Below are 144,179 nucleotides of genomic sequence, written 5' to 3'. Positions count from 1 at the left end.
AGCAGGCTACTTTCCAGCTGCATGCAGTAACATATTATCAAAGAATCTAGCCCATATGCTTTGTTGAGAGGCTACTCGCAGATGTCTCAGTGATCTGTCAACCCTTTGCTCTAGTTTGGTGCCCTGAAGTACGTAAAATCTAGTTAAGTTTCCAATTCTCTCTGGCTGCCACTCTGTAGCTGAAGGGTCTTCACAGAGGACAAAATGAGCAACTGGGAAGGCTGATTTCTTCTCCCATTCTACTTCCTCTGTACTTTTGAGGGTAGCTGCTGAGTCAGTGGCAAATGGAGGATAGATCTCTGGAAACCTGTGCTTTCTGGGCACATGTGATTTCCTGTCCCCTGTGTCTTAGTTATGAGGGAAAGGAAATTCAGGCACAAAATCGACAAAGAAGCAGACTTATACCTGCCTCTCAATATATTTATTTTGTCGACCTTTATTCTCAGTACAGACACATAGTTCATGGTGTATCCTGAGAAAATTAAGCTTCTTACTACACTACATATTAGTAATTTTCTTTCTTGAATTGCTAACACAGAGAGCTAACTATGCTGAAGTCAGTACTTTCTGGGACACTCTAGTCTTGGTTGCTTAGAATACAGCAGAGGGGTGTGTTTTTTTCCTTGAGGATAGTATAGGATTATTTAGTTGCATACAGAGATGAATCTTTTTACAACTTCATTGCTAATGGCTTGGTTAACAAAATACGGAGAATTTCTGATATATATAGGCAGAACATTTACCTTTATTACACACTTACCTGTTACTTTGTGAGTCTACCTTGGCAGTCTCTTCAGGTCATCAGAACAGTGTAAAGGACAGTAGTGTAAGTCCAAGTCTGTCTTTTAATTTTTTTCCTTTTCTTACTCTGACTGGTGCTGGAAAGGCATTTTGCATACATTTTGCTCTTGTAATATTTTTCACAGATAGTTGCACAGAATTTGGTCTGTTGTCTCTAAAAGCTTGATGATTGAAGGGTTTTCCAGCTGTAGCTCAACTGACAATGGGACCATGTGTCAGTGGCTTCATAAATGCAACTGTTCTGAACACAGCTGCCCTCATTGTACCTGTTGAGACACAGCCTTATTATCTGACCATTTTCGGAATACTGCCAAATTTAATTTTGTACTTTCACAGTGGCATTATGTTTGCTGTTTTCATTTCTTGATGGAGTACAGCCCTGTCTTATGATTTAAAGCTATAAAAAAAATTTACTGCTGCATGTAAAATATTGCTTCCTAAATCCAACTATAGCCAACTGTACTGTTAAGATATTTTAAAGGTTCTTAAATTATTTCCACTTTAAATATAGTTTTATGTATTCTATTTTGTTAACTTCTTAGGTTAACACAAAATTGCTTTCCTGGCTTGACATTGACATAAATGTTCTCTTTCCCCCCTCTCTTTACAGAGAACTTTTGATTTTGTTGCTTGATACTTAGAACAGAGACTAACTTTGAATAGGACATTGTTTCCCAGCCAGATCAGTAGCTACCTCATGGGTTTTTTTCAGTATGAGATCAGGACTGGCAACAATACAGCAGTAAAAGAAGTAAAAAATTGAGTATGCTCAGCGACTGTTTAAATTTAATCCAACAGGAACATTCTTAATTTCTTCTCTGTAAGAGTTCCCCTCCCTCTCCCATAACTATTTGTAACCGTCAGCCTCTAACATTATTTTAATGAGAATGGCAGCTCAAAATCCCTTCTGATCACTTTTAATTCTTACTGCTTCTAAATAAGGATGTTCCTAGTGTGTATTAATCTCACTTGGAGATGTTTAATCAAGTGATCTCCGAGAGGCCAAGTTCTCTTGTGCTGCCTGCTATCACTGTGGCTCTTCTGCATTGCTAGCATTAACTTTGTTAGAATATTCACTCTTTGCACTAATTCAAAACAAGAAAATATTAAATTCAGGCTTTTCCCCACACAACTAGTGAGTTTCCTTCATTTCATTTTGTGAAATGCCACCTAAGAGGGGAACAAAAAGGGACAAATAGTTAATTTGTATATTCATTTACTACAAATGAGATAAATACCTTGATTTCTTTTCTCTCCTTTGTTTATTTCTTTCTCAAAATGGTTTGCCATTTTTCTGTTTCCTTTCTCCTCTTCTTTCCCTTCTATCTTCTTTTTTTGATGTATTTTTCCTTTTTCCTTTTTCACCAGGCCAAATGAGGAAACAATTACAGGATGTTGGCTTTAAAAGTGTCTGGCTTTGCCAAATAAATTGAGTTTGTTTTGTTTTGGGTTTTTTGTTGTTTTTGGGTTGTTGTTTTTTTTTTTAATTGTGGCTTAGAACATGTTAAAGTCAAAGCCAAGTTACTAACCTAAAACTCATGGTAACTTCAATTTTTTGCATCTGGATTACAATAACCTTGGATAGTTTTTCCACAGTCCTTTTGCCAGTGATTAGTTTGGAAGATAGTATGTTTTGAATTTGCTGAGGCATCTACTGCTCTTAGCTTAGTTTTAGTACTTTTAAAAATCAATCAATAATGCCATTTTGTAATAAGCAAAATTCATCATCTGAGAAGCAAAATGTAATTACAGTGGGTATTCTGTGCAAGAAAAAAGAGGTGATCTTAAAACCATCTCAGCATTCTGTTTGCACTCCTTTTCATTCTTATAAATGATAAAGTGGTTCTGTGCTCAAACAATTCTCTCTCAAGGCTTAACATGAGTCTGGAAAAGTTGTTGCCAAAGAGTTCTATAATGAAGTTAATTTTTATGAAATTTCATTGTTACAGCAGGCTAAGGTTTTCACAGTATTATTCTTATGACTAAGACTCTAACTCAGCAGCACTTAGACACCTTTTATTTTTATTCTCTGGGGATTGTACTCTTATAAATGTGTAAATTCACTAGAAAAATGAAACCTGCATCAAACTCTTACGTTGATTTTGCAGTTAATGAAACTGTTTCCCTTGTCCTTTCCTCTGATGAAAAAAATGTCTCTTTCCTGAATTAATCTCTAAAAGGTTATTCAAATAATATTCGGATATTCAAATAATATAATATAAATAAGAATATATAAATAAGATATATATAACAATATATGATATGAATAAGAATATTGGTTTAGTTCTGTGTTATTGAACTTTGTGTCATGGCAGCAATTAGAAGACACTTAACTGAGACAGAGGAAACAGTATGCTATTGAAACCTTTTCTTTAAAAAAAAGAAAGAAAGAGGACAATTTTCAATATTTAAGTGATCAGATCCTGTCATTTCACGTTATTGTTTGCAGACTGACACAAATGACAGGACAAAGGAACATACATGGAAATATGATGAAAATTCGGAACAGATGTCAGGAAGTGTTTTTCATGCTGACTGTGCACAGTGGCCAACCAGGTAAGGCAAAAGCATTTTTGCATTTAGGAAATAATTACATGGCCCATCATGGACAAAAAGACTTTCCAATTTCCTTTTTTTCTCTAATTTCCTTACATTCTTATTATAATCTATCTGCTATTCACTTTTCTCTGACTGGAAGCTTCACTATCATCCAGACATGAACCTAGTTCCTATAGAAATGAATGAAGTATTAACTGCTAACTGAACAGCTATCTAGCTAGATATCACTCTGTTGATATTAAATCACGCTGTTATGTTCAAGGTCTAGCAATGCCAACATTACAAAATTCAGAGTCTCTGAAAGTTTTTATCACAGTTACAAAACTGAGTCTAAGAGAAAATCAGAGTGACAGGAAACAGACTTTTTTATTATTTTAGAGTCTGATTATTTTAAGTAATAAAAATGTTTCAAAAAAATGAATCTAGGAGATAACTTGGGGGAAAAAAAAGCAAATTAAATGAACAAATGCACCACCCATACCCCTAAGATGAATCTGGTTTTGGAGTCTTCACTTTACTCCCAAATACAAACTTCCTGTTTAATCACTGCCAATCTTTTAGAACCTCATGCCTCATCTTTCATTCTCATAGAATAGAACTTTATTTTCTCAGATGACTATGAGTGTGAAACTGAAATTATTTGGGGCACTGATATTTGACCTCCCCAAATATCAGTCAGCATTAAGGTAATTTATTGTACTTGTGATCCTCATTTTAGTGAAGGGTTGGCCTACTACAATTTCATATGTTAAAGGTATTTGATAGTGATAGATAATGTCCACTGAGGACAACGTTAAGACTCAGACCTAGAAGCGGAAAGTCTGGTTTTTTTTCAGAAACTGTTAAGTGAGACTTTTAAAAGACCTACTGAACAAATTTCTATAACTGTGGGCTGTGTTTCCATGTTAATGATTTCCAACATATAAAAAGTAGAGCTGTCTGCCCCACCTCCCACCCCAAACTCCCATAGTTTCTGTGCTAATTGATATTCTCAATTTAAAGCCATTTATGTGATAATTAAATAAAATGGTTTGATTTTCATATGTGTGGAAATTTCTCAGTGAGAATATTTCTGGCTTGGTCCTTAAGTATGGATTCCAGCATTAGTAACAAAAATTGAAAAGGTCTTAATTAACAATGACCAATTTAGTTGTATGATTATGGATATTTTAAAAAGCCAATGGTTCTGAAAGATAGTTGCTCTGAGAAGCATTGTTCACTGATGATGTTATACTGAACAGAACGATCATTTCCATTTTTCAAGGAATTCAGCCTTCAATCAAATAAAATGCCTAAGGAAATAAAACTAATTTTTAATGACATATGGAGGCAATGTCAGTCACAGCACAGAGCCAATGCAACATTGTTGACTTTGGAACTGGTACAGACCTTGGTTCAGTTGAAGGTAGATCAGGAGCTAAAATTTAAGGACGATACTCTGCCATCATTTCTGGCTTTTTTTGCCCACTGTAATCCCCCCAACACTGTTTCACAGTGCAAGCAGTTACATGAATTAGCACTGGAACATCAATCTTGAATTGGAATTTCATTACTTTCTGCTAACATGTGTGATTCCCATAGTCCGTCTTTCAGGATTAATTCTTTGGCTTTGTAGGTGAATAAAATGTCCAACAAGTCAAAAGTGGATCATAAAATCACAGAATCACAGAATCACAGAATCACCAGGTTGGAAAGGACCCACTGGATCATTGAGTCCAACCATTCCTAACACTCCCTAAACCATGTCCCTAAGCACTTCATCCACCCGTTCCTTAAACACCTCCAGGGAAGGCGACTCGACCACCCCCCTGGGCAGCCTGTTCCAGTGCCCGATGACTCTTTCTGTGAAGAATTTTTTTCTGATATCCAACCTGAACCTCCCCTGGCGGAGCTTCAGACCATTCCCTCTTGTCCTGTCCCCTGTCACTTGAGAGAAGAGGCCAGCTCCCTCCTCTCCACAACCTCCTTTTAGGTACTTGTAGAGAGTAATAAGGTCTCCCCTCAGCCTCCTCTTCTCAAGGCTAAACAACCCCAGCTCTCTCAGCCGCTCCTCGTATGACTTGTTCTCCAGCCCCTTCACCAGCTTTGTTGCTCTTCTCTGGACACGCTCCAGAGCCTCAACATCCTTCTTGTGGTGAGGGGCCCAGAACTGAACGCAGTATTCGAGGTGTGGTCTCACCAGTGCTGAGTACAGAGGGAGAATAACCTCCCTGGACCTGCTGGTAACCCCATTTCTGATACAAGCCAAGATGCCGTTGGCCTTCTTGACCACTTGGGTACACTGCTGGCTCATGTTCAGTTGGCTGTCAACCAACACCCCCAGGTCCTTCTCTTCCGTGCAGCTCTCCAGCCACTCTTCCCCCAGTCTGTAGCACTGCACAGGGCTGTTGTGCCCCAAATGCAGGACCCGGCATTTGGTCTTGTTAAACCTCATCCCATTGGTCTCGGCCCAGCGGTCCAGTCTGTTCAGATCCCTTTGCAGAGCCTCCCTACCCTCCAGCAGATCCACATTTCCTCCCAGCTTAGTATCATCTGCAAACTTGCTGAGGGTGCACTCAATGCCTTCATCCAGGACATTGATAAAGACATTGAACAGAGCTGGACCCAGTACTGAGCCCTGAGGAACTCCACTTGTAACTGGCCTCCAGCTGGAGTTAACTCCATTGACCATCACTCTCTGGGCCCGGCCATCCAACCAGTTTTCAACCCAGGAGAGTGTGCGCCTGTCCAGGCCAGAGGCTGACAGTTTCTGAAGCAGAATGCTGTGAGAAACTGTGTCAAAGGCTTTACTGAAGTCCAAGAAGACTACGTCCACAGCCTTTCCTCCATCCAGTAGTCGAGTGATTTTGTCATAGAAGGTGATGACAAAAGGATGTATACTGGTGTCAACAAACCATCACCACCTAAAACATTCAGTCACTCCTTTTTATATAGACGGGGAAACTTTTACTTAAAACTTCAAGTTTTTCTGAAGTAAGATAATATTTCTGTGTAGGATTATTAAGGAATTCAAAGGAATATGTGTGTATATGTGTCTCTCTATATAAATATAAATAAAATTATAGTCTATATTACCATGTAATATATGTGGTGCGTATATAAGTGTATATGTGAAAGATATGCTAGGTGTAAGTATCTGTAAGTGAGCTCTTCTTCTGGATATTAGTTTTTTTGATATGTCTTTTCTATAGATTTAATGGTGCCCTTGTGCTTGAGGTCATTAACCACATTGACCATCATAGTCTGACCATAGAAGGAAAAGGCTAGTGTTTTATTCTTATATATTAAATGTCTAGTACTAGATATGAAGGAACATGAGCAAATTTGTGTGAATACAGTAACCAAGTCCCAATGTCCTCTCACATCAAATTTACAAAGAAGCCATCACAATTCTGCATAACATGTTGTGAATAAGTACAAATTCTGTATGTTACATTTTTATGCAGCAGAATATAGTCTTCGTTACAGAGTGGTTGTTCAACTAGCAGTCTAACTGGGCTCTGCAGCTAGTTTTGTGGGGGGGAAGAACATTGGTTCATAAGTCATTTTTTTTCTCCATTATTCCTCCCTTCCTGCAGGTATAGCAGAGAAAAGAAAGGATCGGAAGGAAGTCTTTACACCAAACACATACATTTAAAAACTTAAAATTTACTGTGCACTTTCTTGAAGATTTAGGGAATCTCATTCTGCTGCCAGTGGAGAAAACCTTTTAAGTCTTTCACTTCTTCACTACTGAAAATATCTATTTCCATCAGTCCTGCTCAACATTTTTTAACCAATGCTTTCATAATCAAGGCTGTTCTTCACCTACCTTGCACAGTTTTGATGCTATGAATTTATGATGTTCTTTAAAAAAAAATTTAAAAGATTTTTGTGAAATAACGTGATCAAGTAACTGCATTTTCAAAGGGAAAGATCGGTGGAGTTCATCTTGATATCATAGAATCATAGAATGGTTTGGGTCAGAAGGGCCCTCAAAGATTACCTGGTTCCAATTCCCTTGCCTTGGGTGGGGTTACTTCCACTAGATTAGGTTCTCAAAGCCTCATCCAGCCTGGCCTTGAACACTTCCAGGGATGGTGTTTCTGTCACTTCTCTGGACAATCTGTTCCAGTGCCTTACCATACTCACAGGAAAGAAAAATCTTAATATGTAATCTAAATCTCACTCTTTCAGCTTTAAACCATTACCTTCTATCCTATCACTACAGTCCCTGATAAAGAGCCCCTCCCCATCTTTCCCATAGGCCCCCTTTACGTACTGGAAGGCTGCTATAAAGTCTCACTGGAGCCTTCTCTTCTCCAGGCTAAACAAGCCAAACTGTCCCAGCCTGTCCTTGTACGGGAGGTGCTCCCGCTCTCTAATTATCTATGTGGCCCTCCTCTGTACTTGCTCTAACATATCCACGTCCTTCCTGTGCTGAGGACTCTGGAACTGAACACAGTAGTCCAGGTGAGGATGAGACCAGAGCAGAGGGACAAAATCACCTCTCTTAGCCTGCTGGTCACACTTGTTTTGATGCAGTCCGGGTTATGGTTGGTTTTGTGGTCTGCAAACACACATTCCTGGCTCATGTTGAGCTTCTCATTCACCAGCACCCCCAAGTCCTTTTCTTCAAGACTGATCTCAACCCATTCTCAGCACAGTCTGTAATTGTGCTTGGGATTGCCCCGACCCAGGTGCAGGACCTTGCACTTAGCCTTGTTGAACTTCATGAGGTTCACACAGGCCTACTTCTGGAGTCTGTCAGGGTCCCCCTGGATGGCACCCTTTTTCTCCATCATTTTAACCACACCACAGAGCTTGGTATGACACCTGCAAACTTGCTGAGGGTGCACTCAATCCCACTGTCAGTGTCTCCACCAAAGATGCTAAACATCACCAGTCTCAATACCAGTCCCAGAGGAACGTCTCTTGTCACCAGTGTTCACTTGGATATTGAGCCATTGATTTGTGTTAAATAACTAGTCTCATTGAACTCTGTGGTTGATGGAGGCAGAAACTTCACCAGAAAGTGCCATATTAAGTAGCAAAATGGGTTGAATGGACCATTAGCAGAATCTAAGCAGTTTTGTTTATGACAGCTGCAGCTAGGCTCTTTTCAGAAGCAGTGAAGATCTATCTAAAATCAATTGGAAGTTGTTTTTACTGAAATGAATTGAAAGCTATATTTGCATGTGTTGTTTAAATTTACAGCTTATATTTTCTGGGGATTTTTTTTTTTTCATGAGGGATAAAATGCTGCAGGCAGTTACAAGAGCAATTGTTGACTCTAAGAGCTTTCTTGGAAGAGGTCTTTCAGTAGCTAGAAAATGAGAGCTGCATGAAAATCCAGATTCTGTCATAGATAGTTTCTTGATATCACAGACATTCTAGCACTCCTGTACCTTACTTTTTTTACCCTCAAGACAATGGTAAGGTTAAATTTCTAAAGGTATTTTCTAAGTCTGAGAAAATGTATGTGCGAAGTATTATTATTAATAGGGTCACTCTATTGTGTCAACTGGCCTTAGAGTGTCCTGGAAAATAGTTCTCATATAATTATTAACTATTACTATTCCAAGAGGAAATGTTAAGTACAATACTACAAAACTGAGGTCTTTAGATCATATTTTCTTTATTTTTATGTGCCACCGAAAGTAATAACTGTCTGTTTTAAAATATAAGGCATTATTTCCTTTTCAGTTTCCAATGCTGAAAACACTGAATAAAAAAAAAAAGATTGTGTAGATTATTCCTTTTCTCTTCCACATTATTTGTTAATTTATACAGCCATGAACAATTTTAAGACATTCTTTTAATGCAATGTAAGAACAAATTATCTTAATTCAGTCCAATTTATACACAAGAATAACTGACTCAAACCAGTCCTGTGATCAATGTGGCTATGACAACCTTAAATATGTTAACTACTACCTCTACAGAAAACAGCCTTGTAGGATTAATTGTTATACGAGTTTTTTTCTTTTAAAATCGATTTTAAAAGTTAAAAATTTGGAAATGATGCTGTCATTTAAATGTAGTGTGAAGGTTTAAGTGCAAATCACTTTAAGGTAACTTTTTTTAGGAGAGGACTAATGCAGTATTATGTTTTATAGTGCAATAAAATTATGTGCTAAAATTATGCTCATAAATGCAGGCAAATGTAAACCAAGCTATTAGTTATGTTTTCTCAGATAAAAGTGATTAGCATAGCTATCAAACTCTTCTCCCATTTGAATAACAGAATTATGTCTGAAATCTAAGTCTTCTTTGCAAAAGCTGAGTCTTAAAATGAAATGTAAATCCAGCTATGAAGGTTGTATTTGAAAGTGAATGGAATGGTCTGCCATCATTCTGCTAACAACTAAGAGCAGAGGAACATGACCCAAATTGCAGCAAAACACATCAATATGAAATGTGCCTCAAATACTATTTTAGAAGTCATTCTTGGCAGTTTATCACAATCTCCTTACTGCTGATCCGACTTATTTAAAAACTATTGTGTTTTGTTTAATTAAACATGAGTAATGAAAGGGTCTTTTAGCAACAGTCACTATGACACAAATTTTCATGCATAATTCATGTAGTATATGGTCATCTACTAGCAAATTAATTTCCATCTGACAGCTATACTTCTGGTAGTGTCCTCTCAGGAAGGCAAGTGGTATATAATTAAAGTCTGAACAGAATGAATTAAGTGCTGATTACTTCATAAACAATTTCAAGGCTAGAATATTGTTACCTGTCTTTATAGGATCAAACCAAGATATTTTAACAATGTGTAGATCAATGGATGTATTTTCTCAATTGTGTATCCAATTGTTTTCTAACACTTAAGGATTGTGGTTAAAATTCCTACTGGAAAATCTAACTGTGTAAAAACAATTAAAAAGCCATCCCTAATTCCAACCTGCACGGAGCGGTTAAAAAATACTTGTACCTGCAGGTGACTTTCCTGTAATGCTAATGTTGATTGGTCACAGGATTTTTTTTAAGGTTTCCATCATGTTTTGCACATGCATGCACTGTGAGGTTTAGTTTATGCTGGCAATGGCAGTGCGAAGCATTAAGGATGTGTTAGCATATGCTGGAGTCTGCAACTACCCTTGCTTTCTTTTGCCTATGCACCTTATATCAAGTTAGCAGAGAAGCTCCATCATGTCCTAAAGTTTACCTTTCTAGGCACAGGTTTTTTTGCCTGTTGTAATACTGGAAGGACAGCTTGGCTTGTTTTTGCCATAAGGACATTTTCTCTGTGTTGGCACAGCACCATTTATCAATCAAGTGTATTTTATTTTATATCATCCCTCTGATATCTTTTGCTGGGGAGACTGAAGGTGCAACATATATAAAATGTGCAGTAACACATTCCTGTACATTGTAGTGATAGCAATAGCATTTCAGTAATGCAGGCCAAGACAGTTCACTGAGAAACAAAATTAATTTACAGGGAATCTGAGAAGATGAGAATAAACATAAAAGAATTCAGATGACAAATGTATGTACAGACATGGGGGGTGTATACAATGTTATAACATTGATGCATGTGAGTATTTCATAAAGATAAGGCTAGTAAGTAAAACAGAGACTTACAAACATTGAGTCTCAGGTAATGTGATAGAAGATTTCTCTGCTGTGGTGGAATTCATTAAAGCAGTTGATACTATCCATTCACAATCTCTGTAGTTCTCAGTAGTGGATGATCAGCTCCTCTACATTTTCAACCACCACTTTCTTAAAGAGGTGTCTGTGTCAAAATACTGTATATAGAAAAGTACCAGTAGTACAATGTTTTATCCTCTTCTCCTCCCTTTCCTTCAAAGCTCTACAGGATAATGGTTGACTTTTCATTTAACCTCAGTAATAAGTATTCTAGCTCATACAGATGTGTTTATGTCAGGCTCTTCTTACCTGGCTTCACTAAATAAATGAGATCTTACTATAGCTCTAATCACAAATTCACCATTACAGATACAGTTTAGAGTATTAGGCATCTTGTAGTTAATGAACAGAATCATACATGTTTTCAGTGGAAGGGACCTCCTGAGGTCAGCTAATCTATACCCTCTTTCCTTTTCCAGTCAAAGCAGAGCTGACTACAGTTAGATCATGCAGATCACAGCCAGTCAAGTTTTGAAGGAAGAGCTATGAGGAAACTGTAGTAGAAATTGCCTGCCATTGTTTGCTTTAATGCCAGTGACAAAAATATTTAAAATCAGTTGATGGCAGAATACTGGATAAGACAGCTCATACAGTTCCTCTGGTTTGAATACTATGGAGAGGTAAGTGATATTGTAGTATTAATGCTCGGATATATTGAACACTGTTTTGTAAGACTTTCTCTCCTTTTCACAGCTATATCAATGAGAAGTTGTTTTCTGACCTTAAAGGACAGGCTGGGAATGGGACAAGGAAGAAGAACTGAAGACTGAAAATATGGGGAAAGAGTAATCAGAGCTGACCAGAAATGACAAAAGCTAGTCTGTAATCTAAATTAATAGGGAATCAACAGATAGAGGGAAAACATCCAGGTTTAACAAGGATAAAAAATGAGTGAGGACTGCTTGAGGATGAGAACATCAGCATTGAGATTAATGGTGAGCCGTGGCAGCAGCTGCCTTGTCAATGTTGTGTTAAGTTTGGAAATGTTTTAGGCATAAAAATTCTATAAAGGAACACATTCCATGTGGTAAATTTGAATTCATTGTCATCTTCAATTTTGTAAGACCCAATGGACAACAATTATACCTAGTAAATACTGTCAGATGGCCAAAATGTGAGACATGATGTTACTTGTGCTGAAAAATCTGTTGTGCTGCAATGTCTGTTAAACACAAGCTGAAAGAACAGTATAAACTGCCAATAAATATAAAATGAAATGAAAACAAACAGTGCAGTGCATGACTTCCTTTGGGATTTGATATTAATCCCCACTTATGAGGAGTAGTCTGTGCAACATATTTTCCCTAGGGGACTTTTGAGTTATACAGCTAAGCCTATCCAAGGCATATGACTTGTATCCACCAAGAAATCACACAATTTTTTCAATCAGCTCCAAATATACAGTATTGATAATAAAGTCTGTGTAATTGGATGTTAACAAAACAAATAAATCTTTGGATAATGTGCTTAATGTGCACATAAGCAGTGGTCAGTGCTATAGCTTTTAGACAAAGATGCACTTTTAAACATCTGATTATCTTCTTTTCAAGGTCTATTTGGATTGATTTTATCTCCTTTATGTTTTCAATAATTTCTTACCTTGTTCTTACCTATGTTTTTATTTGATACCAATCAGATTAATTGTCCTCATCAGTTCTCTTTTTGCATTCTTGTGATGGATGTCCTGTCTGTGCTGATTTTTAAGTCTCTTGTGTTTACCATATGAACACATCTTTTCCAGATTCATTCTTCCACCTGATCTGTTGTTACTTCACTCCCTGGTGACAGCATCTGTACATTCCCTATTTTATGAAAGAGAAAAATAAAAAGTTTAGAAGAAGGTAAGTTTTCAGGATGTCATATTAAAGACACTGCCATCGCACCTTCATCATCTTTTTCAAGTCTGAGCAGTGTTAGGTCAGGACTAGATATTTTAAAATATGTTTTTTTCTTTCCTCTTAGAATACTATTATATTTAAGGGCAATTAAAATTAACTGAATTCTGTTAGTATGAATACTGGAACTGTTGGATAGATCTTTAAGAGGAGAAACATTTCTGTCCCCTGTGAGCACAACGAAGTGAAGTTCACTGTTCTAATGGCTCGCTGCCACAAAGTAGAACAGACAGGCTTGGCCAAAACGTTAGCTGGGGTTCAGTGATTTCAAAAAAGTCCTGTGTTTGTGAGATGGGAGAATGGCCTGTATTAGCAATTAGATCATTTCCTAAGCTAAGCCTGGATGTACTACTATTAGGCATTGTACATTTTTAGCTTGTGCACTAATACCTCATTTACTTTTCTTCTTTCAAGAGTAGAACAGAAAAAATGCCAGATGCTACATATTTGTTTCTTCTTGTAGCAACATGTATGTTGTATGTATGTAGCAAACATTCTGAAGACTAGATCTTGGCATGAGACTACGAGTATGCTAAATATAGAAATCACATTGTTCAGACTTTTATTTTAAGAGTTAAAATTTGGTATGTTGCCACTCATTTAAATGCACATAAGGAGGAGGAAAGGATATAAAGATATTTTAAGTTTTCCCAAAATGCTGTTTCTTTAAGCAAGGGTTTCTATGCAGCTGGCAGCTCTTTAGTTCCAGTGAGATGAGGGCACTTGCCAGAAAATCTTTCTTTACTAATGAAATGTGGACTGAGTTTGTCCATTTGAGATAAACAGATCAACAATTTACATTTTTATTTAACAGTTTTAACACAGTAAGCATATATAAGTGCTGAATGACTTCAGAAAGGATGAACACCTTTGCCTTCTGGTGAAAACAGAACTTTCATGGATCTCTTGGGACAGCAGAGAATTTAGCAGTGTATCACAGTTATTAGGTGCTTAGAGTTATAGCCTTAGCTCTAAGAAGAACTCACTGTGTGTTTGGGTGACTTGATCTGCATATCTGTTAATTTCCACATGTATGTGAAGAATAATGCTATTTTTACATCTTTAATTTATTGGGTAGAAGCATAGTTTCTTCTGTATGGGTTTCTATAGTGCTGGAAAGGGAATATTTTGACTTCTTAGGCTATTATTTTCTCACATTTTTTTAAGATGTGATGTTGTGTTTTATTCTTAGCATTATCTCCTACGAGTGGTGGAATTTCATGTCCTGAAACCAGTGATTTCCCCAGCTAATTTTGGGAAGCTAGAGAGTTCATAAACTTCACTTTTTAGCTGTTTACAAGACTGAACTACTATAGTAGCTTTGTCTGTTAGGACTGTACTTGGACTTCAACTCAATATTTGCTATATCAGAAGAAGTACTATCTGCTTGGTCCTTTTGCTGCTGCATACAAGAGCCAATTCATAGTGATCTCAGTTACTTATTGTCCACATCTTACAAAAGAAACATACAAAGACGGTGAGGTGATCCTGGCTTCCTATTGTTGGGTCAAGTTGCTACTGGGGAGTAAAATCCACTTGTATTACGCATCAGACTTCTATTAACTTGGGTACAGTATCAATTCAGTGTTAGGTCTGTAAAATGTTCCAATCTTTTAGCAGTTCTGTAAGCTTAAAATTCTTAGTTGGCTCAGGTAGCCCATAAATTTAGTAAAAATCAGGAAAGTATATGTGTGCCTACCAGTTGGATTACTATTAGTTAATGGGTTTGTTCCCTAACTGCTGGAAATAGCGTCATGAAATGATCTTTTTCTCTGTTCAGACACTCTGCTTGTATATTGTATTTTATTGTAGAAGCATCTCACTTTCTATATGACATCTTTACATGTTTGGTAGAGGTAGAAGGACAAGTGAGGAAATTAAAGGAAAGGCATTTGCTATCAATTCTGAGTAAACTGCTACTTGGTGTCTGGTTACAAAACCGGAAATTTTGTTACAGGTAATGAGTTAATCAGTGGCATCAGCAATGTTATTTGCTTTGCCAAGTACGTACAGTACTTAGCTAAGATATGTGTCATATATGTTATGTGCCCTAGTCTTAGTCTGAAATACTTTTAAAACACTTAATTCCTCTGATGATTTAACAACCTATGCAACAGTCTGAAAGTCTAGAAAGAGAACTCGTTTGTTCTCCACACAACATCTCTCTAAGGAAATAGAAACTAGTAGATGGAAATTCTGAGAACATGAGATTCTTGCCAATATGAGGTTGGACTCATGCTGATGGTTAACTTGCTGAACACCAGGAACATAAGAAGTGCCAAGACTATTTCCTCTCTTTTACTGCATAGTGAAACTCCATCAGAAAATTCAAGGAACACCTCTTGAAAACTTAGATTTTTAATTTTTTTTTGTGATCAACAGATAATCTTATATGATCCAGAGGACTTTTCATCCTTATAGGCAGGTTTGCCAAATATAAGCTGAAAAAGAGAATGACCTCTGTGGTATTGCTGTTCTATATACAAAAATGAAATTATTTAGAAAAAAATATAAAATTTATAGTGTCATTTTTTTTATTTGAGCAGTTACAGATTTGACTACTAATGGACAAGTTCAGTCTACTGTCTTACTGTTAGTTTCAGAGGCCTAAACTCTACTTAAAAATGAAGTCAATATACGGTTCCCTAGGTATGGCTATTGTCATAATCTCTCCTTACTCCATCAGTAGAAACTTGAGCTCAGTAAAGTGTTTATTGTGTGTAAGCCACGTAATAAACACTTCTATATATGGGAGCTACCTAAGGGACACAAATTTAAGAAGCCATATGGGTAATGGATTGTAAAGCAGTTGTACTTCTGCCTGATCCCAGTGTGTACTGAAACTCTTAAAACTGCAAAAAGAGTTGTCTGTTGGCACAGATTTGTCAAAGTAATGCTGACCACTCCAGTGGAATCCTAACAAATTGAAATCATCTGGATGCATTGGCAGAAGCCAAAAAACTGTCTTTATACTGCTTTTTCCAACAGAGCAACCAGACCACAACACTGGACCATGTGGGTGGCCTCACCCACTTACATGTATGACAGTTCTGGAAGTGAAATGGCTATGAAATCACTGACAAATTTACCCTATGTATAAAACAGCTAGTTTGTCTTGGTGACTTAACAAGCTATGACGAGCCATATTTATAGCTAAGGTTCTCAAATTCAAGACAAGGAAAATTTGACGATTGTACAACTACTTTTCTTCATGTGCAGAGCTAAGTATTGGAGGGCAACTTAAAAAGCATTTGGATACAGGCTATGTATAGAAATATTTATGTGTATAGTTCTTAATGACTGACTAGAGTACTTGAATTGTGTTTTCCAGAAAAGCTATTTTTACTTGTGTTCTAGGTACAAGTTGTTTGAAGAATTAAAGTAATCAATCATATCAGCTGAGAAAACTTCACTTTGCAGCTTTTTTAATCTGCTTAAGTTCCCCTGTCACAAAGAGAGGAATAAAACCATATATTTTTAAATTTTCATCAGTAAAAATAAAGACCCTTTGAATTTATTATAAGAACACTAGAAACAGAATTTTTCCCATTGTTTTAGTTTAAGGCTTAAATATAAAGAAAAAATACTTTATAGAATACCTGAGAGATGTGTGAGCACATTTCTGTAGTGGACCAAGAGATAGGCAAATTGGTCTCAGAATTCATGAGGGAGTAGACCTGGCCTGTTCCCTGAGATCTGATGGTTTGGATAAAGTGGAAACTAGATCTTGGCAAAAAAAAACCCCCATGGTTTCTGAATACCTCTAATGAAAAGGAATGAGATCTTTTACTGAATTCAGTAACAAAACTCTCATCGACTTCAACAGGGAAATGAGTGAGTCGAGCAGTGAGAAGGTTTCACTAGGATTACTTAGTAAATGCTTTGAAGAATATATGACGAGTAAGAGCATCAATTCATACTGAATGTTTTGAAAAGAAAATTTTTAAAGCAGAAAAAAAATGCGGGTGCTAAGAACAGTGGTCAAAATTAAAAAGACGTTCCTTCTTCCTAAGAAATTCTAATTAACTTTCTGTTTATGTTGTAATAACATGGAATGACTCAAATGCAGTAAAGCAACCTGAAACCCACTAAGTAGTACATAATGAAATCCTGTTTCTTGTTCCTTGACCCATCGTAATATAAATCACCAAATCTATGTGCTATCAATTCAAATATAATGTTCATCTGATGACTACAGATTTTAAGGATATTTGCTTTAATAATTTGTTAGAGCTTCTAATTTTTACTTTATGGTTTTTTCTGCATTGTTTGGCCCTGAAGATTTGATGTTTTCATGCATTTGTCCTGCAGGTGCAACACCATGTTTCTATCTATTGGTATTTGCGTGCAAAATGTGCAGCAGGAAATTGATGGATGCCACGTGTGCCCAATAACAACAAAAAAAGGAGGGAAATGTAGGATAAAACAAACTTCTCCACCCTAATAGGAGATTTAAATCATAACTGCCTCTGGAGAGAATTGTTTCCTCCTTCAGTAGCAGTCTAAACTCTTTATCATACTGTAGCCAAGACATATCCCCAGAAACACAGTGACTGAGTGTTGAACAGTGCTACATCTCTTTTATGAAAAACATTCTCTGAAAAGCTTGCATAAACAAGAAGCACACATGTTCAACTAAACTATTTTCTGGCGCTCTCAGAGTATTTGTTGACTCATTTGTATTTTTGTGTGTGTGTAACCCTTTAACTTCCACCCTCCTTGCAGTGCAGGCAGGTTTTTTTTTTTTTTTTCCTCAATCAATGATGATTCATTTCCAGGATGAACCTACAAAAAATTATTGTTTCAATGGTTGTCATTAAAATGATAATGCATGATAGCTGTTTTTATGATATTATTTATGACTCTGTTAAAACCTAAATTTTAACAATAGTTTCTTTACATTAATATGCATGTTAAATATTATTAGTAATGATAAAATTATTTGCTATATTATCAGGACTGAGAGTTAACATTGTAGCGCTTTATACACTTAAATTAGGAATTTAATTGCCTTGTTTTCTATTAAAAAGAAGGGTACAATTGTGACTATTTTGAGAGATTTTAAAGGAAATATAATTTCTGTATGTAGTCAAAATCTAACATTTCTCTGATGAACTGTGTGAGATTTTTTCCTTTTTTTTTTAACCCCCAAACATACCCTCTCTAAAACCCCCAGTGCTTGCCAGATGTCAACAACAGCAGCAGACAAGGAGTCAGGAAATCTAGAGGCTGTTCTCAGAAGTGTCAGTCATCTGATGTACAGATTGGTCTAGTTCCTTCTCCCGTTTTTGGTTTCCTTGCTATCTTTTGCTTTTTTTGTTTTGCCCACTAATATTTCTTCAGACTGGAGTTTCTTTCCACTGCATGTTCAGACAGTATATATTGCAGCTGGGTCCCAAACTTGAGTTGGGCCTCTAAGCTCTGCTGCTTCAAGTCTTTGTTTCTCAAATGATTTTGCACATGTATTTTCAGGAACAGAAGAATAGTAAGAATGAGACTGTTTCGCATCACTGCTGCTTTAGAAGCCCTCTGTGAGCTGTTAAAAAAGTAGGCACGGACTGTACTTCAAGGAATTCCAAGTAAAGTAAGGAGAAGCTCAATAAAGCCTTCCAAGGTTAGATACCTATTGAAAAGGCATTTGGTGGGGGTGATGGCCTTCTAATTACTGAAGTTTGGTTTTAAGTACTAATTTGTTTTTTTAATTTCCCTATGACAAGGCAGTACCTAATTTGCAGCTGCTACACTGACGAAGGAGTAGCCCGTTACTTTCATTCTGATCCATAGTAAATGACCACTTTAGTTTTTCTCCACAAATCAACCAGTTTTAAAAATTGGTGTCTAAGTGACACAGATATATGCCATGGAATTTGTTTATTATGTATTTTAATATTTAGGCTTCTTACCTTGTATTCCATGTGTGGCAGTTCAAGGTATTCAGTAGCTTTCGTAGAGGAGTGCAAGGATAAAAGCATGTTTTCTTGGTTGAGGCACAGGATTTTTGCCTTTTACCATACTGTTTTCATCAAATCTCAATCAAGCTACACTTTTACGGAGTCATTATTTGTTTTTCTTCTTTTTTGGGGGTCTAGCTTGTGACATAGTGTTTCATCTGCTGAAATATGCATAATTACAAGTGATTGAGTGATATATAGTGTTAAATAGTCTAAATCCAGTACTTTGAACCTCGTATTTGGGACTGAAGTAATGTCTTTAATCTCTCTGCTATGGTTTTCTGTCTTTAAGAGCTGATAACATTCCTTCTACTCAGAGATACATTAATGTGAAAATCTGAAGTACTGTAATGATAAGTATCACAAAAATTCCACAGAGGCATTATTTTTTTTCCTCAAAATACAACTTGGACAATACTCTGTATAGTCAGAGGCAGTACATTGGACAACAAGGAGAAAAGAAAATTCTTCTGCACCAGTACTCCTTTGCATTTTTTTTGATGTAGGATCTTGTAGAAAATTGAAATTTTAAGTAAGGAGGCTGAATTAGGTTTATGCTGGAAGCCGTCATTCTCTTAGTTATAGCTTTAAGGTCTTGAATTTTCACCCTATGTAACAATCTTAACGCAGTTACTTAGACTGAAGTACAGAAACAATATGAAATCTCTACTTCTGGCTATTATGTTCAGAAAGTGGGTAAACATATGTGTTTCCAAAGAAAGAGACCAAGTATATTTGAGATAATCTAGATTATTTGCTTTTTTTAAGATTATTATTTTTGTTGAAATTTATGTATTCAATTTGCCCAAAGGATGTATATAAGTAGAAAAGTATGTCAAAGCCTGAAGAGGCAATTCCAAGTAATGATAGCTTTTTCAACTGTAGTGTAGTGTCGTTGATACAGACAAAATGTTTGAGTACCTGCTCTGAATATCTCTTAGGCTGTAAGTTCATGATCCGTTGCCATACACTGTTGTGAGACGTAGCATGTTGAGCACAAGAAGAGCTTAGAGCTAAGCATTCTGTGCCTCGTGGGCAGTAAACACTACAGAAGGAGTGTCTTGACTGAACTGTCCTGGTAGGGATTGGTGTCCCTGTCATGTGGCCCTACGGAGGGGCACTCTATCTAGTCTCCCTTTTTCCAGCAACGCTGGCCCTAGATTCATTCCAGCAGTGGTCAGGAGAGAAAAATTCCATTCTGCTGACTTGTCAGTCCTAAGTTTGTCCAAACAGGATGTTTACTGACAATAAGGTAAATCAAATGAATAATGTGAAAATACTGTACAAGATGGAATTGATATAAACAAATTATGACTACATTTAGACAAAGCTCTAAAAGAGCTTTCAGCGAGGAGTAAGAAAAGCTGTTTTAAAATTATGGAAGAGACTATGTGAGAGATAGCAACTTTTCATCAAAAGTATTTTGCTCACTTGTTGCATTTAAAAACATAATTGATAGTAATTCTTTAGCTTGTTTTGCATTGTTTTATAAAAGTAGCTCATTGATGTTCTTTTTCTAATATAAATATCTATGTGGGAAATATAAAGAATTTGAATCATGTGATGGCTGTCACTAGTCATAGTCCGGAGTGAATAGTCTTTCACATATTTGTACAATTTGGCATCCTGCATAAGGAAGTCAGAAACAAATATTTGCCAAATACTCTGTAGAAGCTAATATTGTGCTAGTTCCTATTTTTTTCTGATAAGATTAAAGAAGTTTAATGTGTATAAATAGCTGAAGCTGAATTTAAAATAATTCTTCACTTGTTCAACTTGAAAATAGAGACACAACAATTTTGTTGTGCTGTTACTTGAAAAAGCTTTCCCTTTGCTCACACACACCAAAGCGAACATTTTCTACACTGCTTTAAAAGAACGCTACAAATAGATGCTCTAGCACTGATCCACATTTCACTACTGGTGGCTTCATATTGGTTAATTGTAAGTAATGTCTATAGATCTATTTCCAGCTGATTTAAACTGACAGAACAGAACCTGCTCTCTACAGCAGTGTTAGATACACTTGATACCTATGACAAAGAATACTCTTCTGATCCATCTACTAAATGGATATTAGAGTTAGATTTCAAAATTACAGTCATGCTTCTGCAGCCTCTTCTGTTTCCTAGCTCTCATCTCCTCAGTCCATGCAGCAGCTCTCCACAATAAGGACTGTGACCTAAGAGTTCCTGGCACGTCCAACACAGCTACTGCTTTCAAGAGTAGTTAATGCCTCTTCAGATTTTTTTAACAGAATGCCTTAGGGATACAACTTTTTATTAGCTACAGGCAGTTTTCCTAAGCACTTTGATTAAAATATGACTAAAGAGGTATTCTAGCAATTTTACTTTTGTTTCTATTTAACCAAAAAAAAAAAAGGAAGGGGGAAAAAAATGTTTTGCTGAATTGCATGACCTCATGGACCATATTTCATGTTTCTTATTGAAATGTGGTTAAAATAATCCTGTATTTAACCAGTTCCAAACCTTCAAAGAGTAACATGTTTGGTTTTGTTTTAATGTATGGCTTAAAAACAGGCTGGTTTTTTTCCTTTGGCTGTATTTATCAAATACTTACATATACAAAACATTCATCATTAATTAATATGAGCACTGCAATTCATATGAAACAATTATAGCATTTAGAGTTTTTAGAGGAGCTACTATTGCTGCCTTAGCCCTTTTAAAAAATATACTCCCCAAAGGACAAAATGTGATCTATTAATATGTATATGTTATTACTTTTTTCTAACTCTGAGACTGCTGATGTCTGTGAATATGGAAGCATTTGTAGGTTATAGATGGTCCGTTAGTTGACTTGCAGTTCTAAGTGCAGTATTTTCTAAAACCTAAAAAGCAATATTAATTACCCTCTGTCTATAGAAGAGACTATAATATATTTTCTTTTGGAGATTTCACATTTCCTGTGATCCTGCAATAGCAACACTTGAACTTGTTAGGTTATTTAGAATAATTTGCAACACACTGATAAAAATTTCTGGTTGCCTGCTAATTGCACAAATTAATAGAAATTATTCATCTTACATCACTCTAGCCTTTAAACATCTTTCTTACTTTTTTAGAATCCAGCAGTTCTGAGATAGCACATTCCCAGCAGAATGAGATTACCCTCTTGTGCTGCAGTTGAAGGGTAGAATCTTTATGCACAATGGCTTGTAAAAGGAAAAATTTATCTGATTCAATAATGTATACATTCCTTACAAACTAAAATGAAGTATTTTAACTTTATTTTCAGTTCTGTACTTTTTTCAGCCCCATTCAAACGTACCTTGTGTCCTAGCAGTTTAAGGGGATTGATATAAAAGGTTTGTTACGCAGGTCTGGAACTGCAGGGAAGTGATTGGCTAGCTTTAAGTGCATTAAGTACAGTCAGTTTGCTTTTTATAAATGAAATAAAAGAAATACTTAAAAATTTTTCAATTCTTCTCCATGATCAGTCTATTGTCACATGCATTTGGCATTCATTATACGTTAGCCTCAGGCGCCTGCAGTCTTGTACTCAGGCCAGCAGTAATTTGGTTTATAGAGATCATATGGCAGGGAAACAGACCTTGAAAGACAGAGCTCTAAGAAGCATATTTGATGAATTTCCTATGATTTGAGTCTGGGTTTATTCTTTCCTGTTGGGGAGCAGACACCCTACAGCACACGCACTGAGGCCCGATGCGCCCGAGCAAGGGGCCAATTAAATGACAATATGCGCAGTGTATTTTCGCACATCTCGGGTTGCATTTCCTATCAGAGAAAGGGAAGGGATAATGGGAGGGGGAGGAGAGGAAGCAAAAGGGGAGCCTTGTAAAGGATCCAAATATAGGCAGGAAACCACACAGAGTGAAGGTTGCTTTTGTCATTAACAATTAATGTAACCATGAATGCTGGAAAAAAATACACTGCGGCTGCTAGTGGCAGTGGTGTAGCCAGCAGAGCGTGTGTCCTGTCTGCCCTTCTTCCCAGCAAGGCTGGCATCCTGGTGCAGCCAGCTCCAAGGCTTCTGACGCTTTAGTAGATGAACTGGCAACTATTTAACCCTTATGCCCAGATGGGTTCCGATCCTTATTTAAGCATGCTTAACAGGTTGCAGAAGTGTCACAAATAGATCTCGGAAATTTGCATAATCAAACTTTTTTTGCTATTAGCTCTTACTGTCTTCATCTGCATGTTAGAGTCCCTTGTGGCTTTATAGGCTGTAGTGACCTATAGCTCTTGGGTGACACAGGAGATGCTTTTGTATAAGTCACTGAATGCCAAATTAAGCCTGACCTAAGTGGGACTAAGCAGGCAAGGTTGGATTTCGATACCCTTTCTTACATTCAGCAACACTTTTGTCACTTGCGTTGATGGGATGAGTTAACGAGGAAGCTGCTCACCACTGTGAGTGAGTGGATCCAAATACAGGCCTAAACAGGCAGTTATACTTCCTGCTCAGGGGTTCCTGAGCGCAACCTTTACACCCAAGAAACAGCAGACATGCATGTGTGCACACAAGTCGGGAAAATGTCACTCTTCTTTTATTTCATTTTAAGGTCTTAATCTCTTTGATTATGTCCAGAGACTGTCCAGGTCCCTTTGGGGCTGGATTTTTTTTGATAGATTTTCGTTTCTTTTCCCCTCCTCACTTCTCTTTTACTCTCTCTTTCCCTTCTCCCAACCCCCACCTGTTTGTAGTAGTTTCTAAATGCCACTTTTCATTAATGTGACCAAAATGTCATCAAGTAGTTTAATGCTCTTTAATATCCTTGTATCGTTTACGTTTTTTGAACAGTGTGGAAATGAATCCCATCTGTGGGTTTGCTAACATCAAAAAAGTTTGACAGGCTATTTAGACATGCTACTTCACATTGCATTAACGTGTACAATGTCAGAGAGGCAGGAGCCAGAATGAGGCCATACCACACCACCTCACTCCTGACCCCTCCTACAACTGCTCTGAAAGTGAAAGATCACTTACCTCAGAAAATCAAAGTCAATTGTGAAATATCTTGGCCTGGACTGTAGCCCAGGGGCCCCAGGAAAAGTGTGAAGCCTAAATAAAAAAAAGCAAAATCATTCTGGAAAAAAAAGAGAAGACCAAGTCAAACCCATCCTCTCTTCCTTGCTAATGCCAAGAGATCTTTATCATATTAGTTAGGCAAGTGGACATACTCTAACATTGCCTGATTGTTAATTTTTATTTGCAACAGGATGTTTTTTTTTCTGTTATGGATGGTTAAATGCCTCTAAATTAATCTAGGTCCATTTTTCAAGTTTTGGTTTTATTTTAAATTATTTTTGCATATTGGCCAAGCAAACAATGTTGTTTCTAAAATAGGTGGTGCCATGCCATTTATTAAGGAGAGGCCCTACCCTTGGAAAGGCTTATCACGCTCTTTTTTCAACACTCAGACTTTGTGAGGTGATCTTTAAAGCTTATATATACTCCCTATGCAAGTTAATACACATCAGGAAAGTATAATTGCATATTTATTCAACTCATGTTTGTGTTGATATCTCATAAACAAGCCTCATGGATTTAACTTACTCTTTAGTATATGATGGTTATATTTTAAATTTCTCTGGCTTTGTGCCATGAGAGTGATGTGCCCCCTTTTAAGGCATTTACTGTAAAAAGAGATGTAGCTTTTTATTTCAGGAAAACAAAAGCTTCTGTTTTTCCTGAGACACAGGGAAAGGCAGAGAGTGCATTTTAACTGTTAATCATTGTGGATAAATATATAATAATTTCCACTTCTGAGTGCACTAGGATTTACTTGCCAGTTTTTTAAACCCTCCCCCATAGTGCATTTGCATACGCAAATATAATTTAATTTTAAGTAGGAATGTAAATAAATAAACCTTGAATAGTGGCATCAAAGCCAAGGTAATCTTTTATAAGCATGAAATAAAAATGCCTTTAAGCAATTATTGTAAATGCACAAGTCCTTTAGCCTTTAAGAACTGGATTTGTGTAAGGTAGCTTATAATTCTGTTGTTGGTTGTGTCATATTGAAAGAGTAAAACACAAAGTATGGAAAGGTAAATACTACACCTTATTTTACTCTTAAATTGATAGTACCATGATAATTTCACTAAAAGCAGGATAAAATTGGCACCATTTCATGCCCTGATCTAAGCAGTATTTATGCAGAGTCAGGATCCAAACATGAAGGAGGAGACAATCAAGGTTACATTTAAATTAATTTAGCAAATACATGCATTTGAGACGCAGTTCCAGTTGTTTGATCTTGTGGGTTTTTTATGCTAAGAGTGGATAAGCAGGATGACCTCTCCTGAATTTTTCAAATGAATTTCAAGCAAAAGCAGCTCATGGATTTTCCTTAAATGTTTTGTGGGAGACAAGGAAAGGAAGTCCTGAAGTTTACTTTAAAAGTATTTTCCACATAGCAAATCCATTCTTTTCACTCATGATGGCTTGTGTTCTCTTCTGTTTGGAAATCTGAAACATAGCTTCAAGTCTTTTCAATCCAGGAAGAATAAACCATGCAGTCACAAAACTGTACTTCTATAAGAAAGCTGTGAGGCTTCACTGAAAATGTAGTAGGCAAATTATGGCTGAGAATTTATGTGCTTTATATGCACACACACATAACTAATGTTTTCTTTTCAGTCTGCTCTCTATGCAACACTAACTTTATCATGAAGAAACCTCAGAAATTAACACAGGGGCTAATGAATGAAGTGCTCGTGTGTTTCCAAATGTGCTTTGAGGATTTTGGAATAATTTAGGATACTTGCAGCTGAGTGAGACACTGAATGCAAGACCTGAAACTGCATGCTACTCACTTCGAGCTATTTCTGATATCATATCAGGCCACACTTACCATTGCCTTGCTTTCTCTTCTTAATTACACTACAGCTAGTGGATATGAAATAATACCCTCTGAATACCAGAGGGTCTGATGTGGTGTGTGCGTGTGCAGCCATTAATATTAATTAAAAAGTAAGATCAGAAAGGGAACTTAAATGTGTCCTTTGCTATGGGTTAGATGACAGATCCAGCCCCAAGGTTGGATTAATACCTAAACTGCTTGCTTTAAAAGCCAGCAGAACTAGGGGTTCTGCAGGATTCCTAGTTATTCAGCTACTAGCCTACAGTTACTAGGGAAGATTATATTCCCTAATGCCCAACCTACAGCTCCTGTGATGCAATTGAAGCCTGTCAGGTTTTTTTCTATCCAGAGTGGACAAGGGAAACTATTATTCTTCTCTGCTCTGGAGCTGTCTTTTTTGTATTTGTATATTGTCTTCATACTTCCCCTCAGCCATCTTTTGTCTAGACTAAACAACACTAGTTCTTTCAGTCTTCCTTCAGAGAATGTGTTTTCCAGATCATTCTGGAATTCCAGTGGGTCAACTGGAGGCTGTGTTCTATTCAAATATGATGCCTCAGCCCAGACACTGTGTTCCAGTTGTGGCCATATCACAAAATGAAGTGTACAAATTCTCTTATGTGTCTTTCTGATAATATTCCTGTTTATGCTTATCCCAGTCAGCTGTTTTTTTGAGGAGGATTTTTCTTTATCCAGCCCAGCTGTAGCACTGTTGACCAATATTTTGCTTGTGATCCATAATACCCACTCTTTTGAATAATTTTTTGCAAAATTGCTATCTCTTGGCTTTTTCCAACTGCAGTTTAGGATATTGGGCATTCCCAACTGATATGTTTATTTTTAAGTCATTTGATATGAGGTTCATTCTGAACTCTATTTCTGATGTCTCTCCTCCTTGTCAGGTGGCAGCTGTAAATTTAGTGAGTGCTGATTCATCTTTAAGGTCATAATCTTTGAATTGTGCACCAAACTGCCTGGTATTTACTTCTCTGTGATTTGCTAGAAAGGACCCTCAAACAGATTTTTTGGGACATGGCACTTTCTCAGCCTGCACTGTATTTGGGCCTTAGGTCAGCAGAAGTGATATAATTTCTCAGACTATAGAGACAATGAAAAACAGAGCTGAGATGACATCAGTAGGTAAATATGATAAAATTTTCTGTTTAGAAGTTTAGAATGAAACAGGAATATACCAGACATAGAAGAAGATAAACCATTTACAAAGAAGATAAAATGTAACAAGCCCAGGAGATAAGGCATTCAATTGCCTTTCTCTTTGGATATATAGAAGTGAATTGCAACTTCTGAATACAACAAAAGAGAAAAAGCCTATACCAAAGTTGGGAAGACTTCCTTTTATGTGTGCAAAATTTTGATGGAAATTAAGAAAAATAGTAATGTTTCTTTGTAGCATTTTTAAACAGATAACTTGCCTTTCTGTGATGAATAAGCTTGCTGAGAGTTGAATGATGTAGAGATAAAAATAAATTTACAAATGAAAACAATAGTCTCACTTAAAAATTCCTATTGAAAGTATTCAACAGGGTGGTTATTTATTGAAAAGTATTCATTTTATAAGAGAATATTTGTTTAATCAAAAGTTTCTCATTAAATGCCTTAGAGTGCTTGATTTTAAGCCCAGATCTGTTCTATCAAATATGAAAATCTGAAGACAGCATGGCTTTTCTTTTTCTGCCTAGACTGTTGACAGTAGTTTGGTCTGTGGCACAAACTAGAGCCACTTCAGAATAGTTCATACAGGCAAATTCATTGGTACTGGATTTGAGGGCTATTATGGCAGAAAGCTCTTGAAGTTCGTCAGCACTTAGCCTGTGGCTGTGATACATGGCAAATTTTGAGACTTCTGTGCCAGATGAAGAAGGACAGGAAAAGAGTTTTAAAACCATTTTAATGCTACCTCCTAGCAATACTGGATATGGTATGGGGAAGTGACAAGAAAGTGGGTATAGTGTTCTCTCCTTAGTCTTTGTGTCTCAGAGCACAGACTACTCCCTTTTTGTATGAACTAATGGGTTTTTAGGTCGTTCTTGCTACTGCGGGGTACAGTTTTTATACTTAGAGTAAATATTTTAAGTGTATATTTTCATTGAACATAATGGGAAATACTCTCATCCAAACCCAGTTTTGATTTATTTTGGGGAATTTGTAATAGGTACCTTGTTACAGAAATCTGTTGAGGAAAAATAGTTCTATTTCATTGTTTAAACTGCATAATAGTGAATTTCTTTTGTTAGGTCTACAGCTATCATCTCCATTTATCACTTACTTGCCTGCTACTGTTTTCTTTATTTTCTTTTCTCTTTCTTTGTGCCACAACACCTAAGCTGTGATTTATTTCATCTTCATACAGTTAGGAAAATATTGTGCTAGGTGTGAATGCCCAGTAACACAAATAACAATGAGTTTATATAAATGAAGTGTAACCGTAGAACAATCAAGATTTATTATGTGAATAAAGAGGTCAGCAACTGCCAGTCTGACCTTAATTCTTTGATCAATATTACTTGATGAAAACCCTCAGTTATACAGCTAGTTAGGGACTAATGTGGCTGTAGTTATAACAAGAACAGGACAGGGAAGGCTTGCAGAGTCTCAACGCAAATGCAAGTATGTAGATCTGTCAGCAGCTGTTACTGCCACTTCTGCATTAAAAAAAAAAAAATGAGAGAAGAAAACCAGCAACTACTTTCCGATGTTGTACATAATGTTACAGTGTTGCTCCTATTTTGATAGGGTTTTTTTTTTTTGAAAATCAATTAAACTGTCATGCATCCCTATTAATATGTTTGTTTGACAGAGACAGTATTGGGTCGGGCTTTGTTTTTATTTGCAGTACACATCAAATTTCTGGAAAATACAATAGAAATGAAACAATTGTTGATGCAGGAGACAACTGGGGATAGAAAAAGAGTAGTAAAGGACAGGGAGAGAGGCACATCTCAAGTAGAAAAAACTTGTGTGGTTTAGTGAACTGATTTAGCCTGGACCCGTGTTTTGCATCACATTGGGTACAGCTTTTACCCTTCAGTGCACTTCAAATAATCCCCTACATCTGTGGGAACATTTAGTAGAATAACTTAGTTAAGATACTTGATCTTTCATGCTTATCGAGAGATAACTTTTCACTCTGGTGACATTCTGAGGACCCACAATCTAAAAGAAGCAATCTCGAAGGAAGAATACCTCTTCTTTAGTAGGACACAAAAACTAATAGTAAACTCAGATTTTAAAAATTATTTTTATTCTGTGCATTTGGGACAGCACATAATCTTTACTTTCTGTGATGACATAAATGTATTAACTTGACAGGTTGTAACAGTAGAATACCTTTCATATTATTGCATACTTTAAAATATTTATCCTGTTAAACAAATTTACACACGACCCTATCATGACATTTACTTGATAGGATGGAACATGTGTGATTAGTGCTTGAAGCCCATTTTAAAAAAAAAAAACTTGTTTCAAGTAAAATACAAAAGAAACACAGACCTAAGTGTGTCATGTAGAACATTAAGTCCAGTGCCTCCTCTGTACCCTTCAGCCACATATGGGTGTGCAGTAAGTATTTAGTTCAGAAGGGACAGCATTAACTTTACACTCCTTGCATGGCCATGAAATTGCTTCTTAGCACTCCACTAAATATTTGAGATGTACAGTAAAAGATCAAAAGATTTTTTTTACACATACATGTATGTGCATGTGCACCATGAGAAGAAAGTAGACTACAAATATCTCTGTTGATGCATTCTTTACAGCTGTAGGAGATTGCTTAGGTGAAATTCCACAGTGTTCATAGGAAGAACCTGTTACATAAAGAGAAGCAGAGAACTATAAAATTTTAGCTGTATTTGTTTTATATAAAGTTCTCAAGACAAAGGTATCTTAAATCTGTAGATTCTGAACACTGTGGTGTCAAGGCTCGTAGCAACCCCAAAGGGGCAAAGAAAAAGAAGCTCAACATATATTGCTAGAATACTTGTTGAAAAGGCAGCTTTTAGTTCAGCTAGCAAAATACTTTCTGATGAAACATAAAAACACACTACATTTTAGCAAGATGTAGTACTATTTAGGAAGTTCAACACTATCTTAAAGGGAATCAGACTCATATTGCAAGGTGTCCTTGAAGTCTTAAAATGCATTGGTTCTTATTCTGAGTTTTATGCTCTAATAAAGCTGTCAGCATTTTGGCTTCCCTTTTTAGCAAAACTTCAAGAATCTCCGTGAACTGGTTTGAATTAATTTTGGATTGGAGATTCTCTCTCAGTCCCAGCAGGGGTAGTAGGCTATGATTCATAACATACGCCTTAGTTGGAGTCTCTTACTCCTATTTAGACTTGTCAGTTTACCTGAATAGTTTTCTTTCTTGTAAAATGCTATAAAAAGTCACTTGATTTACTAAATTCTTGACAGGATTCCATGGTTAGTATTAGATTTCCTCTCTAAAAAACAAATGTAGTTGTAAAATTGACTATGGAAGAAGTTGGCTATTGTGAACCAAAACGTCTAAGGCATGAAGAGAGCATCAGGAAATGCATCCCTGAAGCTCACAGCATTTGATCTGAATTGTACTTTGGGTAAGAGATAGCATAACTTTTCCCTAATCTTTTCTGCTGTCGCTGTTCATCTTGGAATCAATATCAACGATCCCAATGACTTCAACAAAACCCAACCTGATCCATATTCTGTAAAAGAAGCTAACATTCATAGTAATAACTTCACCAAATCCTCTATGTTTTAGTAAGGTAAAATTTCCACTAATGAAATGGGTCCTTCTTCCTGAAAGCCAATAAATCCAAGCAACATTTCAAATCTCTGCGCTTTCACAGTCTGAAATGTCTTTTTGTCTTCTCCTTCATTTGTGGCTATTTCCAGTGTATAAGGCTATCTCTGAAACTCAGTGATTTATTTAATTTTAAACCATATTTCTCTTTCTCTTACAACTGTGACTATACAATATGATAGCACTTCAATAGCCTTTCCTCTTCCTGTGTTTCCTTTCTTTAAAAGGGAAAAAAAAGGAAGAGGCTGTGCATGCTTGTATTATAGAAATAATTACAGCTGCATTATTGAAACTGAAATTTCACTAGCCTTGTGCAAGCAGAATGTTAACACTGATCTAAAAACATGTGGAGATATACATCTGCATTTGAGTTTAACTACTTGGAAAACTTTGGAATAAATGTGAGGCTTTCCCCCCAGCTTCAGGAGCATAAAGTGAATGCTGTTACAGTACTAGTTTTGTTTCAATACAAGACATGTACTGTAAGCCTTTGGTGGCTGAAAGGTAAATTACATTCATGCAAAACAAAACTGATGAACTACTGAAAGCTGTAGCTGCTGAAATAAATTCCTGTGTGCTAAATTTATGGGAACTATGCACTGTGTACACCACAGTACATTCACTTGCAGATTCAACTTCCAAACAACTTTCATTACCAGAATAAGTAGCAATATTGTGAGAACAAGGTCCACCAGTGATGAGTAGAAAGGTATAATTTTGTTGTTGGAAATACTGATTCTCATCAGCATGTATTAAAACTTCTGTGGATCAACAAGAATTGCTTGTGTATTTATTCTCATTTACTTTTCATTACTGACATAGGAGTAGTAACAGTGCCTGAAGGCTCAGAGGTACACTACTGAGTAGGGTAGAATAAGAGTAAGAGGTACCCTACTGCATTAACAGACTTGATCTCGACATTTAAAGCCTCCAGTGCCAAGGTTTCCTCCTGCAGACTGACTTTGCTTTGTCCATTATGAAAGTACTTGTTTCCTTAACTGCAGCATCTCCTGTTTGTATTCTGTATGTTTCTCCTTATTACAACGGTCAGCTTACTGAGACGAACTGAAAAGAAGCAGGCTAAAGAATGGGTAACGTCTTCCTTCCTTTGCACAGCCTTCTGCAGTGTAGAGAATTTTATTGTTTGGACAGCAGAACAGGAAGATGGTAATTTTATGTTTTCTCAAGATTTGTGCTGAATTGGGTGACTATCTAGCACAGAAATATTCAGTGTGATGCTCAAGTGTTTGTTGTACTTCTCACAATAATAGAAAAGACAGCAAGTGTTGGTCTTCCAGATTACATCCGTTTAATACTGTTGTCTCACATGACATGTCTTCTGTCATGTTCTAAAAGCAATGAGTCCTTAAGAGCTTACACATATACTAATGGCTGAGATGTAATTGCCAAAGAGCAGATACTTCAGACATAATCAATTGCAAAAATATAGACTACAGGACAGCCAAGACAAGCTTAAATTTGAATCTAACCCCTGTTACACAGAAGGAAGTCCTCCTTACCAGTGGACGCCTATTAAATTAACACAATGATTCTTGATAACACTGTCAGCCCCCCCCAAAAAAAAAAAAATTGATTTTGATTATTTTTAAAGTTTAATGACAAATCCTTTCCCTTCTTTGCATTAAAAAATAAAGGCTGTGCTGGAGTCCCATTAAGGGACTGCTTTAGAGCCTGGTTCTCTGAGGCACTTACATTGTTTAAATTTTAATTTCTAGACTGAAATTTTTATTTAAAACAGTACTTATAAACAAAAAAAAAAGTTTCCTATAGTCTTTGCCTTCTGCTCCTGCAAAATATTCCAAGCTTTTACCTGTCCCAGTGAATTCTCTGCTAACTCCCAAAGGCATGTTTTCCCTCCTTTTGGCCACCCCTAGTCAGTGTTACAGTACTGTGGGGAAGCACTCTACTTAATGCCTTCCCATGGTATTTTGACTAGGAGTAGAACATTTGAAAAGACATAAAACTACACGCACCTCTGGTGTAATGCCAGGGAAGGCAATTCAAATGGCAGTCAATGAGCTATCATTACAGATAAATTCATGTCATGCAACACACTGTTTTGGGAAATTTCTGACATTAATTCAAAGCTAGGAGAAGGGCCTATAACCCGTACTTTATTCTATGAGTTTTCACCTCTCTTCTGGCTGCGAAGTATGATTTTTCTTCATAATTAAAAATTATTTTAAAGTAATTTTTTGGTCTGTGGTTTAATTATGGCAAGTATCTAGGCTGTACAAATCGATATTTAAGCTGTTTTGAGTAAAGAAATGAGTCAGACTTTAGAATTCCATTTCTTAAATGGATGCAAAATACCTCAGAATTAACTTTTTTAATGTGAATAAGATGTTGCCAGATTCGAAGTTCTGTGAATTCAGTGTTGCTTATAAGTATAAGGGTGCATTGAATGCTTTCATTACCTCTAGTGTTAGTTGGATCAAACTACAAATTCAATGAGAAGGTGAACATTCCTGTTCCTTTACTAGCATGCTAGGATATTCATGAAAATCTCACCAAGTGAAAATGGACAAACCCAAAATTAAATTAGAAAGAAAAAAAAATCTTTCCTTTTAGAATCTTTTGCTAGGACAGCAAAAAATATGTTTATTATCATCACCTGCATTGTGCAAAGCTCCCTGAAAACAGAGTTAGAATTACGCTGCACAATTCAACATTTAAACAAAAATGTAATTTTAATTTACTGCTCAAGATGAGTTTAGCTGAGTGAGATAGAGCCCGTATGACCTACCAAAGAACTGGATGCATTTTGCTTGATTCCTGCTCAGATAACTGAATGCAATCTAGCTCAGATTATGGCAGTCTTCATCTACAGATCTTAACATACTGGGACGGCTGTGGCTAATTTCTGTTGTCAGGTGGAGAGCTGTATTACATGCACAGCATTGTCCAGAGGGTTCTGTGCTAGGTTCAGCATCTCTTGATTACTACCCTATGTCTAATATTGCAATAGAAACACTGTAAGTAGATAGACCACAGACATTTCCATTGCTCTCTGCTTGTGTACTGCTTACTTATTCCTTCTGCCCAATGGGATGTTGTGACTGAAAACTAAGTCAAGTAGTTCTTAAAATATTTCAAATGAAATGTGAATATGCATTATTTCCCTCTGTTCTTACGCAGCAGATTCTCTAGGTTCAGGCTTTTAGAACTATTTTACTTAGGAGGAAAATACCAAATTAATACTGACATTCTCAGAGAAACCTGTTTGTCATTTTCTCTTATGTTTTTAGGTGTAACTGTTGGGTGGCTCAGAAGAAACATGAAACTATCAATGAGTACTTATCACTTGTAACTGCAGGGAAATGACTCCTTGTATTTGTTTAAGCATCGCAGAGTGGGCAACTACAGCTACATCCTTGAGGTCTGTATGCTGAAGGTGAGTAGTATCAGTGAAAGACTGAGCAGGAGTTTGCTGGAATCGGATGAGCACATGGGCAGTGTAGTGCCTTCATGCTATGCATTGCCACATTATGACTCTGAGTGATATCACTTTGTAATATTTCATCGCTTCCTATTTATAATAGAATACTTCCAAATTAATGGAATTATTTTGAAAATAGCAATGTATTCTTTCTGCTATAAATCAAGATATGCCTATGGTATAATAGCAAACTTACAAAAGATGCTGGAAGGGTTGAAGATTGTCTTAAAAAAACGGATTGATACAAAACTTCATTTAAAAAAAATTGGATGGAAATGAAGTGCCTTGATAGGATTCTTCACACTCTTCTCCCATCCTAGTATAACTGACAGCATTATCAATAATTCACTAATGACCTCAGTACTCAGAATCTCTCATCTTTCTCCTGCTGAAACAAGTGAGGGTCTTAGGGTTTAAACAGAACATAAGAGAAAGTTAGAATTTGTCATCTTACTTTCTCCTTTCTCACAAAAACTTTCTAGAAGAAAGGGCAAGTAGAAGAAGCTGTTGAGAGCTCAGGGCCTTGTGCTTTTCTGAACAATTTGACCAGGTTTGACTACCTTAATACCTTTTCCATTTGTGATAGTATTTGCAGTCTCCTAGTATTTGTTCTCTCAGGGGTGGATATATCATGAAAGCTCTATGGATTTTACTCTGTAATAAGTGTCTCAAAAATAATCATGGTAGCTTTAGCTGCCTTTAAAAAACAGTATGTTTATCTGATGATTTCAACTATCCATTGACTTCTGACAGACTAGAGCATGAGTCAATATGCCATCCATACTGAGGTGAAAGGCATTGATAACTAAGGAAGGGTGCTAACACACAACCACCACTACAGAAAATCTATTCAAAATGAATAGAAATACAAACAGAGATAATTTGTAATGTTATGTCTTGTTGCCATCATAGGACTATACTGTCATCTATTTTCAGCACATTAATTCTCTGCAAAAATCATTTGTGATACTCTACTCTCCACTGACCTGTATCCTCTGCTTCTGTTCCCTCTAATTGGCACTTACAGGTTTGGGCCCTTAAAACTGGCATGAAAATGAATTAATGTGATGTGTTTTAAGCTTCTGGTCTTATCACAGTTTAATTACAAGAATAAATTAATTTTGAATATTTTCCTATCCTTAAAAAAACCTTACTTTAAGAACCAAAAAGGGGTGATCATTCCATTCTCATTACATCCTCAAGACTGCCATGAGAAATAAAATAATTAATATCTGTGCTTATTTTTCATCATTAGTCTTTGTCCTAAGAATGGATTAATGAGAATATTCAATGAGAATCAGAATATCCTGGCATTCACTTCTGTGAAAACTCATTCTTGTGTCAAAGACTGTAATGAGGACTGAAAGAAGCATACAATTAATTCACAGCAACCTTCAGGTTGCAGTGAGAAAACATTACGTCATTCCAGATTGATGACCAAGATCCGAATAAGAGAAGATGAAGAATGAATACAAGAATATAGAAGCAAGACCATTTTAAGTCTGCGTTATAAAGCCTTTGTTTGACAGTGTATCATTATAAAATCCACATTAGTTTTTATTGGCTACAGTTTTCATTCCATTAGTGGTCTTATTTTCACCTCTCCTTCCCAGATGTTTCTTCAGAACTAAGCAAATGCCTTTCAAACTGGTTTTCTCCACCTCTTCCAGGTGAGAGGTGGGCAAGAGACAAAAAAAGGTGAAACTACCTTTTTGCTTTCAACAACAAAGGCTAAGAAATAAGAACACTATGGAACAAAATGACCTTTAGAGAAATTTCCTTGGTGTATCTATGGGTTTGAAACAAACATAATCTGATTTTTGTGCAGTATGTATTTCTTAGTTATTCTTTGTTATAGTGATTAACCCATATAGTACTGATAGGCATGCTCATTTTCTGAACAATTCACAGTATAAAATAAAAGACAGCAGCTCATATAAATATGGAGTGCTTGGTTGGGCAAAGCTACAAAGACAAAGACGCACTAACACAGGAAGACAAGAAGATCGCACAGCTGATTAGTTCAATGTTTTTGTTAGGCCTTGTATCATGTGTTTTGTGAGTGTAATTTCTGATCAGTGTCCTTGCAGTTGTGTAAGTATTGCTGGCTTTGAATGACAGTTACTGATATAAAATAATATATAGTAGCAAGAAATTAAATGAGCACATCTCCCTGAAAAAATTTTTAAAATGGATGCTTTGCTTTTGATTAATAATTGATGTTGCTTAGATTCTGTATGCTTAAAAGAATTATTACAGCAGCCCTATACTTTACGTGTTATCAGGTTTTCCATTATTAAGTTCTGTATTTTTAGTTTGTTTGGTAACATGGCTATAAAAATTGATTCCACCCATGAACTTGCCAGGAAAAGATCTCAGCTTAGTACAGACTTAAAAAAAAATTTTAATTTTTAAATAGCTTATCTATTTGATGATTAGCAGGGGGAATATAAGCCTGGATAACTCTTCACAGAGAGAGTGCTAGTGATCAGAGCATGGCCTTCTCACAGAATGCTATGCTTTATGCTGTTTATTTCCTGTCACAGAAATGCTGCTAGAAGATAAGCAGAGAAATTTGAAGTGAGAAGCCTGACAAAGAAGAAGAGACTTCATACCCTTAATGAATAGCCGGTTCAAGATTAGAATAAGCCAATTCTTGCTATAGTTCTTCTTTATGGCCCCTGACATGGGGTCAAAGCTGAACTTAGATTGAGGTAGAAAATCTGAGAGAGAAAAACAATACTGGGGCAGAAAAAAAGCCAAAAAACATTCTTAGTGCTGTAGTGGCAAAATGTGGACCATCACAAAGGAATGTGGCATCTAGTGAGAGGACAAGAGGCAGCGAGCATGAACTGAAATACGAGAAACTCTAATTACATATAAGGTAAAAATGCTCTGGTCGTGATGGTGGTCAAACACTGGAACAGGTTCCCTAGGAAGGTTATGGAGTCTCTACCCTTGTGAAAATCATAGCCTAACTGGACATGGTCCTGGGTAACCTGCTGTAACTGATCCTGCTGTATGAGCAAGTGTGCTGGACTAAAGAATCTGCTGAGGTGCCTTTCAAGCTCATTATTATTATTATTATTATTATTATTAATAATAATAATAAATATCAACTACAACAACAACAACAGGATGTAGAACAAGATTAAGACTTTAGTGCTTTCTTTCTCAGCTTTACATGGCTTTCTGCCTGGTGGAGCTGCCTCAGTGAGGGTCAAGGTGTACGTATCTCAGTGGATGGTTGTACCTGCAGATCTGGTTGTGAAGACAACCCTCCTGTTAACTGTTAACTATGTGAGTTAGATAGAGTGACTTTCCAGTTTTGTATGTCAGATGTACTTAAAAAGCTGGAGGAGAGTTTGACTTTTTTTTAAACTGGCTTTAACCTTCCTTCATTTTTTTTTTTCTGTCACAGTGACTCCTAGTGGGATCTTTCCTTGAAGGGAGATGGAGGGAGAGGAAGGAGGGAAGCAATTCACAAAGGCATTGGTAAGGCAGTTTTGAGATTTTCTGTACTTTTCTTCCTGTAACAAATCCAAAGGGATGCAGACTATTAGGGGTGTAACAAGCAAGTGAGAAAGGACTGAGCTCAGTTTTGAATCCTACTGCTATAGTTGTTCATGCATTGAACATTGCCCTGTCAGTGGCTAAAATACAGAAATAGCCCTAAGAAGAGAGACTAGCTATGAGCTGAGTAAGTAAGATTCCAGAGGGTTGTGGTTTGATGCAATTCTTACTGAAATACTGTTCTACATACCATTAACTGCAGATGTACCTATTCTTTCAAATCATTCAAAGTACCAAAGTGCTGACATCACAGAGAGCCACCATTCAACATGACAGCAGTGTGCTAAAGAGTATTTTCTTTTTTCCGAATATTAAACAACTCACCAAGACTGACTTAGCCAGTGATATCAGAGAGGTTTGCATCTTCTCATTTGACCAGCAACTTGATATTCTGAACCAGTGAGTTTACAAACTCTCTACCTTGACAAAAGCTTAACATAGAAACCTTATGAAGAACTCAATCTGGTATAAGACCTGTAAAAAATACTACTTTGCTCTAGAAATTGAAGAAACAAAACTCTTAGGACATCAGTGAAGGAAATATGTTATGATGAATTAGTCACCTCATATTGGTTTATTCTTTGACAGCAGACCCCTTGAGGTGAAAAGCAGAGGGAGCATGTGAAGACCATCCAGCATTCAAACGCTTGAGACTTTTTTACTACCTCAGCAAATTCGGAGAAGGGAGTTAACCACAGTATCATTGCAATAAGTGAAGGAGATAACTCAAGCTGTCAAAAATCCCACCTCTATAACAGTATTTCCTGCCAAAGAAGAGTCAGTGGAAACAGTCCATGAGCAATCCTTTGTCACAGGGCCTCCCTCACTTGCCCAGCTGCAAGAGTTCAGAATATCCTGCAGCCAGCTTGGAGGTTTCAACAACTATTCAGCTATCTTATACAAAAGAATCTTGTAAAGGCCCCTGGGATGTAACGTTCCTGTTACAACATCCTTGGGCTGAAGGATGAAAGTTGGTTAGGGGCCCAGATGGTCCCTGAAGATACGTAGTGTTACAGTGTCTAAAACAGTCTTTTGCTTCCCCTGTGTGCCCGTGTCCAGTCCAAAAGCACAAGCTTCTGAAAGGTGGACTCCATAAATGCAAGCCACAGCCCAAGGCAATCTTCGAAAAAAGAAAGTGCCTTAGACCGCAATAGGACTGGCAAGTATGTTTTGACACAACCTCCTTTGGATTTCTTCACTTCCACTTAAAAAATATAATTACTGGTAAAATTTAGCTCCCTCTCCTCCTTCCCCTTTTTAAATTCTGGATTAACACACATGGAGACAGTTTTGCAAGTACAGTTTTGTGTGTGTGTATGCATTAAACTGATACATTTAATTAATGAAGACACCTCAGGGCTCAAGCCTTATCTTGAAATCACAGTATAAAAAATTAAATACATGTATAATGTGTGTGAATGGTTGCCACTGAAATCTGTAAAGGAAGCCAGTAAAATATCAACTGCACTCCTACTTAAGAAATGATTTTGAAAATTACTGTGATGATAGAATATCTTAGTACTATCAAAAAAAAAGAGCTATGTGGATTTTTAATCATGAAATACTCAGTAAAAGCTACTTTTCTTTGTTTTCCTTGCATGCACACGTGGATCATTGAAGTAAGAACTGCTTCATTGTGTGCTTCTGCAGAATTTAGCACAAAGAACACAAAAGTATTTACTTTAAGACATGTACATTTGTAAATAGTATTTGGCATGTCTAAAACAGGACACATTTAATAAGGTAACCACAGAGAGAATCACAACTTTAATTTAGGATTGTAACTTTCTTTGTATTGTAACACAGTTCTTTCAGGTACTTTGCCAGCTTGGAGGATACGCATCACATTTAGGATCCAAGCCCGTTGTGCAATGCAAGGACTGATCCAGGTACCAAAAAGAACCCTATTTACTCACCTGCTGAGATAAGGCCTATTCAGTTTTGAAGAAGTAAGTATTTATTAAGTGAGAAAGAACTGGAATGTGGTTATGTTTTCTACATATCCAGCTAAGTGCCCTAAACCAATGGGCAACAGAATACACATTTCATATTTTCTTTGGCTCATGTTTTGTATAGCGCGTAGTAAAAATCACATCTTCTGTGAGGTGTAGTTACCTTGTTGTATACAGATCAAAGAGTGGATGGCAAAATTTGAAATCTGACCTACAGCGAGTGGGTTAATGATACAACACCCTACAGCTACTATGCTGTTTTCAAGCAGGGAAAAACCAAGCACACCTAAGTATAATTTTGGATTGCTGAGACTGTACATTTGTCAAGGAAAAGATCTCTACCATACATTCCTCTCTCCATAGTATTATCACACATTCCTCCATTTTATGTATATAGTTGGGTTTTTGGTTGACACTGGAATGAAGTCAGTCATATTAACAGAAACTGATTTTCAACTTTACTGATACTGAAACCTAATCTTTGTGTGAAAATGGAAACATTTATTGAGCAGTATTTACAGTTAAGATGCAGAAGCCTACCTGTGTGGCTTACAGCACAATACTGAAATGCCTTTGACTGTTGTATACCAAGAGAGACTCTCATCTGTTGCCAAAGAAGGAAATACACCTTTTAAGTAATCTGATGAAGCCAAAGGACTGACATTGGGACTGAGTTATCCATATGGATACTATTCAGTGCTGTTCTAGGAAGTGACTATAGAAAGTGAACACAATGAAGCTTTTGGTTGAAAAAAATTCTTATACATCACTGCTCTATGAATACATACCAATGTCTTTGTGAGAAACAATTTTTTTATATAACCATAAATTATGTCATTTGGAATTGTGAGCATTTATTTCACATTATTCTTTAAAAATCCTTGCCATCATATTTACAAGTGACATCTCAGGCATTTCTGACAGAAATATGGATAACTGAAAAAAGGTCTAAAGAAACACAGTAGTGATTGCAGATATCTGTTCCACTGCCCTTCTGGGAACAGACTTACTGAAAAAAAAAGAGTAACTCATTTTGTGGAAGGAAAAAATGTGTCTACCATCAATATTATTAAGAATAAAATTCAAATTCTGTTCAGTTTTTATTTTGGTTTATTGTGTTTTCTTTAGTTAATGGCATTTTTTTGAGCGTGATGAAAATCTTGCCCCCTAAAACAACATGTGGGTGGAGAGTAACGGAAACTCATTTTATTCCAAAGTTTTTGGAAGTCTGAATGTTCATAACACTAGATAGTTTGACACAATCTCCAGCATGAATATACATGAAAATACTAGTTAATACTATCAAAATGTGACATTTTGTTGTTTCTGTTTTTATTTATAGATCCTATCTGTTATGCAGCTGTTCCTTGTTACACAAGCTGACTAGGAGCTGAAGTATAAACATGAGGAAGAACAGAATAGTAGTACTATCTTAACCTGCTCATTTGATTTTCCAAGTTCCATATATCAACCCTTGCAGTCAGTATATGTCTTTCTAGTACAAATCCATTCCAAGAGCAGTTCAAGGTAACACTAGTCCTATTAATAGACCCAGCAAACCGATCTTAGTCACAGAACTCATAAACCATCAAGCTTCTGTCATTCCTGACTGTGGTCTTATTGTATGTTAAAACCAACCCAAACCCTTAAATCTAAATATTTCCAAGTCTAAAAATACAATATTGCTGGAAGTAAGAGGGGGGAGGGGAGAGAGGTTGTTGGTTTGGCATAGAGGTGCTTGGAGAATAAAAAATTCTAGTGAGAAATTATTGCATGGCAACTTGTCTTTTGGTGAAGTTTTTTTCGTGGGATTTTAAAGGGCAGAAGTCCCCATCTATCTTGTATTGCTATAAAATAAAGCACTATAGCTCCAGATTGGAATTAATTTTGTCCACAGCCTTGTCAGCTGGACCATACAAATGTTGATCCTTATTGGATAAAACCAAAATATATGAGAACATTCTATACAACAGATAGAAATGGTTGGAGCCTTTCAAGTAAAGTATTAGAAACTTTAGCCTGGGGAGTTGGGGAAGGGAGTAAGACAGAGGGGACAGCTTGAATATTTCTTCAGTGTAGTCTGCAATGTGCAAATCTGTGGTCTTCAAACAATATCCAGTTCAGTATTTTAAAAAATTAGATGGGGAATAATTTCCTTTTCTTCACTAAATTCAGATCCTTTTGGAAGAGTGGCTTATAAAAAATGGATGAAAATGTCTGCACCTTCACAGCTAGCAACATAAGCTTGAGGGGATTCTCCAAATGTTTCTAATATTGAAAATTCTGGTTCTTACTCAGCAAATCCTATTCAAAAACACCATCAATGTCAATCAAAGAGCACTCAAATAAAACTGAAAGTGATCATAGTTTGTGGTTCTGAGATGTCCACTGTAATTCCAAGTACTGGACTGTTTGGTATTTTTTTCAGATGGGGAATGTCGTGCTGAGTGGTGTTTGGCAAGACAATCTAGGAAGAATTTTTCTGTGCTGTTTCAATCTTCATTAGAGAAAATGGATTTCTTACATTAGGGAAAATGTCTTGTTAAGGAGATGATAGACAGTGAAACTTTAAAATTCCTTGTCCCTCTTTCTAGAAAGCCAACATCAAGCTGCGGTCTTTGAAATTACTGAGAGAAAAATAATAATCAAAGGGAGAGGCAAGTTTTTTTCAAAAAGGAAAGGAAAGGAAAGGAAAGGAAAGGAAAGGAAAGGAAAGGAAAGGAAAGGAAAGGAAAGGAAAGGAAAGGAAAGGAAAGGAAAGGAAAGGAAAGGAAAGGAAAGGAAAGGAAAGGAAAGGAAAGGAAAGGAAAGGAAAGGAAAGGAAAGGAAAGGAAAGGGAAGGGAAGGGAAGGGAAGGGAAGGGAAGGGAAGGGAAGGGAAGGGAAGGGAAGGGAAGGGAAGGGAAGGGAAGGGAAGGGAAGGGAAGGGAAGGGAAGAAAAGAAAAGAAAAGAAAAGAAAAGAAAAGAAAAGAAAAGAAAAGAAAAGAAAAGAAAAGAAAAGAAAAGAAAAGAAAAGAAAAGAAAAGAAAAGAAAAGAAAAGAAAAGAAAAGAAAAGAAAAGAAAAGAAGCCATGGCTAATAATATTTGCAAAGGTACCTAGAGATCCAATTGAGAGTGAGAGTCCATGGTTTTGTACACTGTTTGTACACATAGTACGGGACGGCTCCTGTTTAAATAGGCTAGCATAAGCAGAGAATAACACAAAAGAGGGTACTACTGTGTTATTTGCCCAAATTTTAGGACCAGAAAACTCTCAACAGATTGTGTATCAAACCTGGAAACCTAACCCAACCAGTGCCTTAATCACAAGTTCAGCTGTTCTGATTATAGAAGAAGAAATTGTATGAGTAACCCTCTAGAGCATCAAATAAGTGTCAGATTACAATTCCAGCTTCAAATTTCTTGATCAAATCAAACACAAAATTCAGACTTCTTGAGGGTCTCTCAAAGCTGTTAATGCACCCATCAGTACACATTCCAAACAGCACGTGTATTCAACAGACAATAGTGATTGTTGTGGTGGATGGAAAAATATGCAGTGGGTTGCAGTAGCAGGGATTATATCCTGTATCATTTTAATATAATACATGGCTCGTATTTCAAAAACTGTTTATAATTAGGGTATAAAATATGACTTTGATTAATATTTTCATCCAATCTAATGCTTTCATTTGTTCCATAGTTTTATTTGAAACATTGTGTGCAAAGACTTGTGAGGTTATGTCAGCTGAAGCTTAGCAAAGGTTTTTATTGATTACAGCTTTGATGGAAACTTCTCAGCATTTTACAATATTTAGTTAGGTTATTTGAAGAGACCTAAAGTATCATTATAAAGAAGCAAAGCTATATTTGGCAAAGAGCCTTTCTTTTGTCTCTGAAACTTTCTGCAGTAAATTTAGAACAGAAGAACATTTCCCTGGAGTAAAAATATATGTATTGCTGGCTACAAGTGTATGTTTGCTGCTTCACAATTTTAGAATTAGATGATGGACTTATTTAGTAGACATTGGATAGTAAAAAGTAAACCCCCTAATTTAAAACATTCTGTGTTACCACATTCCAAGAAAAACATGGAACAGTGAACAAAACCAGCAGTATTGTAATAAGAAAACAACTAGGTGCATTTTTTTTTCCAAAACCTAAACCCAGAAATCTAAATGTATGAGTTACTGGCTAAAAATGCCATGTCTCAGTTTCTTCATGAACTGAGAAAAACAATCTAGACTTGAGAAAATTAAAATATAAGATCTAAGACTCCAGGTTAATATTTAGAGAATAGTTCTAATTTTATAATTTTTTTTAATATTAATAATCTTTTTAATTTAAAAATGTGCCTTTTTTCTTTGTAGATTTATCATTGTAGCATTTTTTTAATATAAAGATAAGGTATTTGATAATATCTTTCATATTTCTTTAAAAGACTTGTAATAATTACTGTGTCCAAAGGATTTTAGTCATCATAATCTGTGCATTGTTTTTATCCTATTTAAGAAAGGGCTTTTGACATAAGCTATGGAAGACAACAGCTGACATGTAATATGAGGCCCATTTCAGCAGACTATGAGTCCCTGTTTGCTTCTGATCCATTTCTGATTAATATCACTTTCTGAACATTGATCATAAGTTATGTCTATTCCATCAGATACTCATATCTACACTCAACTTTAAGCACATGCTAACATTCCAGCCCAGCTTTCTACATCAGCTTAATTTGAGTTTTACTGAATCATAACTGTAATAGTGCTTGAAAGTGAGAATGGCAGATTGTGGAAAGATCAAAGGGAAAGAATACTTGAGCCAGATTGAATCCCTGCTCTTATGAAGAGTGCTAAAGCTGCTTTTCTTTGACGAAGGGTACCTGTGCAAGAAGGTACAGATGAGAGGAAGACAGGATAGGCAGAACTTCAGAAGCATTTGTTCAAAGTACAGGAAGGCTCTGAAAATGGAAAAAAACATTGTGAGTGAGGTAGGGCACGTAAAAGCAAGATGTTGGAAATCTAAGATGTGATTTCCTCCTGCTGGACATCACTGTACCAGCTGGTGTACCCTAAGTTGAGCATTTAAGAAAAAATTGCGATCAGAGAGATGATGAATCAAAGTGCTCAACGACAGTGTGGGTGACATGGATGTTGATAGACAAAAGGATGTAACAGTCAAGGATGATGCTGCACCTACAAAGGTCTATGCTACTGTTGCGCCTTTGGGAGAAGAATGTTCTCCTAAACTCACAAAGCAAAATCATGCTCAAGCAATTTATAAGGGCTTTTGGCCTATGGAAGTCCATGCCTCTAAATAAACAAAACATCAGCTGCTTTCCAAAGAGCAATTTCATAGAATCATAGTGTGGTTTGGGTTGGAAGGGACCTTAAAGATCATCTAGTTCCAACCCCCCTGCTATGGGCAGGGATACCTCCAGCTCGACCAGGCCCTATCCAATCTGTCCTTGAACGCTTCCAGGGAAGAGACATCCACAACTTCTCTGGGCAACATGTTCCAGTATCTCACCGCTCTCTTAACGAAGAATTTCTTCCTGATGTCTAGTCTAAATCTCCCCAATCCCAATTTAAAGCCATTCCTCCTTGTCCTATCACCACATGACCTTGAAAAAGTACCTCTCCAGCTTTCTTGTACGCCCCCTTTAGGTACTGGAAGGCCTCTATAATGTCTCCCTGGAATCTTCTCTTCTCCAGGTTGAACAACCCTATCTCTCTCAGCCTGTCCTCATAGCAGAGGTGCTCCAGCCCTCTTGATCATCTTTGTAGCCCTCCTCTGGACCCATTCCAACAGTTCCATATCTTTCTTATGTTGAGAATTCCAGAACTGGACACAACACTCCAGAGGAGGTCTCACAAGAGTGGAATAGAGGGGCAGCACCACCTCCCTCAACCTGCTGGCCATGTTTCTTTTGATGTAGCTCAGGATACAGTTGGCCTTCTGGGCTGCGAGTGCTCACTGTCAGCTCATGTCGAGCTTCTTGTCAGTAAGCACCCCAAGTCCTTCTCTGCAGGGCTACTCTCAACCATGTCATTTCCTATCCTGTGTTAAAATCGCAGATTGTCCTGAACCAGGTGTAGGACCCTGCACTTGGCCTCATTGAACCTCATGAGGTTCTCACAGGCCCACTTCTCTAACTTGTCCAGGTCCCTCTGGATGACATCTCGTCTTTCTGGTGTGACAATTGCACCACTCAGCTTGGTGTCATCTACAGACTTCCTGAAAGTGCTCTCAGTCTTGCTGTTTATACTATCAATGAAAACATTAAACAGCACTGGTCCCAGTATGGACCTCTGAGGGACACCACTTGTCATGGATCTTCATCTGGACATTGAGCCATTGACCACTACTCTCTGGATGCAACCATCCAACCAATTCATTATCCACTGAACAGACCACATATCAAATCGATATCTCTCCGATTTGGAGAGAAGGATGTTGTGGGTGACTGTGTCAAAGGCTTTACAGCAGTTCAGATAGATTACAATCATTGCTTTTCCCATGTTCACTGATGTGGTTACCCCATCACAGAAAGCCACTAGCGTGGTCAGGCAGGACTTGCCCTTGGTGAAATCATGCTGTCTGTCTCTAATCACCTCCCTGTCCTCTAAGTTGCTTAGCATAGCATCTAGGAGGATCTATTCCATGATCTTCCCAGGCCCAGAGGTGAGGCTGGCAGGTTGGTAGTTCCCAGGGTCATCTTTTCTACCCTTTTTATAAATAGGCACAATGTTGACCTTCTTCCAGTCCCCAGGGGATTTCTCTTACGCCTAATCCTACTTGCTTTATCCTCTTGGAAGAAAGAGAACAAGAGGACTGGAATGCTACTCACTTGTTGATATATCTGTATGGATGTTTTGGTATGTGCTGATTTCTAATATTTCACAGTCACTTCCCTGTGATAGCACTGTTCCAGATTTCATGTTTAGTTATCTTCTAGTAGCATGCAATATCTCATGAGGACAGAAGATTATTTTTAAATATAATTAGTTTTGATGTGGTGAGGGCAAAGGAGACTCCTGGATCCTGGACTTGCTCAGCTATTTAAGCTCTTGTTGTCTGTGAATAGTCTAATATTAATCAGAAAGACACTGCATGTAAAATATAATCATCTTTGTGATTACACCTTTTATTTCCCTTTAGAAAGCTATGCAAAGTGCAGCCTCTTAACCCTGCTCAGTGCTTTGCACGACTCCATGACAGACCAGAGAATAGCACCAAAATGCGGTGTGTCAAATGCTTGTCCCTTAGGAGGTTTGGTGTGACTACTCCATTATGGTCCCTGACCTTCATTGCCTAAAGGACAACAAGATTTGTTGTTGATTCTGTTTCCTTCAACCTCTGCCTTGCACATTTTGCTGTGATATGCATAATAAACACAAGTCTCACAAACAGCTGTTTAAATAACTAATGTTGATTATTTTATTGTAATTACTGTGATATACAGAGAGAATATAGGCTTTTAATGCATTATAAGAAGTACTTCAATTGAATTACAGCCCTTCAAGGTAAGAAATATGGTTTCATGAATTATATTTTCATATTTGGAAAATATAGAATCCGATTCCAACTTAGCCATAGATTTTTTATGTAACAATGGGATGAATCACTTAACAGTTATTACTTCACCTGATAAAATGGTGATACGAGTTAAGCAGATGCTTCTAAACTGCTTTAGAACCCACACAGCACTCTGCCAGTATTCAAAGTAGACCTAACTGAAAAACCTGAACACCTACAGAGGCACATTGCTTACTTTGCAGTACTGAACTGTAATGCCATAGTGGCAGTACTTTGACCATTTCCATGTTGGGGCTTACTTTCAGGAACCTGTAGCATTTGTTTAACAAGGCAGTGGACAGTATGAAGAGTAAGTCACATCTACTGTGATGGATTGTAGGGATACTTCTTGGAGTGAGCTTCTAAACTGAGTGTCTAAAGTACTGACAATTGTAAACAACTTTGTATCTTAAGAAAGTCCATATATACCATGGTTATTATCACCATGCAGAACTAAAGACTGGCAGGCAAAAGGGAAGTGTCAATTCATACTTATAGGTTTACTGAATTATTGTCTTTATTCAGAGTTTTCTTTTCTAACCTTTATCCACTTATCATTTTTTTCCTGTTTTGTTTTCATCTTGATGTATGTGTGCCCTACTTGTTCCCCTTTTTTGTTTTCTTTTCACTTCTACATAGAAGATGGAAAATTGTAGGTTGTTTCAGACTGAATCAACATTTTAGGCAAAACTTGTAGCAGCCAAAAAGTGGAAGCATCTTTAAATCACCATATGGACAGGTTATTGTTATAAAGACTGCACCTGTAATTGATATCCTGCTAAGTGATAGGATTATTCCATGCAGTTTCTAGGAAAATTGAAGCACAGCCACCAAAAGGCTCAAGGCATGGTGCAGTATAAAACCGTTTTGAAATATGTTATGCACTAAAAGACTAGTCTCTAAAGAGAAAAATTTGATCCATAGAGAACAAATGGGGAGAAATCCTGCATAAGAAGATTGTAAAAAAGTGGTGAGTGTGTAGCAAATAAAATATATTTCTGGTTGTGTCCAGAGAAACTGTTGTTCTTATTGTACTACAATGGAATAAAACAAGAAGCTGGGTTATTGCCTGAACGATAAACCCTTTGTGAGACATTGAAGCTCACTGCACATTCTTCCTATATCTTAGTTCACATAACTGCGCTGTGATTTTTTGAGTTACAAGCAAAATCTGCACCTCAAGTCATTCACTCTTAAAATAACCAGCGATGTATAATCTATTTAGAGAAGGCCTGAAGCATTTTCAGAACAAGTGCATCATTTAAAAAGTTTTTCCATAGGGAATTATTTATAAAAATATGTATCTTTTGGGATTTGTGCAAGAATATTTCTTAATTATTGCTGACATGCCCCCCATAACACCATGAGCTCCCTCAAAGGGCAGGAAAAGAGAATCGGTCTCCCTTAATCACCAAGCATAAACCAAAGAGATTTAGCGACTACCTCATGATATTGAGGCAACAAATTGATGCATTTGGAGTTCCCTAATGACTTAAATGTATAAAAACTAACAGGAAAAAAAGTGCTTCGTGTTGCCAGGATGAAACCTCAACTTTTTTTAGGGCACTTTTTAGAGCTACCCAATGGCTTGCAAATGTGCAACTCGTGAGACTGAAGATTGTCTGGTCAGTCAGCAGAATAATTTGTATTGTGGAGATAGCTACAGTGAACTGGATGTATAGTAAATGAAGCCTTCAAGGAATCATGATAGGGGTCCAGTCCTGCACACACTTACTGTCTAGAATAATATTTAAAAACACTAGTTACCTTACTGTTTTGGGCAGGGCTATTAAAATTTAAGAACATAATCTAAGGAATCTTACAAAGAATTAGTAAAGAGCATCCATTCAGGGTGCTATCTTCAACTTGCTTCTTCAACTTGGAGTACAACTCCTCTGAACAGCCAAACTATGCTAGATCAACACATAATTTTGGTCTATATGAGTATTTTGTTCTTTTTTATCCTCATCCACTGATTTGTGTTGAGATTTTTGGATTTGAATAATCTCAATGCTTAAAAGAAGTTTTCTAGCATGGCTCTAAATTTTCATACATTTATACTATGATAGCTTTGTGGAGTCTCAGTGGGCAATCAGATTACATTGTGCTATTTGCTTCATGCATTTTTAAAAAGACAAAGCCACTCCAGGTAGTCTTTTGCTATTAAAATATTTTGTCTATGAGAGAAAAGAAATATAACCATGTGCTTCACATATTTTGTATCAAAGTCGTCCACCAATACCAGCTCACTTCAATCTTGTCTCAGGTTCAAGTTGTGTTTTCAAGAGCTTGAAACCAGATGAGTTTTATGACAAATGTTTCTCACAACATTAGATGTAACACTCATCGATATATTTATTTAATATTTTACTCTGGAGAATGTTTAGATTTTTACAGGACTGGATATTCATTTCCAACAGACTTTTTTAAAGTTATGAGTCTTGCATCTGACTAGAGTCCAATGACCCTTGCACATAGGGTTTTAGTACAGAGGGAGGCACTTAGAATCAGTGTCAAATTATGCACAAGCCTTCACAGTTGCACATACTAGTAGGAAATTTTTCTATGCTTTTAATTCTGTGATTATTTTCTAGTGAACATGATGAAAATTTAAAGGAATTAAAAGTTTTTTGTCTTTTATGTATGTATCTATACAGAGACGTAAAAAATTATCATCAGTTTTTCTTATATTCATCTAGGGTAATTTAATTGACTGATTTGCATTAAAGAATGTATTTTTTAGTTTATAATTATCTGGTGCTTCAGTAAAGAGATTAAGGAGACTGTAAGGTTCTTTGGAAGACATCTCTACGTAAAAAAAAAAAAAGTATATCTAATTGACTGTTTCAGCTTCAAAACTCTTCTAAATCCCTCTTTACTTGTCTATTCACCCTAAAACCAACTAAGATTCACAGTTGCCAAACTATTGTCCAATAAAGTTCCTAAATGTGCACGTGTTAAAAGGTATTTAAGTAAGGTCTGAAGTGACTCAGCCCTAGGAAACCTCTTTCAGGTATGATTTTTCTATTAAGAAGATAAACAAGGGTTAGGTATTACAACGCTCAGCACTGATAGGATTTTTATTGATACTTAACTTGGTCTCTGTAAACATACTAACTGGCACATGAGAGGAAGGTGCCTTTGTAATTCTGGATATCCGTCTGATGTAGTAGGCTTCTAAATAACTTTGGAAACCTGTGAATTGATAGCTTATCCTATGGATCTTGAAGAATATAAGAGCACCAGAATTAGACAAGGCAGACATTACAGTGAAGTTCTGCTCAGATTTCACAATAGGATGATTTCAGGTCTAGGAGTTGAATTTTGGAAGTTTGACTTCTAGTTTTCTTATTCAAGCAATGTGTGTACTATTTAGCATATGTATGAGGGAGTAATACGTACTTAAAGGAAAACCACAAGAGTATTTTGAAGTTCTTTATAAAAAAGGAAAGGCCCTCTCAACTCAAGAAAACGTGGTCTTTCTTTCCTTTCTTGCTTTTCATTAAAGAAGCAACAACTTGCAACTGCAAATGTAATTCAAACTCTTTTTAAAACACAGAGAAAAGTAAAGGTGGAGAAGCAGTTATCTAATTTTGAATTGTTTCTATTGAAGCATAAAATACTTTTCCCCTTCCGAAAAGACTACTTACAAATATTCCTACTGAGAAGATTTTACCAACTTTTAAACCTTTCTCAAAATATTGTCATCAGGTGTTACTGATGTTAAAAGCCTGCATTCTCACATTCTCACCAGAGTAATTTCAAAAAAAAGACAACTGATATCTACTACTGAGTACACACTTCTGTAACATATTTATAAATGCTCCTGGGCTCTCGTTCAACAGCAACTGCTCAACAAACAGACCCAAGATCAGCTGGACAGCAGTAACAATCAAGAACCATTCTTGCAAAACATGCACATCTAATATAATGTTTAAAAGTTCTTGAGGTAGTGGAAGAAAAAGGTATTAGTGCTATTCAGTATTTAAGATCGTACTTGTAAATTAAGCCGTCTGATCTAACGAATCCAAATACTTGTTTTTTTTGAAGTCTGCCTCCGTGATTTTCCCTTCTACCTACTTTTGCCTAATCTTTTTGGTAAATTCACTTTCCTAATAATTTAATTTCCTGCTTGATATTTTGATTTGATGTATTCCGTTCACTCCAGCTGCATGTCACATTTCATTCAACTACGTAAGTTTTTGACTGAGAAACCTTGTTACCTGTTGTTAAAAAATAGACCAAACTGTCCCCAAGGGGACAGCTGTCTCCATTCTGGGAATTCTAAACAGCAGCCTTAACCAGGAATTCTAGCTTCTTTAAGGGTTTTGGTTCTCCCTTGCCCCCATTTTTTGTTGTTTTTCGTTTTCTTAAAAAAAACCCAAAAAAAACAACACCCACCCTTTGCAAATATCTTTGAATAAATATTTAGGTAAACAAATAATCTTATAGTACCAAAAAGTTTCCAGGGTTTATACTACTGTTTCATATCTCATGAGGGTTTTAGGCTCACTGCCAATGTTAATCCATCCCATATTAGAAATTTAAAACCTATCAGATGTATTAGGCAGCGTACCAACACTCAGCCATTCTGTGATGGAATTTGACTTCCTGATAGTCATCCCCTTGCACTTCTTCAGTGGCCAAAAGACTGGTGTTTTTTTAGCAAGTTGTCATTACTGGCTGCTGAGATTTTTGGTGATAGTGCAGGCTCACTAAAACAGTCACTGAATCTATATTCTTGCCCTTTCACTTATGGTGGTCACTACTGAAAAACTGAAGGCCTTATGCCAGAGTAAAAACATTTTATATTTGCTGTCATACACCACAGTTATTTCCTTTTCTAAGTGTGTGGAAAAAAGAAAGGCACAACTGGTAACTGTAGCAAATGTCATATGCTATATTATTTATGTAAAGGCTCATGATAAGGAGTGGTCCAGAGGCACTGTTGTTCTTCGCATTGTTGTTAGTTTGAAACACCTCATCATTTGTTTGGTTTTTTTTAACCTATCTTTATGAAGCTTTGAGAATTTTGTTACACCACTACCAACATACATAGTAAGGAATGATTTTAGATTTTTGAAGCTTGTAGACTCAAGAGGAAAAGTGGTGCCTACTGATTTATATAGAAGAAGTAAACTTTCCATTTGAAAATACAAAAAGATCATAGTATCATAGAATGGTTTGAGGTGGAAGGGACTTTAAAAATCATCTAATTCTACCCCCTCCGCCATGGGCAGGGACACTCCCCACTACATCAGGCTGCCTGAGGCCCCATCCAACCTGGCCTTGATGCTCACCAGTGTTAGCCATTCCCTGGTCTGATAGCCCTGTTTAGCATATTCCTGTTTTGAATTGGCTGTAACACAAAACAAGATTTTAGTTAAACAGGAATATCATTACCTTAAGGTGTGAAAACACTAAAGAAAGCCATTCAAAGGGCTAGAAGCAATTTCAGAGCTGTTTTTCCCTAAAATCCCCTTAATGACAGAGGTGCACATAGGCTAACTGAACTATTTCACACTCTGCATCATCAGCCAAACAACTTGAAAAGCAGTTGCCATTATTAGATAATTAATACTTTAAATCAATTCATGTTTGTTTTTATCTGGGTGTCCTTTATGCAATCTGTTGCTGTTATCCAACACTACAGCTGGGTATAATTTGTTTGTCGCTTATCTGGCAGCTTACAGGCATAGAATTTAAACTTATGCATTCTTCAAAGGTGTTGGAAAATGAAAGTAACCCCTTAAGATGAGAGTGTTTCCTGTTTTGTTTGAGTTGTGTAGTACATTTCGCACCTTTTTTTACCCAATCCGTGAGCCTCTAACACCAGCTACTAGTCTGTATCATTCACAGGATGTTAAAAATGCCATCAGACTATATTCACAGGATTTACCCAGCAAACAGATTAATAGGATAGCATGGAGATTTTGGGAACACTAAGCAAATGTCATGTAGTACTGACCTGGGTTTCGAGTCCTATTCTTTCATGGAGGCCAATAGTGCCAACTGTGTTGAAATATACTGAGCACTGTAAGTGCTTTGAGTTGTACAGTGTCATTTACTAAATGCTAAAAATATCAGTTGTGTGCTTACACAATGACAGCACCATTTTACTGTGCCAGCCATTTAATTTTAAAAGATTTGTATGTGTTTTGCAGGATGAACAAGTAAAATAAGTCTTGTTTACCCTAAGCAATGGCTGGGTGACAAATGAAGCAGCCCAGTACTGCTATTGGTTATGTGGCATTGCATGGGTGTACTTAAAAAAGGGAGTTGGCTGACACATTTGTACGGCCTTAAACCATAAATTCACAAGCATGACTTCCGTTAGGTCAAAATGAGGGAACACTGTTATGTGCTGTGCTGCTTAAAGAACTTTACTGTGTCTATGCTAAGATTGGGCTCAAGAGTGGTAAATGGAGAGCTGACAGGTGAATAGGTATCAACGTCTGCCTAAGTCTTTCTGTAAATCTGATCTAAAGATTTTGTGCTATAAGTGGAAAGCACAAAAAAGCTCCTTGACCGCTTTGAAAGTGTCGATTGAAGAGGACTGTGACAAGAGTGATCATAGAACAGAATTGTAGTATGATTTGAGTTAGAAGGGACTTTAAAGATAGTTCAGTTCCAACCCCCTTGCCATGAGAAGGGACATTTTCCAATTGGTTAGGATGCTTAAAGCCTCATACAGCCTGGGGCATCCACAACTTCTCTGGACAGCCAATGCCAGTGCCTCACCATGCTCCCAGTAAAAAATTTCTTCCCAGTATTTCATCTTGATCTCTCATCTTTTAGTTTAAAACCATTCCTCCTTATCCTGTCCCTGTACTCCCTGCCAAAGAGCCCCTCCCCAGCTCTCCAGTAGGCCCCCTTTAGGTACTGGAAGTCTGCTATAAGGTGTGCCCCCCACCAAAGCCTGCTCTTCTCTAGGCTGAACAATCCCAACTCTCTCATCCTGTCTTCGTATGAGAGGTGCTCCGGCCCTCTGATCATCTTTGTGACCCTCCTCTGGACTTGTGCTAACGGATCCATGTCCTTCCTGTGCTGAGCACTCCAGAACTGAACAGAGAACTCCTCACACACACCAGGTGAGGTCTCACAAGAACAGAATAGAGGGACAGAATCCCCTCCCTCGACCTGCTGGTCATACTTCTTTTGATGCAGTCCAGGATGCAGTTGGCTTTCTGGTCTGCAAGCACACGTTGCTGGGTCATGTTACTCTTTTATCCACCAGCACCTCCAAGTCCTTCTCTTCAGGGCTACTCTCAATCCACTCTCTGCCCAGTCTGTATTTGTGCTTGGGATTGCCCCAACCCAGGTGCAGGATCTTGCATTTGGCCTTGCTGAACCTCATGAGGTTAGCACAAGCCTGCCTTTCGAGTCTGTCATGGTCTTTCCGGCTGGCAGCTGGTGTCAATGGAAAACTTCCTGTGGGTGCACTCAGTCCCGCCCTCCATGAGTCTGAAAAGATGTTAAAAAATGATGAAAAGCAAGTGTTTTTACATTTGTGGTCAACGCATTTCATCCCATGTGGATGTGCTTCTGGTTGGCACATTTGTATCTGACATGAAGTGCAGCATTATTTGCCATAAAATCTGAATATCATCTGATGTTTTGAGGGCCAAGGCTCAAAAGGCAAAGAGGAAGACTGGCTCACAACTTCTAATCAGCAGTGATAGAAAAAGATTTGTCCCATTCAAGGCAAGAAAGTTCAAATTTAATTCAACAGAAATACTCCATATTTATGAATACTGTTAAATAAACATTCAAAAATATCAGTGAAGCATATTTTTGAAAAGAAACTTATGTGTATGAAATGAAAAATATTTATATTTAAAAGCTGCTGTAAAAATTTTTGTTTTGTAAAACACATTTCTTAAAAAAGGAATATGGCACATATACACACATCTGCACATGCATACTTCCCAAACTCATAAGATGTCTGTTTGAAAGATGTCAGTTTTTTCAGTGACTAAAAGTTTCTTCAAGGCAGAAAACTATGGAAGATACAATATAGCTAAACATCTGTCTTGTCATGTAGGCAGATATTAGGATTAAATTAACTAGAAATGAATAGAATGATATATGACAGGGTGCAGATGTCCCAGCCACAGTGTGATAATTTCATTGCAAAAGTATGTAATGAATTCCATACATTACAGAAACACAAATATACGACTTTAGGTAATTGTGGTGAAAAGGTATAATATGGAATGGATAAACAGATGGTGTACCCAAAGGCATTTTTCGTTTACTGTTGCTCTTTAGTCATTTTGAAATTACTTTATTTGGTTTACTGTAAGTCTATTATTACATCTTTTCTTTTTCAATTCTTTTTCTCTTAGCTATTCTGAATCTGGATTGCATGAGGAACATTAAGGACCATTTTGCATGTCTGTTCCTGATAGATTCGTTAGCTCTTATTTTCTTTTGTAAACTGTACATTACTATGCTACATCTAAAGCCAACATTTCTGTGGCTCCAGAACAAATTGGATTCATTCTAGAAGGCTTTTGGCTTTATGTTGTTTCTAAATTGGCACACACTGCACCTGCGCTACTTGAATTAGCAAAACTGTTCATATTTTACCACAGATTATTGGCAAATTTTCCTTTATTATGTGGAAATGGGTACTTTGGATAGAGTGTGACATTCAGTTGAGACTTATCCATTTCTAATAGGTATATTAAAACATGACTACATAATGCTATACTTTACGATATGATTATTTGACTGTCCCGAAAAATAAAACACCTTTTTACATCTGGCAACAGGTGTTTCTAAGTGCTGTAGTTAAATATACAACATGGCTTCTCATGCTCATTTGGAACATACAATCAGCCCTTGACTTCTTTACTTCAAAGCTGAGCTGCAGGGTGACCAGTAACTGAGAGGCTACACGTAGAACCTTACTGACAATGCACGGCACCCGTATATGTCTGTGCTCTTAAAGCATGCATATGTACTTGGACATTGGACTGAGCCCTATTTGAAAAACCAAAATTTTAGTTCTGCTATTAGCTGCAGGTTATTTAGCTAATGTCTCATCAACCTAGAAAGTAATAGCAAAACATATTCAAATGCTCTTGAGACTAGGAAAAAAATCCAAAATAAACTATTATTTCTTTTTCACTGTTATCATCTTGATTCATATTCAGTATCATAGCAATAATATTTCCAGCAATGGTGTTCACTTGCAATAAACAGCTCCTGAGGTTATCAACTGCTTCAGCTTCAGTTCATTGTTTAATCACCCGCAAAGGATATGTATCGCCTTCTATTCTCCAATGCCACGAACATTACCTCTTTATTATTAACCATGTCTCTAATTTTATATCTATTTTTTTAAGAAAAATTCTTTAATAATTGAAACAAAACGCGGGAATGTTGTCAGCCGATGTTATTTCTTTGCTAAAGCAAATCAGTGACTGAATATGGAAGTATTTTTATTACCACCAGTGCAAACACATGCAAGCACCCAACATATTTCAATCACTTCTGCAGTGGTTGGTTTTATTGCTTTAATTCAGTACGGTTTATATAGTGGTTTGATGAAGGTGCTAGTTTGAAGTTTGAGTTCCAGTACATTAAAATGTTAACACGCTGGTTATTTAATTTTGACTTACTATCTCCTTGTTTCGTTTTCTACACTACTTTCTATTTCTTAGACTTTCAAAGGAAATTAATCTATTTAGAGGCATATGTTTTTAAATATGGAGATAGCACAGTTCATTTTCTCATGATGAAAGCATATTTTGGATAATCATTTTTTTCCAAACAGATGCCTAGTTTATCTCACTTAAATCAACTGTTTCTGACTGGACCAATTCCTGGATGAGTTAATTGAGCATGGCTAAACCCAAAATGCTGGACTAATCAAGGAAATAGGAAGAGGTGATGACTATGAAGATTCTCAGCTTTCAGTAAAGGTGTTTAGTTGTTTACTTATATTCTCACAACAGAAGGAATGTAACAAACTCAGCCCACTGGAAATAATTCTGGATAATCTCACTCCATTACTTTCAGTGAAATTCAGTCTGCTCACTCTACTCTAGTGAGCCAACATCTCAGGGAAGAAGGAAAGTAATAGCTCTTTCATGCAATACAAAATAAGTGACAGAAGGAAAGGCAGACTGAAATCTGTATGTCTTTAATTTTTTGTTTATATTAGAAGTCCACCATTAATGTATTAGCTTCTCAATGGCTATATTCAAATCAGTATATTGGCAATGCTGTTCATTAGTACTAGGCAAATGCCCTGCTGTCTTGCACACATCACAGCTGTTCATTCTTGTTCACTTTTCAGACTTGGAAACATTAGTTTGGAGAATGCTGATGGCTTGTTTGACTTTTTCTTTTCCCTTCCTTCCATCCTTTTCTGAGAAACGCATATGAACAGAAAATCAGATTCTTGGCTATCTTAGCTATAAAAGAGGGTAACTCAGTGCTTTGAATATACTCATCTATCACTTTCTGTGATATAGTTCATAGGCAGACAGCTCATGGGACCATTCATAGAAATCTATCATCATTGCAGTCTTTGTGTGTGTGCGTGTGTGTGTATATAAATATATATATATAAAAAAAAAAAAAAGTAATAAGACGACCTCTAAAGCTGTTGGCTGGAAAGGACTTTTTATGGGTCAGGAAGTGTAGTATGAACATTTGGGCTAACTATTAATTTTGTGTATGTGTATAATTACGCTGCCTTTCAGTTCTGCTTTAATAAGTATAATGGCTTTAAATTGGAAGGGGGAAGATTTAGATTAGACTTTAGGAAGAAATTCTTCATGATGAGAGTGGTGAGACACAGGAATAGGTTGCTTTTGGAAGTTGTGGATGCCCCCTCCCTGGAAATATTCGAGGCCATGTGGGATGGGGCCTTAAGCACCTCATCTGGTGGGAGATGTCCCTGCCTATGGCAGGGGGATAGGAACTGGATGATCCTTAAGATCCATTCAAACTCAAACCATTCTATGATTTCATGATTCTATGAACTAAGATCATAATGACTGATGCCATTATTTCAGTTACCATTTGTCTGGTTGTTTCTGAAGTCTTTCTTTCCTAGGTTGCATATTTAAATTCAGGCTTAATTTAAAGTAACCAAAAAGTGTATCTTGTTTAAGAAAGAAGTAGAAAAACAGCTGGAAAAAAATGTCCAGCACCTCTTTCCCACCCCAAACCCCTACCATAAAAAAAAAATCCTCTCCTAACATTTTGTAAAGCAGTCATGCAAAGAACAGTCTTACATAATCTATTTTTTTGAACAAGGTAGATCTATTGGAGAAGCAATCAGAAAAGAGCTAATATACAGGAGGAATTAAAAAAAAAACCTAGCCAGTCATTCTGGGACGTTATGACCAGCTGGGTCATATGAGGTTATCAACTAAACAAGTTGGTAGAACCACAACTGTCATGGGTGTGGCTGGAATGGAGTTAATTTTTCTCCTAGTATGTCACATAGTGCTGTGGTTTGGATTTAGTGTAAAATTAATGATAACACATTGCTGGTTTTAGTTGTTGCTAAGCACTGTTAGTATATACTAAGTCAAGAAGTTTTCAGCTCTGACAGCAGGGAGGTGCACGCGAAGCTGGGAGGGAGTATAACCAGGACAGCAGACCCAAACTGGCCACACGGGTATTCAGTATCATATAATGTCATGCTTAGTATATAAATTGGGAATCTGGCTGGGATCAGGAGGGCAGTCGCTGCTCAGGGTCAGGATGGATGGCAGTTATCTGGTGGTGAGAAACTGTATTATTGTGCATAACTTGTGTTATATAATCATTTTTTTCTCTTTTTTTTTTGCTGTCCTATTAAACTGTCTTCATCTCAATCTACTAGTTTTACTTTTCTTTCATTCTCCTCATCTCAGTGGGGAGAGGGGGCAGGTGAGTAAGCAGCTGCGTGGTGCTTAGTTGTCAGCTGGGGTTAAACCATGACAACATCCTGCATGAATATGAATACTTATTAATGTGTAAAAGCAAAACCTTTTTTATTCTTGTTTGTTATTATTTTCAAACACTGAGACACTTGAGCCGACTTCAGAGGCTAATAATAAAATCAAAAGAAATCTAGAGATTTTGATTTCTAATTTTTCTTATTTCCTGTGTGGCTATTTACTAACAATACTCTATTAGTGTTAATGAAGATAAGATGCAAAGTGGATTTGTCACCATGAATGAAAGTAGCACAGCTAGAACTTAAAAGATAATTTCTTCCTTGCTCTTCATAAATTAGGCTGGTCAGGGTTTTTTTTTTTGCTTTTTGATCTGCATGACTTGAACAAGGATCTGCAGTCTTAAATCTGTTCATAGGTAATTATTAGGAATGCAAAATAAAAGTGGGCAGCAACCATCAAAACCTATTTGTAATGAATTCTTCATGCTGTACCCAGAATCACTTACCTTTGTGTAGAAGAGTAAATGGCTCCTAATTCTCTGTAAGCACATACACTGCCAAACAAAGGTGGGTAGGGACACATCCTGGCAAAAGGAAAGCATACTTTTCTGTGGTCAAGATGAGTACTGTTATAGTACTCAGAAATAAATATTGTCTCACTTTTATCTGTGTGAGTTGTGTTTAGTAATGAAGGCATAAGACAGGGGTTACCAGATGCTGCATAGGGTATTATAACTGATTATAGAAGAGCACAAAATCTTTTTGTCCTTCTGAGGGAAATACAGTATTACTAGTTACCAAATTTCTTCATTTCTTCTCTCTCTTGCTCTCTTTCTTCTTTCCTCATCAGTAGAAAGTCAACCACAGGCATCAGGCACAATTTGCGGTGAAAATGTTCATGAAATCAATAGGTTTCCTCCCACAAATTTCAGTATTAGTGAAATAGTACTATATGGCAGAACTGTTCCAGATAGTCTGAGTGTTAATGTTTAAATCCCCAAGTATGTCGTAAGACATCCAAGTTCAGTGTGATGATTTCTGTCATTAATATTATATACAAGCATATACCAGAGCAACTGACTTGCAGCACCTTCCCCATATGGCCTGGCTTATGTATTACAGTGGGAACAGGCATTAATATCTCCATCAGCTAGCTTTGAGAAAAGAGCCCTATTTTCACTATTATAGATACGTCACCTCACTATCCAGTAGCACTTGTGGGTACACAGTAATGCTAAAATTATAAGTCAATAAATGTTTAATATAATGTTAAATCTATGAATACATACTTAAACCATTTTCAGCAATACAACAGGGTAAATTTTATTCTTGATTACTGTATTACAGCAAATTTTATAGTCATGCTGTGTGTCATTTTTGGCAAAATGCTAGTGGTGTAAGGATTTTAAACTTTATTTTTTGCAACTTTGATTTATTTGAGAAGTGAGACGTCTTTCATGAATTTTAATTTGAAAACTGGGTTTACAAAATATCAATGCATCTGCAGTTTGCCAATAAGGGCTCTGAAGCAAGAGTATGAAAAGAGCTAATGTTGAATGTTTCTAAGCTCTGTTGAGTTTGCGTCTCATCTGAGGCATTGTTGCATAAAATGCGTTTCATGTTTTGAAAAAAAAATTACAACTACAGTGTTTAGTTATATTTAATGCAGACTAGGGGTACCATAGGGAATATTGTGATTTCGAAGTTTTCTGATGAGAATGCTTCCCCACATATGTGGTGAAATACACTGCTATAAGTCTTTATTCATTTATTTATCACACTGCAATTCTCTAAAAAAAAAAGGCTTATTCTATAGTGAAATCATTGCTCATATTAGAAGTTATCACAGATGAAATTTAAATAATTTATATGTAAAATAAATTGCCTAATGGTACAGGAGTTTAGTTAGCCACACCAGCTTTACTGGTATTCTGAAGCACTTACTATTCTGAAAACAGAAAAAGAGCAAAGCAGAGTAGTGAATGCAATCTGAGTTTTGCAAAAAGGCTTTTTCCACACACAGAGTATACTGTCACGTTAGGAGCTTTAGTCTGGAATGTATAATTGTATGCAGTAGGTGTGTTTATCTTTTTCAAGTACATGGCTTGACAGAGGCATGGAAGACCATGAGTTGATCCACTAGATAATTAGTCCTGATCCACATTGGCGCTATCAAAAGAAGTCTTTCAGCTCATTTTCAGGGGGAATAGGATTAAGATTTTAGGATGGGAATCTGAACTATGTGTGTCCAGCAGCCTCCGTGTTGATATTTAGGGAAAGGCCTGGCACACTTCTGTGCCCTGCAAAAGTAGTAATTGCTGCATATAATCTGTGAAAGTCTATGAGTGTTTGCATGCGTGTGTTTGTGGAGTGAATAAAGTAGGAAAAAATGGGTGCTACCAAATGACAGCAATACCTAGAGGACAGGGGAAGAGGACAGGGGAGACCCATTCCCAAACTTGTGTTACTCCTGTCTTTCAGTGTGACACTTGACAGCACTGCCTGCTAGGATTTCAAGCTGAAAATCTTGATCAGTGATGAGCTCTGCAAAATGTGCAGACCTCATTTCTTAATGAAAGAAACAGTAGACTGCACTATGGGATCATCACAAGGTCAGTGATTAAAATACTATTGTAAACAATACCTTAATACTATTAACCTCCTACTGAGATTATCTGAAATTGCACAGATCTTTGTTAAAATTGTCCAACCTGGTGTTAACAGTTTACTGAAACCTAGATAAGAAAATCTTTGAAGTCCAATATGCTAGGAGATAGATTTGTTTTAAAGTACTGTCCTGTGAACGAAAGCTTTCATTCTGTAATGGATTACATGTATCTAATAAACTGCTGCTTTATTATCTTATGAATATTCCTGCTTTCCTGGGACATAGTTAATTTTATTGAAGAGTCCACTTGAATTCCTTGCTTAGACCTTCAATTTAAAATTTTGAAATAACCATTCTCCCAGGAATCAATAAGTTGGGGAAATGGGATAATGATGATTAAATTGAAAGAAGAATTCAAGGCCTTTAGGTGTAGAAATTAGGTATTTAAAGTACAAAAGCTTGTAAAAGCATAGATTTTCATAACATTTTTTTTCTCTTTAGCATTGTGGAATTGTCTTACTGTGAGGATTCTGTGACATGGAGATAGGTGAGATAAGAAAAAAAGTCTCTTACTGACATTGTAGAGATCCAGTGTTTGGTCATTCACATTACTGGTGAAGGGTAGGAAAATCTCCTTAACTGAGATGATTATTGGTTTTTTTAGCTTAATGGGGCTGAGAGGATTTTTTCTGGAAATTCACACTCTGTACATCAGCAGGCTGTTGACTTGCATGGGACTGAGAAACAATCCTTTTTAATGCAAAGGACAAAATGGGAATATGCCATGGAGAAATAGTACAATTACCACTGAGCTATCCCTTTCATATTATACTTATATTCTTACAAGACGGATTGCTTTGCTTGGCTTGCTCAAAACCAGGGACTGGTAAGGTCTGAACAAGCCTTCACAGTACTCTGTCAATACACATACGTGCCTCAGGCAAACTGAATGAAGGAAACAACCTACTTTGTATACGTTCATATTTCTAAGATTTACTGAAAATCTACTGTATAACGTCTCTTTGGTTCTTGAAAGATGAGACATCAGAAAACCAGCCATAATTAGATGATAAATGGAACGTGGACAATAAAAGGAAAATGAAATTATCCTAGTTGAAAGAAACACTCAAATTTTCTACAGGAAGATGTGGACAAAGAACAAAAAGATAATATAAACAATAACATCCAGAAGCTAGGCAAATTACAATGTCCTCTTTGGAACAATGAAAAAGTGAAGAAAGAAAGTGTAAAAAAAACATGTAAGAGTGGATCATGGAACCTAGAGAGGCAAGGAGGATAATGCAGGGAGAGGTTATGTCTATTTACTCTCTGGAGATCTTTTGAAGTCTAAACATGATTACATGTGAATGAATTACCTGTTTCCTTCCATCCTAATTTTATTTCTTTTGCTGAACAGAATTTAGTATAGCAGAAGTTTTACACAGACATGAATGCAAGACTCACCCTGTTTCCTGCTTCCCCTGAGTGCCCAAAGCAATCTGTGTTTCTACACTTTCAATTTGCAGGCTCTTTTTAACTCTACGGACCTCTTTCTGTGCAGCAGTAGCTGATAATGGTTGGATATAGCTTCTGCCTCCCCAGGGCACCAAGGGCTGGAAGCCTTTGCTGCACTTGTAACATCCAGCCATGATCCTGATCAGGGTTCAAAGAAGTCACAGCACTAGAATCTAAAAGAAACAGCTAGCTCTGAAATGGGAGTAGGATTAACGATGCAGCAACAAAACCTCTAATGTCAGTTAGATCAACTAGTAACAGTAGTGAAGATGTAACTGTTTAACAATAAGGACTCACAAAAAAGCAGTGGAATACAAATGGTTCTAGCAAACTGTGATCGGTGTGATCAGTCCTACTCTGAATGTCGTTCTAGTCAAGAGATACAGAACTTTGACTTTTAAGTCGTACAAGAGATTGATCTAATAGTGTTCAACCAAGCATGAAATAAGACAAATTATAACCAGGCTATGAATTCTAACACACCTACAGCTTGGGATGTTCCTGGAGTGTATTTTGCCCCACAATTCTTTAATAGTTGAGTAACTTCAAACACATTTTCCCATCAGTTTATTTAAGCTGACATCATTGATCAGATCCAGACATGCTATTCTGTATGGCTATTCATTTGCTCTTTCCACTGCCTTTAAACAACATCTATCTGGTGTCAGTTCCTCCTCCATTTATTCTGTCCGGAGAAGGATAATTACAGAATTTAACTCAAGCTTTTACATTATATAAAAGATAGAAAAGAGATTTTTTTTTTTAAAGTGTATAATCCCCTTCATGCATATGTTGGAGGACCTAATGAGGTCCCCACACTTCTGCAGAGTTAGTAGCTCTGGCATAACTCACTGTTGCTGTCTATCTCCTCTCCTGTACCCTTAAAGTCAAACCACCATCACTGCTAGCTTTTATCCTCTGAACAGAAAAGAAAGGGAGCAAGGAAAGAGGCAGCTGCTTTACTGTATATCAGCTTAAAAATGTGTCACGTTGTCCATACAACCAGGGACCACATCCCTCTCCCATTCACTGCCTTCAACATGTAATCCCTTTGCTCTCTTCCATAGAATCCTCTTAAGTCCAATGGCAAAGCTTAATAATAAGCTAGAGAGTTTTTTCCAAAAGATTACTGTAGTATGGCCCAGATTATCTTGAGAAGATGGCCACAAGGAACAAGGACATTAGCGTAACCTGTTTCCAACCCCCTCAAACTCTTCTTATGCCAATCTTGGAACAGAAGAGAGTAGCAAAACTAAGAAAGGCTACAAAAAAAAATGTTCTGTCTCCTTCTTCTTTGGTGATGGAATTTTTTAGGGAAGGTGAGAATAAGATTGCATTAATTATGGTTAAAAGAACAATATAGTGTACTGAGGTACAGTATTGGAGAACATACATGAAGGAGTAAGAAAAAACATTCAGTTTATACAGTATATATTCTAAAATATTTCCTGCATTGACATGAGGTATTTCTTTTCTTTTTTTTTTTTTCCATTGAGTTATGTAAAATCATGTAACCTGTTGCACATAACTTTCTATTGCCCTTGGGCTAACTCACATGCTTCTTCTTTGAACAACATTCAAATTTCATTCTTTGGAATCTGCATAATGTGCAAACAAGCTGAGACAGAGACTGTTCTGCTTTGGGCTCATTATAGGTGCACATGCAGGTGTAAATATATACATTTTGTTTTGCACACATAAACACATAGAGGGTGTAGACACCAGTGTTAGAAGATGACACAGGAAACTTTTTAATGGGGAAGGGAGAGAATCCAAGCAGTATGTTGTTAACACAGGCTTCATTCAACAGGTCATTGCAAACCACCTAGCATTCAAATAAAAGATGGTGATTTGATACATACTCCCGTTTCCCTTGCAAAATGTCAATTTGATTCTGATTCTGATATCAATAATTTCACTAAGAAAACTCAGAAGTAGCATCAGCTTCTGGAGAATCAAAGTAAACTTTGCTAATAGGTAAAATAGGTCGAAAAGGAGAGATTACAAACACAAATAGGATTAATACCTTCATTTAAATAACATAATGTGTAATAGATACAGGCCCTATACATAGACCCTAATAACAGGTAAATAGAACAATGCAGATATGGAAATGATATATCAGATGAAAAATGTGTAATTTTTATTATAAATATGTATGTGCGCGTGTGTATAAAAATAAACATATATATATATACATAGCCTATAGGCAGGCACAGACACATACAAACATCCCAGGTGTATGCAATATGCAAACACACCTGCCAGGTAGTGCAGACTCATTAGGCACATTTAAGCCTAAATGTTCTGTAGAAATTTCCTATGAGACATTTCATTAACTGCAAGTATATTAATTTTTAAATGTCCATACAGTACTTCATATTAGCCATGAATACTCCACTGAGAGTTGTAGACAGACCTCTACAATTTATAATTTTCATGCTGTTACCTCCATTACAAACGCCTTTGTTCCTAGAAGAGCTACCAAGTATTAAACCAGCCTAAAGGAAGGTGTTCAGATGGGGTCTTTAGAGCAGAACATAGAGAGTTCCTATAGTATGTTTCTTTAAGAAGAAAAAAAAAAGTATTTTAAATTGTACATGTTGAAAAATCTCAACACTTTTAAGAAATTGCAGAATAATAAAGAAATATCAAAAAAGATTTTGTATTTGGATGCCTGTCTTTACAGGGATTTGGTGTACTTTCACTTCATGTTTCCTGGTTGATAAGTAGGAGAAAACACTAGTAGTCCAGAAGCAGCAGCAGCTGCAGCAACAAAAAGGTCATGAAATGTAAGTGCTATGCAAATAAAGGAAATAAAACATTAAAAGCATAAAAGAAATAGAAGAAATGACCATAAATCAATATGCTTGGGAAAGAAAATTAAAATAAAGGGCAGTTTGAAGCAAATCAAAATGTCATCAAAACAAGAAATGGCAAAACCATAAACAACTAATAAAATAAACAGTAATTGGTAGAAACTGCAAATAAAAATCAAATGGAACAAGCAGAAGCCACAGGTGGTTGCTGCTCTTGTTGCATTAAAGACTGGGTGGAAGCAGAAGCTTTTGGATTTCTGCAGAAGATGGGAATACTGTTGGATCACCAGCCTTAGCTTTTGAAACAGTAACAAAAAGTGATCAACTCATTTCAAAGTTTTAAATCCAAACATGTTTGAATTTTCTGACAGTCTGGATACAAAGTTGGTGTCTGTTTCCTCCATTTCTCTAGTAGGTTACAAAACTAACCAATGTCCCTCTCCCCTTAAAGATAAAAGCGTTGATTTAAACACTTCAAGACCCGACAACCACCTATATCTTATATCTTTGTCGGTCTTCTGTGAGCAGAAGTCAGATTTCAAGTAGCAGCACAAACTGGTGCTGAGGGCTGGTGAGGTGCTTGCGCTGTGGAGCGAGCTTGGCTAACTGTCTCTTGGGGAGCCAGCTCAGCTGTCTCTATGAGTCCTGCAGAGGACAAGATGGGGGACAGACTTGTAGGAGAATTATAGCATTATAGCATAAGCTCCCTGGCATTATAGCATAAGCACCATGAAGTGTGCAGAGAGTCAAGGAAATAATTGGTTAATAAATAACTGAGCGGGTAGCATTGAACATCTAACTAGACACAACTCCTAAACGGGGAAGTCACCAAACTAATGTCATGTATCTGTTTTATTAGCTATGACAGAGGAAGGAAGAAACAACAGTTGTAGACAAAAAATTTTGAAATAATCTTAAACTAATAATAGGCCAAAGAAAGGATCTTTGTTGGGCAATACACAAATGGAAGAGAGGAGCTGCTGGTACAATGTATTGCTCTGTAATGGCTTGTATCAAACAGTAGCTTCAACAAAAATTGTAGAGTTGAGTCTGATGTGCTGTCAACATCAATATGAGTCGCTGCACGCTGCCTGCCTGAAGTTCCCCTGATGCTTCCTTCCAAGGGCCAGCTGTTGCAGTGGCCTTCCATGGATGGTGGGCTGCAGGGCTGTGTTTTGTGGCTGGGTGAGAAACAGCAAGCTGCGCCTGCACCTCTGATGAGCTGCATCCTGCACTCCATTTCTTACAAACTTCAAACACCTGTGTTTTGGGCTAAGCAGGCAAAACAATCCTGTCACACTAGCATAAAAGGATCACGCAAAAGAGACTTAGGACTACAGTTGCGAAAAGTAGCAGATCTGGAGCCATTTCCCAAAAGCAAAAATAGATTAATAAAGCAGCTGAACAGTAGATGTTCATCAAGCCTACTAGAAACATGACACCCTGCTTCAGCAGTTTATTTCGCTTTTTTTTTTTTTAATATATTTGTTCTTAAATGGCCCCTAAACCCACGCTGTGCAGTAATTTATACAAATATTCACAGGCAACTCTGCACTCAGTATATATAATTTTATTGTTTTGACTTAAAAGTCACAAGACTGAAATAAAAAGGCATGGGTGGCTCTTTGCCATGCTGCCCCTAGAGAACCAGAGGCTGTCAGCCTGAGCTCTGTGCCAACAGGTTGCTGTGTACTAGACTAAACTGAACAGCAATAAGTCTACACAGCCGAGCTCTGCTGAAAGATGTGATCACACCTCCTAATGTGACTCCATGGCTCTGTTACTTACAGCTAAATTACATTATTATGACTTCATTGTTGAATCCCAATTCTCCTAATTATAGCCTAGAGATCTATTATTTGATTTTGTAACACCAAGTGCTTCTTTTCTAAATCATGTAATCTCTTGTAGCTTATTAATGTCAGGTTTGTGCACACGCAGGGACTTGGTTGTTTGCCAGGCAGAATCAAATTTTCAAATTTTCACTGTGTTATGTTGCAGGGGTTTGCTTGTTACAATCTAATTATATTGGCACTGAAAGCAAATTTATATTATAAAGCACTTTAACTCTTTCACGGAAACATATTTGCATATGTAAGTGTCTCGCCATTGGTCTATTAGCTTTTTCATTGGGAATATTTTATGGGATTGCGTGGAAAAGAATAATAATTCTGAAACCATTAACTATTTATTTTCCTTTGAAAATGTGAATGTTCTCATTTACAGTGATGCTCACTGTAATAAATCCATGAGTTACACGCAGTGTAGGTGCTACACATGAAACTCCCTTCAAGTTTCATAATGAAATAAGTGGAAAAATGTAAATTAATTGTTTTATTAAATTATATAAATTTTAAAATGTCATCTTAAATTGAGACTCTATTCCCCTGTATAAAAATTGTCTGTCAGGTCATTTGGGTTTTATTTACATAAATCCCAATAATGCTAAGTATATTTGGTTACAAATACAGAATTTTATAGTATGAGCAAATTTTAAAGTCCCAGTAAGATGCATGCCATTAGCTTCTGCTGAATTCAATGAAAGTTGAAGAGATTCATGATCTTGCAAACTCAGGGACCAAGTAAGAGTGAAATAGATTACAATTCTCAATGAGAATTCCCTTTCTTGTGTGAGGGTTGGGGTCATGAATGGTTTTAAAGTCCTCATTAAACTACCTGGTGGTGTAAAGCATTCTCAGGGCTTCAAGGGCTGTGCCCTGGTCTACTATTCTCATAATATAAAGGAAAGGCTGCTGTTTCGTTTTCTTCCTCATCTAGGGTAGCTATGAGCGGTTCCTGAAAGGAATGGGTCTGCACCATCCTGGCTGGGTGCAGCCAACAGGTTTCCATTTCTCTTGCTTGAGGCTGAATGCCAGTATAGCTGTGGCACGAGTAATACAAACAGCAGTTAAGTGATTTGGGTTTTTTTTTTCATTTGCTCCTCCCCTTACCGATTTCAATCAGATCACTGATTTGGACTGATGTGCTATGCAGTCGGAAGCCTGTCTGGCTCAGTTCAATACAAGAGAAAGGGCAAAGCCTGCAGGTGGGGCAGCTGGACAGAGAGAGGGGAGAGCAGGCCTGATTACGGCTACACTGGGTTATGTATGATATGAAACTGTACCCCAAATTGTGCTTGAATTGTCTGCCTCCTCCAGCAACTACAACTGATAAAAAAGAAGCTAGTCTATAATATGCAGCCTCCCTTCCCTGTTTCCAAAATTCAGCATTTTGTTGGTTCTGCATTACAGTGAGATTGCCACCATACAGAACAAAATATTCCATAGGGGATGATTCTGCTTTGTATGTGATACCTCCCTCTCTCTGTCATCAGAGAAGCAATAGAAAGGGTCAGTATACAGAGACAAGCCTAGGACAGAGAAATTTGTGCAAGATGTTGTCATTCAGTATGTATTTGTAACAGGCTTAGCAGAATGGGGCGAACCTCTGTTGCTGTAGTTAGATAGATATTTACATATTAGTACAAATGCAGGGTCATGAGGGAGAAAACATAGGTAGACACAGCTGCCACTAGAATTTAATGGATTGCAAAATTCACTACCAACAGAACAGTCTGCCTCTGTTGAGGCCTGGATGTTTAGTCCACAGAATTCAATAGAACTCATTCCATTTACTTCAGTGGACTCTATTTCTGTATGCTCCAGGTAGCTAATGAGTGTAGTAACCTACATAGCATTCTCTGATGAATGTCAGTAAATACTGACTATGATGTATGAAATAGGGATGATGTGTTTCTCAGAAGTAGTTATTGAGTACTGTATTACTGCTTTATTCCTCCTTTATAAGAGAAACCTACTCTGTATTTTCTTTTTTCCAGTTGCACACCGACTGGATATACTGGAAAGTTTGCTAGTAAGCTCATTTTCCTGTCATTTGAAGAAGATCCCTATCTTTAGTTCTCTGTCTTTTGTTAGATTTTCCGTTTATTTATCCAGTCCATAGTCACCAGACCAAATAGCAGTTGACATCTGTTTATGCAGTTAGTGCTCCTTACTGAATCAAACCTAATGTCAGCTTTACTCAGTGAATAATAAAGTGTACCTTTCAATGCCTATTAAAAACACCCCATTGGTGGGCTTATCTGCTGAAGAAATGTGTAAACTCTATAAGCAGATTTAATGAGTTGGTTTATATGTGGATCACCTTACATTGCACGTGGGTGCTTTTAATATGTGCAAGGACTTTCATCTGTATTCCAAGTAGGTATCTGGGAAGGGAGGTGCAGGAACAACTACTTTTTCCATATAGTAAGTTTTTTTCCTATATATTTTGATTCTGCAAAAACATCCAGGATCACTAGCAAATCTGGCACCAGTCAAGTGAATAATAATAATGAAAACCAGATTTCCATGCAAGAAGATACCAAGGAAAACTATTATCAAGATACAGTGGAACAAATGAGCATTATATGTATTAAAAAGCAAATGTTGAATTTACTACAGTTGCAGGACTTTTTACCTCTTTAAGCTGATCTCTGTAAAATCCAGGCCTCTGTTAAAGTTCAAGTGCAACTGCTAAAATGAGAAGAGAATTGTCATTAGAATTGTAATGCAAGTAGCATAGAGATCTTCAGAGTTTCCACACAGTATGTTTATGCACATGCACAGACGCATAGCACTAAGCAGCATAGGCACTATTGAAATTGAAAGAGAAACTCTTGCATCTTCTGTGGTGTAAGTATGAGAGATCTGGCCAATGAAAACAGTAGTCCATGATAAAGAAGAGATGAAAAGCAATTGCACAGCAAATTATCCTTCCTTAAGTGTGTTCAGTAAGAACTACTGATCTGTGACCACTTAATGTAATTTGCAGCAAATAATTGATCAAAAGTATGGATACATCCATGATGTTCCCTCTTATTGTTATATTAAAGGAGGATATTCAATACTTTTGTGTAGCTGTCTAACAAGGAGATGAGGTTTTTGGATCCAAAAGAATCAATCATACTAGCTGCTTACACATCAGTTTTCCTTCGCTACAAATATTAATGAACATCTTTTCTTCTGTTTTTTTTTTTTTTTGTTTCAGCACAGTTGATACTGCAGAGGTTTGTACTTTGCCTCACACCTTTGTTTTTCAGTGAGGCATATATGTATAACATATCCTGACTTAAGCACATACAGTGATACATTTCACTTTTTGGAAGCATCATAGGCAGATAACACAACTTGCTGGTCAAACTGCACATTTGACAAATTTGGAATACAATTAAGGTCTCCTAAGCCCCAGAGCTGTGGTTTCATTGTTGCTTTTCTTACACTTATAAATATGTATTGGATTACTGTCCATTAGTGTTTTGTCTCAAACCTGTGCTGTTTCAGCTGGATTTAATGCATGTGCACTCATGTATTTTTTTCCGAGGAACATATTTAATACAGAATCAATTATTAAATAGGTGGGGTGTGAAGAAACTGAACCAAAAGGAGACACTTATACAAAACCAATTTTTGTTGGCTGCATGACTCATTAATGAACCTTGCTCACTGCTGCTATTGCGCTGAGTGCCTTTTAATGAAATATACAGGGTTAATGGCTGCTGCGCAGTGGGTTTAAGTAAAACCACAGCAGGTGTGTGCCTTAACGAGGTGTTAATGGAGAGACAGGTGCTTTTAAATATGGAGCAGGAGGGCATGGGAATGGCCAGAAGAGATGGCTGAGCACTGTGACTGCAATGTGCTCTAACAGCACTTACAGAGTTAAGCGCTAATTGTGCTGTGGTCTTTGGTAATGGCAAGTTAGACCTGAAAGACTTCAGGCTGCCCAGGAGGGTGGTGGAGTCACCATCCCTGGAGGTATTTAAAAGACGGGTAGATGAGGTGCTCACGTTTAGTGGCAGATAGGAATGGTTGGACTTGATGATCCAAGAGGTCTTTTCCAACCTGGTGATTCTATAATTCTATAATTCTATGATCTTGAGTAGAATACTTTGTGTTATTACTTGGTTAATGGAAGAGGCCAGCACTAGGAAAACTCCAAAGGAAACTCTTGTTTCTTTATGTATTTGGCTAAATGAGATATCCTAAGAAACATTGTGGAGAGTTTTCCCCAGAGTAATCACTGATTCCTAACTTGGTGCCTGTGGCTTGTGCACACAGGTACGCATAAGGGGGTCCACCTGCCTTATGTAGAAAGCATTTATATGTATTCGCTGCAAAAAACAGATATTGACAGCCAAGGGCCCTAAACTGTTGAGTCAATAAGCAATGACAAACGCTAAAACCAAGCAACTACGAGTACCTAGCTTCAGTATCAAGGAAATGCTGAGGTGCCAAGATAAAATCCATGCCTTAAAGTAGGAACTGATTCACATGTTCTCAAATAGTAAGAATTGGCAGGTTTTTGGGTATGTAACTGCTGAAAATCTAGAAAGAATTTGTCAAGAATGGCCATACCACAACTGTTCCAGGACTGGTAGCTGTGCAGAAAAGCACTTTCCTGAACTTAGAAAGTTTAAGTCCTTCTTAGGCAAATTAAATTAAATTAAATTGTTAGTCTTTTCTGTTAAAACTTTTCTGTTAAAACTCTCATATTCTTACCCTAGGAGATGTCACCTTGTGTTTTTTACTATCTCTTTTATTTGGTTTTGCAAATAATAATAAAAAAGTCTTATTTTCAATGGTATCATCAATCTCACATGTTAGCAACTATGATTGTAAGAGGAATAATTCACATGTTAAAGCTTCTCCTGCTTAACGCTGCCACAAAGATCACTGTTTTTCTCCTGCCTAACTTCTTATGGTAGAGTCTGCTTTTAAAAGCCTGGTTGTTTTCCAACTCCAGAGATAGACTACAAAAACAAAATCAAAAACAAAACTCTGATTCTGGGAAATAATGGTCCTAAGAAGTGTGTTTCCCAGATGCTGTGAAATGCCATCTTGTTGCTTATTCTACTCTGCAGTATATAATAATGGTGTTCGGGGCAAATCAGAATAGATTCCTTTGGAAGATTCGTGATGAACAAAATCCTTAGCAAAAAAAAAATGTTTTTGTTAACACTTTTCTCTTCTTATTAGTCTCTAAATTTCTGACAGTTTCATCGCCTTCTCAGTTGTGAAACAGGAGTTTATGATAAGTCGGCTCCAAATGTCATCCTCAGGGTATTTCTTTAGGCACCTGACGTGAGCACCATTAGCTCAGATTACTCAATTACCTGCTGGCATTCTGAAGGTGCCTAAAGAAATAGCAAGAATATATTGCTGGAATTTGCATTAAATGTGAATGGGTAGTAAAAAAATTCTGGATTCTTTGACCTCTTTGTGGTTTGTATTAAAAAATAGCTAACTAGGATCTCTTATGTTAGAACAGCTGCATGCTTTTAAAAAAAGCTCCTAAAAGTTATTTACTTTTAAAAATGTCTTTACTTAAAACTTTTCATGGTTGAAAATTAAAATAGTCTATTTCCATTAAATTACACTGCAGAACAAAATAAGCTGGAGAAACAGAAAGTTTAATGACACTACTTGAGTCTCATGAATAAAAAAGAGAAAAAATAGACTAACCTCTGAAGATTGCTTGTTACTCTTTAAGGTAATCTTTTGAGTTGTTCATTTTTTTCAGTTTGTTAGATAAGCTGACAGGCACTTTGGACAACTTATCATGACACTGTGTGCCATAAATGTGATGCAGTGCTTCATAAACGTGACAAAGCACTTGCAAAAGAACTGTTGACTTTTAAAGGCATCCTATTTCTCTAAAAGTAGGATATTTACCATAAGTGCAGTTTGTTGAGATCCTCAGCTAATTTGCTACCTGCGCATCTTTAATATGTTCGTGAATTCAGAAGAAGATCTTAATTGTAAGTGTCTATGAGATTACTGTGTTTTAAACCAGGCTTGACAGCACAATAGAATCCAATAAGAGAAAGCATCAGTTGTACAAGAGATGCTTGTACAGAAAGGCAATGTGAATGCAAATAAGATAAAAAAAAATTGACAAAATTGAAACATAAAAACTGCATGTGTGTTTTTGTACTACATCCTCTCCATATCACAATCCCTGGAGACAAACATAAAAATACTGTTGTTATAATAAGAATGGTTCTAATGAAAACTGAAGCTTGTAGGAGTTAAGATAAAATAAAGCTGCTTCCCATCAAATCGATACATTAATAATCTCAAAGAGATAACACATATTTAAATCTTTCTGTCTACCTAAAACTCTTTCCCCCTATAAGCTGTTGGTGTTACATAAAGTTACTCCTATTTTATTCTCTCAAAACAAAAAACACTTCCAGCTTCATGGTCATCTGTAAATTCAGTTTCTTTCTCAATACATTGAAATAATGCCAGCTTCCATCTCTTACGCTGGAAGAGATCAAGTGATCTTGTAAAATTGAAATCCAATCAACATAATGGCCTCAACAGAAACTTCCCATTGTACTTGTCTGTTATTTTCATGATATACCAGATAATCCAGAGGTAGCACTCTTACGTGAAACTTTTTAATGTGAAAACAAGTTATAGCAAGATGAATCTATGCTTGATTATAGAAATGTACTCACCACTACAGCTGAAAACAAAACAAAAAAGAAAGACCCTCTTATTTCAGTGTACTTAAAAGCTACTATCTGTGTTTTCCAAGTATGGTGTAGCATAAAACATAACTCCACAGTAAAACCCTCGGCAGCTGGAAGGGGCAGTTACCCTGCATTTTACACCACATTACATTTATATATCTTCAGCTATCATAGCAGGAAGAATTTAGGAATGGCAATACTTACCTTTTGAAGCGCTGTTGAAGGTTACTTTATGAATCTTTTTTAGCTGAGTTTGCTTAAGAAGGTGTAATTCCCCTCTGCACTCCATGCTTCTTCACCACGAGTGTCTGAATGGCTACACAGAGCTGAACCTAAGCAGAATAAACTTATCTGTGTTTATAAAATCCTTGGTTCTTCCAGTGGTTTCCAGAAGCGACCATCAGAATAGGCAGGGGAAAAGATGAATACATTGACACACAGATTATATTGATACAAGGGCTTCACCTTCAACAATAGCAATATTCCACAAACTGCCTGCTGTTACAATACAGGGAATTCATCCAAAGAAAATGACATATTAGTCTAGTTAGGAACTTTTTAAACAAGACTTGGAATAAGGTTATGGTAGAAGTCCATCTACCACAACTCCTAGAAGGAAACATGAATCACAAGAGAGACAGAAAGGAGTATCAGGTTACCCCAATAAATATCTATTATGCTTATACACAAAGGCCAAAAGTAAGAGGGAATAAATCAAAATCTTATGGCATAATCATACAATCAAAGACCATCCAGTTCCAACCCCACTGCCTTAGGCAGGAACACCTTCCACTAGATCAGGTTGCTCAGTCTCATCCAGTCTGGCCTTTAACATTTCCAGGTATGGGACATCCACAACTTCTCTAGACAAGCAGTTACAGTGCCTCAACACCCTCCCAGTAAAGAATTTTTCCCTACATCTAATATAAATCTACTCTCTTTCAACTTAAAACTGCTACCCCCCACCCTATCACTACATGCTCTTTCGAAAAGTCCCTCTCCAGGTTACCTACAGGCGGCCTTTAGGTATTGGGAGGCTGCTATAAGGTCTTCCTGGAGCCTTCTCTAAACAAGCCAAAGTCTCTCAGTCTGTCCTCAGAGGAGAGTTGTTCCATCCCGCTAATCATCTTTGTATCCTTCCTCTAGATTCACCTCATCAAGTCAGTACCTTTCCCGTGATGAGGGTCCCAGAGATGGACTCTAGGTGGAGTTCCACCAGAGCAAAGTAAATGGGTAGAATAATCTCCCTTGATCTGCCGACCAAGCTTATTTTGATGCAGCCTAGGACACATTTGGCCTTCTTAGCTGTGACAACACATTGCTGGCTCATGTCCAGCTTTTCATCCACCGGTACCCCAAATTCTTTTCAACAGGGCTGCTGTCAATTCCTTCACCCTCCAATCTCTCTTGATACTCAGGGTTGCCCCTACCCACGCGAAGGACCTTGCACTTGGCTTTCACGACGTTTGTACACGCCCACCTTTCAAGCCTGCCAAGTCCCTCTGAATGACATCCCTTCCCTCCATCATGTTAACCACTTGTCTCAGCTTGGTGTCATCAGCAAACTTGCTGAGAGTGCACTCAATCCCACTGTCCATGTCTCTGACAAAGATGTTGAACTGTGCCAGGTCCAATACTGACCCCTGAGGAATGCCATTTGTCACTGGTGTCCACTTGGACATCGAGCCATTGACTGCAACTCTTTGACAACTCTTTGAGTGTAACCATCTAGCCAATTCCTTATCCATTCTAGTGTTCCATCTGTCAAATCCATGTCTCTCCAATTTAAAGACAATGATGTCATGCAGGACACTGTCAAATGTTCTGCATAAGTACAGGTGGATGATGTCAGTTGTTCTTCCCTCATCCATAAACTCTATAGCCCTGATGTAGAAGGCCACCGAATTTTTCAGGCACAATTTGCCCTTAGTGAAACCACTTTGGCTGTCACCAATCACTTCCTTATTTTCCATTTGCCTCTGTAGAGTTTTCAGGAGGATTTGTTCCATGATCTTGCTGGGCTCACAGGTGAGACTCACTGACCTGTAGTTCCTGAGTCTTCCTATTTACCTGGGTTATGTTTCCCCTTTCCCAGTCAGAGGAAACTTCACTGGACTGCCACGACCTCTCAAATATGATGGATAACAACTTCATCTGCCAGTTCTTCATCTGCAGGAACTGCAGATGCATCTTATCAGGCCCTATGGACTTGTGCACCTGCAGGTTCTTTAGATTGTCTTGCACCTGAGCTTTAGCTTTCCTAACCTGATTGCTGATTGCTTGTACAATTTCTCTGTATTTCTGCCAGGCTATCTCTCCTTGCTTCCACCCTCTGTGGGCTTCCTTTTTGTGTTTGAGTTTGTTCAGGAGCTCCTTTTTTGTCCATGCAGGTCTCTAGGCATTTTTACCTGACTTCCTCTTTGTTGGGATGCATTGTTCCTGAGGAAATGATCTTTGAATATTAAACTTTCTTGGGTCTCTCTGCCCTTCTGGGACTTTATCCCGTGGTAACCTAACAAGCAGACTCCTGAAGAAGCCGAAGTCTGTCCTCTTGAAGTCCAGGGTAGTGAGTTTGCCGTGTACCCTCCTTGCTGCCCTAAAGATCTCGTAATCCACCACTTCCAGGTCACTGCAGTGAAGGCTGCCCTTGAGCTTCACATTCCTGACCAACCCATCCTTTTTGGCTAGAATAAGGTCTAGCACAGCATCTCTCCTCATTGACTCTTCGGTGACTTGGAGAAGTTTATTGTCACCAACGCATTCCAGAAACCTTTTGGACTGATTATGCCCTGCTGTGTTGTCCCTCAAACAGGTATCAGGGTGGTTGAATACCCCCTCGAGGATCAGGACTTGCGATAGTGAGGCTGCTGTTACCTCTCTGTGGAGGGACTCATTCACTTGGGCTTTGTGGTCTGATGGCCTGTAGGAGACCTCCACTATAATTTCACTGGACCCTGCCCTCCCTTATCCCCGCCAATAAACTCTCAGTCAGCTCCTCATCCATCCCCAGGTGGAGAGCTCAATGCACTCCAACTTGAGGTAGTGAAATGGACATTTAACTGTTGTGTCAGAGATGAACTTATCACAGGGCTGTAGTACTATCTGGTATAGTACAATTTCAGACAGGAGAAGCAGAGGAAAAATGAAACACACTTTAATGTATGCCAAGAATTAGTACACTTTTCCTGTAGTCCTGGAATGAGAGAGAGAAAGATGAAACACTAAAAAGGCACAGTTTCACAATGAAATTAAAATGGTGATTAGTCTTACTTATTTGAACAGGGAGAAACATGGTAATGTAGAAGGCAAAAGGGCAAGGAAATAAGTTTTAATTACCAAGTACCTGTGGCAAAACAGCAAGGCAGAAGCATGTCATTTTGGTGTGTACTGTAGGCACGTTTCAGAAGGTAGAGGAAAGTTCATGAAAAAATGTTGGTAAGAATAACAGGCATAGGACAGCAAGTTTATTACAGAAAAAAGAAGACTAAGTCAGGGACCTAGTAGATAGACTCTTTTTGTGAAGAAATCTTATGGAAAATAGGACTTAGAGAAAGTAGCTGTTATGACATTAGATATTAAAGGCACAGTAGCCATCTGGCTCAATGGAGGAGAAAAAGAGGAAGAGTAACAAAGCAATACAGAAGCTTCATGACTTCTCTAGTAAAAGTCAAAAGAAAATAAAGGCTAGCAAAATAGAAACAATGATGGCTAAATATGTCTATAAAGAAATAGACTGATGTGCAATTTAGTTCAAAAAAGCTGAAGTATAAAATTACTTATCAATGTCAAAACTAATAAAACACGATAAGGAAAAAATAAAAATTAGGAAAGGAAAAAGAAAGCATCCATCACTTAACAGGAAAAAAAAAGAAATAAAAATAGGTGTCACAGAATAAACTATTTTCTGCCCTTTTTAATTCATTCTTCATCAAATAGCCTAGCTGCAAAGCCAAGATTTTTCATTTATAGGGGAAGATGTGTAGAGTCTGCAATGGGAATCACATGAGTTAAAGTGTGTTCAGATGAGTTAAATACATTTCAGCCAGCAAGGCCTGATAGGAAATTCACCTTAAAGTTCTTTTTAAGTGAGTCAAGGCAATCTCTGAACCAGAAATGATCATTTTCAAGAAAACAGAAAGGCTGAGGGAAGTCTCATAGGACTGGAGAAGGCAAACACAGTATCTGTCTTTAAAAGATGCGAAAGACGGCCTTTGAGTAGACTGGTTTTAGAAACATGCCTGTCTCAGAAAAACAGCAAAGCATAATAAGTCCTCAACTAAATAAACAGAAATAATTTTTCAGTTCTGAAATCTGCACCTAGAATTTATGGGGTACATAGGAATCTTCTCTTGGTACATTCATAGATGTAATTGCCTGGATTGGCACATAAATATTTGCAAGAATAGTGATCAGCAGAATTTAAGAACCTTGAGATACATTCCCTACCAACTGCAGCACTGAGGCTTCAGTTTGAAGACCTTGGTCATGAAGGCAAATCTAGGAATCTGGGATTACAGCAGGAGAAGGTGTATGTCCTTTCATTGGGGGATCTGAAACAAGCTGGCACAACATGATTAACTTTGAGTCTCAGATTGGTTTTATTTTTACGTATTTGTTTTCCCCTGCCACAAGATACAAACTAGTATGTTTAGTTAGAAAAACATGTTTAATTGTACTCTGCATAAACTCTCATTTAGAAAGAAAATGTTTTTCAAATAAAGTCCTTTAAATGTTTTGTGCGACATCTGGACTTTTTTTTTTATATAAAGGATCTGAAAGGAATTTAGAATCCCAGACTTCTTGTGGTTCTCACATCTTCATAAAAAGGCATGTACTAGAATATGCTTGCTGCTGGGAACTGACACTTCACAATTAATAAGGAAGTAAAATGTCTCCTTCTAAGTACAGGTTTGATCCTCTACTGCCTAGGAGTTTAGTCTGAGGGCCTTTCTGAAGAGGACTGTGAATTGTATGCACGTTGGGGAAGAGTTTTAAATGATTACTTCCTCCTCTTATCATCTACTGCAGGGGATGACCGGGTTCATTTTGATATGGCTCGTGTTGCACAGGCAACTTTCACACTGGGCAGTGGTGGTATGAATGTGTCAGAGCCATCCTCCTGCAGTCACGATCAAGAGAGATGCAGCACAACAGAGAAGCTCATGCACACAGTGTATGCTTCATAAAGCAGATTATATTCTCCAGACTATTTAGAGGAATTATAAATCCCGTATGGGTTAGTCTTCTAGCTTTATCACAACTCTTAAAATTTATTTGTTTCTTCCTTTGAAGATCTGATTTCTGGAGTCACATGATTACATAAAAATCTTAAACTTTGTTAAAAAAAATAAAGTATGTTTTAAATTCTCAGATTCCCAAAGAAAAAATGGAAAGCATAAACTATAAGGATTCAAAACCAAAGAAGGCAAGAACCATCAGTATTTATTATTCCTTCTAATATTCTGGAGTTAGTCTTACAAATTTTGATGGGCTAGGCCAACTAGAATATTATCTTGGGCTTTCACTGTATATTGTTCTCTCATTCTCCATGGTTTAAAAAATCACAGTTGCTTTGAAGAAAAATGAATTCTAGTACAGGGCTATAGTAGAATATAAAGTTCCAACAGTATTCAGGAATATCTAAGAATTTATGTGGCAAAAGGTCAGTGGAAGACAGGTGTTTAACTCTTGTAAGCTCTTTCGCAAATCTCACCTGAAATCTGTTATTTTCAAGTGTTTTACCTGTTGAACTGGAGGACTAGAATGAACTCTTGACGGTATGTTTCTTATAATTACTCACGGCAAAGTCTGGGAGGTATTTCTGAGTCTCTGATTTCTAACATTCTTCACTTTCTAACCTTATGGTATGAACAGACTGCCTTACAATGCTGACAATTTATGTTTTCTCTCTAACACCCACCTACGTAACATCTATGTTGAGAATTTACGTTTACACTATTAGCCCCTGAGAATCAATTACCATAAGAAGATGTTTCTTTACACTTAACTGATGAATCAGTCATAGGTTAAAACAAGAAGAGGTAAAAAGCCAGTATGTCTGCACTGATATTTTTAAAACCTTTTACTTAAAAATACTCTGCATACAGATTTTTTTTTTTTCTGTCATGTTCAGTATTATTTTACTGGCCTTAAAATATACTTTCACAAGTGGATTGAGCAAAAAACCTCTCATGATTAACTGTACCTTTTATTCACTCCAACGCTTTATTCTAACCCTGTGAAACAGAATGCAGTCTGTTTTGTTGGCACACCCTGGTGGAAGCAAGTATGATAGCAAGCTAGACCCTGGCTGAGGCTGACTCCACGCCTGAGATGATCTTACAGAAGTGGCACTATGAGGAGGACAGAAATAAACTTCTGAGATCCCAAACACACGTGATTACTCACCAGCCCTGGGTAGATTTCTGCCATGGAGACACTGTCTATCCCTCACACACACGGATTTGTGGGGCCTGGTGATCACTTTCCTCTCTTTCTAAAAAGCTTTCAGTGATAAAGCTCTATGAAGATGATGCCTTCCTACCCCTTTCCAAAGTTTCTGCAGAAGTATGGAAATGTCACCTATATGGAGCCTGACATCCATCCTGATTTACCTTTCACAGTTCAAGGTGAAACGATAAAGTAATGGGCTAAGGAATGTTACTCAGATTTCTGGAGAAGATCTCACACGGCCAAAGTTGCGCAATAACTGATTTTGGTATTTTTTAACCTTTTCAAATGTTGTTTAGAAACTGACTTGGCTTTGGTCCTGCATGCCCAGGTTATTGTACAGACATTAAGAAATACTGGCAAAATACTGGCAAAATACTTCTTATGCCCAAAAATTAACAAGAAGGCAAAAATTAACAAGAAGTCATAAGAAAAAGCAATCTAAATGTCAATCTCAAAGCTCTTGAGATCTTACTAATTCTGAAGTTCACAGTGAGGAATATATAAAGCTATCAAAGGAATCCTTTTTTTTTTGAGAAAATCCATTTCAATTTAATTAAACATCCTGAAAAAATATTTTGTAAAAGACAAACATTTTTAAAGTTAATGCAAGGCAACATTGATATGTATAATTTCCATCTGAGAAGTATAAAAAACATATGACCGTAGATCATGGTTACAGTCTTTCAGCAATTTCCAAATTATAGCTCCTTATTTTAGAAGTGAAAAGACTTTATTTTCAAACCATTTGTCTCTCTTCTTATACATTACTATCAGTATTAAAAAAAAGAAAAAGAGAGGTTTCATGGTCAGCATTTAGCCTAAGTTTCATGTATATAAGATTGATATACTGATGACATATAGAAGACATAAATCAAATCTCCCTTTGCAAAGCAACCACAGTTAAAAAGAATTAGAAAAATATCTGAGTCACCATAGTCACTAAAATGTTTGACTTAAAGCACTTGCAGAGCACATCTGCCAAGAGAGAAGATTGCCTTTTTCTATAAATGCTTTTTGGAGTGGATCCGCAATGCAAATAACACAAATAAAGCAGGAAAACAACCTAACATGAGTGAATGTCTTTCAGAGTCAAAAGCTTATGACAGTAGGAACTAAACTCCAACTATAAGCAGGCTTTCAGGCAGTACCTTGACAACACAGAGGCAGGGTAGGTGTGGCTGGTTTGTTACTTAAGGAACTAAAGTGCATAGGTCATGTCAACTTCCTACAACTTTCCTGTATTGATGGACTCTCCTGGTCAGCAACACTGTGATTCTGCTTAGGGACCTATGGGAAAGGTACATCTCTGCAGTTGTCATGCTCCATTAAGTGAACTCCATTTCACTTCTAAATCAATCAGAAGAAGGGAGAAACTAGGCTCCTATACAATGGTTGAGCAAGATGTTATCCTCTTCTTTGCTGCTAAGTAGACATGCATTTCAACTGCAAATGCTCAAATAAACCCCTATTGTACTTTTGCCTGTTAATTCAATTTTCAAGAGAAAAAGCTTTCAATTTTTGTGTTTCCACAATGAGTGAACCCTTATATACTGTCCTTTGTCTGGCACTAATGACAGTCTTAATTAATTCCAGACAAATATCAGCTATGAATCCTTTGTAAGGATTTTGGCCTTCCTAAATGGCTGTTTTCTCTTACATTCCGTGGGCACAGTCCAAAGTCCATACAGTTAATTGGACCCGGTCAAGTGTGCTTTGGCTTGGGTCCTGCATGCCCAGGTTATTCGGCATTCATTGTTAGTAAAATTAGATCTCTGCTGTGATTCTTGTACTCCATCTTCCCTTCATAAAATTATTTATTAATCTTTCCAATACTTATTTACAGATATCTTTTTCATATGGTACACTGAATAATCTTACATTTATATTTTCTTAGTGATCACACATGGACATGGTTCAGGTGATGTCTTCCTGGTAACATGTTTAACTGGGGTGACTTGACTGTATATCTGACTTTTGACTTCTTAAGTGGTTACTACATAAATTGATCTTTTCAAAATTTTTCTTTGTTATGATCATATATTTGTGGTGTAGGTCGACACTCGAACATGTCTTAGATAAAACCAATGAAATTTAGTCCTCGGGGCCACTAATTCCATGGGTTTTCATAAACTGCAGCAAGTTTCATTTTGGTCCAGTTACTGCTTTTTCACCATTTTGCTGATACTCGTATTTGAAATAACACAGAGTATTTTAAAGTAACATAAATAAATGGGAAAATGACACTACAAATGTCTAAGTGCTGCTAACAGGAGTCCTAGAATGGTATAGAACAAATGGGGAAAACATCATATATGTAAATCATTTGAAAAATCAAGTTAAAATTGATGACAAACAAAATTGAGTTCCCTTTGTGGTTGATTTCCATTTAGCTGCACCCAACAATAAAATAGTTATCAAAGAAAGCTACCAATTAGATTTTAATTCAAAACATTTCCAGAAAACAGTTCCCAAATCTCAATTGATATCTCTCCAACAACCTCCTAATTGTAGCAAGTTGGTGGTAAAGAAAAAAACCTCTGCTTTGAATGAAAAAGATGTATTCCGTCTGCTGGAGCATGCAGTATCCTTTTCTTAATTATTCCCAGAATTTCCCCTATACATGAGCTTCCGCTGAAGATTATACAGAGACAGACAGATATGTATATGTCTGTCTGTGTGTGTGCCTACGCGCACGCACATGGATGTATGCAGAGAGAAAGTGACAGGAAACACTATTGTTTCAAAATCTAAGGAATTTATGTAATGTTCTGCCACTTTTTTATGAAGCGTACTATTGATAAATATAAAAAAGAACACAGAGTTCATAGTTGAGAAATTTCTTCCATTTGGTTTTACCAAGTGGACTGCCTTCTTGAAAGGATCTTAAGCATAATCAGGAATTCAGAATCACCTGTAATAAGATTCTCCAGAGCCTGTCTGATCTGAAAGCCTTATGTACCTTTCACTATCCAACCACAGAATAAAATATATCATCTTACCCAGGAACAGCAGAAGCAGCTCATTCTTCCTTCACTTACCTCTGTGAGGTAGAGACAGACCATCCCATGATTCAGCCTTTATCTAATGTGAGACTATAATCTTCTGAACTACCTCAGTCTAATCCTTGCTGTTTTCCTCTATGCAAAATTGACACCTACTGACAGCCCTCTACACAGTCCTAAAAATATGAGAAAGATGACACTGAGATATCCGAAGTCTGTTCTGCATAGCAAGAGTATGATCCACATGAGAAGAGATGGAAAAACTTAAAAATATTAAATTTTATATTTCAAGCAGAAACTTCCAAGCAAGTGATCACTGATTTCTTTGAGACTTGCAAAATCATCACTTCAGTGTCTAGGAAGCACTAAAGATATCTGACCATCTTCCAGAAAGCCCAGAGCACTTTTCTTCATTCCACTTCAATGAGCAACAGGCATCTTCTTACCTCTGGGTTTACTTTTCAGAAACCGTGTAGCGCTCTGAAAAACGAACACTTCTGAACTGTTTTATAAATATCTTCTAGTAGCTGAAACTATGGTTATACTACACATTCCAGACTGTGTATTATACTTTATTTGAGATACCGGGGAAGATGGAAAAATAAACTAAAACTGAGGCAAAGATGGTAACAGGACAGTGCCGAGCATCCTTTGCAAGGAAAGACTTGGTGAAAAAATCAGCATGCAAGGAATGTAACTGACATTTATTAGCTGATAATGGTAAAAAAACCCAGATTTTTTTGCACAGTTCCTGAATGCTTTCAGGCATGATGGTATTGAGCAATACACCTCCTGGCATTTCTCTCACATTGAACTTTTTGTATCTGGTAGGAACCGTTGAGCAACTGGTTCCATTTATGTTCTTGGCAGCTACTGTTTCTGAGAGATAGAGGTCTCACAGGGACTACTGTAATGGTCGTAATGAGAATTATCCAGTGTTTCTGTAACTTATGGCAGAAGCTGAACTGACCTTACCACTAAGGATAAATGAGAAGAAAATGGCTCTGCAGATCCTCCTAGCTCTTCTGGGCCTAGACTGAACAAACACATTTATGTATAGTGTGTGTGTGTGTTTAAAGGATTGTACTATGATCAGTTTCTATACAACACAGCACACACAAGACAAGCAGGTGATCAGGCCCAGTCAACACAGGTTTATGAAAGGCAGGTTCTGCCAAAATAACGTGATCGCCTTCTATGACATTACCTGCTTAATGGATGAGGGAAAGACTGTGGAAATAGTGTACGTGGACTTTAGTAAAGCCTTTGACACTGTTTCTCACAGTATTCTGCGTGAGAAACTGGCTGCCACTGGTCTGGACAGGCACACCCTCTGCTGGGTTAAAAACTGGCTGGATGACCTGGCCTGAAGAGTGGTGGTAAATGAAGGCAAATCCAGATGGAGGTTGGTCACAAGTGGTGTCCCCAGGGTTCAGTGCTGGGTCCAGTTCTGTTCAATATCTTTATCGATGATCTGGATGAGGGGATTGAATGTAACCTTAGTGAGTTCATGGATGACACTAAGTTGGGAGGAAGTGTCAATCTGCTTGAGGGTGGAGAGGCTCTACAGGGGGATCTGAACATGTTGGATCAATGGGCTGAGACCAGTGCTATGAGGTTCAAAAAGAGTCCTGCTCTCAGAATGCAAAAACCCCTTGCAGTACTACAGACTTGTGGAAGAGCGGCTAGAAAGCTGCCTGGCAGAGAAGGAATTTGGGATGTTGGTTGACAGCTGACTGAGTTGAGCCAGCAGTGTGCCCAGGTGGCCAAGAAGACCAATGACATCTTGGCTTGCATCAGAAGCAGAGTGGCCAGCAGGACCAGGGAAATGATTCTACCCCTGTATTCAGTGATGGTGAGGTCACATCCCAAATACTGTGTTCAGTTTTGGTCCCCTCACTACAAGAAAGACATTGGGGTCCTGGGGTCCTGGAGCATGTCCATAGAAGGGCAACGAAGCTGGTGACGGGGCTGGAGAACAAGTCTTATGAGGAGCAGCTGAGGGAACTGGGGTTGTTTAGCCTAGAGAAAAGGAGGCTGAGGGGAGACATTATCACTGTCTACAACTACCTGAAAGGAGGTTGTAAAAGGATGGGTGTTGGTCTCTTCTCCTAAATAATAGGTTATAGAATGAGAGGAGGTAGACTTAAGTTGCACCAGGGAAGGTTCAGACTAGATACTAGGAAAAATTTAGTCACTGAAAAAGTTATTGGACATTGGAACAGGCTGTCCAGGGAGGTGGTTGAGTCACCATCCCTGAAGGTACTTAAAAGATGGGTAGATGAAGCACTCAGGGGTATGGATAAGTAGTGGAAAGGTACAGTTGGACTCAATGAACTCAAAGGTCTTTTCCAACCAAGCAATTCTATAAACATATCTGAAAGAGTAAAAGAGGGAAGTCAGAGGTATTACACATCTGTAGGTGAAAGAATTATCTGAACATTATAGCAGTAAATAAACAAGTTTTGGGCTTGTTGCTCTTTATCACAATATACCTTCTCTCTTTTCATCATAAATTCAACCAATGTGAAAATGCCTTGATTTTCTCCAAAAAGCTTTCATGGAGGATCTGGACTCTTTAGTACACGTTATATTATCTGTCACAATTTTGAAAAACACAGATTCAGTATAAATGTTTGTGACTATAAGACACTATCTTTGTTTTCTCACCTTGCTTGCCAGTTTGATTTTGTTTTCCATATTTAGGAGATATCTCTTTAAATGAAAGAAAAAACAATAATTACGTGAAATAATTTTTATAAACTGCTTGTCCATCTGTTTAAAGAAAAAAAAACCAACAAAAAACCAAACCCCAAAACAAATAAAAAAGAGGAAGAAGTGATTTGAGGTCTCTAGCAGAGTAATGGAACAGAATCAGAAGGTGCCAGCACAATCTCTGGCACAACAAATTTAAGCATTGTAACCATTCCAAGAAGTTCTAACAGTCTTTCATATTATGCTATACCTTCCTGTGTCTTTTACTTGGTCAAGTTCTCCCACAGAAGAGTGCAGCTAACTTCCCTTCCATGTAAATGTAAGTTGAGCAAGTAGCAAAGCAGTGGTTTGCCTTTGCCTTGCAATACCTGCAAATGCTGTTTTAACTACAGATTCTACTTCCCCACCATTCTACAGCTATTGTTGGCAAATTTGGTTCTAGATTCAAACTTTCATGAGATTATAGGTTATTTGAGATCAAATGTCTTGATCAGAACCATCTTTGGTGTTTCAGTGAATGTGATAAATAAGGAGCCTGATCAAGAGAGAGGTTGTTACTTCTTAGCAGAAACAAAATTTACTGGCTATTTTCATAGCTACCCCTAAACCAAAAGAGAGGTGGAGCTGCCTCTAGTAAATATTTGTTGTCTCTCATCAGAGAAGTGTGGTCTGAATAATAGCTATGACAAAGACCAGCAACTCTAACGTCAAGATTACAACAAATATCCACAGGCCAGAGGGGAAAATATCTCAGCTAAAGACCAAACAAAAACACACTTGTAGCTGTAATTATCAGTCAACCAGAGAACTGCTCCCTGGAAGGTTGTTGAGGAGTACAGTCCCACCCCCATACTATTACATTATATCTACAAGAAAGACACGGAAGTCACACACCAGTACCCACAGACATCCACATATGCTGACTTCATTAAAATCATATTGTGGTCTTTGCTGTCAGTTTTTTTTATCTGTCGGAAAGTGTCCTCTCCCGGATGTTTTCTCCCCCCACTTCCCTTTTCAAGATGCGGAGGACTCTTCCTCTTTCTTCCTGTGGGTAACTGAAAAAAAAAGCCCACAAAAAAGGTCATCATTCGATCTCTGCTTTGTCTCTTACTCTAATAAAATGATCTTCCTTTATATCACACTTTTATATGTTTGACAACTATGCTTGACAGTAATAAAACTCAAGTAATAATCTGCTTTCAGTTAGAAGACTCATATTGAAACCCTTTGGTATTCTTGCAAATATAATAGTTGTTTGTTGTCAACATTAACCCCCTTAAGCCTGCAAATCCATCGTTCCTATTGCTCAACATAACAAGCATTACTGCCTACAAAAATCTGCTGTTGAAATAGTGTATGGGACACTGTTGCTGTGATATCTTACTAGATATTCTTTAGATAGCAGTTCATGGTAATATTAACTAGGAACAGCTCAAAACAAGTTCTTATAAAACATTTATTGCAGTAAAAAATACACACTTTGATTGAATTAAAATGATTTACAAAAAAAATTTGCTAAGAAATTCTGGTTTTGTTAAAAAATGCTGCATATACTTTTAATTAAAGAAAAAAACAAACACCCAATTTTTTTAAAAAAATGGTTTTGACCAGAAAATCAAATCTGAACTTGCTGTACTGGATACAGTATTTATGGCACATGGGATAATAATCTTTCGCAGTTTTCCACAAAAAAAAAAAATCTTGTTTGGTACATTTTAGGTGCTAATCTCTTCACTCGGCTATTTTAGGATGCCTGAGCTAAATGAAGAAAGTGGGAGACAGCTAGATCTCCATTTGGGTAAGTAAAATGCAATACCCTTCAAGGTATTAAAAATAAGTATTATGAATGCTGTCTCCATAGAACAACCTGAAAATGTAATAAATCAATGAAAGAAAAAAAATAAGAGAAAAAAAGGTCTAAACTATGAAATTTTCTCATCATATTTCAATGTTAATAATTACAGTACCACTAATTTCCTTCTTCATGACTACATTTGCTTTATACTGGTTAAACCGAAGGGGAAAGCTGTTGCTGTTGTCCAGACATTTTCATTAGTACACAGAAAGCAGCTGACTACAAGAAATATGTTTTACTTAGACTCATTTGAGATTCCATGACTTGCCTTGCTACCTATTTCAAACACATCTTTGAGTGCACAGTTCCCAGTTGTACTAATGAAACCACATGTCAAAACAGCTATCAGGGCTGTGTAATGCTGGAATGGGTTACTTAGCGAAAAGGTAGAACTATTCTTGCCCAAATGTTTTTAAGAAAAGACTAGCAACAACAAATGTGGATAGTCCAGGTGAATAGGAGCTGGCTTCAATTCAGCGCGTTCGATTAAGATTTCTTCTGGTTTCTATGATGTTTATAATACTGTGACTATTGTCCAAATTCATATTGCTCCATCAAAATCCCAGTTTCTCCTTAGACTCGAGTTCAAACGGCCATATTCCCATTAATAAAGATTGTAAGTATTTCTTAATGTAGTGCAGATTCTTTGTCTTTTTATACTTTCAACAAATGAGTCGCAGGACTCAGTGTTTGACTAAATATTCAGTACACATCTTGATTGAAAGGACTAGGAACAACAACAGTTCTGAGAAAAGCTCCCTGAATTTGAACTAACAAGCAAAAGAGTTAGCCACAGAAACATAGCATGTATTAATTCAGAATGTTGTGTCATGCTAAGTAATTATTTTGCTACAAGCTTCCTCAAGTAGCTGTAGGTAATTTTATATTCCAGCCTACCTCCTAGCATAATATTCCATCAAGTATTATGTCACTCTTCTGTGAATTTGCAATAACGCTGAAATCCTTTAGATGTGAACAAATAGTGTAAGTCAATCTCCCAAAAACAGAAATGGAAAATTTTGAATGAATTAAAACTTGATCATATTAAACTACATGAATGTCAAACATATGCATGAGTGTAAATGATTACAAAACAGTATTGGTGTTAGTCACTGACTAGCAAGTCACTCCTCTATTAGTCGTCTTATCCTTGAGTAAGAAAGACAATGTGAATTGATCTCTGCTTTGGATCATCAGGTAATGAACAGTAACTTTTGAACAACATAAATAATTTCCTAACTTTGCCTAATTATGCTCATATCTCTGAGGAAATGTGAAACTCTATCCATGTGCGAATCAAACCATTCTGAATCTTCACCATTTGGTCCATTTTAACCATTTCATAAATAGGTTTTTCTATACCCTGTCAGCAATGTACACATTTCTAAATTGTTTAGCCTCATCTTTGGATAAATATGACAATCTATGAAAATGTATCATTCTTAGTGCAGGACATCACAAAGTAACTGGGACCACATAATATTAATATTAATCCTAATTATGTTTATAATTCTAGAATGTAATTAGTCTAAAAATAGTTGTGCTTAGCACAGAAGGATGAGTTTCATACTGAAAATCACAATACTCATCGATTATTCCTGACCAATAGTAATTGTTGAAATACGAGAATTTGATTTGGCTTAACATGAAGTGAATGGTTCTGTGTGTGATAGTGCTAGTAGTGTTTCTGGTGTTATAAAATATAACATTAGGCTTGTATTTTCCTAACTGGAAAGGTGCCAGAGCAGTGAAAAATACCCAGTGATTTTTGTCAATGAGGAACAGTTATTCAGGTTTCAAGTTACCCTTAAAGTATCAACAGCAGTTAAAGATGTGGGTCAAGATTCTATTAATCCATTGAATGCAACAGCAGAAACATGATCTAAGAAGGTGCATTTTAAAATCTCATTTTGATAAGCAACGTTTCCTTTTGTCCAGAGTCATTGCACTTAGATCATCTATTTTAAGCTACAAAGAGATAGAAAAAATTGTATATGGCAATCTCATCAGCCTGTTGACCTTCCTACATCCAATGGATCTCCTAAAAATAGTAGGGAGAACTTCTTTGGTGTCCAAGTATGCAACTACTGTGAGCAAAATGACAAGGTGCAGACATTCACGCAGTAGCCACGTGTGCTTTTTGACCTTGTGGGCATGAAGCCCTGCTGGTCCTAACACTATTAGACAACTAAATGCACAGTGGTGCCTGTTCTAAAAAATTCCTCTGTATTCACTGAAAACACCAGTATGGACAAAGATCCATCTGAAATAGCCACCTATATTATTTTTGTGGCTCATCTGGCAGACTGCTGGTCAGTTTGAATAAGGGGAGCAGTAATCTACTACTGCTCTTCACATGCCTTGGAAGGGTTTGGGCTTTCATTTTAGAGCTTACTACATTGTCCAAAAGACTGTGAGTGCAAATTGCTATAATTAAATCACTTTTACACAACCAGTGCAGAAACACTACAACACCATTCTTGGGCAAAACAGATTTCCCAAAACATAATGCTCTTTGATTTGTTGGAAGAAGAAAATAACAATTCTGTGTATGCTAACAGCCAATACTACTATTCACAAACATTTCATTTCCCACACATCTGCTATTCCGGGTGAGCAGAAGATTTTAAGCATTGTAACATAAGCAGTATTGGCTGTGGATTGGGACTAGGCTGGGATAGTGCTACTGGTAAGCTACTGGCATCTTATTGCTTGTAAGGGAAAGGATCCCATAGCATTCTCTTCACCTTTATACCTGTGTGGTTTTCCCTTTTCTGTAAAAAAACACAAAAGCAACTCATTGGGATTGCCTTCACACTTGATGGTCCTGCTGCTGTGATCCTTCTACCTTCTGAGCAATATTTCAAATTGCCACGTAGAGTTCTGGTTATTTAAAGAGCTGGTAAGCATAAATGGAGTTTTACAGAGCAACTGATCTATATATTTTTACTTCCAGGAATAATTTGCTCATGAACAAATTACAATCAGGAAATCTGTTGCCCTGGATATGAGTATTGGCTACATTTTATGACTGTATATGGCATGTATATGTATATGGCATTACATGTAATGCCAGGATTCCAGCCTAAAAGGCTGGGCTGGAGAACTGATTTCAATTATTAGGAGGTTGGAGAGCTTTACAAATAGCTATTTGTAAAGCACTTTGCAATTTTGGAAATATGGAGTTGGTTGAGTTGTCCATGAATATATAACTAAAGGTTCTCTCTTTGTTTCTGTGAAGTACTTAAGACTGTAAAAGTTTATTGGAAAACCAACACGGTCAGACAGGTACCTACTTAGTTACTCTTGGCTACCAAAAATACAGTTCTATCTTAAATAATAACTTTTTTAGTAATGTTTGGTTGGCTTACCACACAGTTGTGTTTTCACTAGTTTTCAGTCTATTTGAAAATAAAATAGAACTGTTTTTAATAACTCCACTGTAATGGGCCATGATGCTGGTATTACTAAGGCAATAATCTAAGAAAAATTGCATTAGTACAACTAATGACACCAGTTAGCCCACAAAATTATACTCAAATTATATGTCAAGGGAATCTGTACAGTTTGACAAATAACACCCAAGTGTACATTTCCAGTCTCACTTTATAAGAAATCTTACATAAATAAAGGAGACTGTTAGATCAAAAAATTCAGTCATAGATTTATGTTAATTGAGAAAGAAAGGGCCACTTCTGATAAATTCCTCTTCTCCTCCCCATGCCTTGCCCTCTTAGCACTGGTTGGGACATCAAACTTTCCTGCATCACATGTAACAAAGTTATGCAGATGCACAGTACATCCATTTAGGATCACAACTCCCCAGGGTTTTTGCCTTCACTCAGTGTTTGACCTTTCTATGTGCCTCTTTTCTGATTTGAAAAAAAAAAGAAGTGTTGACAGTCTGGACAGACATACCCTGGTTGGGAGTACCACTACTTAGAAGAATGCTATTCAGATGTATGTCTGTTGCTCTGACTAGGTCTTGAACGCTGCTTCTGATGCAGCAGTAAAGGAATCAGTCTGACATACTGAGTATGCTATCACAAAGTACCACTCTCTCTAAGGTCAGTTTCCAGGCTGAAATGGCTTTGGAGACTTTTTTGTAAGGTCAGCTACTATTACTCATTTTTTGAGGAAGTAGAATAGTTATCTTGTTAAACTCGCATTCATATTCCAAATGTCACAGAAAAGCTATTGCAGCAGCCAACTCCATGTAAACTTTTCTCTGTTTCAGAGGTGGGCTACATTCATGGATTTAATGTAGTGTGTCTTGGTTTTTTTTTATTTTCTGTTTGCTTAGAAGTGGACAGACTAGACACTGTATTTAGAGGGAACTTCAGAATCACAAAATACCCCAGCAAACATCAAGACTTATGCTTGGTCTAGCCAAAGGCAATGTGCCCCAAAAAGAAACTCAAAGAAAGCTGTATTCAGCTACAAAAACACATTCAATCCACTTCACAGAGCATTTAGTGTTGACTTGGTTAGTGCAAATGTGATATTTGCGTCAAATTCTTGTGTCTTTAGAGTAGGTAAGAAAAAGGTCAGCCAGGCATGATTTCCTTACTGTTTTTCTGAACGAGACTGTCTGCATATACAGTATTCTTCATGGAAATAACAGAAAAAATGAAGTTAGATAAGGAAATTATATAAAGACTATCCAAATATATCATCTCTCATGTAAAATCTTCTATAATTGCATTAGTAATGTGTGACTTCAGTTTCTGCATCCATTTACTGCAGTTCCAAAAAAGTGCCCACGTTACAACATAATTCTGGACCTGGTTAGAATTTTCTCTTATGAACCAAACACCTATTGAACATTAAAATCTCACTCTCTCCAATCACATCTACTTATGAGAAGGATCTTTCTTATGTTTTTTCTGCTGTTGTTGTGGGCTAACTGCCCTGCCCCCTTCCCACTCTCCAAATCCATGTGAAAGGCTAATTCATTTGGGCAAGGGCAAGGGAATCCTTTGTATTGAACCTGTGCTGTCCTTTATTAACATGACTGAGCAAGGCTTTTGAGCTGTGCTGTTGCACTGCTTTTGTTTTATTCCTCTATTGTTCTTGCATTTTCTTTTAAATACTGAAAATTTTTATTACATATCCTTTCACTTTTCTGATTTACTAATAGATGAGATTGGAGGGGTATTGAATAATACAAAGCACTCTACTCTCATTATGACAGCTTTGCACCTAACTTCTGTGGAAAGATTCAGAAATGCTTCAATTTTTTAATTACAACAGCCCACCAGTCAAAAAATAAAGATCCAATCATAAACAGGCCTGACAACATTTTGACTAGAGGGATTTTTCTTTTTCTTATATCTTTTCTTATATCTTTTCCTCTATTTAAAAGGATGAAAGCTGGGACCAAAAATGAGTCAATACTGAGTGCGTTCACCAGTAGGCCAAGATTATGTCTTATGCACAGAATACCTGAATTTCCAGTGTTTCACAATATTGCCAATACATATCAACTGCATCTTCAGCTATCAGTTCTGACCCAAAATTAATAGACACTGAGAGGTTTTACAGCGCTACAGATACATTTTGGTAAAAAGATCAAGATTTCAGAATAGTTCTTGTTAGCCATATGAAGTGTATAATTTCAATGACATTTAGAGAGATTACAAAAATATTTTAACTTTGTTGATTTCTGAGAGTTTCACATTAGTTTGTTGATTTTTAAAACTTCATCTACAACCGCAGGCTAAATTACAGGTTATTGCAAAAGCTGCTTTAAAACAGACAGATCTGTCACCCTGATTTCGGCTCTTTTATTACTTCATCCTTCACTTGTGACAGAAATCTTGGATGCTTGTGTGTGGTAGAAAAAAATATAATCCTAGTAACAGAAGAAGCTCTTCCTTACTAAGAATCTTATTTTTGTAGTGTCGCCACAGATGACAAATCTTCCTCTTTCCAAAACTTTATATTTTTTGTGGTGCTGTGTTTTCTTATTTAAGTTTCACTGGTTTAATTAGGGCCAAGCTATCAACATGCATAGTTGACCGCATGATAAAACTAAATACATATACAAAGAGTTTTGTACACTGCCTTCTTCCACGGCTTCACAAAAGTATTTTCATTGGTGATAGCAGCTATATGCAAAAAGACATCAGGCTCAAAGATGTAGGTTTCCTTTCCTTGCTGAGTTACCATGCACTAACTGAGAGTTAAAGAGCTAAAGCATATTATGTGTTTTTTCTTTTCTACCAGCTAAAGCATGCAGTCCACTGTTAGATACTTAAACTTCAGTGTGTTGATTGCCTCTGTATGCACTTACTAAGCATCCTGTAGGTTAAGGGTGGTCGTGAAAGTTGGTAAGATGACTGGTGAAAAACATTTAATCAAAAATTTTAAAATAGCAAAGAATAGCATTAATACTATTTTTTTCTGCAAAAATCATTAATGAAAGACAGTCTTTCAGGGGAGAGCTAAGCACTATTTAGCAAACAAAAAACATTTTTTCATAGCAACCAACCTGCCCAAAATTTTAGGGATTTAGTTTTTAAACAAAATGACAACAAAGACATCACTTTTTTACACTAAACTTCACACAGGAAGGGTATCTTCCTTATCAATTTTAGCTCTCATCTTAAAAGGTGGTAGCCAACCACATATCCTTTCACTCTTTGCTTTCCACATCTTGAAGCCTTATATTTAAGGCAGAGAGTTAGATTTAACTCTTTAGCTGTTACTGTGCTGTTCTCTGATTGTCTATGGAAGAGGACCTAGTTTGTGTCTTTGGAAGACCTTAGAGTAGGTAATCATACAGCATGGAGTCAGATCTCTAGCTGGCATTAACTGATGTCATTCCACAGAAGCCCCTGCTGTTGCATTGATCCAGGATGACTGAGGCTTTGACTGAGTAATCAGAAAGTTCCAGTCTCTGTCAATACTGGGCAACTCTTTTCTGAAACTTAGTATGGGAAATAACTATAGTAATTTGGTTTCCACTTTGTGATAACTGATGGCACATGTCGACTTTCTAATGGCAGAGCAATAAAGAAGCACCATCAGCACAGTCTGCTCATGCTGCTGCTGTTTCTGATGCTGACATTTTTGATCTCCTAAAAGCTGTTGTCATTGTATCCTTTCCTGTTGATACCCCTGCACATCCTTGGGATATAAGCAAAATAGCACTTTCTTTGTACATTCCTGCCAATATAATTTTAAGCCACTATACTCCCTCAAAACATAGAACCACTGATTTGGCTGAGCTAAAATTTCTGTCAAACTTAACAACAATCACTCTAAAGGCATGGAAAGAACTCATACAACACCACAGGATGGATAGACATTAATTCATGGTATATTAGCTGAGAAGCTCTTGCTCTCTGCTGACAAAATCTTTGCTTTTCAATTAAGTTTTTAATGTATTATCTCATCTTTTCCAATACATTCACTACTGTGTTGCATGCCTTGCTTCCTGACTTACTGGTTACAATTGTGATCGCTTGCTTATGCTAGACATAACAGCAGTTTTCACATTATAGGGTTTTTTTTTTCTCATGGAAAATAAGCTAAGGAAGTCAGGAACTTGGTTTTGTGAAACACCAGGAGTAGGATTTTGTTTTTTCCCAAACCAAGATGAAACATGGAATTCATGTTCAGGTACTCATCCTGACTGACTCATTGAAACTGGGATAAGTGGGTGTCAGTGGAATGTTCCACTTCTGACTCACGCATCTTTCAGCCTCTCTGCATGTTCTAACCCTGTTCAATCATGGTTAGATTCTTCTACCCTGTCAACAGTATAGTACTTATACTGATTGCCAAAGCACTATTTGTTGAACATGGTACTATTTAATGGAAGTGTGGCTTTTTGACTGTTGGCCTGGGACATGTGAAAACCAAACATATTTTTAAAATATATGTGGTTGAAAAGATTTATAATACACAAAGGCCATAACTATGGTAATTTTCAAAAGTCTAGAAAAAGTAGCAAAGGTTGGAAAAGATTTGTAAGGATATAGCATGGAAAAATATGAGCAAATAAAGGTCAATCCAATTGCCAGTAGCAACAGAAACAGTAATTTAAAATTTTTTTTGTTTCAGACTCTGGTGTCTATTCTACCAGCACCACTACCCTCAAGCGGGAGTGCCGCTTCTGTTTCTTTTACTCCCTGTGGCTATTTCTCCTTTTTCACAGTGCTCTTTTTATGTTCCTGAAGGATTTAAATTAAGCTTGATAATCTTATCTAAGTTTAAAAAATATCTGTCTATCTATAACAACAGGAGAGATAATTTTTTTTCAAGATCTTGTTTTTCCAGCTGAGGACTTTGGAGGCAAACTGGCTAGATTTTGCCTGGAGACCTTATAGTGGACCCATAGTATCTCCAGACTCACACAGCTCTTCCATCTGTTTTGAAATTTCTCTTTTAAATGAGTTATCTTGTAATGTTAAGGGAACTCTGTGAATAGATCGCAAAAATCCTGTTAAAAATTCTAGCGGACAAATGCAGTTTTTAAATCTGAATTTATATGTGGCCATTCAGTTACAATTATTTTGATGGGGTTTGGGGGTTTTTTCTATCTCTTAAAACATGTGAAGTGATTGTTCTTTCTCCATAAACCACATTAGCTTTGAAACACTGAAAGACTTATAGTGTGCTTCTCATTACACTGGTCAGTAAACATCAGGGTAAACTTAATATATTTTTCATGGAGTAAGAATTTCTAAATTGCAGTTCTTTATCAGTGTATAATTTTACTCATCACAAAAAAAGACAGTAAACATTCTTTCAGCTGATGTGTTTTCAGGCAACTTCTTAAAGTACTGCATTTGAAACATAGTACACTGGCCTGTGAACACCAACACAGACATTTGATAGAAAGAACAGGATTTGGTCTGATTTGCATCTCCACTAAGATTGAAACACTGAGGAACGAGTACTTAAAAAAGCTCAGTTATTTTACTTATCGAAGAATTCTAGCAAAAGCACTGAATAGATACTTTGAATATATAATTGAACTAATGCCCCAAATAAAAAAGAAAGGCACTAGGGCTGTTAACATCAAAGCTTACATTCACAATCTAGGCCTTGCAAGTGATAAGCTCCTTCTGGAAAAAAAAAAAAAAAGCTCAGAAAAATCTCCATATTTCAGTGTCACTTGAGTAAAACTGACATGATAAAAGCAAATATGTGAAGAAAGAAAAGGCAAAGTGGGGTCAGGTTCCAGCTCCCAGCAATACTGTATCATAAAAAGTCTTAAGTAATGAACTTCATTAAAAAGTAAATTAAGTATTTCTTAGCCAGCTACAAATGAGACTTTTTATCTATAGACTACTAAAATGCTGCTACTACAGTACCAAAGCAAATAATCATCAAATACACTGACAACAGGAATGTTCAGATAGATGTTTCTATGTTGTTGCAGGGAACAAATGGTTAATATAAAAGTAATTTTCTTCTGACAGATGATTTACCTTAGTTTTGGGGGTTTATAAAATAATTTTCATTATGACCAGAGAGGGATTCTACTAGCCAAGTGACATGTTAAGAATGACTAAAAGGTATTACTTTAAATTTACTAATGTTACTAGAAAATTTTCAGAGCAACTTTTGTATTAGTTATACAAGACAAAATTTCTAGGTCCTAAAATCCTTTTGGAGATGAGGAGGGCTTTCTCATTCTTCATATGGTAGTGTTTATCTTCTAACATAGAACTTTTCATATAGGTACAAACTTGTATAATGAAATACACACAAACGCATACATATTTCCTTATATATATTCAATACATAGATAAATGGATCAAACAATCTCAGATGTGACATGGATTAAAAGTAAACATGCAGAATAGGTTAGTTTTAGCCTGAGTTGTTTCAGTGGTCTGTGTTTACATCTCTGGCCTTCAAAGAGCTGAAGCAGCCCACTGTGAAGGCATAAGTTGTACTGGCTGTAGATACAGGCATGAACTTCTTAAACTGGCTTGCATATCAAAGACTGTATCACGTTGACCTGCAGTCTGAAGGACAGAGATGTAATACCTATTTCTTGACTCTGTTAAAACTCAGCTTTATATCTGGGCACTGTGAAGGAACATCAACATTACAGATGTTTGCAAAATCATACATGTTGCATGAATTGACCTAGAAATCCAGGATCTCTCATCCTACTACAAACATTGACACAGACCAGATTTTAATTGTGAAATTCTATCCTTACTGCTGGCTGCTCAGGGAAAGTTAATTGAAAGGCACATACAAAATTTAAGCTGATGGAAAATACACATCTTGCTTCAATAGTGCGGTGATACATATTCTCAAGCTAGATATCTAAATAATAATACTTCCCTCTCAAAAATATATAGTGCATTATATGATTTGCTGCCACTTCACAAAATCCAAGAACAAAAATGAGCAGGAATAAACATACTTTTAAAAATGAAAAAGAACTACTGAAAAACAGATATACCCAAATAAATACATTTAAGAAAACTTTCACTCTTCTGATTTAGCCTTGCTACCACAAGCCAGAATAATTTTGCGGGATTTTTTTTTTAAAGGAATAAAGTTTGATTATTTACATTTTCCAAAATTATCTTTTTAACATTTTCAATTTTTTTTTTAACTCCTAGCCACATTAGTACTGGCTCTAGAACTAAAAGTTAGTAAAACATCAGCCATGAAACCTTTTGGAATAGGGCTACACCTGCACACATAACAACACAGAGTAATCCAGCTTCCAGTCTCTTAATTACATAGACCACCCCTTAACCACAAAATAAAGGAATCCCAAGGTACACAAATATCTCTAAAAGATAGATTTAGTGTGGTCAAAGAACCATGTGGTTCAAAGGTAAGCTCTGAAGAATCGTGATATTATAAATCACGAATTCACAACTTCCCTGATCCTTATTTCAGGAAAATGAGAAGTCAAGCTGAGCACAGAGCCACAGTCTCTTGATGACAATGCCCAAGTTAATTTCCTCTCTGCACATGTAGCAGCTATTTTTACATATTTCTTCCTGTAAGGCACAGATTTCATGATGTGTTTTTCTACAGTTCTTGTTATGATAAAAGGATTCCAGCTATCATTTTTAATTTCTGATATTCTACGCTATTCCCATCACTCATTCAAAAGCAGTTTCAATTCTTGTATCCATGCCTGAATGCTTGTGTTAATTTCTGTGGGTTTACAATCATGTATTGTAGAAACATAGAATGGTTTGGGTCAGAAGGGACCCTAAAGATGATTCAGTTCCAACCCCCCGCCATGGGCAGGGACACGTCCCACCAGACCAGGTTGCTTGAAGCCTTCCAACCCGGCCTAGAACTCTTCCAGAGAAGAGACATCTGCAACTTCTCTGGACAACTTGTTGCAGTGCCTCACCACACTGACGGGAAAAATAGTCATGCTATTATCTAAACTCTTTCAGCTTAAAACTGTTACCTCTTGTCCTGTCACTGCACTCCCTGACAAGGAATCCTTTCCCATCTTTCCTGTAGGCCCCCTGTAGGAACTGGAAGGGCGCTATAAGGCCTCTCCAGAGCCTTCTCTAGGCTCAACAAGCCCAACTCTCTCAGTATGTCCTTGTACAGGAGGCACTTCAACACTCTGATCACCTTTGAGTCCTTCCTCTGGACCGGCTCTAAAAGATCATGTCCTTTCTGTGCTGAGGACTCCAGAACTGAACACAAGTGAGGTCTTACGAGAGTGGAGTAATGGAGGACAATCACCTCTGTCATCCTGATGGTCACACTTCTTTTAATGCAGCCTGGAATACAGTTGGCTTTCTGAGTTGCAAGCACACATTGCCAGCTGATGTTGAGCTTCTCCTTCACCAGCACCCCCAAGCCATCTCTTCAGGGCTACTCTAAATCCATATCCATTAACCACTTTTCAAAGTCTTTGTAGTCTCTCATGCTGTGTGAAAGACCTTATGAAACCGATAGAAAAGAATGAATTTTCACAATATACAGAAAACATATTGGGAAAGAGAAAATTTTAAAAGTAGTAACTTTTAACAATTAAACACGAAATTTCTACTCCTTTTAAAATTTATTTTCTTAATACACCATAAGTCTTTTCAAATTCACAAACATTTAAATATAATTCAAATCTGATTTTCTTTAATATTTCTGCCTACTGGCACAGGAAAAAGAATTGATGATCAGGACTTGATCCAGTTTCCTTTAATTTCACAAAGACCTCAACTAGATTCTAATATTTATTGAAAAAAGGGGAAAAGAAAAATATAAATACAAACCTACTAGAAAACATCTGCATCTTGTGATAATTCAAATATCTATATAGGCAACATAACAAATGTGCACACTACATGCAACAAACCAAACATGCACCACATAGAGAGGTGGAAATGGCAAGGTGTCGTGACAGGAGTGAGTAGGGAAGACAACTGTCTCAAGGTGTTCCGCAAGAATGGGACATATCAGCCATTCAAAAGCAGTAGAGGCAATAAAACATCAATTTTCAGAATGCTGTGAAAGGGGAAATTAGCAGGGCTCAGTTCTACAGCATTATCCTGGTAAGCACTGTGGCATGCAAAGGGGCAGAAGCTGTTCTGTGTGGGCTCTTGCTTCTAGTTCTGGAACACCTTCCTCCACAGTGGCGCAGCTTTCCGTTATATTAGCTGAGCACAGAACGCCTGCTGAAAGTCTAAGCAAAGCAACCAGTAACTTTACTGACACCAGGAATTTCACCTCTCCTGATGAGCCTGTCTAACCACAGTTGTTCTTTAAAGAGTCTAACAATTAAGACACCATAAAAGATGCTTACATGCTCTGTAAGCATTGCTTCTGACTCTAGTTATCTCAATTATTTTTTTATGTTTTCTCCTTAAATGAGAAAGACATCAGGTGGTAACTCAAACACTGAGATACCTATTTACATTTTATAACAAACAGTTTAAACAGTATTATATACAGATGTCTAAATATTTTGAAAGTACCCATTTATGGAAGTAAAATGAAACTACCTGTTTAAATTTGGAGAGTTTTATTTAAAATCTGCATGCTGAACTGAGATTGCTTGTTAGTTGATACACTGTGCCAAACAAGGCTTATTTGCAGAGTATATGAAGTGCTCAGATTTCTGTTTGAATCGGGAAAAGAAATACATTTGAATTTTCATTAGACTGCTCCATTTTTACAAAAATGATTCATTGTATAAAAACAGTAGTAAGTGGCTTACTCTCTGTCTTTGTCAACAGACAACTGGCAAATTGCTGGCTGCATAATATTTCTGTTAGACTACTCGTGTATGGAAATCTTACTGCTTTGCAAGCAATTTAATCAACAGTGTAAATAACCTGTGTAAAATAACCAACAGCGAAAATGCCTTTAAATAATCAAGCCTCTTTAATGTACATAAAAAAGGCTTTTGTACCTACAATAGACTTGATCTTTATAACTGTGGTTTGTTCTTACCTATTACACCACATTGAGCTCTATAGTAATCAATGCATATAGAAGCTTGATTCTCAAACCTACTCTTTAGGGTGTGCAGTTTTTCACCCACAGCGATTTGTGTCCACAATTTCCACACTACTAATAAATTGCCAGGAAGAATAAGATAGGATTACAGATGTAAAAGCTAGAAGCTTGAACTGAAAATTGGACTGTGATGCATAAATAAACATCAATCTACAACAACAAGAACAAAAAATCAGGTAATTTGCTAATGTTCTTGACAGACACCTCCCATTTTTCTTAGGCAATGAAAGTTCCCCAGGTTTTACAATGTGATAAAAGTTTGAGAACATTAAAATTCAGATGTTTTATGCAGCATAATGTATTTCCAAGTTTTCCCTTTTTAACATATCTATCAATACACAAGTACTGAGTACGTGTATGATTTGCTTAATCGCACAAGCATAGGAATATTTCCCTGTGTTCCCTGCCAGAAGACATCAAACAGTGTGAGGAAATAGAGGTGGAAGACTAGCAGGCAGGGAGAAGAATGACTTTAGGATGTGATGATAACATTAAAACTATGGCAAGATAGCAAATGAAAATGGGTGCAGATATAATTGATACCCACTTAGAGGTTTCTCTTAGAATAATATAAAATTCAAGAATCAAACTGTTGCACTCATTTTGCTTTAAAGTGTCTTTAGCTGCATATTTTTCCCATGTGCATTTTAAAAAAAATGTTTAATTTAAGAAAAAGTATTTTTAGCTTTTCATTAATTTTTGACCACAACAGAAGTTGTATGGAAGGATAACCTTACTCAGTGTTTTACTTCTTAGATAGCCAGAAACGCAGCTTTTATTAAAAAGGAAATTATCAAAGTGGTAGAGGTTTAAAATAAGATGCTTTCAAGGAAACGAACCTCAGCTCCAGGTAACCTGAGTAGTGGGATGTACTAAACAGTATGAATGAGCTACAAAGATTCATTACCAGTAAAGAAGTTACATGAAGTGTTTATAAAGCAGCTTGGCATCCTAATGTATGATTGTCAAGGACATACTTTGTTGGAAATATTGAAATATACCATTCAATCTTTAACCAACCTACTTTTTGTACCTTTTGATTCTATCTTCATTACAGTTTCTCTTCCCAAATACTTGCAAGCAGGGAGTTCTGTGCCCAAGTCAGGGGGCACACGTAAGTTAGACTTACAATTTGTGGTAAAACTGCAGTTCATTCTAAGGTAGTATTTTGGAAATGGATGCTTGTTGAAGAAACTCACTTATAAGATTGTCCCATTGCATTTCTATCATTCCCTTTTCAGTGGTTTTAGTGTGCTTCATCTGTTCTACACACAGACGAGAGGCCAAATTAATTTAATTCTTTAATTCTCTAGATATAGATGTTTGTATTTTTACCTCTAGATCAACTCATCTGGTACTGACTCACAATTCATTGCAGAGTATCTGTAACACAGTACCATGGCAGTGCCTGAATTTTTGTGTCGCTTGTTCATAGCAGTTATTGACAACCAAGAATGGCCATTAGAGATTACTAAAAGCTTATTTTATGGTGTTCCAAGTAATCAGATACTCTCACTTATATTCAGTAGGTGAAACGACTTCATTCCAGATGGTCCATTTACCATACTTTAACTAAAATACTACAGTAGGAAATAAAGACCCGTGAGAGATACTTCTATCTGTCCACAAATACAGTATGTCTAGTAGGAACAAATTAAACCATTTTGCATTTCCATCATGAGTTGTACCATGACTAGGACCTTAAACACTTCTGTGTATGGGTAACATTCAGTTCAATTAGTACAGAAAATTTTGGTTATTGTTACAATAGTCACTACAGTCACTATTTCAGAGAAATTGTCGATTATCATCACTTGTACTTATGTTCCTAATCTTCATTATTAGTCCTCCAGAGCTCATATTAGAGAGATATCAGAGAAATACTTTCTCATTTGAGATAACGCTTTCTTTCATCTAATTCAGTCATGTACCAGTCATAACACTTTACTGTTGTATATCACTACTCCCAAATTCATTCACCACAAAGCAACAGAAACTGGAACTCTTATTTGAGAAAAATAATGGAAGATCAGTCCAAGTAGTGAAATTCTCAGTTGAATTGGGATTCACCTCATCTAAGCTTAGACATACATATTGCATATGTCCATTTCAGAGCTAAAGTGTCTGGATTGTCTCTACAGTCAATGGGGAGAGATGAGCCGTCCTAGGCTATGGATCATCTCACTTATTTTCAGTGTTCCTCTGGATGAAATTAATCACCCCATGAATGGACAAATTTTTCTCCATAGAGTACAAAGTGCATCAGAACATGTGGTTCAGATGTGAATATCTATGTTACAGCATCCTAAAATTAGATGAGACAATTTTGGATCCTTATCTACATTATGTGACCATGCTCTGCAGGCACTAATGGGAACTATGCAGTGGTAGCCCCTGGGAAGTAAACCAGTGCAGCCATAGGGGATGAATGTGTCCTCTGCCCTCACACTGAGCATTACCTTCTTTCACAAGCAATTCATTTACTGAAATGGATATCTGAAAACACTATTCACAATGGGAAGATTGTAGTATTTCAATTGATCTCATAAAGAACAGACGTAAATAAGAGACGAAACATCTTTCTTTCAGTTTTTAAGACCTTAGCATTAGGGCTGTCTATACTTGGTCAAGAAAGGATGAAGTCTTTGCTAAGGATACACAATATGATAGGTGGTGTTTGCATGACTAAAAAGACTAGTGGAGAAGGAGGCAAAGGAGAGCTGTAGACTGGTTGTAAGAATGAAAATAAATCAGATTCTTTCTTAGTTCACAAATGCCTCAGAGAGAGAATATTTACCCTTATTACATTACAAAGTTTCTGTTCAGCCTCTGTTCTATGCCTATTCCTTGCATAAATATTTTCAGTGAATAATCAACCTACATCATAAACAACCATTGAAGGGTCAAGAGTGCAAAGCAGCCAAACTTTTTTCTGATAAATGACAAATAGTTTAGAGCTCAATTGTGAGTAATGAACTTCCACTTTAGAAGAGGTGTTCTGTTTTCATGCTTAATTAGAGAATGGTAAAGACTGTGCCTTATTGGTTTGTGAGTTTCATTGGTTTGCATAATAAAAGACAACATTGCAATAAAACATAAAAATAAGCAATATTCAAAACAAAGCATATACTTAAATGTAACATACTGTTTCTGGCTACAGTATGAATAATTTTCTATCATTACTAGCATTTTAATTTTAACTGAATATTAGGTTAAACACCTCAGCCTTCTCTTCTCTAAGCTGAACAAACTAAGTGACCTCAGCTGCTCCTCATAAGTGACCTCATTAGCTGCTCCAGGTGTCTTCCTCTGGATACACTCTAATACTTAGATATCCTTCTTACATAAAGGCACTCAAAGCTGCACACAGTACTCAAAGGGCCACTTTTCTACCTGTCATACGGCTGTGTGAAATTCTGAGAGAGCAGTTTTCTTTCCCGTGGCTTCTAACCTCTGCCATGGAATTAACATGTGTGTTTAGAATGAAAATACTCACATCAGGTATTTGGTATCCCCAAAGAGAAACATTGAGCTGACGAATCTCAGATGTGCTACTGAGAGATGACTCTGTGATCAGAAGTCTGTGAAGCTCTTGGCTACATCAGTTATATGAACCATGGAACTTCCATAGAAATACCCTGTAGAGAGCAAGGACAGACAGAGGAATGCAGAGAGAAGGATATCAGGAGAGAGCTTGATTTAATTGTTCTCAGTCATAACAACAGGATGGGATCACTGGTTACAGGTGAAAAAGAACAAGGAAATTATTTTTGGATGCTTCAGTAATATGTAGCACAATCAACAACTTGTTTCCTTTCTTAGACAATCGATGTGCTTGTCTCTCAGTTCCCTACAGATAACAGATACACTCAATTTTTTTTCTTGTGATACATTCTAAGAACTACATAATAATTGAGGTATACTTTAAAAGTAATAAAAAATGCTTCCTATTTTGCAGCTTTCATTCTAAATCTCAGAGTTTTATGGAAGGCATGAAAGACAAAGGGTCTGGTGTCCAGACCACTAGTGTGGTGATGATGGTGACACGAGGCCACTATGAACACAATAATCAACATTTATCGTATACTGTTTCTTACTTGGAAATATAAACGTTAAATAACATAATATAAACACACACATCTTGTTTAGATGTGTGCTCAAATACGGACCTATGAAAACCCAAAGCTTTCAGAAACTTTGCTTTATATAACGTTGTTTTAAAATAAAATCAAGTGATAATTTCCATCAAACCTAAAATATTAGGAAAAATAGGAGGGTAGAGGATAATTTCTTAATTTTGGTGGGTTTTTTTTGGTTTTTTTTTCCTAGCTAACCATACAGTAGAGAATTTAGGGATGGGGAAAAACAAAACAACAACTCCCCATGTTTCTTTTTGTCCCTGAATCAGTACTTATGTTTTCATGTACATCTTCAAATTCACATTACAATGACTCTAGTGAAATTTGTAAGTTAGTTCCTCTGTGAGAAAAAAGCAGCAGAACTGCACAAAAAGAGCGTAGAGACAGTTCACTAATGGTGTATGAGAAGTTTGGAGTAGCTAGGAATTAATAAAAGAAGAAAATTTAGCAAATTATGTACATGGTAAAAAAAGCTAGTAAGCTTTTCTGACCAGACCTTTTTGTCACTTAGGACTTTTGATTTCCATCTTCCAGGGAGTTTTCTGAGGCAATCTGGCAATCTGTATCAAACATATGCAAAATGCCTGCTGTTCAGGCACTTTTATTTAGCTCACAGCTGAACAAGCAAGGATTTGTATAAGAAGGAGTAAACAAATATTTTCACAAAACCACAAATCTTTGATCAGATAGGAAAGAGAATACCTCTGTTTCAGAACTGGCGATAACTACAAAAAAAAAAACCCTGAAAGAGTGGACCAGCATTGAGATGAAATCAAATCATTATCAAGCCTCTCTCTTTTCTCTGTCATGATCTCATTCAGTACAGAGAAAGTACAAACTAAAACTGCATAAACAGTGTGTTTCTATTGACTTGTAAATGAAAACAGTCTGTAACATGGTGAGGTACCATAAAGGGTGGGGATTACATGATTTTTGGAATAATAAATAATTAACCTGAATTGGATTGTATCTCTCCTTACTACACTTTACTCCATTTATAATGATTCTCCAGATATAATAGGATCTTTACATGATACAGCTGACTGCCCTCTTTCTATTTCTTGCTCAGCCTTTGGGTAAGATGCTGGTAGAGGTACCAGAGGTCTTCTTTAAAGTTACACGATCTCTCAATCGCAGCAGCAGACCATGTAACTTTCCTTAACAGCCAGTTGGAATGACTGGATTTGGTGAAGAATCCTACAAATTCAACTGTAAAGCAATTGTGGATGTTGGATACTACATTTACTTGCTGAATAGCCTAGCCAAGTTCACAATTTGAAACAGTCTATGTGATAGGATTCAAATTGGACCATGTTGAAAGAAGTGGTGTTGGACCTGAAATCTTGTTAAATGTAGAACAAAGTATTTTTTCAAGTGTGTTTTCTGGCTCTCATCTTTACAAGTGTCTGAAAGACTTGGCCTCTGCCTAACCTGGGCTCCTATACCTGGCTAATATTGTTTCATTACATGGCCAGATAAATGAGCAGTTCTGCAATAAATAAAGTACTATTGAAAGTGTTAAGAGTCTTGTAATGTGTTACAAAACAGTCCCTGCTGTAGAATGAAAGTGAATGTCTTTGAAATTAGTTATTTTTGAAAGGAACAATTGTGGTAAGTCTTTTTTAAAACAAATGTGTACTACTGTCATTCTGGGGCTAATGTAATGGTCTTGCTTGGGAAAGCCTTTATTTCAGTGTGGCTAAACTTGGAACTATAGTAGAATTACTTGGAATTACTGAAAAGATAGAAGACTTAAGTCAAATGTGAGGAAGAGAGTGTTCCAAATGTAAAAAGGAGAAAATCATTTGACTGGCAAACTTTCCAGCTGTATTTTTACACCTGGTGCTCAGTCTTTCTGAAGTGATATTGTATGCATTTGCTTTGAAATATGTGGTTGGTATAAAACCATAGAATAGATAATTTTCTAACTCTTACCTGGGTTCTCTTGTGGAGGATAGTTCTCAAGATTAAGACTTTTTTGTAAATTTTGATATTTTCTACTTTTTAAACCCTATGTAATATCTGGATGGTTCATCCCCTTTCAGGCACAGCTGCACATGGGGGGATCACTTGTGGGCAGCCAGGTCAGTGAAGGGTCACTGAGGACCCCTGACCCTCCTGCAACATCATTGCCACCATCTTGTCCAGCGAAGACCTGGCAGAGGATGAAGGAGAGGGCCTGGAATCCAGGCACACAAGAGGAGTTGGAGGGCAGCCACTGTGCCCAAGAGGCAACGGAAGGGCACAGTGGAGCAATTCCCACAGCAAAGGCCCTTCGCCTCCTGGCCCACCTCCCTCTCTCACATGAGAGCTTCTTTCAGGCCACAGGCCCCCCAACTCCCAGAACAGTCATATTTGGCCACATACATCCCCATCACATTGGCCTCCTGATGCCACAAACCACCCTGCTGCCCTTTGTTTTGGGCCCTATAAATATGGGGACCCCAGGCGCTGGCCTGCAATTTGCTGAACTTCAAAGCCCATGGGTTCCAAGGATGCCTGGAAACAAGAGATCCAAGAGTAAAGTGGATAGCTGCCCATCTTTCTGGGTGGTGGAGAGAAGAACCATGGCTACGTGACCCATAGAGGAGGAGAAGGGAGTGCTACACAGGAGGCACCAACAGCCACATGTACCATGTACCGTGTTGGCTGATGGCATAATGCCCATTGAGGTGAGTCCACCTGCAGAACAAGAACAACTAATGCAAGTGGATCCACCCCCAGCATGGCTCCCCTGGCACCACTACACCATGCCAGGGCTCCCTTCCATGACACGATGTCAGTGGTGTAGCTGGAGTTCCCAGTGTCACAGGAGTGAAAGCCACCAGAGCTGTCACTGGCTGGGAGGACTAACCTCCATGTATGGCTGGCCAACTTGTTCCATCTCCCACCACCAACAATTATAGTGTTCTTTGCCATGGGTTGTGTAAACCTTTCTTTCCCATTCCCTGTTTTAAAAAAACAGCCAAAACACTAGTAAACCAAGAAAGTAACTGTAAAAATGCTTTCCTCCTCTCTTGTTTTGTACTTTGGAAACTCCATCTGGACTCCTCCGTCCCCTCCTGGTTTCCCCAGCCTAGGAAAGTCAGTGATGCATGCGTTGTAGGCCCAGCTTATGGTGTTTAAGATAGGAATGGGCCAGCATATAGCACACAAAGGCAGGCTGAGGGAAACGCCTCTGGTCATGAAAGTGGTGAGACACTGGATCAGGTTGCCCAGAGAAGTTCTGGATGCTTCATCCCTGGAAGTGTTGAAGGTCAGTCTGGCTGGGATTTTGAGAAATCGAGTCTAGTGAAAGATACCTGTCGGCCTCACCTCTGTGTCTGGGAAGGTCATAGAACAGACTCTCCTAGAAGCCATTGCACATGGAGGACAAGGAGGAGATTTGAATGAGTCAGCACGGCTTCACGAAGGGCAAGTCTTACCTTCTACAACAGAGTGACTACATCAGTGGACAAAGGAAGAGCTACCGATGTCATCTGTCAAGAATTCTGTAAAGTCTTTAACATTGTCCCTTACAACATCCTTCTCTGCAAATTGGAGAGATGTGGATTTGACGGATGGACAAGGAATTGCTGGATGGTTACATCCAGAAGTAGTGGTCAAGGGCTCAGTGTCTGGACGGAGATCAGTGACAAGTCATGTGCCTCAGTGATGGATCCAAGATGAATGATTCCTGAGGGGCAGAATGCTATTCAGAAGGTTGTGGCCAAGCATGAGAAGTGCCCCATGTGAGCCTTGTGAGGTTCAACAAGGCCAAGTGCAAGGTTCTGCACCTGCGTCAGGGCAACTGCTGGAATCAGGACAGGGTGGGACATGGAGGGATCGAGAGCAGCCTTGCAAAGGACTTGGAGGTATCTGTGGATGAAAACCTGAATTTTCACAGGCAATATGTGCTTGCGGGGTGGTGGCTCTGCCCATGTACTTTGCTCTGGTGAGACCCCCACCTGGAGTACCGTGTCCAGCTCTGGAGCCCTCAGCACAGGAAAGACATGTAACTCTTGGAGCAGGTCTAGAGGGGGGGCCACAAAACTTATCAAAGGGTAAGAACATCTCTCCTATGAATAGAGGCTGAGATACTTGGGGTTGTTTAGCTTGGAGAAAAGAAAACTCCAGGGAGAACATATAGCGGCCTTCCAGTACTTAAAGAGGGTCTACAGGAAAGATGGGGAGAGGCTTTTTATCAAGGAGTATAGGGATAGGATGAGCTATCCAGACTAGATATAAGAAAGAAAGTCTTTAAAATGAGGGTGGAGAAACACTGGAACACGTTGCCTGGACAAGTTTTGTAAGACCCATCTCTGGAAATATTCAAGCTCAGGCTGGATGAGGCTTTGAGCAACCTGATGTACTGAAAGATGGTCCTGCCTTTGGCAGGGTAGTTGGACTAAATGATATTTGAGGTCCCTTCTAACCCAAACCATTCTATTTTTCTAGGAAAATCAATATTGATTCTGTTTCATTATGTAACATATCTTAGAGTCACAGAAAAAGGCTGAATTAACATAAAGGAGAATCTAACATGAGGATGTGGTCAATGGATATGGGATGTGATAACACTTCCCTTGACAGCATTGCCACTAACTTTGGCTTAAAATTCAAATCAAATAATGACTTTAAGGACTAGAACTATTTCCTGGCAAGCAAAATCAATGAAATATGGAAACTCAGCTTTTTGTTTTGTATAGTAACTGGGGAACTTTAAGAAAGACTAGTGATACACCATTGCCAAATCTTTTCAGTTCTTCACTACAGTGAACATTTCAAAAGCTTGTGTGGTGGCACAGGACTGTCTCAAGTTACAAATGGAGACAGTAAATTCCAGTTGAGATTCAATCAGAAATAAATTTGGACTCATGAAACTCTGGCCTGCAAGTATTCCGTCTAGTATCAGAAGAAGACCTGTAATAAAAAGAATTTGGAAAACTATTTTTTCTTTTCTTTTATACAAAAGATAAGAAAGAGATGTGGAATCTAAGAATCATAAAAAAGTAGGATTTTTTAAATAGGAACTTTTGTAGGAAATACGGCTGTTATTTATTTCTTAATCTGTCAATTTAAAATTCTTTCCATTGCTGGTCATATATTTTGTCCTCAATCATTTTATTGAGCAAATACACCTATGACAAAATCGTGGAAATAAATATGCATAATATTATTCATAATATCCAGTATAGCTAAGTCACCTACTAATTCAGGGCATGAGACTGCTCTTTAGAAGACAATTGGAATGTTGCCACAAACATCTATGGGAGCATCTGCAAGACGAGTGTGAACTTTTGTTATTTAAAATGCAATTCTAATGCTAAAAAACACTGCCAGTAGTAAATCAATAATATAGGTTAATAGATGGAAGGTCTTTGCCTCTGAATTCCAGAATAGCTCCATCTCCAAAAGAAAAATATGATAAATTCTCACTGATTTTACACAATAATTATCACATACGATTTGTACTTAACATCAACATTCGTTTTCCTCCCAACTCTTCCTCCGCCTCAAGCATATGAAATTCCTTCAAACATAAGAACTAACAGGGGAGGGCAGGGGCAGAATTCCCATCTATTATTAATCTCCTATCCTTTGTCTCCCTTAGCCCATTCAGGAAGTCCTCTAAATCTTCTGAAACATTTGTTTAAGTAAATGTGTTTTTGTTCAAGTATCTCCCAAGTCCTGTTAGGAATTACATTAAATTCCTCTTGGCAGTGACCACACCCACATGCTGGCCTTGGTTAGACCATGGATCTGACATGTTTAGAAGGATGCGAAGACAAAACAGATGAAGATAGCAATGACCAACATACAGATGTTATTTTTTTCTCATCCAGAGGAAAAAAAAAAACATGATTAATGTTTGCCTCCAGAGCCCACTCAGCCAGTCCACACATAGCCTTCACAGACATTTTTATCTTCTGGAGGAATAGCTAAAGAAATGTCTGGATATTTAGTTAAATTAAACATTTTCTGTGTTAGAAGTAAAAAAGTAACCCAGTAACTTCTAAATTGAATGGAAATTGATTTAAGTTATAGTAAGAGCACTACTTGGTACACAGATTCATACTAATGTAGTGTGTGCATTCACATAACCATGAACTTAATTAGGAATTCAGACCTGAGGGATCAGTTGCTTTAAAAGGAAAAAAAAAAAAAAGATTCTGAAATATGTCAGTTAGTCATATACCTTCTAAAAGAATATACCAAAACAAAACTGTAATATTTACAGAAAGAACAGAAGAGATTAATATTGTATCATAACACAGTATATAAAATGGGTGTGTCATTCACTCTGGTGCATTAGGATGCCTCAAACCCAAATCCTAAACATTCAATTTGTGGGAATGGGATGATATTGTTATGTACAATTTTTCCTCACTCAATTTCAGTAGTTTAAAACTTTATAATATTGCAATGCTTCAAAATATAGTTTTTGGTTTTTGGGGTTTTTTTTTTGCCTAGTTTAGGAATAAGTAGAAATTAAACCAAACGCACACAATGATTGTTATTTAGGATTTAGGTGTATGACTAACATACGGGACTAACAGTCACTCTAGGTAGTTTTAGTTCTCAGTAAATTCCTATGCTTAAAATCAAACACACACATCATTTAAAAAAAAAAAAATAGAACCACAATTATGTCATGGACAATTAAAATAAATACTGCTTACAGACCAAAATGTAGATTCACTATTCAATCTTATAGACTTTAAATTACATTTTCCGTGTCTGATTAATGAGAAACCCTTCAGAACTGCAGCACAGTATACTTACATTCCCCGCCCCCCCCAAGAATGACAGAGGGTCAGGTATATGCAGCTTTAACATACAGCAAGAGCATATGAATAACCAGATAGCTGAGGCAGTATGGAGAGCAGTTCTCCACCCTTTCATCCCTGTAGACAGTATTTGTCCCTTTGATCCCTGAACAGATCAAACAAAATCCACTAATCAATTATTTCTTTTTTTTGTCTTTCAGATGCTGCCACAGGCCTTCAAATACTGAGGGCTAAGTACTTCAGGAATATTTTATTTGTTTACTTTTATAAAACAAGTGTTTACCACAAAGGAATAATTTTCCCCATCTTATTATTTCTCCCACCATCCAAAATCATAACTAAAGCATTCATTTAAAAACAGTTGTGAGACCTTTTTTAATATTAATTATTTTGAATATAAATTTTGGAAACAACCCCAAAACTGAATTTAGAAAGTGGATATCTTACATTGACATTTTTTAAAAATTGCAAAACTTTGGACTTAATAACATCTTCACTCTTACTAGGAAAACTCTAGGTTTAAGCTTGAATTGGTTATTTGAGGGGTGGTGAAGGAGAAATTATACTTCTGTGGTGCATGGGCTTAATAAGAGTGTGAAGTACTGTTAGTGGTCTCCTTAAGAATAATAATTAAAATCAGTGTTTTCAGCTGCCCACTTTTCAGTGACATTGAAAGTGTCTGAGAGACTGACTCCCTGAGTGGCCAATCCATCATATGGCTACCACTTATGTTGCAGGTTTTTGCGTATGCTATGTACCCATTTAGGTTTATTGGTCCTCTTCAGATGCTAACACTGTAGTACAACTCCTCAGCCTGATTTAAATCACTTTATTAAAATGCAGATATTTCTAATAATTCTTACTTACACACATATATATTTTTCTACAGGATTTTATTTGTGCTGCAGCTATATCCACAAATGTTCACCTTTAACAAGTAAACCAGGAAAAGCTGACCTGAAAGGTTCAGTCCTGACGTAACATTTAGTACCACCAATGCATCAGTAGCATGCTTACAATCATTATTGCCATTAGAAATAATCAACACTTAAAACTTGACTTATCAGAGAGTTTTGCTCTGTTGGGAGCTTCAGAGAATAGAGAAAATTTCTTTAGACTTTGAGTAGCAGAGATCAGAAAGAAGGGAGAAAATTAGACTAAGAAGCAAGAGCTGCTGAGTTATTTCCCTGTTGTCCTCAAAACCAGAAAGGATCGATAATGGCTGGGAGAAGCCTGGGCAAAGGGATGAATACCAAAGTTAAACTACAGTAGGGGACCTTGGATGATAATAACTTGATAGCAAAAAATGGTTACTTACCAAGTGAATTTTGAGAGAAATCTGGAAGATCTTGCAGGTGAGTGTCACCAAAACACTAGCTAAGGGGAAAAGGAAAAGAATACACAAAAAAAATAATAAGCACAAGCAACATATAAGGGGAATTATTTTGGAATTGTGGAATTGAGGGAGGAGAAAGTAATGAGATGGATTGCATTGCCAAACAAGATTAAAAAAAAAAAAGTAAAACACTATTTGCTTTTATCCCTCAAGAACGGTATTACCTAACAGATCTGTGAAATATTATCCATTAAGCTTCCAATGTATGGATTTGTTTGGAATACTGCTAGAGTATAAGGTGAGCATATTATTCATCAAGTGAATTTTACTCTAATAAATCCTTCTGGCCCTATCACAATTGTTTTCCGTAGATATCTTTCTTACAATTCTGCACACATGGATATGATACAATAAAATAACAAGAAAACCTATTCATTTCCAATAGAGTAACGCTAAATTTTCCAAAGCAATAGCACAGAAGCCAGCCTGCAGGTATTATTACTTAACTCTTAGATTTCATAATTATCAAAGGAAGAATGGAAATTAAGCACCAGGGTGGAATTCATTTAACTGTAAAATTATTTAGGTTAGGAAGGCCTTATGGAGGCCATCTAGTCTAATCACCGGCTCAAGGGAGGGTTAAGTTCAAAGCTAAATCAGATTTCTCAGGACTCATCCAACCAGCTTTGGAAAATCTTCAAGGATACAAAGTCCAAAACCTCTCCCTTGTCACTTTCAAATAAATATATGAGTATATACATCTTCTATAACCACCTTGAATATCTTCAGACATTAAATATTATTTAAATATTATTAGATTCACCCAGTGGATTATTTATCCCTAATGTAACTGTTTAATACCGTTTCTGTAGGTGTTTATTTCTCCTCCCTGAGCCATAAAAGGAGCCCAGAAAAATAGTTTATGCGAGATAAGTAACCTTCAGACAACTAACGTAATAAGATTGCTTGTAACCCACTCCTCTCTCATTCCTGGAACAAAAAGTAAAACTATCAGCTGGAGAAGAAAGACATTTGCAGTGATCAGTAATGATTTTGTAGGAGCGTTTCCAGCAATTCTTATCCCATCACCAGGGGAAGACAAGAAAATTTAAATTATGCACTGTGCTCTCCTGCTGGCTTCTGATCCTGGAAGTAAGAGACTAAAATACATAGCATGTAGTCACGGTTCCATGAGAATAAGGGGGCATCTAGATGAAATTTTCAGGAAACTAGGAAATGATTCGATGATGTCTCTTCTAATGAGGAAGAAAAGATAGTATAAAATAGACAGAATTCTATTACAAGGTGATTAAAGGAATTTAAGAATTTAAGAAAATGCAACTAAGACACAGTATTGCCTTTGCACTGTGCTACAACTTTATAACTCCGTATGAATGAAGAGAGAGGAAGCACTATAGACCATGAAGATATCTGTCTATCTGCAGGCTCCAATAGACACTTATTATATAAAGTTTTTTTCCTTAGAATACATTTTGATATCATGGTGTCACCACACAGCTCCCTGAGCCAGAAACCATTTTGAGATATCCATGTCCTTTGGAGAATTAGCTTAATTGTTTAGAGTCAGAGTTGAGAAGAAGGAGAAACAGTTTTACTGGGTGAAGGGAGAAGTAAATTGTCTTGGTGGAACATGGAAAAGAAGGCATCATGTTTCTAGTAGAAAGGTGAAAAGATCTTCAATGGCACAGAAAAAACCAATCTATAGAATTAGCACACATTTTGATGAAAGAAGCCCTTAATCTCATCTATTAATATTTGTCCATTCAACTGTTGCATAAATTTTTGTACTTCACATTTTCCAGGCAGATGGATTGAATCTGTGATCTGAAAGACAAATGAGAGTAAGAATAAAATAAAAAAAAGATACAAGACTCTAGTGAAAGATTTGGCTGATTATAGGCTTTTATTTTAATATTTGATCAGATTTCTTTTTCTGTTTTGTTGTTTCAGCTGTGATCTCTATGGCACAAGAAGCACCTTTAGCTGTACGTTTGTAGCAGGATTTTTCTCCAAAAGTATTTGAAGCTACTGCATATCCTCAACATTGCTGCTCTTCTGTCTAAAAACAACCCAATTTCTGTGGTAAATATATGTGATAATTATGAGAGTTCCTAGTTAATAGCTATGCCTTTAATAAGCACTTCCTATAATTCCATTGTATCAGCTACCCTAACTATAATAAACGTCACTATGCTTGGAAGAATTTGCTGTTTTCCACATTGTTTATATATACATATATATATCCTTAGTAATTTCCTACGAATTAGAGAAAAGTAAATCTTTTCGTCTACTGCCCTTGCTTTTCTCCCTGCAGTTATTTAGAAGTCCAGTTCATATATTGTGTCCTACTTTGATAAGAAAGAAATACTATTGATATTTTTTATTTCAGTTTGATAAAAAGCATGTTTGTTTTTGTTCATAGATTTAAAGCCCCAAAATGGACCAGTACCGTAAATAAAACATGCAATCTCATTTTAAAAATTTATTACAAGGAATTTTGTTTATGATTTCATGTTCTCCAGTAATAATTAATTGGAGGTCTTCACTGGTCTCCACAGACTAACTATCATTCAAAATGCACTAAAGGATGATCAACACACAGCAGCACATCTTCAGCAGTGAAAGTAACCATATGTATTTTTGCTACCAGTTTAAAATAAATATATAAACAAGTCATTTTACAGTGTGTGTGTTTTGCAAACACTGCCAAGAAAATAGCTAATTTACCAGTTTCAAAGAGTTTGAAGATTTTTTACTTAAGTTACAATCATTACTAAATACTTGAATCATAATACTTTGCATTTTTACAGTGACTTCCATTGGAGCCTTTGGAAAAGCTTTAAAACTCTTAATTGATTAATTAACAATAATTATTTTCAAGAACCCATTGAAAAGAATTCTATTGGTTATTCTGTGTGGCTTCAACTGTATTTGAAGCAACAATACAATACAAGCAAAGCTAGCAGCTCCGCAGTCTTACCTCCATTGTACAAAGGAGAAATTTACCCAGCAAATATATGGCCACCATATGTTTTCATCTCTCATATGAAATCCTAAATTCTTGGGACAAGAACAGACTTGGCGGCACATCTTAATCAGTTACAAATGGTTCTCTAGTGCAGGGAGATTGCATTACCCTTTCTTAGAGCAGGAAGGTATGAAAGAAAGGGAAGTTAGGAAGCATAATACACAATGAGGACTGTTCTGTACTCACAAATCAGACCTTGCTTTGAGTATCACACATTATCTATGTGCTTAATATTAGTAATTTAAATAATACTACAAAAAATAGAACAAAAAGTCTATCTCAGCATCCCGAGTCTCTCTTTTCCAAAATGAATTATTCATTGATTGAAAAAACAGTCTTTTCATGAACCTGTATTTTTAGCCTTTCATTCCATCCTTTATCTCCCATTTATGTAAATTCTTAAACTTTCCTGAACTAGTCATATAATTCTGTACCTAATTTGTACATATCAAATGATTTCTATATTGTCTGGTCTAAAACGTGTTTTGGAATTTTTAATTTGTTGTGCAGTAGAAGTTTCCATGTTCTTCTCTTTCATCAACTTTTTGAATTTTTCTTCATTTGGCTACTTATGTTGAAGTGAGTGAACCATTCACAGCATACCTGGTGAGCATGTACCATCAAGGATACTTTGGAATGATGAAATGCTCAGGATCATTCTCTCTTTGCTGATAAAGCTGAACTTATGCTAGCATTTTGAAAAGTTCACTCTCTTAGGTGGACTAGTGCCTTTAACAAAATAAAATAGACTAAAATAAACTTCTTCCTAATCATTTCTATGTCCACTAATTTCACAGATGTTGATTCTAACTGGAGAATTAGAGAATGACTGAGGCTGGAAAGCACCTCTGTACCATCCTGCTCAGAGCAGAGTCAATTATAGCAGGGCCATATACAAACTAGTTTTGAACAGCTCCATGGATAGAGACTTCACAATCTCTCTAGGAAATCTGTGCAAGTGTTTTACTGCTCTCACAGTTTGATAACAAAACAAAACAGCAAACTCACCACAAAGAAAAATCCACTCAGCCACCCAAACAGTTAAAAAATTCTTATATTTAAATTGAATATCTTGTATCTCAGGAAAGAGGAACAAAGGAAAACATCATACATTTTTTTCTCCTTTACCTCTGATGAGGAACGTTTGCTATACACTAGCCCCTAATGCTATGCCACTTTCTATATAAGTAAGAAGAATAAACGGCAGTTGCTGAAACACCAGCATCATTCTCCACCCAGTGTCAGTGAGAATCAGTCATGATCTAAGGTACTATAAAGAGAGCATATGATTAAATCTAACAAACTCATCTGAATGTGAAGTATTTGTACTCTCATAGTACATACTGTGAATTGCACTAAAGGGTCAGAAGAGTTCTTGCAAAGATTAATTGCTGTCTTAAGATCAGAATTTCAATTCCATAACCAGTGTGTATGACTGACTAAAGCAAAGGTTCAGCACTTCAGCAGGAAAATAATTTGATATATGAAAAATAAAGAAAGTGAGTTAAAACATGACAAAACATAGGACACTGGTCTAAAAAGATATCTTTGCAATATCATTAATTAGATTACTGAAGACAGCACTGCATGCCATAGAAATTGTGGACCAAACTCCTACAATTTATTCAGGTTAACCATAATTTTGAACACACGATATTTACTTAACTAAGATTAACGGTATTTTTGTGGAAATGACAACACTAGGAAAAAGCATGTTTTCTGGACGAAATAATCTATGATACTATTCCTATTTTGCTGCTGCATATTAAGGATTGTTAAACAGTTGCAAGAAGCTTCCGTTATTGGTTGGCTTAATCCTTTAAGGTACATAATCCATAAGGTTTTTCCGACTGGGAGTTGCTCATTGATTCTAATGAGACATCTGCTTAGTTCAGTACTAGGAAATTTAGTCCAAGTGCAAAATGTTCATCTGCCTTGACCTCCTCCCAGACCTCCTCCTCCATTCATTCTTTACCCTTTATATTTATGCACTTTAAAATGTAAGCTTTTAGTTTCTAGTACTAATTAAGAAAATAGACTTTAATACTCAGAGTTATCGCACTAAGAACAAGATATAGTAGATTTGTTTGCATATCCAATGGCCATTAGATGACAATATCTTTCCTTGTGTAGTATGAATTTGTAATGTGAGTTTATGAGTGAAAAAAGGCCATCTTCACGTGCCAGGCCTATCATTTTTAAATTTCTTAATCCCCATTAGTATTAAACCTTTCCTTATCGTGCTTCTAAACCAAGCTTCTCATTAAACAGAAGCAGAAAACTGAGTCATTGACACATCTGTAATTTATTATACTAAAATTAGATACTTGATTCATTGTGTAACTTACTAGCTAACCTAGTGATTATCTTAGAAGATATACAACAGCTGATTTTTACTACACATATGCATTTAGGAATTAAACTAAATCCTGTAAAACTTAAGGACAGTCTGCATGGAGTATATCAGCTCTGCACAGCAACAGATTTTGCTCATTAATGGCTAATTACCCTCCATTTTAAGAACTTGCGTAATTTAATTATTTAAGAATCCTGCAATATGTTCACTACAAAGCAGCGATATTCATAATTCCAATTTTGCATTATCTTTGAAGTGTATGCAGTCAAAAAAAGATATTACAGTGAAATAAATGAAAATATGTTGTTAAGAAGTCTCTGCTCACCCTAATCTTGCCTCTAACCCTCCCTTCCCCCAATCCAAACCCCATTTTCCTGCATTAATTTTATTTAGCCTCTCTGCTGCCTGCAGACAAGCAGGGAATGTCCAACAAGAGGCTGTGGAATTGTAGACATACAACATGTAGTCTGCGTGTTCACTGAGAATTAACAGAATGTCTCTATAAAGTCTGTCTTAAAAATGCATGTATGATATTGAAAAACTTAATACTTTCACTTCGACTTCGCTGTGCAAATGTAGGTAAAAACTGTTTTAGAAGTTAAATTTACCTTTTAAAGTTTTCTGATCTTTGGCTTTTAAGATTGGGATGGACATTTAGAAACTATTTCTTGTTTTTAAGTGCCTCACTTGATAATAATATAATGTTTGAGTATCTCACATGCTTGTTGAAGATCTCTATATGCTACTTTGGGGTCAGAAAGATTCCATATTATTCAAGAACATCAGAAGTGCAAAATGTACTGTTCTGGAGACTGACAATGTGACTAGCATTTTATATAATATTAATTTAAAAGAAGAGACAAACTGGCAGCTAGTCACTTACATTTCAAAATGTTAACCACATAATTGTACTTTTGTACACAACAGGAGGGATTCCTAAGGGCAACTTTCCTTTTAAGCATACTGCAATGGATTTAGATGTTTCTGTTCCCTCCCTAATGGAATTCATGCAGGTCACGAAACCATAAAATAACAATTTGGTATCTTAAGTTTAGAGATAGGTCCCCACACTGCCAAGGAGGTTAGCTATACAACTTTCTCAATTCAACAGAAACTTTCACCAACTCTGCAAGGAGATCTACGCATTTTTAACTTAAGCATCCATTTACATAATCTTTTCTTAGTCAGCGATGCCTTTGCTGGGATCTTCAAAAGTCCTGTCCAGTAAATACCAAATATTAAACACGAAAAGCTGCCCACATCCCTAACTGATCTTCACCTGCATTGCCAGACTACTTTCCTGTGCTAGAAAAGGGGGACATTTCTCCAGACACACGGACAAAACACAGATCCACACTGAATTTCATACTCCATAATCTTTCCCATAGCAGAACTGCTCCTGACATACAGGGTCGTATTAGAACTCACATCTTTGGCTGAATATGCTAGTAGTGGAATATTGAGGATTTACAAAACTTAGCATTTTAAGTTTCATTGGTCATGACAGCTGCTATACAGACAACACAAATGCTATTTCCTACTGAAGTAAAACCAGCATGCATATGCTGTAGCAATATCTACCCTGGTAGGCTTCATGAAGACATTTGCTCATTTTAAGCCCAAGTAGCTCCAACAAATATGTGGTGTCTTGCCAAAGCTGCAGCCAAAACTTGCTGTCATTTAGATATCACAACAAAATAGGCAGATACAGAATGGGAGGCAGAGATGAATATTTTTCAGTTATTTCCCAGTGATTTTTGCCATAAATGTATCTAGAAATCAAAAGCAGTAATGAAAAAGACCTGTCACTCCTGCTTTTCCACATGTGCTTCTTCTTGCTTCTTATTCCCATGTTGCAACATAATACTGCCTTTTGAGTCCTTTGCTTAATAAACTTTAACTGTTGTTAAACAACCCTGCTCTAAAATAATGTCTATCATAGCTAATATTAAATACTGTCTTTTTAAGTAGTAAGTATATCACTTAAATACCTTTTAAAAAAATACTTACTGCACTGTGCAGATACATTCAGCTTTTCTGCCAGTCCCTTACTATCAAATCCTTTTACAGTGCTTTGTTGTTAAACCAAATATAGTGTTACATTGTCTGTCCTTACACACACATTACTGTTGGATAAAGGCCTTAGTTCCCTAGACTAAATCTGTGCTGTTCTCTGCCCTGGTTTCTCAATGCTATCTCATTGCAACAGCTCACATTGAAAGCACGCTATTCCCACACCCACCAACACAGCTCTTGGGATAAGAACTGCACCATTGATACAGTGTGTATTCTTTTCCATAGGTTCCCACCAGCGTGTCGCTAACAATTTCCTGGGCCTTATCAAAAAAAAAAAAAAAAAAAAAAAAAAAAAGGGGGGGAAAAGCCTTTGAAAAGTGGAAACAAAGAATCAGACTCCATTGTTCACTGCCATAATCTATCTATGTTTTCCATCATCCTACATGTAGACACTACAAACATCACCTAATACAGATATTCCAATCAACAATTTACTGTGGACATTTATTGTTCAGCATCTGTAATCTTTCATCCCAGTATTTGTGGTTTTCAAATCATCCTTTTCATTTCCTTTCAGCAGCCTGATTTGAGTTGAACCGCACCCCCCTTCTTCCCCCCCAAAAAAGTTTTCCTTTGCCTGTCAGCAGGAGTAACAACTGAGTCAATTTCAAACTTTGGAGTTGATTCATGCAAGCGAAACATACAGATCACATGAGTTTGCTACGGAAATTACTCTGAAACAAAGTGTGGAGCATGCCACTTTGATTAAGTGTACAACTGGGATCCCTTACTTCTCAGCATGAGGCTTTTCCCCTGAGCAAAACCAAGGGATTTTCAATCACATAAGAAAAATACTGGTAAATGGGCGGGAAAGGGGGGGTGGTGGTGAATGGGGGAGGGAGAGAAAACATGATCTTGGCTCTGTTGCATAAAATGCTTTTTTAAAAGAGAGGAGGTCTTTCTTTTCCTTCCTCCACCCTGCCCCCCCAAAAGATCACTATTATAAGTAAGCTTACCCTAGTGAATATTTTGTGGTTTAGCCATCCTTCACAAAGCCCTAATTTCATTATTCAATACATTGTACACCCTCAGAACTGAAATGATATAAAGGAGTAATAATACACACAGCAGTCCTTCAAGAAACGCTGGTCTTTTTACAAAGACAGTAGTAGGTAATGTGCTTAAGACCAAGAACCCTTAATTTCAGTTCCTACAACTGACACAGACTTGCTGTGAAAACATGGCAAAACAATTTAACTTCCCCCTATGCCCACATTTACTCATGTACAAAGCTGCCTAATAATATTTAACAACAACTCCTTTATACATTTCTGATGAGAGTTATCTAATGTTTGTGGGCTGCTGTGAGACAAAGCCACTGTGCTAACGCAGTTATGCTGTTGAATGCTCTAAACAGGCTGGAGAGGAAGATGAGAAGTCTAAATTTAGATTAGGATATTCAAATGGTCAAAACTCACCATTGCAATCCAGGATCCCATAATTGTCAAAATTTATAAAGGAACTGTATTAATATAATGAGAAAAATAAAACATTGTGTTACTTTTTGTTTTAAAAATTAGAAATTAAAATATTATTGAATTCTAGATTTTTCAAACAGCAATGGAATTAAGGAATACATAAATTCTGATACATGTTCTTTACTTCGATTGTTTGGGGAAATCTTAATCAGGAAACTGTTAGAAAAAAAATTAAAAACTATATTTCTTTTAATGAGTTAATTTTGTCATACTTTCTGTGTGCTTCTGTGTGCCTACACACCTTAAGCAATACGAATAACATTGGAACCATGGATTGTTCACAGGAGCTTTACTGAATCTAGTTGCTGTTTAGTGTTAACGCTTTTCAACAGTCAGTGAAGTTAATGGAGTCAAATTTCTTCTTTTTGTTCAGAAGTGTGAAACCTTGAAGAAAGATGCTAACCTCCCACTTCCACCTCATTAACTTTGTCTTTTTGACACCATTCAGACTTTGAAGGGAAGACATATCAGATCTGGGATTGATAGGGAGGTCAAACAGGACCATTGTCAAAAGGGGTTGGAAGATAGGATTAATGGGGGAAAGATAGGAAATAAAGTCTCTTTAGCCCTCTTGACATTAAACACTAAACATTCAAGAAGGACAAGGAAGAACAGAAATTACTCTGATTTAGCTATGGCCTGCTTTTGCTATACAGAACAAAAAGTGATAAAGCAAAAATATTCATATTTCTTTAGCAGAAATCTTATCAGAGAGGTGTAAAAAGTACTAAGTACGCATATAAAACATGACATTATTATACCAGTAATATAAGTCTAAGTACAAACATTGTCTAGGAAGGCTCCTACAGTAGTTTTACAGCCCATTTGCAACAACAGAATCTTTGAAATCAGTTAATTGCAAAACAAAGATTTAATCTCACAATATTTTCTTGCTCAATTTTCCCCACTAATTATTTTTAACAGATGAAATATAGATTTTTTAAAATCTACATATGTGACTCATAAAATTAGTAAATCGCAAGCTAAGCACAATTATTTCTATACTATTTCTATATACAGGTTTCTCAGCAGCTGAAACTACTGACACAAAATGTACATGGCAGGATATATGATGAAAGGCAAAAGTGGCATGCTTGACAGGTCACAATAATAGGTATACATATACATGTGCTCATCCACACAGTCAAGGGTGTTTGCATGCAAGTGAATGCATGCGTGTGTGTATATGTGTGTGCTTATGTGTGAGCTAGATCAAATGACCAGAGAGGATTTGAGATGTAAGGCTATTGGGGAATAAACCTTCTTGCCAAGCCTTGTTCTGCATGCACCCTTGTGAAGAGACATCAGCTCATTGCTGAGCTGGTGCTAACCACTTTGTCCACTGGGTTTGACTTTTCTAAAAATGATGCCCATACATTTCTCTGCTATTTTCCAGTACATTCTGCTCTAGCTGTGAAACTAATTTCAATTCCTTTCTCTGATGCCATACACTTTCTCTTTAAAAGCGTTTTTAAAATCTGTCTCTTCAGTACTGCTTACTGATTCTTCCCCAGCTCAAAACGCAACATTCATCTTGAACGCTTTTCTTGTTAATTGTGTGATACCATTTATTAAGTGAAGATTCTTCTTTTCACATACAGTTATTTTCCTTCCAATAACCAAGAAAGCAATGAGGGTGAAGACCCTGGTTCTTGTAATAAAATGTTTCTACCAACTTAATCTACAAAAGCTGCAGTTTAAAATATGGCAAAGACTTACAACTAAACAAATATTTTTAATATTTCAGAGAACATGAATATAGAAAAAATGCAAGTCATACTGTAATTATTAAGGAAGCTAACAATACTCTGTGTCATACCTAAACATGCTACTATAGTTTTAAAAATATTAGACCAAAGTAACATAAGAGCATTGCAAATTAGTAAAATGTAGACTAGAACTGGACGTACAATGTCAACATATTTAAAGGCTAAGTGAAACCCAATGTAAAGACCTACAACTGAATGCAAAGCTCTTGCAGTAATAATAACTGAAAGAAAAAATAAAGTATTAAAATTCCTGCAGTAAAGGTGACACATGGCAAGACTATAACTTTGCAACTAATCCTATAAACCCACGAGTGAACCTTTTAGAAATTACTGCAGCATGCCTCCCAGCTTCCACTTGTTTTATGAGAAAAGAATTCCTTTTGCCAGTCCTGGCACATGTCCCTGGGGTACCAGGCAAAGACACTTGTCCCTCCTTTACTCATCATATCTGTGTTTTCACAAGTAGATATACCAGCCCCAGAGAATCTACTCTCAGCTCCACACAAGCAAGTGTAGTTTAAGGCAAGCATAATCCAGATAATCACTCAAAAACATGTACACAAAGAAACGTTGCTAAGGTTGCCAAGGTGGACAAATCAGACAAAATAGAAATCGGGACCAGTACTGTTTAAAATATTCATCAATGGCATAAACAGTGGTATTGAGTACACCCGTGACAGATTTGCCGATGACTCCAAGCTGAGTGATGCAGTTGACATGCTTGAAGGACAGAATGCCATTCAGAGGGGCCTGGACAAGCTTAAGAAGTGTGCCCAAGTGAACCTTGTGAGGTTCAACAAAGCCAAGTGCAAGGTCCTGCACCTGGGTCAGGGCAACCTGTGGTAACAATGCAGGCTGGGTGATGGAAGGATTGAGAACAGCCCTGCAGAGCAGTACTTGGAGTTACTGGTGCACAAAAAAATGGATGTTTGCTGTTAATGTGCTCACAGCCCAGGGAAGCAACCATATCTGGGCTACATCAAAGGCAGTGTGGCCAGCAGATCAAAGGAGGTGATTCTGTCCATGTACTCTCCTTTGATGATAGCCCATCTGGAGTACTGCATCCATTTCTGGAGCCCTCAGCACAGGGAAGACTTTGACCTGTTGGAGTGGGTCCAGAGGAGGGTCAAAAAACTGACTAGAGGGATTGAGCACCTCTCCTATGAATAAAGGCTGAGAAAGCTTGGTTTGTTCAGTCTGGAGAAGGGAAGGCTCCAGGGAGACCTTACTGCAGGTTTTCAGTGTTTAAAGGGGGTTTACAAACAAGATGGGGACAGACATTTTAGTAGAGCCTATAGTGATATGACAAAGGGTAATGATTTTAAAATGAAAGAGGGTAGATTCAGATGATATAAGGGAGAAATGTTTTACCATGGGGGTGGCAAAACACTGGAACAAGTTACCTGGAGAGATGGTAGACACACCATCCCTGAAAAAATTTGAGGTTTGCCTGGATGGAGCTCTGAAGAACCTGATTTAGTTGTCCCTGTTCATTGCAGGGATGTTGGACTAGACAGCCCTTAAAGGTCCCTTCCAACCCAACCCATACCATGATTATATAACAAATAATTCAATGTGCTAAAGTATTATTTGCTTGACGCGTTCAGTCACAATATGTAGGGCCCTTGTGTATAATACTACAATACAAAGTGTCAACATCTCTTTGTAGAAAATAGAAAGAGTAGGGTAGAACCACATTAGCAGCCTGGAAGTTCAGATTTTATATGTTAGTCATCTTATGGCCATTATAGGTACAAATGACACATTTGGATTTCATTAGTGATTAGGAATACCAATCATTAACCCAAGGACTAGCTTTGAGAAAAATTCAGAATGTCTCAAATTGTGCACCATCAGAGTTCAGGAGTATTTGGAGAGAATGGAGAGGCTGACATTCCTTCTCCATTTCTGGACAACCAAGGAAACATATGCTAAATATTATGATCACTGTAAAAAGTCCAAAGACTTAGATTAGTCCAGACTAAAGAAGAAAAGAACTGAAATTGTCTTGGGAGTACCCTGTCCCATTACATGAATATTTGAGCGAGTGCATGTATGCTTCATGAGTTGCATGTGATCAAAATGAGAAGTGACCTGATCAGATACTTTTACCATGATTATTTTCACCAGTGTTTTCTGTAAAGAGCTACTGGTGCAAAAGCAGATGTTTAGCCCCTGATCATAGAGGTGAGGCCACCGCTCGTAACTCGCCTTATATGTTTCAAGTTTCTTGTGACTTCCTCCAACTAGGTGTCTCAGTTTCAGCTGAAAGACACCAGCTGGGCTTTCAATGAAAAATGAAAGTCAATGAAATATGGGAGTGGGAATAGTTAATTTTATGAAGAGGATATTTTTCTCAGCACTAAAGCAATGGGAATGGCTAAGATACTAAAGCACTAGATTTATGCGAAATAATTCCACAGCAATTTACAGTGATCTGTAAATTGATGAAATGGCGTGACACTAAGCTTCCTGGTTCAAGTTCACCTCTGGTGTAACTCTACTTGATCCAAAATAGAGTTACAAGAATGAAAATGACACTCTATACGTAATTAATTTTAAGCATCTTGTTCTTAAAAAGATACATTTTCATTTCATAAACCCTTTTTGAACAGGATACTTAAAAAGGCTCCAAAAAAGGTAAAACATCAGCAGTAGCAATAACAGGTCATCAACTTCTGTACGCAGGAGGAATTTAAAAATTAAAATACGTTGGTATTTGTTACTGTCATAAATGCTGTTGAACTTCCCAGTATTCAAATTAATAATTTAAGTGTTTGCCTAATGAACTGGACTTGATTACATTACAGCATTCTCAATTAATTCTGACAGATCATCTTTGGAATTAGAATACAGAACCAAAATTGTTTATGGATTCCTGGTCAAAGTATTTACTGAGTGAATATTTCTTCTACAATTTAAAATAGCCCTATTCTAAAGCAAAAATGCTTAAAAAGCAATGAGTGACAAAGTTAGGGAAAAAAATAATAACAAGCGAGTGCTGCAAATTCTCTTCTTAGCCATCCTGTCAGCTGGAAATTGGCAACTACAGTAAGTAGCAACAAGAAGTGACAAGTAGCGGAAGAGACATGCTACCTCTGGTAGCTATTAAAAGCATGTAAAGAGGTTAGAACTGGCTGATAAATAAACCTTTATAATATCATTCAGGAAGATAACTGGAAGCTATGAAGAAAGACAAAAGAGTAAGACATAGACCTCTGTAATATTACAAGAAATCAATGCACTGTTCAGTCTGAAACCAAGGACATACTGAGCGTCAGAACTATAGTTTTTTAAAGTTTTATTAGGCTAGCTCAATCTGTTGTTCTTATTCACTGCACTGGATGAGGCAGGTTGCTTCCTAGGTGCTTTAAGTACTGAACATATGATATTGCATTTTATTTCAGAGCAGTTTACAGATCTCACCCAGGTCCTTGATTTTATGAGAAAATTAAGCACTTTCATTAGCCAGAGCTAAATTTTCATACCATGTATCAACAGTATTTCCCATCCTGTTCTCTTTTAACTATATTTATTTTTGGGCAATCTCTGTCCTTTGGACATTCAAATTCTTCTTGTTTTATTTAAAGAGTTAAACTTCAAACATGCACAGTAAGACTGGACTGAGTGACAATTACAAATGGAAAAGAAGGAGAAGAAAAGCAATTACTTATCAGTCATTTCCATGTTAGGAACAAACAGTCCACATACAGAATGGTAGCTAGGAAGGCAGCTATGGGTAATTTCCATTTTCTAGAAAATTATTGGTTTTAATTATTCTCTAAACATTTTAGATTCAAGAAGGGTAGTTGGAGATATTTTGCGTAAAACTAAAACTAAGCAGAGAAAATAATCTCATTGACGTTAATCGCGTTCTTCCCTTTGTCTTAACAGTATGTTTTTTCTCAAGCTTAAAATTTTAATACTGTGGGTTTTCCAGAAGGAACAGTATCCTTATACCTCTGTTTAGTATTTTACAAACCTATGCTACTGGTTATATCACATCAATAAGGTGAGTCCTCATTAATATGCACAGCGGTTTGCCTTATTTTGGAGGAAAAAAAGAGAAAATAAAAAATATTGCACCCCAATCTTATACTTTGGGAACTTTTAGGAGAAAGGGAAAACCAATGCCAATATTAAACCACAACTGTCTTTCCACTGCCAGACAAGTAGCTATGTATTGGCATACACATTTAAAAACTGAGATTGCGTAGGGAGTTGGAGAAGTATACTGGAGAACTTTCTGTTCAAGAACATGCCACCTCCTACTCACATTTTCTATATCATTCATCATGCCCAGCTCTAAGCTTATTTCAGGTTTACAAAAATGAAGCTGTTCTCATTGTTAATAATTTTCCTAGATATTTTCATCTGCAAATCTCTGTTTGAGACATTGTTTGAGCACTTCTATGTCAATACCATGCAGGTAATCTGGATAACTATCATTCAACATCTGCTAAACTGGTGATGGCAATTCATCTTCTAAAGCTGTCATATTTCACTACAGAGAGTCAGGCTTATAGCCATTTAATGGAGACAGCGATTAGGCCAAATTCAGCTCTGGTCTCATCTCATCAGGGAACCTGACACATGGTGTCTTATCTCTGGCAGACCAAGAAAGCATAGCAGAGAGGCATTTGGTTACTCAAAATTCCACAGAGACTTCTACACGTGTCAAAGCAGAGGGGCTTTAAAGCATAAAAGGTGCAAAACTTTTGTGATTTGCATGAGGCCAGTTCAGAACTTTTAGCCTCTAGGCACTCCCTTACTCTTACTGGGGTGTTCTCAAGCTTTAACTCTTTGTGCTTATTTGATTGTGCATAGGCAAATGAAGTCATACCTCTCCTTGAAGTCCAGTCTGAACCAGATGTTTGGTTAATGCTCATAGACAGAGTAAGCACAATTCATGTGTCCTGAAGAGTTTTTGTCTGCACTCTTCTGTAGAAGTATAAAGATGTTGGTAAGTTAGCAATAAATAGAATAAAAATTACCATTTCCCTGGTTTAATTTATTTACATTAATCTGGTAAAAACATATAATAAATTATGACATTTTTTCTTGAAAGAACTAAACCACATCATATTCATAGAATCATTGTAGAACCATAAAATAGTTTGATTAGAAGGGACCTTAAAGATTATACAGTTCCAACCCTTCCATGGGCAGGGACATGTCCCACTAGACCAGGCTGCTCAAGATCTCATCCAGCCTGTCCTTGAATACTTCCAGGAAGAGCACATCCACAACTTCCTTGGGCAACCTGTTTCAGTGTCTTCAGTCTTGGTGAAGAATTTCTTCCTAAAGTCGAGAGAGCATGACATTTTTCTTCGATTTTTTCTTAGAGTTTTTACTTATCTTAATTTCATACTTGATTCTTTGAGTTACAGTGCAATTCAGCATGAGGGTATTTTACAGAACTTCTAATGACCTAAGGAAGAGTGGAATTTTTTAACACCGATTTTGGAAAATTCTACGAAGTGATCAATCTGAAAAAAAATAAATCAAAAAACAAATCCCAGCACTTAACGCATAGGAAGCAGTGCTGCAGTTATGTGTATTTAAAAGTCAAATGCTATTTGTGTATGTGAAAATCTGTAGTTAAAAATGAATGCTATATTATGCCTTTCATGATTTCCCTAAGTTACTTAGAAAAAATTGGAGACATTTGCAGTATTGTCTATGAAAGAATGAGGATCTCCTAGATGCCTAAAAATAGTAACTCCCTTAATTAAAAAAATTGCTAAATCATTACTGATACTCACATCAAGAATAATCATTGACAGATTTATAATGCAGAAACATTGATGGTAAAATCATATGAGTATAAACTGAATGCACAGCATTGAAAGGTACCCTCTTATCCATAGGAAAAAAGAAAACAAATCTTAATCAGACAACAAAAATGCAAGATTTCTAAAAGTATAAAAAAAGTCATAAACAACAACATAGAAAATGGAAAATCTGGATACATTTAAAACAGAACTTTGGCATGTCTTGTGAACTACTGTTCAGCATGTTTGAAGATTTGTCACAAGAGAGGTCTACTGTTGTTTGCAAGAGAACAATGCAGTTTGATGCATCTTATTCAGTATAAATGAATATCAAAGGAAAAGACACAACACTCAGAAATACAATCAAAGTTATTAATGCACGATTTTAAACTTAAACTAGCACAATTTCATTGATAACATTCAATTTACCAGCATAGAACTAGATAATGCAGAAGTAAATCAAGAAAGCATTCAAACATGGTTTAGTAGAGTCAATGATTTCTTTTTTTGTTTAAACACAAAATTAACACTTCTTAATGAAAGTATTATTACTTTGTGGTCTATCTTTAGAGCCTTTCCTTCAACTGAACACAATAAAGGGTGCCTATTTCTTGCAAGAGGTGACCATCATTTCTTCCACATGTTCCACACTTTTTTTTAATTTGAAACACATTGTGATTCATAATTATTAGTTTTATCAAAACACTGCCCTTATATTCAGTTTTCCAGATAACCAGCTGACGAGTACCTAACATAATGAGATTAAAATAATCTTACTACTACTGAATGAATGTAAAACTTCCAAGTAACTTTAAGAGAGTCTGCATTTTCCCTCTGTTTCTGCTGATTTGTTTATACCTATTTGTAATACAAACTATTAATCCATACAAAACATAATATCTATTATTCATTGGATAACCTTCATGATTGCAGAATTAACATTAAATACAATTATATAATTTAAGTTAATATTTCTTACTACTTAACTATCTTTGAAATCTTTGGAAACAGAGTTTGACCACAAAATCATAAACAAAAAAAAGTGCTGTACAGTTTCAGTTGGATTTTCACCTTGGCAACATGCATGATCAGGCTTTTCAAAACACTGTGCACTCAATAGCTACCATCTCCATATTTTTTAAAAGCTGGAGATTAAAAGAGGAAACAAAACAAAACAAGAATTCGTAATTTATTGTCAGTTCAAAGTATTTGAGACATGATCTAGTGGATGCCTTGCACTTCTGAAAGTGTTAGTCCTCTATTTGGAGCTCAGACTACACTGATGAAAATGTGAGACCAACCAACAGTGCTGACTGAGCAGTTTTTATACAAATCTACCAAGGCAGATTTTCAGATAAGCAAGAAACAGGAATCAATAATAAACGAGACTTAGAATGTTCTTCTTTGACAGATATTTTTTTCATCAAATTCACATTCTGTATACCCTCAAGCTCCCATATTTCAGGTGTGCAAGGAATGTAAAATCAGAGCTTAGTTGTAATCTTCCCAATTTATCCTCCCACACAATACACCTATAGAAATTCTGTTAATATTCCACCCTACTATCATTATGCCTAAACTCTCTTCTACCTGGCTGTTTTCCACTTCATTAATTATATTGCTATTTTCAAAAGCGAATGCAACACTGAAAATTAATACAACTTTCAAAGAAATACAGAAAAACCAAAATGGCTATTTTCTTTTTCTGTTTGTAAATTGTGTTTGCTACTTTCTCCTAACTTATAAAGCCACCCTGCTGAACCTTCTCCTGAGTTTAGGCCTTTAGTTTAGTTTTCTTCTGTGAGCTCAGATTCATGCTTACTTATAGAAATGTGTGCCGTATTTGCATTTTCATTTGGCTCCATTATCTGTTTAATTCATTTTCATAATACTTTGCAAAAGCTACTAGTTAACCATGACAATTTAGAAATTCTGTTTGACAGTTCCTTTCAGTTTGATATATACGTAATTCAAAAGCAGAAAATACTTGGCCATTTTTAAGCTTCCCTTAAAACTGGGATGACATCTAAACTGTATATTTTTGTATATTCTCCACTACCCACTGCCACCTACTGCAGAATTAGGAGCAATGCAAATAGACCTACTTTTGAGAAACTCTGAAGTTGAATTGTAAATATAAACTTAAATGCTTAGTGTATAATCTATGCAGATCTATGCAGCGATATATATGCATTATAGACTATTTTAGACCTGAACTGAGTAGAATGGTGAGAATAACAAATGGTTAAGCAGTGTTAGCTTAAGTCTAAAAGCTAAATTGTTTCTCTGAACACTTTTCTCCCAGTACATAATTAGTTGTAAAACACTTGTATAAATTATTGGGGTTTGTTTTATGTTTATTTTTCAGCCTAAAAATCCTTTGAAGTAGTCACCCTTTCTGTGCTTCTTTAGGGCTTAATGCATTTGATCTCTAAAATGCAATTGCAAATGTGAAAATACCACAGTTGAGACAGAGGGCTTGTACAACTGCTTCAGCCCTATCTTTTAATCAATTGAATTATTTCCTAGGACTTGATGTCAATTGCCATAGGTTATGCAAGCATGCAAATATTTTAGGTTTATCTTTTAAATCAAAGAAACAAAGCCCAAATTTGCTGAGAGTTAAACAGCCAGCAATTTAAAATGAAGTTTTAGTTTGTCAGTATTTCAACTGCAAGCTTTTTGAGCTGCAGCAATGAATTTAGCATATTTATCTATGGTAATAAGGAGAACTTATTTTCCTTGTAAAAAATTTTGGGGAAAAAATATTTTAAATTGAAATGTAATTTTTGCAGCAAAATTTATCTTCCTAGTCTTCAAACTTACAAGTTGTGTTACCTCCATTGTTTTTTTGCTCTTCAAAAACATGAAAAATTAATTGATTTTTAAGTCAATATATATAAGAGGTGCTTTCTTCCAGGTACAAAGAAACGAAAGATTACATTTCCATTTCTGTGTTTCCTGCCGGAATACATATCAGTTTAGACTTTCTGTAAGTGTGTTTTGGTTTTAACTGCTTCTTTGGCATAGAAATGTTTAAGGAGATTTTATCCTGCACATTTAAGAAAATGATATGTCTTCCTGCTCAGGCATAACACAAGTACATTAATTGTCAATCGCAAAAAGAATATCTGCATTAAAGCTGATTCTTCTGTTTAATGCCTACATGACTACAAAACCACTACTTCTGCTAAGAAATAATGGTAAACCAAAGCCTCCTAACTACAAATTGTTTCTAAAAAATCCTTTGATATAAAATGTAAAATATTTGTTTGCTTACACAGCCTAATAGGCATTTAAACAATGCTCGAAGGGTTGAAAACAGGTATGGTATAAAAAGCCTTTCTGAGTGTTCATAATCTCATGATTGTTATTGCTATATACACCTATAGGTTAAAAAGTATATAATAAAAATGTTTTTTTATATTAAAGATTTTAAACTCAATGTCTATTGGTTCAAGTTGTATTTTCCTCCTTGTTACAGATTTTTGTTTGGACAGAAGGAAAAAGGAAGGATCTGTTTGTATGGTATCATGAGACTTCAGTTTTAAATATCAGAGTTCTGAATATCTGGCAGGTACACATATAGGAATAAAAAGGTTGTTCTGAACACAAATTTTTCTTTCATTCAACAAAGCAGAACTAGTAAAGACTATTTAATAGATTTGAGCAATGTTAAGACTACACTAACTTGAAAGAAACAAGAATGTGTACACTAAATCTTAATCCCGTTGGGCTCAATGAAAATTTTCCTCTTAACATCAAAGAAACCAGGATTTGGCCTTTATGTCAACATTAACCTCTATATACCTTGCCTTTCCCACTGGACTTTGCACAAAGCAGTATGTCTGCTGAACGCATGTTGCAACAGTACACATCTTGTGCTCAGCACATCAGAAAATTGTAAGGATCTTGCACAAATGTGGATTATTTTATTTTTACTGAATGCATCAAAATAGTATTCCTTTATATTTTGTACTCTATTTGCTGTAGTTTGCACAACACTTCATGTGAAGCAAAATGTGAACATAATACCAAGCCCAAGTTTATAGAAATACATGACCACCACGCTCAGCTTCATGCATTTGTCATCAAGAAAAGTAATGTGTTCCTTTATATTTCTGGTGCATATAAATAGTAAAGGTTTGTACACGCCATACAATTATCTTATTGTTATTCTATTGCTCTTTCTGCAAAATGTGACGCAACTAGCCAGAACTCAAAATTGCCTTGCTCCTTTTCCCAGCTCAGAAACTAAGGCATGGTCTGCCCTGGAGACTTTGGCCTATTCCTGTCTCATGCATCTATTTGATGCCATTATAGAGCATTGTGGCAACCTTCCAGTACCTGAAGGAGGCCTACAAGAAAGCTGGGGAGGGACTGTTTACAAAGGCCTGTAGTGATAGGACTAGGGACAATGGCTATAAACTGAATAGGGGCAGATTTAGACTAGAAATAAGAATTTCTTCACCATGAACGTGATGAGGCACTGGCACAGGTTGCCCAGGGAAGCTGTGGCTGCCCCATCCCCGGAGGTGTTCAGGGTCAGGCTGGATGAGGCCGTGGGCAGCCTGGTCTAGTGGGATGTCCCTGCCCATGGCAGAGGGGTTGGAACTATATGATCTTTAAGGTCCCTTCCAACCCAAACTGTTCTACTATTCATGATTCTAACAAAAATACTTCCAAGAGAAAAATAATTGACTTGGGATGAAGCCTATTTCTGTGGTAGTGAGAGATGAAAAAATTCCTACTTTTACCCTGGGAATGGAGCTACCCCAAAGGTATTAAAGCTTTCTGAGTATCACTTTCGGCTGATCAGCCTCAGTAGAAGATTACAGACTAATATTTTTATTCTAGTTGTTGCCATTGACTAGGCCCAGAATTTTACACTCCCTGAGCAGTCAGAGTTAGTGGTTGTAAAGAATACCTAGGGAAACTCAAAAAATGCCTTTTTAAGATCAAGGGTTCTTCCTCCCTTTTTTTTAAATTAGCCCTGTTATCATACATATTCACTTGCTCTTGGAACACGACATTTATGCGCACTGTCAGCAACTTTGTGGATGATGCCAAGCTTAGTGGTGTCGTTGATATTTTAGAGGGAAGAGATGACATCCAGAAGGACCATAAGGAATTACAAGCCTCTGTATCCTGGAAGATCATAGAGCAGATCCTCCTGGAAGCACTGCTGAGGCACATGGAAAATAAGGAAGTAATTGGTGATAGCCAGCATGGTTTCACTAAGGGCAAATCATGTCTGGCAAATTTGGTAGTCTTCTATGATGCGGCTACAGTCCTGCTGGATAAAGGGAAAGGTAACTGACATCATCTACCTGTGATTATGAAATGCATTTGACAGTGCCCTATGAGACATACTTGTCATTATAATTGGAGAGACATGGATCTGAAGGGTGGAGCACTTGGTGGATAAGGAATTGGCTAGATGGTCACACTCAAAGAGTTGTGGTCAACAGCTCAATATCTAAGTGAAGACTGCTGACATTCCACAGGGTTCGGTACTGGGATGTGTATGGTTTAACATCTTTGTCGCAGACATGGACAGTGGGATTGAGGGCATCCTCAGGAAATTTGCTGATGACACCAAAATCTGTGGAGTAGTCAATGCACTGGAGGGAAGGGATGCCATCCACAGGGACCTTGACAGGTTTGAGGAGTGGGTTTGTGCGATCCTTGTGCAGTTCAACAAGGCCAAGTACAAGGTCCTACACCTGAGTTGGGACAATCCCAAGCACAAATACAGGCTGGACAGAGAATGGTTTGAGAGTAGTCCTGAAGAAAATGAGGGTGTTGGTGGAAGAGAAGCTCAACATGATCTGGCAATGTGTGCTTGCAGTCCAGGAAGCCAATCATATCCTAGGCTGCATTTAAAGAAGTGTGACCAGCAGGTCAAGGTAGTTGATTCTGCCCCTCTGCTCTTGTGAGATCTTACTTGGAGTATTGTGTTCAGTTCTGGAGTTCTCAGCATAAGAATAAGATGGATCTGTTATAGTGAGTCCAGAGGTTGGCCATGAATATGATCAGAGGGCTGGAGCATCTTCTGTATGAGGACAGGCTGAGAGAGTTGGGCTTGTTTAGCCTAGAGAAGAGAAGGCTCCAAAGAGATCTTATAGCAGCCTTCCAGTACTTAAAGGGGGCCTACTGGAAAGCTGGGGAGGGGCTCTTTAGCAGGGACTGAAGGGATGGGACAAGGGGTAACAGTTTTAAACTGGAAGAGGATAGATTTAGATTAGATATAAGGAAATGTTTTCTTTTTTTCTGTGAGGTTGGTGGGAACTGGAACACAGTGCCCAGAGAAGTAGCAGATGTCCCCTCCCTGGAAATGTTCAAGGCCAGGTTGTATGGTCTTAGAATAATCTGATGTAGTGGAAGGTGTCCTTCCCCAGTGGCAGGAGAGGTAGAATTAGACTTTAATGTCCCTTCCAACCCAAACCATTCTATGATTCCATGATTCAATCTATGACCTTTCCAGGCTAAGAGAGATGGGCCCGTTTGAACTTCATGAATTTCAACAAGGCCAAGTGAAAGGTTCTGCACCTCGGTCAGAGTAATCCTAAATATGGATAAATGCTGAGCGAGGAGTAGGGAAGAATTTGGGGTGACTGGTGAATGAAAACCAGAATATGAATTGGCAGCATGTGCTTCCAGCCCAGAAAGCCAATCATACCTTGGGCTGCATGAAAAGAAGAATGACCAGTGGATTAAGAGAGGTAATTCTGCTCTTCTACTCTGCTCTGGTGAGGCCCCCCACCTGGAGTACTGTATTCAGCTCTGGGGTCCACAGTGTAAGAAGGGCATAGACCTGCTTGAGCGAGTCCAGATCTGAGGCCCCTCCGCTATGAAGACAGGATGAGAGAGTTTGGGTTGTTCAGCCTGGAGAAGGCTCTGGGAAGACCTTATAGAAGCCTTCCAGTACTCAAAGGGGGCCTATAGGGAAGATGGGGAGAGGCTCTTTATCAGGGAGCGTAGTGTTAGTACAAGCGGTAATGGTGGAACACTGGAACAGGGTGCCCAGAGAAGTTGTGGATTACAGCTCCCTGAAAGCGTTCAGGGCCAGGTTGGATGTGTCTTTGAGTAACCTGATCTAGTGGAAGGTGTCCCTGCCAGTGGCAGGAGGGTTGGAACTACATGACCTTTGAGGTTCTTTCCAACCCAAACCATTCTATTCTGTTCTTTATATTTACTTCTTGCTTCCAAGTGCAGTCATTACCTGCAAGTAAGCCCTAGTTTGGCTACTTAGTTCATCTATTTTTTTCAAAAATTTCATTTGGAAAAGATTCCTATTCTGCTTTAAAACAGAATGATATTTTCTGCATTTGCCTTTTAAATAATTTAAAATTTGAATCTGTCTGTCTTTTACTGCTTTTAAATCATCTATGGGTAGAAATGTTAAAAAACCACTCTTGTTACATACTATTTTAGTTTAGATTCAGATGAAATAAATTTTGAATTTGCAGTAAAAACAAGTCTGCAAAACTGTTTGCAACTGTTGCAGAGTTGTTTGAGGATCAAGATAATCACAGTATACAGAATAAAAGAAAATATTAAATATTGGCATCTTATGTCTATTCAGCTAATCTTTATCCTTTGACAGACGTTGAAATACAGTATTTTCATAAACTCACTAAAAAGGTGATTCTCTGAGTAGATATAAACAACATGATAAAGAACTCAAAGTATATAACCATGTAAATAAGATTACATTAAAAATAACTTAAAAATTTGGTGGAGTATCAAATGCTCGTAGATTATTCTCATAGAAGACTATGTTAAGATCGAGTTGCACACATAAGAGAACAAAATCTTCCATAAGACAAGCTAAGGTAAACTACCCTGTTACCTCTAATAACCAAGTAACAATGAATTCCATTGCTTTTATTTTATATCCTTGTTTCCAAGGGCTTTTGCATTCAGACCAAGTTTACCCCTCACATGATTTTGAGGACTTAATTTCATATTAGAATTTATAGGTCTAGGAAAGAACACTGTTCTTTTGGGGGTGCCCATTCCAAATCACAGAACAGCTGTTATCATTCCAGCCCATCCTCTAATATGAAATTTCTAGGAAAGGGAAACCATGTAATAGTTAGTGTCTTACTTCTTATCCATTCTTTTCTTGAGTGCTCCCCTATCTCAGACTCACAGAAAAAGCTGCTCTGCACTGCAGACACAGATATCATCTTACATCTCATTGAATGAGAAGCTGAGAAACTGAGTTCAGGTGGACCAGTTCGACTAAAATATTTCGGGATTGGGTTCTTTTCAGTTCCTGCAAAGCTTCCAGAAAGATAAACATTAGTTTTATCAAAAAGTTGTTTTGAAGAATAAAACATCTTATTGACAGCTATACTTTTAAAATATACACTTATATTAAGAATTCCTATGTTTGGCAATGTTATATTTGATGAAAAATGGTTTATTAGTCCTAGTTTTTAACTTCGGATATTTTATTTTCCTCTCTCAGCTTACAACGTATCCTTTCTTTGATTTTTTCCCTCTCTGTAAGCAAATGTTACCTAGAAAATATTATTTAAACATTTTTTCATCTTGTGTAATAAGCCACATGGTGTTTTAAAAGCATACACCACATGCTTCAGTACATAATGCAGAGGTAGGAAACAAAAAGAGACTTATTATTTCTTTGTTTCACTGATTTTAAGATTGACTATTGTCTGGATGTGTTATTACATATACATTTAGACTGGCTAATCACTGAGATTATTTCATTCTGAATTTCCACAGACCTGTGTGACCGTTTTGATAACTGGGCATTACTTTTCGGCATTGCCCTTTCTTCTTTGAATACCTCCAACACAGCCTTAATCATAAGGTAACTGATCTAACCAGATGGTCAGCTTGATTTCAGAAAGTGCAATGTGAAAGTAGTATTTCACACTTTCACGTGTGAAATAGTGAAAGTGGTATTTCACACTTTTCATACCCAGGTCATATCACGGTTTAATGCTATGGCTTAATAATCTGCACAAAAGGCATTGACAGTATTTGTTCTCCACTACTGAATGCACCCTCACACAGATTCTTCTATTGCTCCTAAACTAAGACAGTTAGACAGAGAACCACAAATTTATTTCAGGTCCCATTTTCTATCAATTTGGAAAGGAGACGCCAAAACTGTTGAAGACCAAATACCTTTAAAAATTTGCAATCAGGTTCTTGAGATGAAACAGAATCTCTTGTTCTAGGCTGAGGTAAACTTCTAAGCAACACGAATAGGGAAAATATCAAGAACAACCGTGAGTCAAGGGGAAAGTACTAATAGTATTCAGTTACAGCCTCACTGTTCTTCTGTGATATGGAGAAATATTTCTCAGGAACTATAGAGCAGAACCTTTGTTCCTACTGCTTATTAATTGTCTTCTTTAGTCAGTGTAGAAAATTTTCTGTGTGATGACTTTATACGGAAAAAATACCCATCATTGTTTTAATCAGTGAAAAGAAAATTGTTACACATTACAGATGTTTGAATTTCAAACACAAACTGGAGACAATACTGGAAAAGGGCAACTAATATGGCCAAGAAAGGTAAGTAAGAGATGTCAAAATACTAAAAAGCACGAAGCAAAGCTAAACACAAAACCCCTAAATTGAATTTGAATTTTACCTGTCTTAGTTTCTGCCATGCTGCTGTTCATGCTGAACTGAATATCTTTTTCATCTGAATGTAATTGTCTACAAAAATACTTACTATTTCATCCCAGAGATCTGTTTATTTTTAAAGAGATTTTTTTTCTCAACAGTCCATGTTAATAATACAGTTTACTTTTTTCCTTTTGCAATACTTGAGTTTATCAGATGAAACCAAAATTGTTGACTATGGTAATACTGAAAGATGAGTTTCATGGTAATATAGCAACAGTTTATTCCCACCAACATTTTTGAGCAAGTAAGCTGAATGTAAGTTGAATGTAGCTGCTTGGCCATAAATATCAGATCCATTAAAAAGACATGAGCATACAGCTTAGTTGAGGAAAATCATAAAATTTCTAAAAATTCTTGGATCTGGTTTTCATTCTCCAGTGAATAGAAACATATATATGCACAGGAGCTCATCTTTTACTCTCAGGTCTTCTGCCTCTCCTACAATCCATAATCTTTGTGATCTGTTCATCAAGAACTTACAATGTAGCTATTCAGAATGTCATCCCTGCATACGACCATCCTGGCTATATGTACGTGACAGTAATCCAGAGTATGTGCATTGCTGAGAGCTGAGCTTGATGTAAAGTATTTCAGATGTTCTAATCAGGTGATAATCTCTTAACAAACATGAGGCTATTTCCCCAGCTAAGGAAGGATACATCTAGATTTAGATAGTTATCATGGCAGGTCTGAAAGGAGCTATCTATATAATTAGTAATAATGGCAATGAAAACCTGTAATTGTTCTAGCCTTTCCTTTAAACACGTTTTTATCAAAACCTGAGGGACACAGAATGTTTTTCAAAAAGTAAACTTCTCAGATGAAAGGAATAGAGAACTGAAATAAATTAATGGCTTGTAATCATCATTCATCTTGGAATAAAAAGGTTTGCAGTCTGGCAGTACTACGTAATCCAAAATTCAAGAATACAGAAGGTATAGCTGACAATGAAGTACTTGTTTTGTGACAACTAAAATCTATAATACTTATAAAATGTGTGTAAGGTTGCAATTTATTGAAATAAATGTATTACATTGGAAAACTAAGAAAGTCTCTAGTAAAACACATAATCAGACAGTCCAGAAAAAAAACATGGATCTCAGTAGCAAGGATGTCATGCATTTAGTTTGCCAACTGATCATTTTCTTAGAGGCTGGTTTAAGCAAACTTGCTTGATTTCACATTATTAGTCTAAATTACCACCTGAAATGCAGGGCACAATTCAAGGGGTAAGTAGTGTTGGGGGGGTGAGGGGAGAACAGACCTTGTGCATTCAGTGTTTGAATTGATTTGTAGTGCAAAGTTACAGATCTCTTGGTACCTTTGCAAAGGCTTTCTTGCCACTTTCAGCCTTGTAGCTTGCATATCAGAATGCTCTGAGAAGCCAGTCAGCAGGAGGAGGTTCTGAGGTAACTACAGGTCAGGAATCAGTGGCAGTCTTAAGAGCTGACTGTTGATTAAAGATGAAGCTCAAGCCATGTAGAGAGGGCCTGAAAAGGAACTATACAACATTTCATATAGTTCTTGACTCCTGATCAATGTAACTACAGATTTGTAAAGCCACAAACAACAATATCAGTCTCTTTTGTTAGGACAAACCAATTATTCCTTGCACTTTTTTCACTTGTAAACAATTTAATGCATGAACTAGATCACGACATTCAAATACTTGTTTGTTTACTAAACACAAACTAAGTTATTTTCTAAGACAAAATGGTTGATTGAATAAATAAGTTGAAATGTAATGTTGTGGAACTTTCCCAACACAGCACTAGAAAGTTTACTGCTTGCTTTTTTTTTTTTTTTTTTTTCTGTATTAATGTTATATAATTCATTTATCTTGGTATCTAGACATGTGAACCTAGCAGCCTATTTCCTAATCTGTTCATCCAGGTGTCATTTTCCCTTTCAAACATATATGCAAGTTCCTCAATGGAGAAAAAGAAGAAGAAAAATTGTAAACAAACACTTCCAAAGTCACTCCTGTTACTAAAGCAGGAGCTGGAAGTGATAAATGCTACCCAGAGTATGGGGTGCTATACATGCAGGTACCATGACAACTCACAGACTTTATAAACAATCATTCGCAAGGGGCGATAACTCACTAACAATCAATGTAAGAGCCAGAAGTATGATTTCCACTCTTTTCCATGTGGTCATTGTACCTCTTTACAGATCTGCTGACATGTAAAAAGGGCATTGCAACCCTACATGAAAGGTATGTCTTCTCAATTCGGTAATTGAGTGTCCATCTACAAATCAAAGTATCCTTTCCTTTGCTAAAACAGTTTTCAGAATGGGCTTCTCCAAAAAGATTTCATTTTCTATCAAACTAGTATAAGAAACAACTAGAAATACAGCATAAATAGCAGTATGTACTGCAGTATATTCTAGCCACTGATTTTGGAATACTCATAGGAGAGTATTTTTGATTTGCAGGCTCTTTTGTAAAAGATTTAGAAATCAACGACAGACAGTAACAACAAGGTATGGAGGCATTTTAGTGGTGCAGGGATAAAATCATGCATTTGAAACCGATGGACACAAGAACATTCACTGAAAACTACATATATTAAAGTTTTATGTCCGTAGAGCCTGAGAAAGAGCGATAAAACACTGCATTAATGTTATAGATTAACTTGACAAGACAGCTGATCCCATTGTGCTCACATTAAGTGAATATGAGGTTCACTGAGTGTTAACACAGAGAAAGAATTATTTTCTGTAGGACTGCTCAGACAAATTCTGGTGAAAGTATTATAACCTGTGGATGTGAAAGCAATCTCTTGAAATTATATAAAAAATTTATTTTCAATTTTTTTTAATTTTTTTGACATTGATTTTATTAACTTGTGCTTATAGTCTAGGCTTATAGGCATCTTTGTGATACTCAGTACAAAAAGTAACTATTTTTCATTTTAGCAAAATGAGAAAAACATAAAAATCATGAGTAAAATTAGGTAAGTAAATTAAGTGATTATAACATAAGTCAAATAACAAAAACTGTCCTAAACAACTATTTTTTAACAAGTAACTTCTGGGGCTAGATGTGATCACCAGCAAGGCCATTAGTCAGAAGTGGTTTGACATAATAGTTATTTATTATCTCCTAAAATTGTTAATATATACACCTTCACAGTTCCAATGGTATGAATGATTTTCTCTTTGGATTACTGTCATCCCCTCTGGATACTGAGAACTCTTTCATTAAGCATGCTTATGCTTAATTATTCTTTTGTAGATGATCCAATGAGATTACACAACTGTGTAGCAAGGAATGAGTTATTTTTGTGGTCACAAATCTATTCTTTACTAATTCTTCTTTTTGATCCAAGAGGAATGGCAGAGGGGGAAGTGCTGACCTCCTCTCTGTGGTGACTAGCAATAGGACACAAGGAAGTGAAATGGTGTTGCATCAGGCAGAGTTCAGATTGGGCACTGGGAGAGTGTTCTTCACTGAGAGTGTGGTTGGTCATTGGAACAGACTCCCCAGGGAACTGATCTTGGCATCAAGTCTGACAGAGTTCAAGGAACAGCTGGACAATGCTCTTAGTCATATGGTTTAGTTTTACGTAGTCCTGCAAGGAGCAGGGAGCTGGATTTATTAATTCTTGTGTGTCTCTTCCAGGTTGAGATATTCAATGGTTCTATGATTCTAAACCTGTCAGTAAAAGTTTAAACAGCAAAGCAGAATTTTGAAACTGTAGAGAAGTTAAAATCTAACTTGTGTTTACTCTTTTGTTCCAATGTTTGTATGAGTTTACAAGGCAATTTTCCATAAAATTTTCCATAAAATCAGCATTTGTTTTTCCTAAATTTGCCC

General features: G+C 36.9%; 2 long non-coding RNA genes across 2 annotated transcripts; both read right to left on the bottom strand.

The window, feature by feature from the left end:
- Positions 1–65,354: 65,354 nt before the first annotated feature.
- Positions 65,355–75,078, bottom strand: LOC128852426 (uncharacterized). The gene is made up of 3 exons (XR_008450262.1): positions 74,635–75,078; positions 70,374–70,429; positions 65,355–67,166 (listed from the first exon to the last, which is right to left on the bottom strand). It is a non-coding gene; the product is annotated as an uncharacterized LOC128852426 (long non-coding RNA).
- A 10,776-nt stretch (positions 75,079–85,854) lies between these two features.
- Positions 85,855–129,842, bottom strand: LOC128852425 (uncharacterized). Its single transcript, XR_008450261.1, has 4 exons — positions 129,751–129,842; positions 114,162–114,220; positions 105,431–105,572; positions 85,855–87,658 (listed from the first exon to the last, which is right to left on the bottom strand). It is a non-coding gene; the product is annotated as an uncharacterized LOC128852425 (long non-coding RNA).
- Positions 129,843–144,179: the final 14,337 nt, after the last annotated feature.

This window comes from Cuculus canorus, chromosome 5, assembly GCF_017976375.1.
Source record: "Cuculus canorus isolate bCucCan1 chromosome 5, bCucCan1.pri, whole genome shotgun sequence".
NCBI classification, from domain to species: domain Eukaryota; kingdom Metazoa; phylum Chordata; class Aves; order Cuculiformes; family Cuculidae; genus Cuculus; species Cuculus canorus.
The sequence above is the reverse complement of the archived record's forward strand: the minus strand, read 5'-3'. Positions and strand labels throughout refer to the sequence as shown.